This window comes from Tamandua tetradactyla, chromosome 8 (assembly GCF_023851605.1).
Source record: "Tamandua tetradactyla isolate mTamTet1 chromosome 8, mTamTet1.pri, whole genome shotgun sequence".
Classification (NCBI taxonomy): Eukaryota; Metazoa; Chordata; class Mammalia; order Pilosa; family Myrmecophagidae; genus Tamandua; species Tamandua tetradactyla.
This window is the reverse complement of record NC_135334.1, coordinates 27,097,427-27,241,605: the sequence shown is the minus strand read 5'-3', so window position 1 is coordinate 27,241,605 and position 144,179 is coordinate 27,097,427. Positions and strand designations below refer to the sequence as shown.

At 37.2% G+C, this 144,179-nt stretch overlaps 1 protein-coding gene across 13 annotated transcripts; it reads right to left on the bottom strand.

Annotated features, from left to right (window-relative positions):
• Positions 1-29,646: 29,646 nt before the first annotated feature.
• On the bottom strand, positions 29,647-120,557 carry USP28 (ubiquitin specific peptidase 28). Of its 13 annotated transcripts, none has more exons than XM_077112881.1 (26): positions 118,954-120,557; positions 101,758-101,835; positions 100,561-100,693; positions 86,184-86,289; positions 85,167-85,326; positions 80,115-80,201; positions 79,295-79,432; positions 78,348-78,421; positions 77,319-77,398; positions 67,768-67,916; positions 65,919-66,046; positions 53,513-53,608; positions 50,008-50,187; positions 48,427-48,644; positions 47,499-47,569; positions 45,936-46,164; positions 40,621-40,815; positions 39,941-40,080; positions 39,665-39,778; positions 37,964-38,059; positions 37,098-37,276; positions 36,898-36,976; positions 36,029-36,108; positions 35,340-35,463; positions 33,441-33,636; positions 29,653-32,348 (listed from the first exon to the last, which is right to left on the bottom strand). In XM_077112881.1, exons 2-26 carry the CDS (start codon positions 101,824-101,826, stop codon positions 32,173-32,175), a joined length of 3,297 nt encoding a protein of 1,098 aa, XP_076968996.1. In that variant the 5' UTR covers positions 101,827-101,835; positions 118,954-120,557; the 3' UTR covers positions 29,653-32,172. The 13 variants fall into 13 exon arrangements, with proteins under 13 accessions (XP_076969002.1, XP_076969004.1, XP_076969003.1 ...); XM_077112880.1 differs by having other exon boundaries at positions 39,593-39,778; positions 77,319-77,395; XM_077112879.1 differs by having other exon boundaries at positions 29,698-32,348; positions 39,593-39,778.
• Positions 120,558-144,179: the final 23,622 nt, after the last annotated feature.

Below are 144,179 nucleotides of genomic sequence, written 5' to 3'. Positions count from 1 at the left end.
AAAGTCTAAGAATCCATTGCTGAATACAAGGTTCTGAAGATATTTTTCTACATTTCCTTTTAAGAGTTTTTTAGTTTTAGCTCTTACATTTAGGTTACTGACATATTTTGAATTAATTTCTATATGTGGTGTGAGGTAGGGGTTTACTTTCATTCTTTTGCACTGTTTGTTGAAGATACTATTCTTTATCCATTAGTGAACTTGACACTCTTGTCAAAATGTCTGTTGGCGATAGATATTTCTTCTGAACCCTCAGTTCATAATTCCATTAGTCTATATGCCTTTCCTTATGCAAATATCATACTTTTTTGTTTATCTGTAGCTTTGTATTATGTTTTGAAATTGGGAGTATGACACATTCATCATTGTTCTTCTGTTCCAAGATGGTTTTGGCTATTTGGGGTCCCTTGCCCTTTCATATGAATTTGATTGTTTTTCCATCTCTGCAAAGAAGGTGCTGGAATTTTCACTGGGATTACATTGAATCTATAAATTGACATCTTAATGCTATCAAGACTCCTAAGTGCTGAGCATGGAAAATCTTTCCATTTATGTAGGCCTTCGTTAATTTCCTTCAGTAAAGATTCATAATTTTCCATGTACAAGTCCTTTACTTCCTTGTTTAAATGTATTCCTAGGTATTTTTTTAGTTGCCATTGTAAATGGAATTGTTTTCTTGATTTTTCTTTGGAATTGTTCACTGCTGTTGATAGAAATACCACTGAGTTTTGGGTTTGTGTTTTTCTTTTTCTTTTTTTGATTTTTGCATGGGCAGGCACTGGAAATTGAACCCAGGTCTCTGAAATAGCAGGCAAGAATTCTGCCACTGAGCCATGGTCACACTGCCTGACCACTGAGTTTAGCATGTTGATTTTGTACCCTAAGACTTTGCCAAATTCATTTATTAGCCCTAGTAGTTTTCTTGTAGATTCTTTGGGATCTTCTACAACAAGGATCATACCATCTGTGAATAGGGATTTCTACTTCTTTCTTTACAATTTGGATGCCTCTTATTTTTGTTTCTTGCTCTGGCTAGAACTTCTAGTACAATGTTGAATAGCAGCAATAAAAGCCATCATCCTTGTCTTATGCTGATCTTAAGGGTAAAACTTTCAGTCCTTTACCATTAAATGCGTTAGTTATGGGTTTTTCATTTTTGCCCTTTATCATGTCGTGGAAGTTCTCTTCTATTCCTATTTTTCTGAGTTTTTATGAAGAAAGTGTACTGGATTTTTTCTGCATCAATTAAGATGATCATGTGAGTTTATTTTTCCTTTCTATTAATGTGTTGTATTACAATGATTGAGTTTCTTCTGTTGAACCATCTTGAGTCTCTAGAATCCCACTTTATCATGGTATAATCTGGTTAATGTGCTGTTGGATTCGGTCTGCCAGTATTTTGTTGAGGATTTTTGATTCTATTCATAAGAGATACTGATCCACAATTTTCTTTTCATGCACTATCTTTATCTGGCTCTAGTATTATGTGATGCTGGCCTCATAGAATGAGTTAGGAAGTATTCCTTCCTCTTCAATTTCTTAAGACGAGTTTTAGAAGGGTTGCTATTGGCCTTCTCTTTTATGTCGGAAAACTGTTCTCAATGACTGCTTTATCAGTTACTCCTTCTCAGTAGAATTTCAAAGCTTTTAGGTCAAGTTTCAATCAGGAATGAAATTCAAATATCCAAATGTTTTCCTGATGCTGCAGTATCTACAAGGAACCATTTCATCACTTATCCATCCATTCAATCGTTTATTCATTCATTTACCAGCTCTTTATTTAGCACCAACCATAAGCCAGGCACTGTACTAGGAACTAGAGATAAAATAGTAAAAGTGAGACAAAATTTATTACCTTGCCCCTCATTCAGGCAAGTAGAATAGATAAATATTAATGTAAAAATCACTCAAATCGTGGCTACAGTGAAGTACCCGAAACTGTTGAGCTGTGTTCCAGTAGCCTTGATTCTTGAAGAGGTCTGTGTAACTACATTTTTACAATGTGACTGTATCATTGTGAAAACCTGTGTCTGATGCTCCTTTTATTCAGGGTATGGACAGATGAGTTAAAAAATGAGGCTAAAAAATAAATAATAGGGGAGAAAAAGGATAAAAATTGGGTAGAATTAAATATTGTTGGTCGATGAGACGGAGGGGTAAGGGGTATGGGATGTATTCTTTTTTTTTTTTCCTTTTTCCTTTTCTTTCTGAAGTTATGCAAATGTTCTAAAAATGGTCATGGTAAAGAATACACAACCATGTGGTATTATGAATCGCTGATTGTATAATACGGTTGGACTGTATGTGTGGAGATTTCTGAATAAAAATATTTTAAAAAGTAATTAAATAAATACAAAGAACCATGTTTGTTACTTTTGACATTATAAGAAAATTTTAAAAATCACTCAAATAAATGTAAATTGTAACTGCGACATACAAAGAAAAAGGCACATGGTTATATAAGATCAATGCAATAGGAGGAATTTAATTTAGAGAGTCATGGATGTGTATCCAAAGGATGTGATAATTAGCTAACATCTTACAGATGGATAGCAGTTAGAGATGAAAAGGGAGGAGAAAATATATAAAATGAGGTGGAGCAGTAGGAAAGGGCCAGACCTTGCAGGGCCTTGAGACAAACTCTCAAGGAGAGTTGTCTTTATTCTCTGGACCACGGGAAGTCAAACGTGGCCCAGGAATAGGAGCTCAGCCCCTAGTTGCCTGCAGCGACAGCCTACTTCCCCTTTTCTAATACCATGCCCATGTGCAGTTTCCCTATCACATGGTTGGTGTAGGGTTTGAGAGTCTGCAAAACACTTACATATATCTTTTTATTTAACATATCTTGAGAGATTTTTGAGCTTGGAAGAACAAGGTAAAAGCCACTCTTAGGGGCCTAAAATGAAGGAGTGATTCTCAACTGTGACTGTGCATCAGAATCACCTGTGATGCTTTTTGAAATGAAAGCATCAGGGGCTCATCCCAAATCTAATACATCAACATCATAGGGTTGAGACCTGAGGAGCTGTGTTTCTTTAAAAGCAATACTGTTAATTTTGGATTGGCAGGAAAGTTAAGAACATACTGCTGAAGACTTTAGGATTTTTAAAAAAGCAGAAAAAAACTTACACAGAGAAAAATAACCAAAGCAAAGATGGTCTTTCTTTGAAAAGAGTAATAAACCCCTGGCAATAGTAACCAAAAAGAAAAGGAAGAAGCTGTAATTTACCCAGAAATGGAAAGATCTACAAATCCTGGAGTCATTAAAAAAAACAAACAAACACAAGAGGGTATTTAAAACTTTATGACAATAACTTTTATTTATTTATTTTTAATTAATCTTTTTTTTACATGGGCAGGCACCGGGAATTGAACCCGGGTCCTCTGGCATGGCAGGCAAGCATTCTTGCCTGCTGAGCCACCGTGGCCTGCCCAACTTTTAGATTAAATGGACAAATTTTTAATAATTTTCCAAAACTGACAGAAAAAGAAATAATGCACCCCTCCCCCTGAAAAAATTTGAAAGCCCTACGTTTATGGAAGAAATTGAATACATAACTAAAGACATTCTCATAAAACAAACAACAAAAATTCCAGGCTCAGATACCTTCACCAACAAATTCTTCCAAACATTAAGGAAGAAATAACCCTATGTTACCTAAACTCTTCAAGAGCATGGGACACAAGAGAACACTTCCTAATTTATTCAATAAGACCAGAATAATCTTGATATCAAAAGCTAATTAAGAGCCAATCTTTCTCACAATTTTTTTTTTTTTTTTTTTTTTTTTTTACATGGGCAGGCACCAGGAATTGAACCCAGGTCTCCGGCATGGCAGGCGAGAATTCTGCCACCGAGCCACTGTTGCCCACCCCATTCTCATAATTATAGATGTAAAAATCCTAAATGGAATCTGAAAAACAATTCCAGCTATTTATAAAAAACATACTATGGCCAAATTCTGTATATTTTGGCAATTTGTGATCACTTTAATATTTGAAATCAACAAGTATAATTGACACATTAACAGAATAAAGGAGAAAATCCACATGTTCACTTCACAAGACGTAGAAAAGGCATTTGATAAAATTCAACACCTGTTTATAATTGGAAAAAAACTTATCGTAGTAAGACTAAAATGATTCTTTCTTTACTGAATAAATGGAATTTACAAAAAAAACCCAACAGCATACTTAATGGCAAAATATTGAGAACCTTTCCCTTCGATACTGGGGGAAAAAAAACACCACTTCTATTCAGCATTATACTTAAAGTCCTAATGAATGTGATCAGGCAAAAAAAAAAAAGGTTGTAAGGACTAGAAATAAAGAAATAAAAGTCATAAAATAAATAATTTGTACATAGAAAGAATCTACAGATAAATTATTAAAATTAACAAGTGAATTTAGCAAGGTAATTGATATGAGTTTGCTATAAACACATCAATTTGTTTCTACATACCAGCAACAATTAAAAATGGAATTTAAAAAATGACATTTACAGTGGGCTTCAAGGAAGACGGCTGACTAGAGTAGCTCAAGATTAGCCCTGCTCCACGGAAAAGCTAGAGAAGGGACAGGAGGGTGACTGAGGCGGCAATTTGGGAGTGCACCTGACCTGGGAGAGCCTTCTGCACCAACACTACCTCCCCGTCCCAAGCACTAACCCCCGTCCCTGTTCCCTGCAGGCTGTTGCCAGTGCATAAAGGTTGTGGGCACTAACCTCCAAACCTAGGCTACACCCACCCCCTGCCCATAGTGACAGCCCCAACCTGCACCTATACCTGCCCTGTAACAAATCACTGCAGCATGTGCCCCACCCTGTTCCCTGCTCCCTGCTCTACAACCATGACGCAAACACAAGGCTTTAGACTACTGAAAGAAATCAACTCTCAAAGTAAATCAATCAAGATATTTACATGGAACGAAGACAGCAGAAGATCACTAAGCATATCACATTGGTGACAGATATAGCCCTGCCTAATGACCAAATTAAAACACTGGAGGAGACACAGATGTTGAAACAACTAATCAAAGATGTTTGTACAACTCTACTTAATAAAATAAGTGGGATAGCAAATGACATAAAAGAGATCAAGAAGACAGTAGAAGAGCACAAAGAGCAATTTGAAAGAATAAATAGAAAAATAGCGGAAATGACAGAGATTAAAGATTGTTGATCAAATAAAAAACCTACTAGAGGCACACAACACCAGATTTGAAGAGAAAGAAGAAATAATAAGTGATATAGAGGACAGGATAATTGACTTCAAGGACTCAAAACAGCAAATGGCAAAAAAGATGGAAAATTTTGAATGGGAACTCACGGAAATGATAGACAAAACAAAGTGCATAAATATAAGAATCATTGGAGTTCCAGAAGAAAAAGAGAGGAGTAAAGGGCTAGGAAGAGTAGTTGAGGATATAATGGGGGAAAACTTCCCAACCCTCATAAAGGACATAAATATACAAGTCAAAGAAGCTCAAAGAACTCCAAACAGAATAAATCCAAATTGGCCTTCCCTGAGGTACATACTAATTAGTCTGTCAAACGTTGAAGAGAAGCAGAAAATCCTGAAAGCAGCAAGAGAAAAACAATCTATACTTACAAGGGAAATCAAATAAGATTGAGTTCAGACTACTCAACTAGCCTTCTCACCCTGGAGGTGAGAAGGCAGTGGTAGGATATATCCAAGATCCTAAAAAAGAAAGACTTCCAGCCAATAATTCTGTACCCAGCCAAATTGTACTTCAAAATTGAGGGGGAGATTAAAGTTTTCATAGACAAAGAAGTCCTGGAAGAATTTGTCAACAAGAGACCAGCCCTACAAGAACTACTAAAAGTTTTTCCGGCTGAGAAAAAAAAAGGTAGGAGGGGGAGGTGTGGAGGAGGGCACAGAATTTAAGAATACCACTAAGGGTAATTTAAATAATACTAAGAGAAAAAGGGAAAAGAATTTATAGATCTGACAAAAAAAAAAAAGATAAGATGGTGGAATCAAGAAATGCCTTTTCAGTAATAACTTTGAAGGTTAAAGGATTAAATTTACCAATTAAAAGATACAAATTGACAGAATGGATTAAGCTATATTATCCAGCTATATGCTGCATAGAAGAGACGCATCTTAGACACAAGGATATAAAAAGATTGAAAGTGAAAAAATGGAAAAAGGTTTTTCCACGCAAGTTTTAACCAAAAGAAAGCAGGAGTAGCTATACTAATATCAGACAAAATAGACTTTAAATGTAAAGACATCATAAGAGATAAAGAAGGACACTATATATAAATTAAAGGGTCAATTCACCAAGAAGATATAACAATCATAAATGTTTATGCTCCCAATCTAGGAGCTACAAAATACATGAGACAGGAATTTCCAAAACTGAAGGGAGTGATAGATGTTTCAAAAATAATAGTAGGAGACTTAAATACAACACTCTCCTCTATAGATAGAACAACCAGACCGAAGATCAACAAGGAAATAGAGAAGTTAAATAACTTGATAAATAAATGAATTAGACCTAACAGATATATATAGGTCATTGCACCCCAAACCACAAGGTTATACATTCTTCTCTAGTGCTCATGGAACAGTCTCCAGGATAGATCACATGCTGGGGCACAAAACAGGTCTTTATGAATTTATAAATATTGAAATTATTCAAAGCACATTCTCTGATCACAATGGGATGAAGCTGGCTCTCAATAACCACCAAAGAACGAGAACGTTCACAAATACATGGAGATTAAATAACACACTCTTAAACAACCAGTGGGTCAAAGAAGAAATTGCTAGAGAAATCAGTAGCTATCTGGGTATGAATGAAAATGAGAATACAACTTATCAGAACTTATGGGATGCAGCAAAAGCTGTGCTGAGAGGGAAATTTATTGCCTTAAATGACTATATTAAAGAACAAGGAAAATCAAAAATCGAGGACTTAACAGCACACCTGAAGGAACTTGAGAAAGAACAGCAAACTAACCCCAAAGCAAATGAGAAGAGAAATAACAAAGATTAAAGCAGAGACAAATGAATGAGAGAACAAAAGAATAATAGAAAGAATCAATAAAACCAAAACTTAGTTCTTTGAGAAAAATCAAAATTGATGGGTGTCATGGTCAGGTTCATGTGTCAACTTGGCCAAGTGGTGGTACCTGTGTCTGGTTGGGCAAGTGCTGGCTTGTCTTGCGATGAGGACATTTCATAGAATTAAATCGTGATCATGTCAGCTGCATTCACAAGTGATTCCATTTTAATTAGCCAAGGGGAGTGTCTTCTGCAATGAGTGATGCTTAATCTAATCACTGCGAGCCTTTTAAGGAGGATTCAGAAGAGACAGGCTCTCTTACTGCTTCAGCCGGCGAGCCTCTCCTGTGGAGTTCATCCAGACTCTCCACCGGAATCATCAGCTTCACAGCCTGCCCTGTGGATTTTGGACTCTGCATTCCCACGGTTACGTGAGACACTTTTATAAATTTTATATTTGTGAGTGTTTCCTTTTGATTCTGTTTCTCTAGAGAAACCTAAATAATACAACTTGGTACCTTTTACTGTTCTGGTAAAAGGTGCATCCTCTGGACATTCCTGGGGTGTAAGAGCAGGCTTTGCATGATAAATCCACTCTAACATTCCAATCTCTGTAAGCCTCTGGATCCCCTCATCTACATTATACCAGGGCAGTTCTGGCATTTCAACCTCAGATAATGTCGGCCACCTTTTGATCCATGTTTCAACCAACCATCCAAACAAACTGTTAATACCTTTTCTAACTCCTCAAGCTATAACATTGAATACAGAATCTCTGCTTAGTGGGCCCATATCAATAAATTCAGCCTGATCCAGCCTTATATTCCTCCCATCATTATCGCACACCCTTAAAATCCATTGCCACACATATTCCCCTGATTTCTGTCTATATAAATTGGAAAACTCATGCAGTTTTTTTGGAGTATGATGTATCTCCTCATGTGTGATACATTGTACTTCAGCTTTGGGGGCCTGTTGGGACTTTAGTCTAGTTACAGGTCCAGAAGGAATGAGGGGTGGTGGGGGTGGGTTATGAAAAGAATCAGAAATATCTTCCAAGCCATTTTCTTCAGGGCATTCATTTGAAGTTTCATCTGTTGAAACAGAATTAATCACTCTAGAGCTAATCCCTTCAGGAGGAGGTTGGGTGGCCAACTCCTCAAGGCAGACTGGAGGTGGGGTGGCTATGTCCTAAGGGCAGACTATTACAGGGTTATCTAGAAAATAACTATTACAGCATGACCTAGAGTTTCAACCTCACACCTGACATCATTATCAATCCATATGTCACATCCCATTTTTCAGGGTTAATCGCCAAAGATAGGGTAGACGTGGCTATTATAACAGACAGCAAACTCAAAGCAGGCATCAAAATTATACGAATCACAGAGATTTGTGGCATTGGCTAGTAAATCATGGGGTACCTAGAAATACAATAGAAGGACAGTCTATTAAACTCTTGTCTGAGCTGTATAAACAAGAGTTCTAGGTCAAGTGAACAGAAGTCTAAAATGAATTACAAAAACAGAGTCATGGCCCTTAATCAATTTCCAGACTTCAGACAGTTTACAGACCCAGAGCCCCCTGATTGAAGGGGAGGTCAGGTCCTTCTGGGGGAGAACCCTGTTACACTGCCACAAATTTATACTGTTAATCTTCCTCCAAGCCTTCCCCAAGGAGACCAAAAGCCTTTTACCAGGGTAACTGTGCACTGGGGGAAAGGAAATGATCAGATTTTTTTGGGATTATTAGACATTGGTTCAGAAGTGACATTAATTCCAGGGGACTCAAAACGTCGCTCTGGTCCACCAGTCAGACGGGGGCTTATGGAGGCCAGGTGATCAATGGAGTTTTAGCTCAGGTCCATCTCATAGTGGGTCCAGTGGGCCTCCGGACCCATTATGTAGTTATTTCTCCAGTTCCAGAATGTATAATTTGAATAGACATACTAGGCAACTGGCAGAATCCCCACATTGGCTCTCTAACACATGCAGTGTGATCTATTATGGAGGGAAGGCCAAGTGTAAGCCACTAGAACTGCCACTACCTAGTAAAATAGTAAATCAGAAGCAATACCAGATTCCTGAAGGGATTGTAGAGATGACTGCCACTCAAGGACTTGAAGGATGCAGGGGTGGTGATTCCCACCACGTCCCCATTCTACTCTCCTATTTGGCCTGTGCAGAAAACAGATGGGTCTTGGAGGATGACAGTGGATTATCGTAAACTCAGCTAGGTGGTAACTCCAATTGCAGCTGCTGTTCCAGATGTGGTATCATTGCTTGAGCAAATCAGTACATCCCCTGGCACCTGATGTGCAGCTATTGATCTGGCAAATGTTTTTTTCTCAATAGCTGTTAGTAAGGACCACCAGAAACAGTTTGCTTTCAGCTGGCAAGGTCAGCAAAATACTTTCACTGTTCTACCTCAGGGAGTATATCAACTCTCCAGCCCGATACCATAATCTCGTCCGCAGAGAACTTGATCATTTCTCCCTCCCCAAAGACATCACACTGGTCCATTATATTGATGATATCATGTTGATTGGACGTAGTGAGCAAGAAGTAGCAACTACTCTAGGCTTATTGGTAAGGCATTTGCGTGTCAGCGGATGGGAAATAAATCCAACAAAAATACAGGGGCCTTCCACCTCAGTGAAATTTCTAGGTGTCCAGTGGTGTGGGGCATGTCGAGATATCCCTTCTAAGGTGAAGGATAAGTTGCTGCAACTGACCCCTCCTACAACCAAAAAAGAGGCACAATGCCTAGTTGGTCTTTTTGGATTTTGGTGACAGCATATTCCTCATTTGGGTGTGCCACTCCAGCCCATTTATCGAGTGACCAGAAAAGTTGCTAATTTTGAGTGAAGACCTGAACAAGAGGAGGATCTGCGACAGGTCCAGGCTGCTGTACAAGCTGCTCTGCCACTTGGACCATATGATCCAGCAGATCCAATGGTGCCGGAAGTGTCAGTGGCAAATAGAGATGCTATTTGGAGACTTTGGCAGGCCACTACAGGAGAATCACAATGCAAACCCTTAGGATTTTGGAGCAAAGACTTACCATCTGCTGCAGATAACTACTCTCCTTTTAAGAAACAGGTTTTGGCCTGCTACTGGGCCTTAGTAGAGACTGAACGCTTAACCATGGGCCACCAAGTTACCATGAGACCTGGGTTGCCTATCATGAGCTGGGTGTTGTCTGACCCACCAAGCCATAAAGTTGGTCATGCACAGCAGCACTCTCATAAAATGGAAATGGTTTATACAAGAAGGGCCAAAGCGGGTCCTGAAGGCACAAGTAAGTCACAAAAGGAAGTGGCCCAAATGCCCGTGGTCTCCACTCCTACCATATTACCTTCTCTTTCCCAGACCAGAGCTATGGCCTCTTGGGGAGTTCCTTACACTGAATTGACTGAGGAAGAGAAAACTCGGGCCTTGTTTACAGATAGTTTGGCATGATATACAGGTACCACCTGAAAGTGGAAAGCTACAGCACTAACCCCCTTTCTGGGGTGTCCTTGAGGGACAGTGGTGAGGGGAAATCCTCCCAGTGGACAGAACTTCAAGTACTGCACCTGGTCATTCATTTTGCTTGGAAGGAGAACTGGCCAGAGGTATATTTGCATACTGACTTCTGGACTGTTGCTAATGGTTTGAATGGATGGTCAGGTACTTGGAAAGACCATAATTGGAAAATTGGTGACAAAGAGGTCTGGGGAAGAAGTATGTGGATAGACCTTTTTGAGTAGGCTAAAAACATGAAGATGTTTGTGTCCCATGTAAATGCGCACCAGAGGGTGACTTCAGCAGAGGAAGATTTTAATAATCAAGTGGATAAGATGACCTGTTCTGTGGATACCAGTCAGCTTCTTTCCCCAACAACTCCTGTCATTGCCCAAAGGGCTCATGAACAAAGTGGTCATGGTGGTAGGGATGGAGGCTATGCATGGGCTCAGCGACATGGACTTCCACTCACCAAGGCTGACTTGGCTACAGCCACTGCTGAGTGCCCAATCTGCCAGTAGCAGAGACCCACACTCAGCCCCCAATATGGCACCATTCACTGAGGTGACCAGCCAGCTACACCGTGGCAGGTTGATTACATTGAACCACTCCGTTCATGGAAGGGGCAGCAATTTGTTCTAACTGGAATAGACACATACTCTGTGTATGGGTTTGCTTTCCCTGCACACAATGCTTCTGCCAAAACTACTATCTGTGGAATTACAGAATGCCTTATCCATTGTCATGGTATTCCACGCAGCATTGCTTCTGATCAAAGAACACACTTCACAGCAAATGAAGTGCGGGAATGGGCACATACTCATTGAATTCTCTGGTCTTACCATGTTCCCCATCATCCAGAAGCAGCTGGATTGATAGAATGGTGGATGGCCTTCTGAAAACTCAATTATGGTGCCAAATAGGTGGCAGAACCTTGAAGGGCTGGGGTAATGTTCTCCAGGAAGCTGTGTGTGCTCGGAATCAGCATCTGCTGTACGGTGCTGTTTCTCCCATACCTAGGATCCATGGGTCCAGGAACCAAGTGGTGGAAATGGGAGTGGTACCACTCACTATTACTCTTAGTGATCCACTAGGAAAATTTTTGCTTCCTGTCTCTGCGATCCTGAGCTCTGCTGGTCTACAGGTTTTAGTTCCAAAAGGAGTGCTTCCACCAGGAGAAACAACAATGATTCCATTGAACTGGAATCTAAGACTGCCACCTGGTCACTTTGGGCTACTCATGCCCCTGGGTCAACAAGCCAAGAAGGGGATTACATCATTGTCTGGGGTGATTGGCCCTGATTATCAGGGGAAATAGGACTGTAACTACACAATGGAGGTAAAGAAGAGTTTTCTTGGAATATAGGAGATCCCCTAGAGCGTCTTTTAGTACTACCATACCCTCTAATTAAAATCAATGGAAAACTGGAACAACCCAATCCAGGCAGGACTACCAATGGCTCTGAAACTTTAGGAATGAAGGTTTGGGTCACCCCACCAGGCAAAGAACCATGGCCAGCTGAAGTGCTTACTAAGGGTAAAGGAACATGGAATGGGTAGTGGAAGAAGGTAGTGACAAATATGAACTACGACCTTGTGATCAGTTACAGAAATGAGGACTGTAATGCTGTTTTGTTCAGCATTAATAAGAATGAATATTACCCAAGGACTTGCACCGTATTGTGGAGAGATTTAATGTGTTTCCAGTTATATGCAGGACAGTTGATTATTGTTAGGTGAAAGAAAAAGTGTGTGTTTTATTGTTTTTTATTTACAAATTAGGTATGGTTTAAGGTGATATGTATAGCTGCCAAGTTGACAAACGGTGGATTGTCATCGTCAGGTTCACGAGTCAACTTGGCTAAGTGGTGGTACCTGTTTGTCTGGTTGGGCAAGTGCTGGCCTGTCTGTTGTGATGAGGATATTTCATAAAAATCATGATCATGTCAGCTGCATCCACAGCTGACTCCATTTTTAATCAGCCAAAGGGAGTGTCTTCTGCAATGAGTGATGCTTAATCTAATCACTGGAAGCCTTTTAAGGAGAATTCAGAAGAGACAGGCAATCTTCCTGCTTCAGCTGGTGAGCCTCTCCTGTGGAGTTTGTACACACCCTCCATCCGAATCTTCAGCTTCACAGCCTGCCCTGAGGATTTTGGACTCTGCGTTCCCACGATTACGTTGAGACACTATTATAAATTCTATATTTGCAAATGTTTTCTTTTGATTCTGTTCCTCTAGAGAACCTTAACTAATACAACAGGCCACTAGCAAGACCGACAAGGAAAAAAGAAGAGAGGATGTAAGAAAACAAAATTAGAAATGAGAAGGGGTGTGTTACCACAGACCCTGGAGAAATAAAAGAAATCAAAGGATACTATAAACAACTATACATCAACAAACTAGACAACTTAGATGAAATGGGTAAATTCCTGGAGAAACACAAACAAGCTACACTGACTTGGGAAGAAATAGAAGATCTCAACAAACCAATCACAATTAAAGAGATTCAATCAGTCATCAAAAATCTTCTTACAAAGAAAAGCCCAGCATCAGATGGCTTCAAAGGAGAATTTTATCAAACATTCCAGAAAGAACTAACACCAACCCTATTCAAACTTTTCAAAAGAATTGAGGAGAAAGCACTCAACCAAACTCATTGTATTAAGCTAATATCATTTTTTGTTAATTTTTACATTTATTTTAAAATACCAAAAAACACCAAACAAATGGAAACATTCTTAACTTTCGATCATTCGGTTCTACATATATAATCAGTAATTCACAATATCATCACATAGTTGCATATTCATCATCATGATTATTTCTTGGAACATTTGAATCTATTCAGAAAAAGAAATAGAAAGAAAACAGAAAAAATTTCAGACATACCATACCCCTTAACCCCCCTTCCTTGATCACTTGCATTTCAATCTAAATTTATTGTAACATTTGTTCCCCCTATTCTTTATTTTATTCCATTTGTTTTACTCGTCTGTTGATAAGGTAGATAAAAGAAGCATCAAACACAAGGTTTTCACAATCACACAGTCACATTGTGAAAGCTATATCATTATACAATCATCTTTAAGAAACATGACTACTGGAACACAGCTCTACATTTTCAGGCAGTTCTCTCCAGCCTCTCCATCACTTCTTGACTAACAACGTAATATCTATTTAATGCATCAGAATAAGCTCCAGGATAACCTCTAGACTCTGTTTGGAATCTCTCAGCCATTGACACTTCATTTTGTCTCATTTCACTCTTCCCCCTTTTGGTCAAGAAGGTTTTCTCAATCCCTTGATGCTGAGTCTCAGCTCATTCTAGGATTTCTGTCCCACGTTGTCAGGAAGTTCCACACCCCTGGGAGTCATGTCCCACATAGATGGGGGAGAGTGGTGAGTTTGCTTGTTGTGTTGGCTGGAGAGAGAGGCCACATCTGAGCAACAAAAGAGGTTCTCTTGGGGGTGATTCTTAGGCCTGATTTTAAATAGGCTTGACCTATCATTTGTGGGGTTAAGTTTCATATGAACAAACCCCAAGACTGGGGGCTCAGCCTATTGCTTTGGTTGTCCCCACTGTTTGTAAAAATATCACAAATTCTCCACTTGGGGAAGTTGAATATTCTCCCTTTCTCACCATTCCCCCAAGAGAACTTTGCATATACTTTTTTATTCACTGTTCAAATCACTCTGGGATTTATCAGGGCATCACTCTGGACAAACCAAAAAATCTAATGCCCTACTCAAGGTTTCATGTACTTATGGTGTTCAATTAAGATGCCTACATAAGTTATATTAGGAATTGCACTAGTCAAAATATAAATTTTGTACCAAATAAACATTTTTTTTTGCTTTAGTCTCACACATAAGTTAAAAATTTTAAATGTTAATTGCCATCTATTTTCAGCAACCTGCAGTAATGACATTCCTTTGTTCTTCCTCATGTAAAAATATTTTTTAAATTTGTACATTAGTCACTATCATTATGCACTCTAGGCCTTCCTAGGTTATACCATCTGAGTCTTTATTGTCTATGTCTTTCTGATTTCATTTGTGCCCCCAGGCCTTCTCCTTCTATTATTCTCACATTCAGCTTCATTCAGTATTCTAACATTATTGTATTATAGTTGGGTCGTATTGTGCTATCCATTTCTGAATTTTTACAATAATTCCTGTTGCACAATTGGTATCCCTTCAGCTCCAATTACCCAATATCTACTGAATTTCTATCTCCTGATGGCCTCTGCTACCAACTGAAATTCTCCAAGTTCATTCGCTAATGTCAGTTCATATCAGTGAGACCATACAGTATTTGTCCTTTTGTTTCTGGCTAATCTCACTCAGCATAATGTCCTCAAGGTCCATCGATATTGTTACATACTTCATAACTTTACTTTGTCTTACAGTTGCATAATATTCCATCATTATGTATATACCAAAGTTTGTATAGCAACTTGTCTGTTGATGGACATTTTGGCTGTTTCCATCTCTTCACAATTGCAAATAATGTTGCTATAAATATTGGTGTGCAAGTGTCCGTTTGTGTCCTTGCCCTCATGTCCTCTGAGTAGATACCTAGCAATGGTATTGCCGGGTCATATGGCAATTCTATATTTAGCTTTTTGAGGAACCACCAAACTGCCTTCCACAGTGGTTGTACCATTTGACATTCCCACCAACACTGGATAAGTGTGCCTCTTTCTCCACATCCTCTCCAGCACTTGTCATTTTCTGTTTTATTGATAATGACCATTCTGGTGGGTATGAGATGATATCTCATTGTGGCTTTGATTTGCATATCTCTAATAACCAGGGAAGTTGAGCATCTCTTCATGTGCCTTTTGGCCATTTGCATTTCCTCTTCTGAGAAGTGTCTGTTCAAGTCTTTTGCCTATTCTGTAGTTGGGTTGGGTATCTTTTTGTTGTTGAGTTGAACAATCTCTTTATAAATTCTGGATACAAGATTTTTATCTGATATATCATTTCCAAATATTGTCTCCCATTGTGTAGGCTGTCTTTTTACTTTCTTGACGAAGTTCTTTGATGCGAAAAGTGTTTAATTTTGAGGAGTTCCCATTTCTTTCTTTCTTCAATGCTCTTGCTCTGGGTGTAAGGTCTGGGAAAACGCCTCCTAATATAAGATTTATAAGATACTTCCCTACATTTTCTTCTAACAGTTTTATGGTCTTAGATCTAATGTTTCGGTCTTTGAACCATTCTGAGTTAATTTTCGTATAGGGTGTGAGATATGGGTCTTCTTTCATTCTTTTGCATATGGATATCCAGTTCTCTAGGCACTATTCATTGAAGAGACTGTTCTGTCCCAGGTGAGTTGGCTAGACTGCCTTATCAAAGATCAATTGTCCATAGATGAGAGCGTCTATATCTGAACACTCTATTCTATTCCATTGGTCATATCTATCTGTATGCCAGTACCATGCTGTTTTGATCACTGTAGCTTCATAATATGCCTTAAAGTCAGGTAATGTGAGACCTCCGAGTTCATTTTTTTTACTCAGGATACTTCTAGCTATTTGGGGCATCCTGCCCTTCTAGATAAATGTGGTTATTGGTTTTTCTATTTCTGAAAAGTAAGGTTTTGGGATTTTAATTGGTATTGCATTGAATCTGTAAACCAATTTAGGTAGAATTGACATTGTAACTCTTATTTAGTCTTCCAATCCATGAACACAGTATGCCCTTCCATCTATTTAGGTCTTCTGTGATTTCTTTTAACAATTTCTTGTAGTTTCCTTTGTACAGGTCTTTTGTCTCTTTATTTAAATTTATTCCCAAATAATTTATTCTTTTGGTTGCAACTGTAAATGCAATTCTTTTCCTGTCTTCCCCCTCAGATGGTTCATTAGTAGTGTATAGAAACACTACAGATTATTGAGTGTTGATCTTGTAACCTGCCACTTTGCTGTACTCATTTATTAGCTCTAGTAGTTCTGCTGTGGATTTTTCAAGGGTTTCGACATATAGTATCATATTATCTGCAAACAGTGAGAGTTTTACTTCTTCCTTTCCAATTTTGATGCCTTGTGTTTCTTTTTCTTGTCTAATTGCTCTGGCTAGAACTTCCAACACAATGTTGAATAACAGTGGTGATAGTGGACATCCTTGTCTTCTTCCTGATCTCAGGGGGAAAGTTTTCAGTTTTTCCCCATTGAGGATGATATTAGCTGTGGGTTTTTCATACATTCCCTTTATCATGTTGAGGAAGTTCCCTTCTATTCCTATCCTTTGAAGTATTTTCTACAGGAAAGGATGTTGAATTTTGTCAAATGCCTTTTCAGCATCAATCCAGATGATCATGTGGTTTTTCTGCTTTGATTTGTTGATATGGTGTATTACATTAATTGATTTTCTTATGTTGAACCATCCTTGCATACCTGGGATGAATCCTACTTGGTCATGATGTATAATTCTTTTAAAGTACTGCTGGATTCGATTTGCTAGCCTTTTGTTGAGGATTTTTGCATCTATATTCATTAGAGAGATTGGTCTGTAGTTTTCTTTTCATGTAGTATCTTTGTCTGGCTTTGGTATGAGGGTGATGTTGGCTTTGTAGAATGAGTTAGCTAGCTTTCCCTCCTCTTTAATATTTTTGAAGAGTTTGAGTAGGATTGGTACTAATTCCTTCTGGAATGTTTGGTAGAATTCACATGTGAAGCCATCTGGTCCTGTACTTTTCTTTTTGGGGCACTTCTTAATGACTGATTCAATTTCTTTACATGTGATTGGTTTGTTGAGGTTGTCTATTTCTTCTCGGGTCCAAGTTGGTTGTTCATGCCTTTCTAGAAAGTTATCCACTTCATCTACATTGTTGTATTTATTAGCAAAAAGTTATTCATAGTATCCTGTCATTACGTCCTTTATTTCTGTGGGGTCAGTGGTTATGTCTCCTCTTCCATTTCTGGTCTCATTTATTTGCATCCTCTCTCTTCTTCTTTTTGTCAATTTTGTTAAGGGTCCATCAATCTTATTGATTTTATCATATAACCCGCTTCCAGTTTTGTTGATTTTCTCAATTGTTTCCATGTTCTCAATTTCATTTATTTCTGCTCTGATCTTCATTATTTCTTTCCTTTTGCTTGGTTTCGGGTTAGTTTGCTGTTCTTTCTCTACTTCTTTCAAGTGGACAGTTAATTCCTCAATTTTTGCCCTTTCTTCTTTTTTGATATAGGCATTTAGGGCAATAAATTTCCCTCTTAGCACTGCCTTTGCTGCATCCCATAAGTTTTGATATGTTGTTTTCATTTGCCTCCATATATTTACTGATTTCTCCTGTAATTTCTTCCTTGACCCACTGGTTGTTTAAGAGTGTGTTGTTGAGCCTTCATATATTTGTGATTTTTCTGGCACTCTGCCTATTATTGATTTCCAACTTCATTCCTTTATGATCTGAGAAAGTGTTTTGTATGATTTCAATCTCTTTAAATTTATTGAGACTTGCTTTGTGACCCAGCATATGGTCTATCCTTGAGAATGATCCATGAGAACTTGAGAAAAAGGTGTATCCTGTTGGTGTGCGGTGTAATGTTCTATAAATGTCTGTCAAGTATAGTTCGTCTATTGTATTATTCAAATTCTGTTTCTTTATTGATCCACTGTCTAAATGTTCTGTCCATTGATGACAGTGTGGAGTTGAAGTCTCCAACTATTATGGTAGACGTGTCTATTTTTCTTTTCCTTGTTTTCAGTGTTTGCCTCGTGTATTTTGGAACATTCTGACTTGTTGCATAAATATTTGATTGTTATGTCTTCTTGTTGAATTGTTCCTTTTATTAATACATAGTGTCCTTCTTTGTCTCTTTTAACTGTTTTACATTTGAAGTCTAATTTCTTGGATATTAGTATAGCTACTCTTGCTCTTTTATGGTTGTTATTTGCATGAAATTACCTTTTCCCAACCTTTCACTTTCAACCTATGTTTATCCTTGGGTCTAAGATGTATTTCCTGTAGATAGTATATAGATGGGTCATGTTTTTTAATCCATTCTGCCAGTCTATGTCTTTTGATTGGGGAGTTTAATCCATTAACATTTAGTGTTATTACTAAATGTTATACTTTCTTCTACCATTTTGCCTTTTGGATTTTATGTGTCATATCTGATTTTCTTCTTTTTACCTTTACTGATAGTCTTCCTTTCTACACTCTTCTCCACACCTCTCTCTTCTGTCTTTTTGTATCTGCCTCTATTGCTCTCTTTAGTATTTCTTGCAGAGCCGGACTTTTGGTCACAAATTCTCTCAGTGATTTTTTGTCTGAAAATGTTTTAATTTCTCCCTCATTTCTGAAGGACACTTTTGCTGGATATAGAATTCTTGGTTGGAAGTTCTCTCTTTTAGTAATTTAAATATATCATCCTACTGTCTTCTTGCTTCCATGGTTTCTGCTGAGAAATCTACACATAGTCTTATTGGGTTTCCCTTATATGTGATGGATTGCTTTTCTCTTGCTGCTTTCAAGGTTCTCTGTTTTTCTTTGACCTCTGATATTCTGATTAGTAAGTGTCTTAGAGTATGTCTATTTGGATCTATTCTCTTTGGGGTACACTGCACTTCTTGGATCTGTAATTTTAAGTATTTCAGAAGAGTTGGGAAATTTTCAGTGATAATTTCCTCCATTAGTTTTTCTCCTTCTTTTTCGTTCTCTTCTCCTTCTGGGACACCCACAACACATATATTCATGTGTGTCATATTGTCATTCAATTCCCTGAATCCCTACTCATATTCTTCCTTTTTTTTCTCCCTATATTTTCTTTTGCTTGTCAGATTTCAGATGTCCAGTCCTCCAGTTCACTAATCTATCTTCTGCCTCTTGAAATCTAACATTGTAGGTTTCCATTGTTTTTTTCATCTCTTCTACTGTGCCTTTCATTCCCATAAGTTCTGCAATTTGTTTTTGCAGACTTTCTATTTCTTCTTTTTGTTCATTCCTTACCTTCTTTATATCCTCCCTCAATTCATTGATTTGATTTTTGATGGTGTTCCATGTCTGTTTGTACATTCTGAATTAATTGTTTCAGCTCCTGTATCTCATTTGAATTGTTGGTTTGTTCCTTTGACTAGGCCATATCTTCAATTTTCCTAGTGTGATTTGTTATTTTTTCCTGGCGTCTAGGCATCTAATTACCTTAATTAGTTTATTCTGGAGATTGTTTTCCCTTCTTTTACCTAGGGTTTTCTTGCTGGATGAATTTGTTGTTTGTCTGTTCTTTAACATTCAGTTCAGCTTTTTCTGTACCACTAGCTTAGGTTTTCTTTAACAGAGGAGAATTTTTCAGTTCTTTTTTCTTGTGTTTTGCCCTGCCTGTATGGTGTCTCCCCCCACCCCCACTCTTAGGCAGGTCTACTTAGGTATTCTAGACCCTAGCCCGATTTTCCCAGACCAAACTGGCCTCCTGTCAGGAGGAAAGAGTCACCTGCATCAGTTTTCCCTGAAGGTGAGACCCAGCAGGTTGAAAGACTTTCCAGTGAAGTCTCTGGACTGTTTTTCTTACCTTGCCCAGTATGTGGTGCTTGTCTGCCTACAGGTCCCACCAGCATAAGATGATGCAGTACCTTTAACTTTGGCAGACTCTCCCTGCTGGGGGCGTGTGGAGACAGAGGAGAGGTTGTAGGCTGGTTTTAATGGCTTCAAATTACCAAGCCCTGAGGTCTGAATTCCTTGAGGGAGGGATTCCACCTGAGGTGGGCCTCACCCCTCTCCTGGGGAAAACACAGGCTCCAAGACAAGCTCTCAAACAAGCTTGTTTCTGCCTATGCCTGGGGCAGTTGCAGCCTGAGAAGTCCTGCTGCTGAATCCAGAGGTAGTTAAGCTTTTGTAGAAACACAGCCACAAAAACCTCTGCTTCATTTTTTTTTTTCTGTCAGCCCTACCCCCTCAGCGCCAGGGCAAAAATGAGCCACCTCCACTTTGACCAGGTTCACTTGAGCTGGGGGCCTATTTTTAGTAGTCAGAATTTGTGAATTAATTCCACACTTGAAGTTTAGTTGTGCTCAGCCCCTGCTGCTGGTAAAGTCTCTTTTCTTTTCCCTCTGGGAAGCAGCCTGTGGGGGAGGGGTGCCGGCCACCGTGGCTTGCAGAACTCACAGTTCTGGGGGTGTCTCACAGCTGGTCCAGCTGGTCCAGACTGGGGTATGCTCTGTGTGCGGTCACTGATGTGGCCCTAGGAGCTGTTCTGTACTGTTTCTGGTTATTTAGTAGCTTTCTGGAGGACTAACTAAATCTCGCACCTTGCTAAGCCACCATCTTGGCACCTCCTCTCAGCTAATATCACTTTAATACCAAAACCAGGTAAAGATGCTATAAGAAAGGAAAACTACAGGCCACTCTCCCTAATGAACACAGATGCATAAATTCACCATAAAATATTAGCAAATCAAACCCAACAGCACATTAAAAGAATTATACACCATGACCAAGTGGGGTTTATGCCAGGAATGCAAGGATTGTTTAACAACAAAAAAATCAATTAATGTAATACAGAACATTAACAAATCAAAAGGGAAAAATCACATGATCATCTCAATTGTTGCTAAAAAAGTGTTCGACAAACTTCAGCATCCTTTTCTGATAAAAACACTCCAAACAATAGGAATTAAAGGTAACTACCTCATTATGATAAAGGGAATATGTGAAAAACTGATAGCCAGCATCATACTCAATGGAGAGAGACTGAAGGCCTTCCCCCTAACATCAGGTACAAAACAAGGATGCCCACTGTCACCACTATTATTTAACATTGTGCTAGGAGTTCCAGCTAGAGCAATCAGGCAGGACAAAGAAATAAAAGGCATCCAAATTGGAAAGGAATAAGTAAAACTTTCATTATTTGCAGATGATATGATATTCTACTTGGAAGATCCTGAGAAAGCTACAGCAACATTACTTGAGCTAGTAAACAAATTCAGCAAGGTGGCAGAAAATAAAATTAATGTGCAAAAATCAGTAGCATTTCTATACACAAGCAATGACCTAGCTGAGGAGTCAGTTAAGGAAAAAATTCCATTCAAAATAGTAAGTAAAGGAATAAAATACTTAGGAATGAACTAAACTACTGACATAAAGGACTTGTACACAGAAAACTACATAACATTCCTAAAAGAAATCAAAGGAGATGTAAATAGGTGGAAAGACATTCCCTGCTTATGGATAGGAAGGCTAAGTATAGTTAAGATGTCAGTTTTCCACTAATTGATCTATAGATTTAAAACAATACCAATCAAAATTCTAACAACTTACTTCGAAGATTTGGAGAAGCTAACTACCAAATTCATCTGGAAGGAAGAAAGACCCCAAATAGCTAAAAGCATCTTAAAAAGAATGAAGTGGGAGGATTAAAGCCACAGTTGTCAAAACAGCATGTTACTGGCACAAAGACAGAAGGATTGACCAATGGAATCGAATTGAGAGTGTAGAAACAGACCACCAAATCTATGGTCAACTGATTTTTGACAAGGCCCCCAAATCCTCTGAACTGGGACAAAATAGTCTTTTCAATACTTGGGCAAGGAAGAACTGGGTATCAATAGCTAAGAGAATGAAAGAGAAACCGTATCTTACATCCTACACAAAAATTAACTCAAAGTGGATCAAACACCTAAATATAAAAACTAACACCATAAAGCTTCTAGATGAAAATGTAGAGAAATGTCTTCAAGACCTAGTAATAGAAGGTAGCTTCCTAAACTTTACACCCAAAGCACAAGCAACAAAAGAAAAAATAAATGGGAACTCTTCAAAATCAAATGCTTCTGCCCCTCAAAAAACTTTGTCAAAAAGGTGAAGAGGAAGCCAACTCAATGGGAGAAAATATTTGGAAATCGCATGTCAGACAAAGGTTTGATTTCCTGTATATACAAAGAAATCATACAACTGAACAACAAAAGAGCAAACAATCCAATTAGAAAATGGGCTAAAGATATGAATAAGCATTTTTCTGAAGAGCAAATACAGATGGCTCAAAGGCACGTGAAGAGGTGCTCACTTTCACTGACTATAAGGGAAATGCAGATCAAGACCACAATGAGATACCACCTCACAACTATAACAATGGCTGCTATTAAATAAACAGGAAACTAAAAATGTTGGAGAGAATGTGGAGAAACTAGGACACTTATGTACTGCTGGTGCAACATATAATGGTGCAGCTACTATGGAGGACTGTTTGGCGGTTCCTCAGGAAACTCAATATGGAGTTGCCCTATGACCCAGCAATAGCATTACTTGGTATATACCCAGAAAAGCTGAAAGCAACGACACAGACATTTGCACACCAATGTTCATAGCAGCATTATTCACAATCGCCAAAAGATGGAAACAAACCAAATGCCCATCAACAGACGAGTGGATCAACAAAATGTGGTATATACATACGATGAAATATTATGCAGCAATAAGACAAAATGATGTCCTGATGTACCTGACAAGATGGATGACCCTTGAGAACATAATTTTGAGCGAAATTAGCCAGACACAAAAGGAGAGATACTGTATTATTCCACTTTTATGACCAGCACAAAGGTATAATCAGAGGCTTATAATACAGAATATACGGGACTTAGAGATACACAAAAGTGAGAGATGGGTGAACCATTAGCTAATAAGGTTGAACTCCAGTGTAAGGGAATAAATATGAGTGAAGGTGATTCTCTAGTGGGCCTAGAATTAATATTACCATATTGAAGATGGACAAGATTGCCCACTACATGTCCCACTGATTCACACTAGAAACATGAATGAGTTCTCATACGAATTACTTCAAAGATAAGATTCTTGTAGAAAGAGTGTTTAAGTCCAGGGTATGGGGGAAAACTGCTATTGCATGCTATGAGCTATGTTCAAAAGGAAACCATCAGTACTACCATAGCAACAGCAGAGGTAAATAATGGGGTGCAGGCCAAGAGTTAAGAGGAGATTTAGATTTCTTATTTGGTGAGGGTGTGCTTATTGTTTTTCTGTCTCTTGGGAACAATGAAATAATCTAAAATTAAGAACGTTGGTGGGGGACTGTGGACTTAGGGCCCTCTACTTGATGCCCAATGAATGCAGGTGGTTGAAGGATGCACTGATGGAGAAATAGATTGGCGAATGATGGTGTATAGTTATAAATGAAGGTTGTGCTGCTGCAAAAAGGAACAATGTCATGAGGCATGCAATGATGTGATGAGCATGTGAGATATTTGGTGAGACAAAATAAGCCAGAAACAAAAAAACAACAATGGTATGGTCACCTTTAGAAAATGCTTATAACAGGAGCCTAGATTGTAAGCTTTTAGAGTAGACACAATAAGTTTGGTGTGGTGATTATTATTTCTGGATTTTGAGAGGTTGTTTATATATATAAAACCTGATATTCAGAGATAAGAATGAAGCCGAACAGGTTGGGGTTAAAGTAATTCAGAACACAGGGGTAAGGAAGACAGTGTCTATATTTTGGAACCACACATACTCTTCGAGACCAGTGGAAGAAATGTTTATTTGATCTGGAACTGAAATTTTCTGTAGTTCATAATCTAATTCAACCTATCTGTACAGCTCATTTGAACAACTGAAACACAGGAAGCACAGAATAAGAAAGAGGTCCTTCAATCCTGTATAGATTTTGTAATGTCTGAAACATCCTAGAGCATATTAAGCAGATAATCAAAAAGTATTGGCAAAGTCCCCTGAAGGAGGGAAGAAAGACTATGGAACTATTAAACCTTACCATCAGGGAATCCCCTGATACTGTGTCCAACTTTAGGGAAACCCAAATCAATAGGCTATGCCCTCGATCATGAGGTTTACTCTTGTGAAGCTTATGTAGGTAGCGGTGAAGCTTAGACTACCTATAGGCATGCCTAAGAGTTACTTCTGAAGGACTTCTGTTGTTGCTCAGATGTGCCCTCAGTCTCTCTAAGCCCAGATCTGCCAGTGAAATCATTGCCCTCCCCACTAGTGGGACATGACAATCAGGGGTGAAAGTCTCCCTGGCAACGTGGGAGAGGACCCCCAGGGGTGAATCCAGACCTGGCACCGTGGGATCAACAATTAAATCCTGACCAAAAGTGGGGGAAAGAAGTGTAATTAATAAATTATCAGTGGTAGAGAGAGTTTAAATAGAGTCAAGAGGCTACTCCGGAGGTTGCTCTTATGCAAACTTCGTTAGACCTTGCTACCTATCATAACCTGCCAACTCCAAACCAGGACCATTCCAGCCAATCCTAAAGAACACCTAGGGCAATATATAAGATTCCACAAGGGCTCCAGGCACTAGAGTAACTTTCCAGAAATTTACAACCTCCAGATGGGTCCCTGGTCCAGATAAGTCCTGAAACCTAGAGAGCCCAGCCTCTCTAGAATATCAGATAGTTCCAGCTCCCTAACCCATATTAGTGACAGACCCTTCCAATATCAAAAATTTAGAATTGCCACAGTCCAAACAACTCCAAAGAGAGGTATGGAAAGACCAAAGGTGATGGTGGGATTATACATAGAAGATAGGACTTACAAATGAATATGAATGCTGAATCACTAAATTGATATCTCTTTTAGTTTCCAGTATTTTAGAGCAGCTAGAAGTAAAAACCTAAAACTGTGAAATTGTAACCCATGTCAAAGTCTGAAATATGCTCTGTAACTGTGGTGCTGTGCTTTGAAATTTATAGTTTTGTGCATATGTTACTGTTCACAAAAAAAGAAGGAAAAATGTTTGTGATGATAAAAAAGTATTCAAACCCTCTAGCATCCTATATTCTGGAACAGCTAGAAGGAATAATATGAGAGGATCATATGGTAGCTCATGATAAATTCTGGAATCTATCCTATAACCACTTTTTAAAGAGTGCTTTGAAAACTATCACTTTTTTATTTCTTTGCTTTGTATATATGGTATACTATACAATAAAAAAAGTTAAAAAAATGACATTTACAATAGCTTCAAAAACATAAAAAAAAATCAAACAAACCATACGGAAGATGTGCAAGCCTTTATACAGAAATTAAAGAAGACCTAAATAAACAGAAAGGTATGTCAAGTTCATAGGTCAGAAAATGTCAGTTCTCCCTAAATTATCTACAGGCATGTAAACCTAAGCAAAATCTCAGGCGATTTATGCATGCTTGTGTAAAATTGACAAGCTGATTCTAAAATTTAGATGGAAGTGCAAAGGATCAAGAACAGCCAAAATAATCCTGAAGAAATGCAAAAGTGGCACATTACCATAGTGGAAATTAAGACATTATAAAGCTACATAAATTAAGATAGATTCATAGATATTTGTACAAGTAGACAGATGAATGGAACAAGAAAAAGAGCCCCCCCAAAGTCCCCTACGTGAACACTTGATGTATGACAAAGGTAACAGTGCACATTGGGAATAGGACAATGTTTCCAATAAATGGTGCTGGGTCAACCAGCATAATGTGAAAACCTTGTGTCTGATGCTCCTTTTATCTACCTTATCAACAGATGAGTAAAACATATGGAATAAAAATAAAAATTAAAAAAGTAAATAAATAAATAATAGGGGGAACAAATGTTAAATTAAATTTAGATTGAAATGCTAGTGATCAATGAAAGGAAGGGGTAAGGGGTATGGTATGTATGAATTTTTTGTTTTCTTTTTATTTCTTTTTCTGAATAGATGCAAATGTTCCAAGAAATGATCATGATGATGAATATGCAACTGTGATGATATTGTGAATTATTGATTATATATGTAGAATGGAATGATCAAAAGTTAAGAATGTTTGCGTTTGTTTCATGTTTTTTGGTATTTTAAAAAAATAATTAAAAATTTAAAAAAATTGTAACACTTCTGTAAAATAATATAGGAGGATATCTTCATGACCTTCAACAATTTTGCCTTCAATAAGCAGTAATACGCAAGGAAAAAACTGGTAAATTGGACTATATTAATATTAACAAATTTTCATCAAAGACAGAGTAGGAGAAGATACATGAAATACATATAACCAACAAAGTTTCAAGAACTAAAATATACAAAGAACTCCTATGAATCAACAAGATAATATATCCAACAACAAAACTTAAATATTTCACAAAAGAGAATACCAAAGGTGAAAAAACATATAAAGAGATACTCAACATGTTAGTAAAGCAGGGAAGTACAAATTAAAACCATGAGATGCTATCACATACCTACCAGAATGGTTAAAATTTAAAATACCAACAAAGCCAAATGTTGACAAGGATGTAACCGAAACTCTTATAAAACTGCTGGTGGAAGTTTAAACTTGTATAGCCAATTTGGAAAACTGTATGGCAGAACCTAATAAAGTTTACACACGTGTGTGTGGCAGTGCACACACACACATTCATACACACAATGACCCAGTAATTCTATTCCAAGTTACATACCAACAGAAATGCATTTGTGTGTACACCGATAATGAATAGAATAAATTGTGTGGTGTATTTATATAGCAAATAAACTGAACAGTGAAAATGAATAAACAACAGCTACATGAGTTCTGCTACAAGTAATTCCCCCTTCTATAGTATTGCTGCAACACCCTAGCTCTCCATTCAACCCTCACCACTTGTTCAATCATTAATGTATTTAAAATATTGTGTTGTATTTCTCCATCTTGTACTTATTTCTTGGAGCAGGTAGGATAAAAATAAATTTGAGTTTGTGTGCTTCGTAGTTCTTACAGGGACTATCAAATCCAAATAAAAAGGGGAAGTAATCCCAGTTAACTATGTAAAGTCTAAACCCAGTCTCAAGGGGACTTAAGCTCAGGCAAATATACTGTGAAAACTCTTGAATTACATTAGTCCAGGGTCATATAGCTTTCTTCTTCCTCCTCTTCCTCTCTCCGCCCCACCCAATTTTTCTTCTTCCCAATCCTTTAAAAAGGTAAAAATCATTCTCAGTCTGAGGGGTAGGTAAAAACAGGTGAGGCCTTAGTTTGTGGATCCCTACAAGAAGCCAGGCTGGATCTAAAGGTAGCTAAGATGATGCAAAAGAAATTAGTTCCCAGAACTCCCCCTGGTGGTTTGCTCTGACCCAAATGATGCGAACTCCCCATCACTGCACTCCACAGATATTCATCTGCTTCTTTTTTTGCCAAGTGTAGATTCCTAACAGGTCCCAATAGCTTACCAGGAAATACGTAATGTGCAGAAAGGTACAAAGCAAAATATTTTCTAATACTACCAAGGACAGTTGGGCAATTTTTAAAAGCACAGGCTTTGAAGCCAGACACACCAAGGGTTGAGTCTTGGTTCACTGCTGAATGAAGATTATGATCATGGCAAACCAGGGTCCCCACCATCATTGAAGGTAGCTATATTAAGTGAAATAATGTAACTGAAGCACTACGCACAGTACCCAATTATGACAGGTACTACCAAGTGAAGGGCAAATAGTGGTACATAGAATTTTAAACAGTAAAAAAGATAATCAATGGGCAAGAAAATTAAGAAAATCCTCATGAAACAAACCTTTGTAATAGGCTTTAAAACACTAAAGTCCCACTATATATTTGTAAAAGATGGCCTATCAATCAGAATATGAAATTCAGTCTTAGGAAAATCATCTTTTGCATTCTAAAATTTGAAAAATTATAAAGCAGATATACTTACATGCAATGTGACTAGCAAATGGGATAAAAAGATCAATCACCACTAGGTGCTGCTTAAGAACTGACCGTTCTCTGCTCTCATGTCAAACCCCTGGCATTCCAACTCTATCAAGCGTCTCAATCCTGTAATCTGTTTTTGCATTTAAAAGTTGAAACAAGAAAAATGCTTAACAGACTTCTGGGGAAGATGGAAGAGTAGGGAGATGCAGTACCCAAATGTCTTCCTAGTGGACAGGCAGAAGCTGTTGGACACTACTGTTCTGGGTTCTGGAAGCCAGGGGAGCATGGTGCAACATCCAGGGATGAGCAGAATGAGAGGCTGAGACACTGTGGTAAAGAGCTGTGGGTAAAGTGCTCAGCAGCAATTGCTGGCGCCTAATCGCCACTCTTGAGGTTAGCTGCCTCTGTCTGGTTCCTGACTGGCTATGGAAAGAGAGGCACATGGAAGCCGTGGGGGTGGGGGTAAAAGAAGGCACAGCCAAGTACTGATTACAGCTTTTGATCAGCAAATTGTAATTGCTGGGCCCTGGCTTTTAGCCCTTTGAACCATACTTTTAACCTGCCCCACTGTTGTTTGTTTGCCCCACCATCGTTTCAACACTGCTCGTGGAAGTTTCAGACACAGGGCTGCAAGGAAAAGTTTGCTGAAGAGTGCCAACAGCTGCACAGGCCAGAAAAAAAACTGCTAAAAGAAATCAAAGATCTAAATAAATGAGAGGACATTCCAAGTTTATGGTCTGAAATAATAAATATTGTTATGATGTTAATTGTACCCATATTTATTTTTACAACGCAAACCCAATCAAAAGTCCAACAGTCTACTGTGCAGAAGTGGAAAGAAAAGCCAATTATCCAATTTATTTGAAAAGAGTAAGAGGCCCCTAAAAAGAAGAACGAAGTTGGAGGACTCACACTTCTTGAGTTTAAAGTACATTACAAAGCTACAGTGGTCAAAACAGCATGACACTGGCATTAAAGAGATATATTGACCAAATCTACAATTAAGAGTTCAGAAATAGACCCTCAGATGTATGAATAATTGACAACTGGCAAGGCTGCCAAGTCTGCTTAACTGGGACAGAACAGTCTCTTCAACAAATGGTGCTGGCAGAACTGGATATTCAATATGCAAAAGAATGAAACAGGACCCCTATCTCTTTGTTATACAAAGTTAACTTGAAATGGACCAAAGATGTAAGTTTAAAAGCCAGGACCATAAAACTTCTAGAAGGCAGGGAAGCATCTTCAAGATCATGTGTTAGACCCAAAGCACAAGCAATGAAAGAAAAAATAGATACATGGGACCTCCTCAAAATGAAAAACTTTTGTGCTTCCAAGGACTTTGTCATAACCCAATTAAACAATGGGCAAAAGACTTGAACATTTTTCCAAAGAGGAAATTCAAATGGCTAAAAAGCACAAGATGCTCAACATCACTAGGTATTAGGAATATGCAAATCAAAACCACATTGAGATATAATTTTGCACCTACTACAGTGGCCATTATTGAAAAAAAAAACAAAAACTATGTAAGTGTTGGAGAGGATGTGGAGAAATATTAACACTCATTCACTGCTGGTGGGAATATAAAATGGTGCAGTTGCTGTAGAAGACAGTCTGGTAGTTCCTCAAGAAGGTAAGTATAGAATTGCCATATGATCTGACAATCACACTGCTAGGTATATACCCAGAACTGAAAGAAGGGACTCAAACAGACATTTGCACACTCATGTTCATAGTGGCATTACTCAAAATTGGCAAATGACAGAAGCAACCCAAGTGCTCATAAACCAATGAATGGATAAACAAAATGTGTGTATATAATTACAATGGAATATTAGTCAGCTTTAAGAAGAAATGAAGTCCTGATGCACATAACAACACAGATGAACCTTGAGGTCAGAATGTTGAGTGAAAAAAGCCAGACACAAAAGGACAAATATTATATGATCTCACTAATATGAACTAATTACAGTAATCAAACACATAGAGTTGGAACCTAGAATGTAGGTTACCAAGAATTAGAATGGAGATAAAGAATGGGGACCTGATGCTTAATTTGTGCAGAATGTCTAATAAGGTTGATTGTGAATGTTTGGAAATGAATAGTGGTGATAGCATATTATCGTGAGTGTAATTAACAGTGCTGAATTATGGGTGTGAATGTAGATGAATATATTAGTACAATGAAAGCTAGGGGTGAAATGTGGGACTGTATTACACAGTGAACCCTGTTGGGGATGATGACTGTGGTTAATAGTACAAAAATAACAATATTCTTTCATGAATTATAACAAATACATGACACTATCACAAGGTGTTAATAATAGGGTGTATATGGGAAAAATATATCTAATGTAAACTATGGAATATAGTTAATAGTAGTATTTTAATATTCTTTAATCAATTGTAACCAAGGTACCACACTAATGCAGTGTCAACAATATGGGGGAATATGGGAACATTGTACTCTTTACATGATTTTTATGTAAATGTACAACCTCTCTAATTAAAAAAAAACAAACAAAAACCGACAATAATTTAAAAAACAGCATAATGCTAAGTGAGAGAAATGAGATGCAAAGTACTACATATTGTATGATCACATTTTTATAAAATGTAAACAGAAATACATTTATGGAGACAGAATTAGATAAGTGGTTATGGAGGGCTGGGGAAGGATAGAGGGGTCGAGAGGTGACTGCTAACCTCTGAGGTTTTTCTTTTTGGAGAACTGAAAATGTTCTAAAATTGATCATGGTGATGACTGCACAATTCTGTGTGATTTTTACTAAAAGCCACCAACTGTACACTTCAGATGGGCTGTATGATATGTGAATATATTTCAATAAAACTGCTAAAAATAAATAAATGAAGACAAATGTTTACCAAGTCCATCCATTTCCACAATGGAAAAAAAAATTAGGTAAAACAATAAAGGTCCTACTACACACCAAAGATAAAACAAATGCTTTTTATTGCACATTTATAAAATCTGCATAGTTATATCACGTGTTCTTCCCTCCCACAAGTCTCCCATTAATCCTTAAATTTAGTTAAAACATAATACCCAATGGAGAGTCTTTTAAAAATGGTCAAAAGGGATATTTCTCTTCCTACATATACATATAATTTTCTTTTTACAAATCCACATCTTGTATTTTTAAAAGCAAAAAAGGGATGGGGGATTAAAATGTTCTTTTGGGCCAGCAGCCTTAGACATCTGTTTTTGACAATTTTCAGATGTTAGAAAAATCTAACTAAATGGTTAACCATCAAAATGCTATGTTTAGTCAAGTTTCACAATGCTACTCTATATAAAGTCCTTAATGCTTTCCTTCTTTCACTCAGGACTGAGTATGAGGTTTTATGGTTTATTTAAAAATATAAAATAAAAGAAAGAGGGCGGGGAAAGAAAGGGAGGGAGGGAGAGAAAGAAAGAAGAGGCAGTTTCCTTTTGACTTTTCAGTTTCTTACTGCCAAGCAACCTTATATTCTACCCACATGTAAAAGGGCAGCAGTTCATCAGCAACCCATTTTGTCATCTCCTGTCAAAAACCAGTAAAATGTATATTTCTAAACTCCTGCAGTTAATAATTTTTAAATGTCACCTGTATTTGATAAAATAACTAGGAGTTCCGTTCATCTGGTTCAAGTTCTGATGAATCACTCTTCTATTCTGCTGTCAAAAACACTTATGCCTGAAGGATAATTTAAAAAGTGACAAAAGGCTTGGAAAAGCCCAAGCATTCTTGTAGGTACAAGAGGCATTTTAGGTCTTCTGGCATAATTCAGTACCTCAATACACTGGTTCCTGCCTTGTCTAGTAAAATAGCTTTTACAATTTTGTACCTAAAAAGTGCGATTTTATTTTTAACCCTTCTTTACACACACAGAATGGTTGGGGTCTGGATCCAAATCTTACTTGTCCACCTAATTCCTTTCCCAAGGTGTATACTGTGACAGCAGAATTCAGTGCATCCGGTAGGCAACCAGACCAGGATGGGCCTTGAACACATGGGGGCTTATTTCACCGTCACAGCTGAAACCCCTTGAATTGACTCCATGACCGCTGCAAATCGGCTACAAAGGTCATACGGAGAATTGGGTCGAATAGTTGGAGGCTCCTTCAAGACAATGATTTCTGCAGAGGGATCTAGAAGCCTGGGCAGAAACTCCCCTAAGCACAGCTGTAGATTTTCTGTGGAGGGAAAGTGGATGGTTATACTTACAGCTGAAAAATAATAAGCCTGCAAATCTATAAGAAGGCATTCAAACAGCCCACTACTCAACCTCCAGGATCAAAAGCATTATGCTAGCAAGTAAGCGATAAATAATGATCTCTTCAGGCTAAATCAAGAGCAAAGACTCACTTGCCAAATATACCAAAGCTTTACTTTAGGTCACTGCTTTAACTTATTTGATGTAAGGCAATATACTACTATATATTCACTTTCTTATAGACAGGTCTTCTAGTCAATCATCCTTTTAAAATTTGAAAAAATAGATGTGATAATTGTGCCATAAAGATAATGGAGTGATTTTCTTTCAAATGATTCAAATACACCAGTATGTACACATGGCACTAAGTAAACCTGTATATCACACATGTTCTAAATAAAAACTGAAGCCATTAAAAGGAAATAAATGGCTATTAGTAATAGAATTTTTTAGTAAGTGCTATGAACTCGAACACCTGAACAAGACAATAAAGTATCTTTCTACCAATGAGAAATAAAGAGGATTCTTTATTGGAGAATAAAGAATCTTTATTCTTTCCAAGTCTACCTCATTCAGCTAAAGATAAGTAGTTTTAGGTTCCTTCTCTTTCAACAAGCAAGGAGAATCCATGTATTAATTTATTATTCTTGGAAGTCACTGTAGTTAAGAATATTTTTATGTCGTTCTACTTCGAGTCACAGGTAAATCTAATTATAGCACCACTGGATAATCAAACTGCATAAAAAGATCTTGAATTTTTAAACTATAAGAGAATTCAGATAAAAAATATAAGTCTGAGGTTCCTGGAAAACAGCAATTTTTTCCAAAAAGGACTTGTTGGTTATATATGAAGATTCTTCAAAGCTACAGAGGAGACATGGGGAGAGTGAGAAGGGCAGAGGCTCAGACTCCCGACTCCTGTTTCTATAGCGCACATCTACTTAACTCAGTTGTAGGCTGGGGATTCCCATGACTTAAAAAGGTTTGGCAGCCAGAGCTCTCCAGTGAGACCCACTGTAATTTCTAGAATTCTCAAAACCCTTAGAAACTACTGAAAATGCAAACAACATACCTGCAATGTCCTGGCCAAGGTAAGAACACCAATGGTTTCTCATAACCTCAATAGCATCTAGGTCATCCTTGGAGATGTCATTATTAATGATGAGATGAATGCAGGGAATGATCAACTCATTCATAACATTAATACCCTCTGTTACAGAGTGGTCATCATTTGTTTCAAAGAGAGAAGCTGCTTTGGCATTCAGTTCCTAAAGGAAAAAAAGTGAAAAAACAAGTCTGAAAAGATAAATATCTATTTAACAAGATAACTAATATCTATTTAAGTTTTAATATTGGAATCATTTGGAGATTTTTAAAAACTATTGATATCTGGGTTCCCAACCTAATTATTCTGACTTAACTGGTATGCGGTGATATGAGTATCACGAGTTTTAATATCTGCCAAAGTGATTCTAATGTGGCAAAGTTGGGGACCCACTGGCCTCAACCACTACTTCAAAATCAAGGTTATGCTTAGTACCCGCTTCTACCAAAAGACCTACTTAATGGTTCTCAAGCTCCACTGAGTACCAGAATCATCAGCAGAGCAAAAAATGATGCCCACACCCCTCCCCGGAGATTCTGCTTTTAATTATTTGGGGAGGGTCCTGAGCATTGCAGTTTGGAAGCCCACCAGGTGATTTTTTTTTTTAAAGGAAAGACAGAGAGAAGGAAGGAAGGAAGGAAGAAAGGGAAACATTTTTAAACATTTTCTTGTTTTATTGTATTCTGTTTCTCCGTTTTTGTTACATGGGCTGGGGCCGGGAATCAAACCGAGGTCCTCCGGCATAGCAGGCAAGCACTTTGCCCGCTGAGCCACCGCGGCCCGCCCACCACCACCAGGTGATTTTGATGCACAGTGGGGACTGAGAGCCAGTGATCTAATGAATCAAAATCCCTATTACGGTATCTCTTTAGAAGCTGGCAGGATATTCAAAACGTAAACTTGTATTTGGTGATTTTAAAAAGAAATGGCTCTAATAAAATTCAGATCCAGCAAATCTATAAGGCTGTTTTCTCAGCTTCAAAGCAACCCTGCCACAACTACAAATGATACAGAAATCAAAGCAAAAATAAGAAAATGAAGCTTTTAGGATGAATAAATGCTATGACTTCATCGCCTCCATTTGGTATCAACAAGACAAAGGCAGTGGTGGAAATGCTGGCCTGAATGCTCCTGTGAAGTTCAAATCTGCTGGGCATAAGGGAAAACAAACACCAGCACATAATCTGAGAGCAAGCTGTCCCTTTATAGTTCTCCGAAAGAAGAGCACCTGTATAAAGCCTTGGGTAGGCAAAGGAGAGATGGGTCTGCCTTTCCACATGGCTGCCAAATGCAAAACAGGCCAAGGCAGATAAACAGCCTTCGTTGCTATGTGACAATGATATTAACAGAATGGCAGGGCCAATTCTTATGCTTCATTCCTTATTTAAAAATTGGGAGTTTTTTTTAGAAGTCACAAAAACTGTCACTACTAGCTTAACAGAGAACACTGAAAGAACAGTGAATTCCTTTATACACATTTATTAGATGCCTACTACCTGCCAGACATTGAGGAAAGAGCTAAATATTAAGAATATCTGTCTCAGGACCTCATGATCTAGCAGAAAGTAATGTAATATATGCTGCAATGCAGGCATACATAAAAAGCACACAGAAAGGGGTAGTGGGGACTCTCATTCTATTTTCTGCCAGAGGCTGAAGATCCATGTTCACATACAGGAATGTAAAAGAACCTGTTTCTATGGTAAAACAACTTTTGAGTTTGGAAGAAATCTAAAACCTGCTGGAGATAATTACTGTTTGGTTTTTTTTTTAAGTTTTGTTTCCTCATGGCTTCAGAAGACGGGGTAAACACAACAATTTTTTTTTTTTTTTTAATCTTGAGGCTTTACAACAAATAGTACAAACCAGAAGGCATTTTCGTCGGTATAAAGCAATCACAGATTCCTTCACTCCTCGTCGGGGGCCCTTCAGGAGCAGAGCTGCATTGCTCTGATAAGCATATACCAGATAGGAAAGCGCTTCTTGGTACCTTAGAAAATGGGAGGTAAACAACAGCTCAGTGTTCTTTCCCCAAATCAAGGGCCTAGACCTCACTGCTCCCCAATACAAGAGTCTACTTGGCTACAACTATGGAAAAGTCTTTAAAATGGAGGTAGCATATAGCAGGAAAAGCCTGAGAGCCTAAGATAGCAGCTAGTTCCAGCTCTCCTACAAACTGACCAAGACATGTGAGATAAATCATGAAACTTTCCCAGACCTCAGTCTGGGTCAGCTCTAAAACAAAGGAATAAAACAGATGCTCATTCATGTCCACGCCAACTCAAAAATTTATCATCTAAGTTCATCTTCAGTTATTACAAAGAAAGTGTGGCACAGTATAAATTTTTACTAATAGATCCATCATTAGCAGAAAGAGTAAAACAAATGTGTGATGTTCACAACCAAACTGAAGTGCAGCCCTGGGAACAGTGGGCACACTGGCTTATGTGACAAGGGAGGTGAGGCACAGCTGCAATCTTTAGTATTCCTGGGCAAGCACTGACAAGTATCAGTGTCCCAACCAATAATCTCTGTGCAGTGAAAGAACAACATACTTTCCTTTTTGGTATAGTTCCAGGCCAGTTAGGAGATACACAGACACCTTTCGAAACAAACTATAATCTTCATGCCACTTCTGAAAAAGAATGACTACCATTAATGGTTATGACCACAATAAACTATGTCAATGTTTCACTGCAGCAAGTTTTAAATTCAGCACAAATATTTACTGAAAGCATTTGGTCAGGCACAAAAATAAACACACAAGCTTGTCTCTGATGTCCTAAATTAATGTCTTAATTTTTCGATGTCCTTTTCCTCCACTAAGGAACAGAAATATTTATTTCACATGAGCTACAGAATTTATTATCTTAATGCCCAAAAACCTAAGTAAAAGTCATACAGCTCAGCGTAAATGAAAGACCTCTCAAATTCTGACAAAATCATTCAGATGTAACGAAGCAGGAGGACAAGGCTCACACAAAACAAGGCTCATACAAAACAATGTTCAAGCTCAATAGATGTGGTTGGCATACCACAGGTGGTATGTAACATCCTTTTAGGGAGAATGAGATAAATATTTTTAAAATTTAGACTTACATATGTATTTTAATACATATTAGAAAGCTCTATTAATTAAAAAAAGACAAAGCCCTGATTTCAAGAATTGTGTTGCCTGGGACTTGGCTAAAATATGTATTTAAGGGAAATTAAGTGTTGCTTCATGCTAAAAGAAGAATGGAACAAAAGAAGCCAGCTATCTTTAGGACAAGAAGGGATCATTTATTCATTCTTTTCCAGTTTGGGGAGGGGGGTGTAAGAAAAACAAGTTAGTCTGTGACTATACAAAATTATTATTTTGCCTCAGAAATTAATGTTTTTGCTTTATAAAAAAATATCCAGAGACTCAGAGAAAAGACTTCACCTTATACTCTTCCATATTCATATCATCTGGACCAATTTCCTTCAGTTTAGCTTGAGCCACCTTCATAATACTGATTGATCTGGGTGGGAAAAATTTCAGAAAGCAGTGAGAGGGTACAGTGCAAAGTTTTTCCATCAGAGGAGTCAGCCTAGCCAGACCATGAAGAGGGGGGGTGATTCACCTGGGAACTCCCTTCTCACCTTTCATCATAGCTCAGATTTTTATCTGCAAACTGTTCCAGAAGGGTCCGTTCTATTACCCTTTTTGGTGCTTCATTTTGGAAAAAGTAGACAAGGACATGTTGAAGTCGAGGATCACTGTGTGAGGTGGGGATCTCTTTGGCAAGCTGATAGAGCCTGGAGTATTCTTCATGGAATGCCTATCAGAGACAGAACTAATATTTAAAATAGGGTCCATGGTGAACCTTTGCATACAGAAATTGATGTTTAAGGGCAAGAGGTTCTCATGACTAAGAAGACCTCTAAGGAATAAGCCATAAAAGCTATAGAATCCTTAAATCATGCATTTCACAGGGAATGAAGTTTCTCTAGCATATGGCACCAAAGACATACTACACTCACAAGAAATTAATTTTTTCTCATAAAATTATAGGAAAAACAAATATTTAGTTTTGACTATTTCAGGCTCATGCTTGAGTACCACTAATCTGAATTTTAAATAGCCACATAAATATACTATCCAAGCATCTAAAAAAAAAAAAAGCCTGGACTACTTCCTTATATTATGGTCCCCAAAACTACAAAAATAAAACCTCATTCAGAGCTTTATTAACAGACATCTCCTAACAACAGAAAGCCCCCATAGGTTAGGTTAGGTATAATATAGACGGGACTGCTAACCAAGGCTGCAATAAGGCTAGGGGAAAAGGAGTGATCAGTTTCGTGGGACAGCTTGCTCACCAGTTGGACAGGAAAGGGAGAAAACCAGTTTTAGGGTTCATTTCAATGAAAGACAATTTTTAACTCCATTTTTTCCCCATCTTATAGAATTACTGCCCCAGTGTTATGACAATTGTGTTACAAAAATTAAAAATTTAAAAAGATACCTTAATAAGCCCTGCTTCAGACCCATCTCGGTCAAAGGTCTGACGGGCTTTAGCTATGGCCAGGATGACCCCTTGCATGGCAGGGCTCAGCATCACCTACCACAAGAGGGCACAAAACACAGAGAAAAAAAGGACAGAAGAAAAGTTCAAAAGAATACTGTATGAAAGAAAGGGAAACAGATTACTGAAGGGAAGCAGAGCAGTGTGCTCCCTGGCCAGCATTTACTGCAAGTCAAGTTTCACACACATATCCTACATGCACCCCTGTGCCTCTACATAATATCAAGACCTTGCCCAAGACAAGTTATTCCCATACAGTCTCTCTAACTTAGCAGTATGAAAAGAGATGTACATCTAAAATACTTCCAAAAGGGCACTGCTAAAGAATCAAAAGGGGAAGGCACTGAGGTGAGAATTCCAATTCAGTAGCATAAGTGGAGTGCATATCCTGAATACACAATTATTTCAGAGTTTTACTAGGATGAATGTACAATTACAACAATCTGGAAACTAGAGACTAAACAAATATGACTCTATATAATGGAATCCAAACCTCTCAATGATTTAAAAAAAAGATACCCCATAGGAAAGAACAGAAGTCTGAGGAACTCTGCATGACTATTTAAGTACAGTGATAACAAAAAAGGAAACAGTTAATGCATAAAAGGATTTCTGTTTGGGGTGAAGGGAAAGTTATAGTAATGGACAGTAATGAGTGTACTGCAATATTGCATGTGTCATTAATCCTACTCGATGGTATTCTTGGGAGTGGTTGGGATGGGAAAGTTTACGTTTCCACAATTAAAAAAAAAAAAAGAAAGAGCAACTAGAGCAACTAAAGAGACAATGAGAAGTAAATGTATACACGATGTAGGAAGGGATCTAATATTGGAGAAAAGGTTCAAAAGGACATTAATGAGATATATGGGGAAAAAAAACCCTAAATACAGACTGTAAGCTTTATATTAATGTTTATTTCTTGAACATGACTTGCACTTACGATGGTTACATAAGTCAATATTCTTAGGAAATGTACATGGAAATTTTAAATGTTCAAAGAGCAAGAAATATGCAAACTGCTCTCAAATGTTCAGAAAATAGGTAGACAGATGGACAGAACAATATGGCATATGAAACAAAATGTTAAAATTGGTAGATCTGGGTATGGGGTGGGTGGGAGTATTTTGGAATTATCTGTATAGAGTTTGCATTATTTTTACAACTGGCCTCTAAGTTTGAAATTATTTCTAAGCAAAAAGTTTAAACTAAAAAGGTAGTTGGCTAGATAATGAACACTTTGGGGTTCATTATAAAAACAACCTCAACTTCAAATCACAGGTTTTGCTCATAATTGAAAACACCTTTTTGTGCCATCAAGCCTCTGCACTGGCCCCCATGAGTATATGCTTAGTGTAGATATACACTAGAGAAGTGTACAATGCGAGCAAAGGTATCTTTTAAAGAATGCTAACTAAGGCAAAAACCACACTGTTGGCCCTCTTGTCCGTTATTTGTTTCAGTGAGAAAATATAAGCTATTGCCAAATACCTTTAAAAAGTATATTTCGTCACATGCGAGGGAAATATAAGACTGACAACAAACAGCTAAATCCTGCACTCATCGCTGTACCTCCTCATCATATCCATCTGCATCAGATCTAACCAGAATCGTTCCCACACTGGGAATCTCGACTTCAGAGACCTCAGAATTAGGCTGGGCAGCAGACTCTGCATCATTAGCCTTTTGGGGCTGTTCTGACTGTTCTGCAAAGTTTGTTTCCTGGGGCAGGGGCTTCTTGGGTTCAGCTTCCTTAAGCTGTGGCAGCAGAATGGGGAGAAAGTAAGAAAAAACAGGAGAAATAAAGAGGGGTTGGTTAAATGTAGCAGAGAAATAGAATAATAGAAATGTGAGAAAAACTGTGGCAATAATTGTCGAAAGCCTGAACCTCTTGAATTTAGGTTTCTAAGCTATTCTCACCTCACTCAATGCTGCCTCTACCCCACTCTTCTCATAAGCACGTGCTGTGTTTGCAATAGCCTGGGCAGTCTGTTCCTTGACAATCACAGCATGCTCTGATGACAGACAGCGAACCCCATGAGAAGAAGCTACTGGAGGCTCTGAAAAAGAATTGTAGAAAGGTGTTAGCAGCTGATGGATGATAAAGCCCAAAACACTTTAATAAAAAGCAAGTAGGGTGGATATACAACCATTAATAACCATTCTACCAGATTAAAAAAAAAAATCTATGCAAATTTCCCTAGAAACTAGTGACTAGATGAAATGGCTACTTTAGCAAGAACCCACTGATGATTTTATGAAGATAATTCTGCTTACAACTTTGTTATATTTCTGATGCCAAGAAGCTTCCTATAAATAACCCAATATTACGATCATCTTTGGAAAACAGTTTGCATTAAGTATATATATATTAATCTTATATTATCGCTTCTCCTATAACCTGAGTATTGAGCAAAAATTACAAACATAATGAAATTTTAAAACCGTAAGTTATTCCATTAGGTTGTGTAATACAACTATATTTAAAATATATTGTGAAGACTGTGCCTTCATTTAGTTGGCTGGAGTGTAAAGGACTAGCTTAGGAAGCACAGCATGAATGTTATTAGATCACAGGCATAAATGTCCTTCTCAGATACCTTGTGATGTAGAGAAATCCTGTGACGATGAACTGGTGGAGGATTCCATTTGAGGGATTTTGCAAGACTGCTCTTCCTCCCACTCCTCTACTTCCTGCTCAAACCTCCAGTTATCTTCTTGAATGTAATGCTTCAGTTCAACAGACAGGGCATCCATTTCTCCTAACATTTGATCTGATTCATTTGGAGCTGCCTCTGAGGAAGAACAGAGATGGAGTTAAAATGCAGTACCATTGAATTATGATACTTATGCCTGACCCCATGGGAGCACTACTTTAGGGCATTTACACCATGATGGAGGACATGGTGAGCCCCAGCACAGCTCCGGAAGTGCACCATTTACCATGAATTCCCTGTCAACGGTACCTCCCAAAGACCACAAGAAGTTTGCTTTCTGGAGTTGGGCTATTAGTTGTCCTAACAGACTGGAGGTAGAAAAGAGAAGGTAATCTTAGAATGAGTATGAAAAAAATGAACTGAAAATAGCCAGTTGAAGGGAACGGGGGGAGGGGGAAGGCCTTCCACAGGGGAGATTCAGTGAGTACAAAAATTTCCATAGATCAAGGAAGGCTTGAGTCAGATCATTTGTGACATAAGTGGGTTCAGACTTTGACTTCACAGTGAAGGGAAGATAATGAGGGGTATTTAAATGTTTAGTGTGGGAGTAACAAAATCCGGATTTGCATTTTAAGGGACTGGACTGTATCATTGGTGAGAAAAAAATAAATAAACTATTTAGGCTTTTGTGTAGCCAGAGGAGATATTAAGACGATTCAAATGAACAGGGGTGTGATCCAGGAAAAAGGTCACTGGAACACAAAAGGTTCTTCCTAGAAAGGAAGAAAATCACTTTGTCTTTTTTCTTTCTACTAACTAAAATGACATCCATACATGCATTATCCATCAGAAATATTAACATAATACTAAGAGTCATAGCATATATCAATAACATAATAATGCATAACTTGCATTTTAGTAACAGGCACTCAGTACATATCTGTTGAATGAATGAATGATAGAGTAAGGATTTGGAATAAGGGCCAATCACTGGCAAAGTAGCAAGGATGCAGAAAACAGGAAGCCATCAGATACAATGGTAATTTCAAGATAAACAGTTTTATCAATTTAGCCACTGTATCCATTATTAATAAAAACGTCCATCTCAGGAGGGTAAGAGATGAATTCTAAGATTTATACGCATCAAGTTTCACAAAATTTAGTGCCATCAGAAAGCAATTTAATACAATGGTTAGATAGTCAATAATACCCAGCTCATTAAAAGCTATGATGGAAAAAATGGCAAGTTTATAAGGACATATTAAATTTCATTTCTAACTCTGACCAAAACAAAATAAAAACAAAAAACCTATAGCAGAAAAACACATCCACTTACTAGTTGCCATTAAGAACCTAGCTAGGGTCCATCGATTTTATTTTCTCAACCAATTTCTGGTTTTGTTGATTTTCGATTGTTTTCATGTTCTCAATTTCATTAATTTCTGCCCTAATCTTTATTATTTCTTTCCTTGTGTTTGATTTGGAGTTACTTTGCTATTCTTCCAAGTGAAGAGTTAATTCTTTGAGTTTTGCTTTCTTCTGTTTTGATATAGGCATTTAAGGCAATAAATTTCACTCTTAGCACTGTCTTTGCTGCATCCCATAAGTTTTAATATGTTGTGTTTTCATTGTCATTTGCCTCAAGTTATTTACTGATTTCTCTTGTAATTCCTTCCTTGACCCACTGGTTAGTTAAGAATGTGTTGCTAAGCCTCCATATATTTGTGAATTTTCTGGCCCTCTGCCTGTAATTGATTTCCAACTTCATTCCATTATGATCTGAGAAAGTGTTTTGCATGATTTCAATCTTTCTAAACTTATTGAGACTTGCTTTGTGACCCAGCATATGGTCTATCCTTGAGAATAATCCATGAGTACTTGAGAAAAATGTGTGTACTGCTGTTGTGAGGTATAAAGTTCTGTAAATATCTTTTAAGTCTAGTTCATTTACTGTATTATTCAAATTCTATTTCTTTACTGATCCTCTATCTAGATGTTCTATCCATTGACGAGAGCAGGGAATTGAAGTCTCCAACTATTATAGTAGAAGTTTCTATTTCTCCCTTCAGTATTGTGCTTGCCTCATGTACTTTGGCGCACTCTGGTTCCATGCACAAATATTTATGATTATTACGTTTTCTTGTTGAATTGTTCCTTTTATTATACATAGTGCCCTTTTTTTCTCTTAAATTGTTTTACATTTGAACTCTAATTTGTAGGATATTAGTATAGTTACTCCTGCTCTTCTCTGATTATCGTTTGCATGCAATATCTTTTCCCAACCTTTCACTTTTAACCTATTTTTGTCCTTGGGTCTAGAATGAGTCTCCTGTAGACAGTATATAGATAGGTCCTATTTTTTTAAGCCATTCTGCCAGTCTACATCATTTGATAGGGAAGTTTAATCCACTAGCATTTAGTATTATTACTATGAAGGCAATACTTTCTTCTACTATTTTGTCTTTTACTTTTTATATGTCATATTAATTTTTTTTTCTTTTTTTTACCTTTACTGATAGTCTTCATTCTATACTCTTCTCCAAACCTCTCTCTCCTGCCTTTTCCTAACTGCCTGTAGTGTTTCCTTTAGTGTTTCTTGCAGAACCAATCTCTTGGTCACAAATATTCTCAGTGACTGTTTGAAAATATTTTAATCTCTCCTTCATTTTTTTTGGGGGGGGACTGCATGGAAAGTGAGCAATCTCCTCCTCATTTCTGACAGAATTCTTGGTTGGCAGTATTTCTCTTTTAGAACCTTAAATATATCATACCACTGCCTTCCCACCTCCATGGTTTCTACTGAGAAATCCATAGTCTTATTGGCCTTCCCTTGTAGGTGATGGATTGCTTTTCTCTCACTGCTTTCAAAATTTTTTCTTTGTCTTTGACATCTGACAATCTGATTAATAAGTATCTTGGAGTATGTCTATTTAGATCTATTCTGTTTTTGTATGCTGCACTTCTTGCATCTGTAATTTTATGTGTTTCATGAGATGGGAAATTTTCAGTGATTATTTCTTCCATTAGTCTTAGTCTTTTTCCTCCTTTTCCTTTCTCTTCTCCTTTTGGAACACCCACAACACGTATATTCATGTACTTCATGTTGTCATTCAATTCCCTGAATAAATATGAGACCCTGTTCATATTTTTCCATTTTTTCCCCTATATTTTCTTTTGTGTATCAGATTTCAGATGTCCAGTCCTCCAGTTCACTAATCCTTCCTTGTGCCTTGTCAAATCTAATGTTGTAGGTTTCCATTTTTTTTTCATCTCTACTGTGCTTTTCATTCCCATATGTTCTCTGATTTGTTTTCTCAACCTTTCAATTTCTTTTTGTTCACCCAATGCCTTATATCCTCCTTAACTCAATGATTTGATTTTTGATGAGATTTTCCATATCTGTTTGAACATCCTGAAATAGTTGTTTCAACTCCTGTATTTCACCTGAATTGTTGGTTTGTTTTTTCAACTGGGCCATATCTTTGATTTTCCTAATATGACTTGTATTTCTTGCTGGCATCTAGGCATTTGATTTCCTTAATTAGTTTATTCTGGAGGTTGTTTTCACTTTTACGTAGGACTTTCTTGATGGATGGCTTTCTTCTTGATCTGTTCTTCGACATTCAGTTCAACTTATTCTAGACCCCAGCATAGGTTCTGTTTAACTGGTCAGAATTTTTTAGTTCTTGTTTTTCTGTTTCTCGTCTTGCCTATATGGAGCCTTTTTTTTTTTTTTTTTTGAGGAGGGTCTCCTCAGATATTACAGACCTCAATCAGATTTTCCCAGACTGGACTGGACTAGCTTCCTCTCAGAAGAAAAAGATGCCAGCATCAGTTTTCCCTGAGGATGAGATCCATCCACGAGGTTGTCAGAATGAGTCCTTAGGGAAGCAGCCTGCCGTGCCCACGGGGGAGGGACACTGGCCTCTGCAGCTTGGGGGACTTACAGTTCTGTGTGGGATCTCATCTGGTCCACCTGGTCCAGACTGGCGTACGGTGTGTGTCCAGTCACTGACGTGGCCCCAGCAGTTGTTCTGTACTGTCCCTGGCTATTTACTTGCTGCTCTGAAGGACAAACTAAATTCCACACCTCACTAAGCCACCATGTTGCCCCTGATATGTGATTTTTTTAAAAACTTACATATTATAGTAAAGTTTGAATAGCCTTCCATGATCTTAAACTGTGAAATGCTGATCACAGGACCTCACATGGAAAATAAGAAAGGAAAAGAGAGAGAATAATGTAAATTGAAAACAACCCAGAATTTGAAGTCAGACTGAATTTGAATATTGGGCCTGCCGTTTATTTACTAGCTGTATGATTCTGGATGAGTGGAGAACCACTTGGAGCCTGTTACCCAGCTATAAAGTGTGAATAAGAATTTCTTTCCTGCTTACCTCCTTTTTGGAGTTATAAGTTATTAGAGAAATAAAGTTGAAAGCATGCTGTAAGGTGTAAAGTACTAATATAAACTGATGATTATCATAGCTCTCAGCATTAGCAATTAGCATTATGAGGAGTATGAAGCATTAGGAAATAGTTTTTAAAATTTAGCTATTCTGCAAAGGGTATTAAAATGTGTGAATAAGGACATCACTTGAAAAGCAAAAAACTAATGATAAAAAAGTTTTTATCTGGGCAGGCCACAGTGGCTCAGCAGGTAAGAGTGTTTGCCTTCCAGGCCCGAGGACCTGGGTTTGATTCCCGGTGCCCGCCCATGTAAAAAAAAAAAAAAGTTTTTATCTGGTTAAATCAATTATAGCATACTGATGCAATGGATTATGTAGTTGTTAAAATAATGAATTCGTTCTACTTAAGAATATATAGATTGCTAAAATATATGATTAATGAAAAAACTAGATGCAGAATAGAATATAAAAATATCCCACTTGGGGAAAAAATGGAGGGAGGGAGATATAGATAAATCTATCTATAGATAAAGAAAATCTATGCATACCACATTTGAAGACTACATAAGAAATCTAACAGTGGGTATCTCTTAGGGCACTGGACCAGGGGTAAGGATGGAACTAAGAAAGCAAACTAATTTCTCCTTTTTATTCCTTTTGTACTGTTTGTATTTTTAAAGATATATTACTTTATAATAATAATTATAACGAAGTGTAGTTTAAATTCTTAAAAGGGTACAAGACTTCCTTTCCCTAGGAAGTACACATTTCCCCACATTCCCACATCTCTGGGTTCTGCTAAGATATATAAAAATACACACACACACACACTGCTAACACAGTTTTACCTGCATTGAAGTGGGGTAGCTTGTCATTAATGTATATCAGACAGTAAGCACTAACATTTCTCAGGCCCCCATAGGAATCTCTTTCAAGTTCTTCCCAGGAGGATTCGGTAACAGAGATATCATTGTACTTGAGCCAAATTTGTCGGGGTTGATTATAGATATAGGCCCAGTAGTGTCCAGCATTTGCTTGTCCTTCATGAACAAGAACTGCATGCAAGCGATAAGGCACCTGCAAGACAGAAGGTATATTCCCAAGTTAGGTTAAGCAAAATAACCTGACAGAATTTAGGATATTAAAATTGAAAATCATTCCCAACTATAAGACATAGGAAAACTGACTATTTATATATGGTTTCAAATGGTTTTTACATAAAAACATCTTGTTAATTCAAAATAAACTAACAAAAATAGAACAATTTAGGCCACTGGAATCTATCACTTTTGTCTTGGTTCCCAAACCTTCAAAATGAACTAGACGACCTCTCTGAAGACGTATTTCAACTCCAAACTCCTATATTATACATCTAAAACCAAAGACAACCTAAATTTATTTCTCTTCCGATTCCAAGCTCAATTTATTTCAAACCATCCACTCTGAGAAAATGTTTGCCATGTTTGGGACCTACAACAAGTTCAGCAGCCATCTTGTTCAATGTCTAGTTTACTTGGTACAAATATTTAAGTTAGCACATTTCATTACAAATGAATCATATACTTCCTATATTTCTTCTTGTGAGTGATTATCCATATATCTGGGCTCAAGACCCTTTTAACTATACACTTATTTGTCTTAACATTTGAAAAGGACTTTTTTGTTCAACATGGAGAAAACAGAGCAATGCTTAAGTGCTTAGTGAATATTGGTGAAAGACAGGAATACCAGACCATAGAATCAAATTAAACTTACATTTGATCTGCACCTTGACATGTTTTACCTAGGATACACAAGGCGCATTTTTGCGGTTCAGCAGAATCGTGCCTCAATACCATTTAAGAAACAAAGTTCTACCCCTACGGTCATTCTGTCCATCTATGAAAAGGCCACTGCTAAGTTGGGCCGCTGACTGGGAATTCTTTTTCCCTCTGTTCCCAGAATGTTATTCTCAACAAAAATTTAAATAGGTAATAAGAATTTCTACCATGCCTACCTTCCGTTTGGAGTTTTAAGTTATTAAAGAAACGAAGCTTGAGAGCATGCTGCTAAATGAAGGATCAAAAGAAATAATGGTACTCTGGAAAGAATCGATAACTGGCCACCAGTTAAATGACCATTTTTGAGATATTTTCATTAATATTTGAGAGTAAACCTTTCTACTATATGAAAAAATACCATATAACAAAATCAAAACCAACATGTTCTAAGTTCTATTGTTGGTATTGCTTTCATCGGCATAAAAAAAGAGAGAGAGAGCAGTATCTATTTCTATGTGAAGTGTACTCTCATATATTAGGGAGATTACCATTCAGCTTCAAAGAAATACTATCAAATTTTCTATTTTTTTAATCTGTCATTAGCACCAGTAGAACATGCCTTGACTACTTTCCCATCAATTTTCATTCTACCTGACGAAGGAGAGGATCACAGTACATCTGCTCAATAGTCTGGGTAGTGCTTGTAATACAATTCTTTAAATCTGTTTAAAAAAAAACAGTTAAAGTTAAAATGATCTCATTCCACATCACATAGGCTGCTTCAACTAAGCAAATGGTAGTGGCTTATCTATACCTAGGGTTCTGATGATTTCAACTCCACTGTATGAACCACAGAGATATACAGTTTTAAAGCAGCTAGTCATTTAGGTTCTTATGAAGGCTTTCAGGTTCATTATTATTATACTGAAGTTTTGAAAATTAGGTGCCAAAATTTATTGAAGAGAGAAAATGTCTATTTAGGAAAAGACGTTAATGGGCCCCTGGAATATAAAATATATGTCCCAAAGACAGGCTCTAAAAAGAGAAAGTAGAATCTGGGAGGAATCTGGATTTTTATTTATTTTTTGCTTTCTAAGAAAAAGGAGAAAGGAAGGGGAGAAGAGACAGTGTAAGTAACATGGCAGAATTATTCACTCATAATAATGAATAATCAATTTTACGCTGGGCACACTGTTCAAACATTCTCTGCCTCATCAACCTTCAGTAGAGCACATTTCATATAGCAAAGACCTCAAAAAGTCAAGGAAAGCTAAATTCTAAGTTTGTGCCAACTAAAGCCAGGGTTGAGATAAACAACTTCAGAAACAAAAAGCAGACTGCAGAAAAATCCCAAAGCTGATAAGGGTTTAAGCTTTCCAAGAATGTCAAGAAATCTTTTCCTAGCAGTAGAATGGGAGTGTGAGCCAATGTTATAGGGAACTAAAAGTACAAAAAAGGCCACAATCACAATGCCAAAATTCAGACGTAAACAAGGCAATGCAAGGTGCTCAATCTCCAAATATGTACACAAATAAAAAAGGCAAAGAATAATTTCTTGACAAGTTTTTAATGAGCCAACCTTGTATATCTTGTTCAATCTCACTCCTCCACCTCTGAAGACAGGTCTTAACAAAATTTATCTCCTCATCTGTGACTGTTCGAGGAGCTGGGTGTGTAGGCATTTCCATGGAAGATCGGGAGGATAGAAGTGGCTTATTCATGATCTTAGACTTCTGTTGAGAATCTTCAGAAGAAAAGCTACTTTCACCATCCTGAGGAGAGCTTTCTGTACTTGCACTGAGGGAAGAGACAATCATCTCACATGATAATTTCCAAGTGAAGCCTTGGCCTTAATTAATGTACTCTGGAAAGCAAGCTGCTATATGAAAAAGCACAGCTATTATTTAGTATTTACTCTGTAAAAGGTACTGAGCCAAACTCTTTCCTTATATATACTATCTCATTTCACACAACTTACTTAGAGGCAGATATGGTTACTAACCCCATTTTACCAGTTTAGAGAAATTAAGCAATGTACCCAAGTTCACCTAGCTAGTAAGTGATGAAGCAGGATTTAATCCCTGATCTGCCCGACTCTCTGGTTCTTATTTCCTAGCCACTATTATAATGCCTTCTGATGAAGAAGGGACAAGAAGAAAAATGGAAAAGGGAAGGCTAGAACTGGAAAATCAAGGAATCAACTATAGTCTCCAAGATTTAACTGACTAAGAGACGCTATCCATCTAGAAACAAAATATACAGGAGCAAGAAAAGTGAAATATCAGCTGAACAGCCAATTCTCATAATAATACAAACTAAAGGGCATGTTGGAAGGCTACAGATAGCATGAGCCACCAATCCCATATCTTCACTCATTAGCTAAAAACCCAGGGAAAAAAATTAATTAGCCTCTGGTAGATGAGGTAAGTAATCTGATACCTCATCTACAAAATATAAATATCAACTTCATTATACCATTATTGCAAACTTACTGAGAAAAAAGTAGGTAAAGCACTATTCAGTAAATTTAAATGATCTAATTAACTTGTTGTCCAGAGACAAACCAACATGAAGGTAAAATAAGCATCTAATCATATTTAGGTTTCTGTTTCACATCAAAACTGAAGAACATACATTTCCTTTAACTTAAGAGAAACCTTCACTCTCACCTTCTTGATCCTTCCACAAAATAATTTTGCTTTTCCCAATGAAAAATTCATATGGAAAAATAAGCCCCATATATCCAAGAGAACAGATAACTCGATCACAGAAGAGATTACACATACTCCATAACTTTAAAAGTATTATTTTATGAGATTATATAGCCCACCCAACCATTTTTAAAAGGTTTAAACCATTTATGTTTCACAAATACCTGAACACATTCTATTTCTTTTTCCTTTTTTCCACATTCTATTTTTTTTAAATCCAAACATGTAGGTACAGTACAAGTGAAAGAACCCCAACTCTACTTCCAAGACTCATGCCAGTCCCTAAAAATAACCCTTCTTAACATGTGATATGTTTCATCCAGATAAGATTTCCATGAATTATAAGGATGAATGCATATTATTATTATTGGGGGGGTGGGGTTTGGAGGAGCATTTTGTTTTGTTTGGTTTTCTTAACAGTCTAGCCACTAAAATTTTTTTTTAATTACCTTTCCTCAGATATCAGCTGAGAATCCAGGCAATGCACCGAAGAAAGCGGTAATGTCACTGGTGTGTCACTCTGAGATGAGGAGCTTTCTGAGGAAGGCTTTGTACTAGCAAATTCAATGACATACTTCAACATGTCTGGGAGTGGGAACCGAGCTGGGCCCGAGCCGTACTTCACGTACCTAAAAGCAAAGATAGTAATATTCTGCTGGCCTAGTGTGCTTTGTATTTTAAGAGTTGCTAACAAAATTCCGTTATTCTGCGAACAGTCAATAAAAAGGCTTATTCCCTAAAGGCAATACAATATTGAATAGGTTACTCAAATGATTTAAAAGGTAAAAATTCTCTTAACTATAAAAGTAAAAACTGATCATTTAAATTGTTATGCCCAGCAGAAAACATTTCAAATGGGTTTGTGATGGTTTGAAACTGTATGTACCCCAGAAAAGATAACATTCATTTAATCCATTCCTGTGGGTATAGACTTATTGTGAGTGGGGCCTTTGGATTAGGTTATTCTGGCTGTGATGCGAGTCACCTCATTGAGATCGGAGTCCTTTGTAAGACTTACTGGAGTCCTTTATCAGAGGGTAAAAGACAGAGAAAAAGCACATAATAAAGCCCCAGTGAAGCTCAGAAAGGACAGCCAGAGAAGCTGAGACAGGGACACAAAAAGAAGCTCAGAGAGGAAGCCACTGAAGCCAGAAGCCGGAAGCAATGAAACACGGGAGGGAAGGGAGAGACCAGCAGATGTCGCCAACTGCCTGGTCACTAACAGAGAAGTTGAGGGTCTCTGGTCTTTGGAGAGACCTTCATTTGGACATTTTTCATGGCCTCAGAACTGTAAAGTTGTAAGTTAATAAATCCCCAACTGTAAAAGCTAATCCATTTCTGCATATTGCATTTCATTAACTTTAGCGAACTAAAACAGGGCTCCTAGTCAAATGCCAGTTATGCTTTCTTTTATTGTCCTATCACATTTAGATTTTGGTTTCTTGAAGGAAAATAGATGTATTATAAATACCCCAAACTTAAAATAATGCTGGTGCCCTAAGAACCAAAAAGGCTTTTCTTTGCTGATCTTTAGACTTAGTATTTTTCAATTAAGAAAATGAGAGGAAGCTGGAAATGGGAAAAAGGTGTTGGCAAAAGTCAGGGTTTAAGAAATCTGGGAATCTTTCTTTTCCAGGATCCTAAGTACCCTATTCATTCACTTATTCAGTAACATAGACCAGGCATAAGTTACTGAAGATTTCTTTGGGGTTAGTAAGTAATAAATACTTTCAAATTTGTTCCAAAATAATTAACAAATTATTTTAATGATTTCTAAAATTCTATCATTACTAGCATAAAAAGGTTTATTTTATGAATTCTGTAAGTTCACTGTAGTGGAGAGATTAAAATGTACAATAATCAAGTTGACTGACTGGTACACGTAATCTCATAATTCTAAGGTTCCATTTTACAAAGGAATAGAGTCATTCTGCATTCTTCCTGTCTCAATAAAGTCGAAAAAATAAACAAGAATAGAACTGCTCTGTTTCTACGTCAGAAAGAACATTTTGAACTGAAAATACTAGTGGAAAATTAAGCATAATGTAATTCATAAAGTCTACAACATATTAGAGGGTATATAGCAAGGGTGCTTCATAGTGTGCTCATTTAAAAAAGCAAAATTAAAATCTACTTGCCACAGAGAGCTACAAGTTTCATTTAGGACCTCAAATAGGTAAAGGTAGAGGAACCTTACAGAACTTTTCTATTCCTTTTGATATATTTCCTTTTCTTCATTCCAGTTATTACCAGCTTATACAAACGCTACTTATTCTTCAAGATCTGCTTTCTCTATGAAGTCTTTCTCAATATCCCATTTCCCCAAGAGCTGGGAAGAATATCTTCCCTCTCTGAACATCTTTAGAACATGAACTGAACTCTTGTCTATCCCAGAGCAACAATTAACATGTCTTTTTAGGCACTCAGTGTTGGTTGAATTAACATATGACTGGCCTGGACCGAAAGAAGCATTTTCTTTCTACAATAATTTTATACGCAATGCAGCATTTAACCTGTCATGGGATTTTAAGTGATCATTTTATAATTGAAACCTTTTCCCCAGGTTTGCTACGTTTTAATATAGTATTTAAATTACTGCTCAGGGAAAAATGTTTTTCTAAGAAACTTATCTTCAATTTCATTTTACTGTTCTACTGACTTGAGTTCCTTTAGACAACTTTTAGTTCCAATTACTTCATACAGTGCAGCGCCTGTATTAGTTTACCTGCCCTCACCTCAGTTTAATAGTGCCCATTAAGACTTTTTCATATATTTTCCCAGGAGTGTGTCACACAAATAGAGCAAACATTTGTGACCCATATATACAGCTAAAATCATCTAAAATTTTAAGAAGTTGTTTTATTTTAAAATAACATTATACTAAGGAAAATGCTCTATATTCTATTTTAAAATACAAATAAGCAAAAATGCCTTGGTGGTTACTGGTGAATTGAGTATTTTTGAGCTATAAAACATTAGATACATTTGGTTCTATAGAAGCAATTAATTTCCAGCTTTACAAACTAAAACCTTCAAAATAAAATATCCCATTTCGTAAATCACTTCTGGGACTGGATTTGAGGAAACAACCCTCAGCTTAAGTCTAGATTAAGACAAATGGACAACTGGTATAATACATCTTAGATAAGTTCTTCTTGAGTGAGAGAGAAGCTGAAAGGGAAAACAGCTGTAGGTGCAGGGTCTTTCTCGGGCCTACCATGGAAAGCATTGCCTCTGAGGGAAATGAATGACATAGCAATGGAGGGAATAGAGGGGTGGCATTGGTGGCAGCAAAATCATCAAAGATACAAAGGGGCAAAAAGTCACTAACAGTGTATGGGACTTATTTCTTAAATGTCAAATTAAAGGAACCTAGCTAGACTAGAAATAAATTACTTTAACTCCTTCTTAGGAAGCCACAGTGTGATTCTACAGAAATCACCAATTTAAAAAAAAGCAAAATTCCTCCAGAGGAGAAAGAATTTTGTATGTCCCAGAAATATTAGCCCTTTTAATAATTTAGCACTGCTTTCAGATGAACAGCATAGCTTTTTACCTTTCCTGTACAATTCAGAACCAGCTTTTCCAAAACAAGAGAATTGGGGAATTCTGACAGTTTGTGAAAAATATGGTAAGGGGAATGAATATGTAAAGAGAAAAGGGTTATGAAATTAGAACTTGGGCTCTCCTTAGTAAAGTGCTAATAACTAACTGTGTGATTTAGGTTCCCATAAGCCTCCCAGGACTACTATTTGCCTGTAAATCATATTAGCTGATTCTGAAGTCTAATTTCCAGATATAAAGTCTACTTAGAAAAAATTTTCAGCTATTTTATATCATATCCTAGTTAATACTTAAACTCTGAATTAATTTTTAAATATAAGCAGATTATCTGATTTTATATTCTACTCTTTATCTTTTATGTTTCTAAGCATGACCATATAAATGACTTACCTTTCAAGTTTTTGCTGCAAAAATCTTATTTCCTCCTTCAACTTTCGAATACATTCTCTCTTTCTTCGAATAAGCTCTTTGCTTCTGTACATGTATCTAAGCAAATAATCCCACAAAAAATTATATTTAATGACATTAATGACAAAAATTCTCAATAACTAGGAATACAAGGAAACTTCCTCAACCAGATAATGGGACTCTGAAAAAATCTACAGCTAACATTATACTTAATGGTGAAAAGACAATGTATTCTCCCTGAGATCAGAAACAAGGCAAAGATGTTCACTCTTACCACTTCTAGTCAACACTGAAGACAGAGCAATTACAGTAAGGTAGTAAGAAGAAATAGAAGGCATTAAAATTGTAAAGGAACTAAAACTGCCTGTAGCTGCGGATGACATGATTGTCTACAGAGAAAATGTTGAGGAATCTATAAAAATCCATCAGAATGAGTGAGTTTATCAAGGTCAAAGGTTAGTAAGTGAATAAAAAGAGAAAAAAATCAATTTCGTTTCTATATATTCATAATATACTACTGTAAAGGAGAATTTAAAGAATACCACATAAAAATATAAAAAAGATGAATTTGAGGGGTATTGGTAAATTTAATCAAATATGTGCAAGACCTATACACTAAAAACTAGAAAAGCACATTGCTAAGAGAAATTAATGAAGGCTGAAATAAAAGGAGCTATACCATGCTTATAGATTGAAAGACTCAATATCATTAAGATGTCAATTTTCCTAAAATTGATCTATAGGTTCAACATAGCCCTAACAAGATCCCAACAGTCTTTTTGAAAAAACACAAGGTGATTGTAAATATACAAATGCAAAGGACTAGAAGAGTCAAAACAACTTTGAAAAAGAAGAACAAAGTTGGAGGATTCATATTATATCATTTCAAGATTCACAACAAAGCTGTAAAATGAAGACAATATGGGACTGGCATAAGAACAAACATAAAATAATGGAAGAGAACAAAGAATCTAGAAATAGGTGTACAAATATAGCTGATTAAGTTTTATGAAAGTGCCATGAAAATTCAATGAGGGAAAGGAGAGTCTTCTCAATAGACAGTGCTTGAACAACTGAACATATTTATATGTTTCCCCACCCCATCCCCCCAAAACTCCTATCATATATAAAAATAAACTCTAATATCTCATAACATATATAAAAATAAATGGGCTATGGACCTAAATGTAAGAGCTAAAACTGCAAAATTTCTGGAGAGAAAATATAGAATAGCTTTGTGACCTTGGGTTGGCAAAGATTTCTTAGACAAAAACTATTAAAAAAACTGATACGCTAGACTTCATCAAGACTAAAAAGTTTTCTTCTAAAGACATTGGAAAGAAAATGTAAAAAGACAAACTGTAGACAGAGAAAATATTTGCAAAATACATATTTGATAAAGAACTTGTATCTAAAATGTATAAAAACCTCAAGCTCAATATGAAGGCAACCAACCCAATTTAAAAGTGAATAGATTTTAACTGACATTTCACCAAAGGAAATATACAAATGACAGCTAAGCAAAAAGGAGGATCACCTATCATTAATTATAAGGAAAGTGCAAATTAAAAGAAAAAAGAAATACTGCTATACACCCAATAGAAGTGATCAAGTTAAAAAGATGATAATCCTAAGTACTGGCAAGGATTCAGAGCAAATGGAACTCAGAAAGTATAGGTATGAATGCAAAATTGTATCTCCAGTTAATAAAACAGTCTGTAAATTTCTTTGTCTATCAAAGAAAAAAAAAATTGTGATACATCTACACAATGGAGTACTACTCAGCAATAAAAAGAAATGAACTACTGGTCCATGCAAAAAGCAAAGATGAATCCTAAGTGCAAGAAGAGGTACATATATACTATCCTGAATATTAATGACATTAATGTGATATTCTAAAATGGCAAAATTACAGGGTTAGAAAACAATTAAGTGGTGCCAGGGCTAGGGGTGGAGGAAAGGGACTGACTGCAAAGGGACATGAAGAAACCTTTTCTTTGATGGAAATGTCCTCTACCTGCTCTGTGTCAGTGGTTACTTGGCTATACATTTGTCAAAACTCATTGGTTATAAAAGTCAAAATGGTGAAAAAATTTTTTAAATTTTTTATCATATAGTACATACAAAGCAAAGAAAGATAAAAGCAATAGTTTTCTAAGTACTCTTCAACAAGTAGTTACAGGACAGATCCCAGAGTGTCTCATGGGCTACTATACTATCATCTCAGATTTTTCCTTCTAGCTGCCCCAGAATATTGAAGGCTAGAAGGAATAAATATATTTTTTTAATCATTGCAATTAGCTTTTCTCTCTTTTTTGTGAAAAATAACATATAGACAAAAAAGAAATAAATTTCAAAGCATGGCATAACAATCAGTTGTAGAACAGATTTCAGAGTTTGGTGTGGATTACAATGCCATAATTTTAAGTTTTCACTTCTAGTTGCTCTAAGATACTGGAGACTAAAAGAAATATCAATACAATGATTCAGCAATCATACTCGTTTGTTAAACCCTTCCTGCCTTCTCTGTATAACTCCACCATCACACCTTTGATCTTTCTCTCACTCTTGAATTTTTTTTAATGCAAGTTCCACCTCAATAAACTAGACCTTAAGAAAAACTAAAATTTTTTAGAGTTCCAGGCAGAATACACCCTGCTTTGTAGAACAATAGAGGTAATAGAAAAAAAAAATTAACAGGACTTTAGCTCTGGGTTGTGAGTGATCTAAGAGGGTCTTTAGCATTCCACAGGGAGGTCCTAAGGTGGGGAGATTGGGAAGGGGAGAGAAGGTGAGTCTGAATGGCTATGACCCCATGGGCATGGGCAGTGGCACAGGGGGAAGTGCAGATATGGGAGCAGACCATCACTCTGCTCCAGCCTGCCCCAACGCTAGCTGAGGAGACCTCTCCACACAGCTCTGCAGCACTCGTAGGGAGCCCAGATATATGCTACTCATCCATTGCAAAAAGCCATGTCTGTTGGGATCGGGTGACCTGCTGAGCGCTATGAATAACTGTCCTGTTGGGTGCTGTGACCATCTGCCCTGTCCCCCACACTGGGACTGGCAGTCCAGCAGCAGTGAACCAGGAGTAGGCCTTCCTCCAACCCCTGCGGCTGTGCACCCCATTTTGACCAGTTGGTTACCGCAGTCGGGGAAAGGCAGGCCTAGGGGCAAGAGGTGGCTCAAGCGCACCAACTGCTGAGAAGACATGTTAAGTGCAATCTGGTAGACTCCCTCTCTGCCTAGAGGTTTCTTCCTTAACAATTTGTAATTTTAACTTTTTTTCTATTTCCTTTTGTTCTTTCCCTTCTGTGGGTACCAGTCTCAGTGCACTCCTAAAATATCTTGAGGTGTCTCCTTCTGGCTTTGCTACTGTTGCTGAGGTTTTTTTTTTCTTTTGGGTGTATGGGCCAGGAGCCAAGCCCAGGTCTCCTGCATGGCAGGTGGGTGTTCTGCCACTCAACTACCTGTGCACCCCTACCTAGCTTTTAATAGGCCTCAAGTAGAACTGCACCCCCTATATGAAATCCAGGTCTTGGTTTGGTGGGGAATTGCTGACAAACCAAGTGTAAAAGGGGAACTTCAGCACAAATACAAAACTTTAGAGGAATGAGGGAAGTCAACTTGCAAAATAACCTTACTAAGGTAATCAAAAGCCCCAAATAAAGCAGAAAATCACAAAGCACGTGAAGATCCAGGAAGAAATGTCCCAGTTCAATGACCAAATTCAAACACCAGAGACATAAAATATGGAAAAATTATTCAAGAATATTTATAAAGAAATAAAGGGTATCAGGAAGACACTAAAAGAGCAAAAATAAGTTTTTGAAAGATTAAATAGAAAAACAGTATACTGCAGGCCAAACTAGAAATATAGTACAGACACTCGATAGCAGATGTGAAGAAGTAGAAAGAAGAACAAGTGAAGTAGAAGACAGAACAATTGCACTAGTACACACAAAATAGCAAAGGGCAAGAAAGATTAAAAAAATGGAACTGTATCTCAGATAAATGATGAACAACAAAAGGCGAATAAATATAAGAATCACTGGTGTCCTAGAAGGAGAAGGGAGTTTAAAGGGCTGGGAAGGTAACTTGAAGACAGAATCAGGGAAAATTTTCCAGCCCTCATAAAAGACATAAATATGCAAATCAAAGAGGTCCAACAACCCCAAACAGAATAAATCCAAAGAGGCCTACTCCAAGATGCATACTAATCAGACTGTCAAATGTTGAAGAGAAGCAAAAAGTCCTGAAAGGAGCACGAGAAACACAATATACTACAAACAAGAGAAATCATACAAGACTGAATTCAGACTACTCAACAGACACCATGGAGGCAAGAAGACAGTGGTATGATATACTTACGATCCTGAATGAGAAAGGCTTCCAGGCAAGCATTCTTTATCCAACCAAGTTGTCCTTCAAAATTGTGAAGGCAACTACAATCTTCAGAAACAAAAGAAGACTGAGCAAACTAGTCAACAAGAGACATGCCCTATAAGAAATACTAAAGTGAGTACTGTCAGCTGGAAAACAAAAACAGGAGAGGGTTGTCTGGAGAAAGCAAAGAATTGAAGAGCACCAGGAAGGGTAATTAAAAGGGCAAAAAGAGGGGAAAAGAAAATACAGATCTAACAAAAACTAAAGGATAAGACGGTAGATTCAAGAACTGCTTTTTCAATAACACTGAATGTTAAGGGACTGAATTCACAAATTAAAAGATATAGATTGGCAGAATGGATTAAAATATATAATCCATCTGAATGCTGTTTACAAGAGATGCACCTTAGACCCAAGGACACAAATAGATTGAAAGTGAAAGAATGGAAAGAGATGCACTATGCAAACTGTAACCAAAAGAAAGCAGGAGTAGCTATACTAGTAGCAAATAAAACAGACTTTAAATGTAAAGACATCATAAGAGACAAAGAAAGGCATTACATATTAATAAAAGGAACAATTCACCAAGAAGAAATAAAAAACATAAATCTTTATGCCCCCAATCAAGGAGCTCCACACTGGCAAAACTGAAAGGAGTTACAAATGTTTCAAAAATAATAGCAGAAGGAAGACTTCCGGGAAGATGGCCAAATAAAGTAGCTTGAGATTAGCCCCACTCCAAGGAAAAGTTAGAGAAGGGACAGGAGGGCGATTGAGGTAGCAATTTGGGAGTATGGCTGACCTGGGAGAGCCTTCTGCATCACGTAGGGCAGCCGGCAGAGGAACTGAGAGGCAGAAAGCTGGAGTCTGGTGCAGAGCCACGGAGCCCACGGGAGTGCATAGACAGGAGCCCAGGACTAGGAAGCAAGCCAGGCCACGTTCCTTGGGCACACTACTCTCACCAGCGCAACCCCATGACCAACAACTCACGCCACAGCCCACACAACTCAATCCCATCATCTCTTTTTCCATTCCCCATGCTCCAGGCATCCCCCACCCCACCAGCTCCCAGTGCACAAACCTGCCTCACACCCCCACCCCACGTGCAGGCCAACCCACCTCTCCTGTACCCCTCCCGAGCACTACCTCCCCCTCCCTGTTCCCTGCAGGCTATTGCCAGTGCATAAAGGCTGCGGGCACAAACCTCCATACCTAGACTACCCCTGCCCCCTGCCCATAGTGTCACACAGCCTCACCCTGCCCCCTGCCCATAGTGTCACACAGCCTCACCCTGCCCCCCCCGCCCCGGACTCTGAGCATCTATTTATGGAACTCCCAGACCCAGGCATGCGCATGGGCCCCCAATCACATCATTCAGCTCTGGGAAGCGCACTTTACAGCAATCCTAGAACTGCACATGCACACGTCCCTCAGCCACACTTACCAGCTCTGAGAAAGTGCAGACCTGTGCAGCCAGGTCACATCTGCCCCCAATCCACAAAGGCATATAACACCAACCTGCAGCCACAGCTCTACACATGCACATAAAGGGCCCCATGCCTTAAGACGAGCACATACCAGGGTTAAGCCTCCCAGATCAGTGCACCCACACAGATACATCTTCCCTGGCCACTGGGCACCCATGGTCACAAACATCAGCATAACATCCCCAACCTGCACCTATACCTGCCCTGAAACAAATCACTGCACTGAATGCCCCACCCCATGCCCTGTTCCCTGCTGCATATCCACCCTGCAAACACAAGGCCTTAGACTACTGAATGAATTCAACTCCCAAAGTAAAAAAAATAATAGTGGAAGACTTTAATATACCACTCTCCACTACAGACAGAAAAACCACACAAAGGATCAACAAGGTAATAGAGAACTTAAACAATGCAACAATTGAATTAGACGTAATAGACATACATAGTTCGTTTACCCCCACACCTACCAGGATGTACATTCTTCTCTAGTGCTCATGGAACATTCAAGTATAGATCAAATCCCGGGGGACAAAACAGGTCTTTATAAACGTCCTAAGATTGAAATTATCCAAAACACTCTCTGACTATAATGTCATGAGGCTGGAAATTAATAATCATCAAAGAACCAGAACTTCCACAAATATATGGAGATTAAACAACACACTCTTTAATAATCAGTGGGTCAAAGCAGAAATTCCTTGAGAAATCAGTAAATATCTGGAGATGAATATTGAGAATACAACATATCAGAACTTTTGGAATGCAGAAAAGGAAGTGCTGAACGGGAAATTTAATTGCCCTAGACACCTTTATTAAAAAACAAGAAGAGGAAAAATCGAGGCCTTAACTGCTGAACTGGAGAAACTGAAGACAGAAAAGCAAACTAACCCCAAAAGAAACAGAAGAAAAGAAATGAAGATTGAGCAGAAATAAACAAACTGAAGAACAGAAGAAGTATTGACAGAATCAACAAAATTAGAAGTTGGTTCTTAGAGAAAATCAATAAAACCAATGGATCCCTAACTAGGATGACAAAGTTAAAAAAGGGAGGATACAAATAAACAAAATCAGAAACGAGAGGGGCGTTGTTACCATGGTTCATGAAGAAATTTAAAAACTCATAAGAGAATGCTATGAACAACTATATACCAAGAAACTAGACAACTTAGATGAAATGAACATACAAACTACTTATACTGTCTTGAAAAGAAATAGAAGACCTCAATAAACCAATTACATGTAGATCCAATCAGTCATCAAAAATCTTCTATAAAGAAAAGCTTAGGACCAGACGGCTTCACAGGGGAATTTAATCATATATTCCAAAAGAACCAACATCAGTCCTGCTCAAAGTCTTTCAAAAAATTGAGGGAAAAGAACTCTACCTAACTCATTTTATGAAGCTAACATCACTCTAATACCAAAACCAGATAAAGATGCTATAAGAAAGGAAACTACAGACCAATCTTCCTAACGAACATAGATGCAAAAATTCTCAATAAAATACTAAAAAACTGAATCCACTGATATTAAAAGAATTATACATCATGACCAAGTATGGCTTATACTAGGAATGCAAAAGTGGGTCAACATAAAAAAATCAGTGTAATACAGCACGAAAACAAACTGAAAGGGAAAAATCACATGATCATATCGGTTGATGCTGAAAAAGCATTCAACAACATTCAGCATTTTTTTTCTTATAAAAACACTTCAAAAGTTAGAAATCAAGGGAAACTTCGATATCATTAAGGGCATATATGCAAAACCCACAGCCAGCATCATACATAATGGGAAGAGATTGAAAGCATTCCCCTTAAGATCAGGAACAAGACAAGAATGCCCATTGTCACTATTATTATCCAACACTGTACTAGAAGTTCTGGCTAGAGTCCATTGTACTAGAAGTTCTAGCTAGAGTCATCAGGTAGGAGAGAGAAATAAAAGACACCCAAATAGGAAAGAAGGAAGTAAAACTTTCATTATTTGTAGACGACATGATCCTACACTTGGAAAACCCTGAGAAATCTATGACAAAGCTACTTGAGCTAATAAACAAATTAGCAAAGTGGTGGGTTACAAGATTAATGTACAAAAATCACCAATGTTTCTATACACAAATAATGACCTGAGGAGATAATTAAGGATAAAATTCCATTCAAAACAGCAACCAAAAGAATCAAGTATCTAGGAATAAGCTTAATGAGGGATGTCAAGGACCTATAAACAAAAAAACTACAGGTCACTGCTAAAAGAAATCAAAGACCTAAACAGGTGGAAAGACATTCCAAGTTCACGGACAGGAAGGTTGAACGTTATTAAGATGGCAATTCTACCCAAATTGATCTACAGATTTAATGTACTACCATTCAAAATTCCAACAACTTACTTGGAAGACTTGGAAAAGCTTGTTATCAAATTTATTGGAAGTGAAAGATACCTAGAATAGTTAAATATCCTAAAAAAAAAAGATCAAAGTGGAAGGACTAACACTTCCTGACTTTAAAGCTTACTATAAAGCCACAGTGTGTGAAAACAGCATGGCACTGACACAAAGACAGAGGGACTGACCAATAGAATTCAATCAGGAGTATGAAGATAGACCACCAAATCTATAGTCAATTGAACTTTAATAAGACCCCCAAATTCACTGAACTGGGACAGAACAGTCTTTTCAATAAATGGGCATGAGAGAACTGAACAGCAATTGGCAAAATAATAAAGAGGACCTCACCCCCTATACAAAAATCAATGCAAAATGGATTAAAGACATACATATAAGAGTAGTATTATAAAACTCTTAGAAGAAAATACAGGGAAATATCTTCAAGATGTAGTAATAGGAGATATCTTCTTAAACTTGACACTCAAAGCACAAGCAATGAAAGAAAAAATATATAAATGGCAATTCCTTAAAATCAAAAGCTTCTGTCCCTCAAAGGACTTTGTTAAAAAGATGAAGAGGCAGCCAATTCAATCGGAGAAGATATTTGGCAACTACATATCACATAAAGGTTTGATATCCCATGTACATAAAGAAATTACACAACTCAACAGTAAAAGAACAAACAACCCAATTATAAAATGGGCAAAGGATATGAACAGACTTTTTTATAAACAGCAAATACAAATGGCAAACAAGCACATGAAGAGATGCTCACCTTCACTAGCTATAAGGGAAAAGCAAATCAAGACTATAATAATTTATCCTCTCACACCTGTAAGAATGGCTGCTATTAAATAAACAGAAAATTACAAATGTTGGACAGAATGCAGTGAAATTAGAACACTTATTCACTGCTGCTGGGAAATGTATAATGGTACATCTTCTGTGGAAGACAGTTTGGCAGTTTCTCAGAAAACTAAATATTGAGTTGCCTTCCAACCCACAATACCACTACTCGATATATACCAAGAACTGAGAGAATGACATGAAGAGACATTTGCACACTGATGTTCACAGTGGCATTACTCACAACTGCCAAAAGATGGAAGCAGTCTTAGTACCCATTAACAGATGAGAGGATAAACAAAATATGGCATATATATCCGATAGAATATTACGCAGCAATAAAATGAAATGAGATCACAAATTATGACAACATGGATGAACCTTGAGGACATAATGCTGAATGAAATAAGTCAGGCATAAAAGGACAGACTCTGTATGATTTCACTATTGTCACTTTCGTAAAGGTTATTTCAGAAGTTTACACTGTAGAATACAGAGGACCTAGAGGTACAAAGAAGCTAGAGTCAGGGGAAAGGTTATCTAGTGAGGTTGAACTTGAATTTAAGGGAACAGATAGAAGTGATGGTAGTTAATAAAGTGGGGTTATAAGGTGAATATGATTGAAAGGGGATACAGGAAAGCCATGTATCTCACCGATTAACACTACAAATATAAATAAGTTCTTGCATGAACTATTTCAAAGGTTTGACCTTGTACAAACAGTCAATAATAAAAGGGTAAAGGGGGAAAACTAATAATGCATGCTATGGCCTATAATTAGCAGGAAGACAGCAACAGCACCACAGTAACACCTGGGGTAAATAATTGGGATGGTGGGAAGACAAGAAGTTAGGGAGGCTTTGATATGATATGTGGCAAGGCTGTGTATTATCAGTTCTTTGTCTTGACCAAAGAAAAATGTCTAAAATTGAAAATGCTGCTAATTGCATGGCCAAGTGAGGATACTACACAGTAATACATAGTTTATTATGGACATTATCCATGATGCCCAATGGACAGAGGAGGACAAAGAGAACAATGACTGAGAAGCCAAAAGGTGAACTGTGATGTATGTCAGTGTGCGTATACATTTATACATATATATATATATATATATGATGGAATACTCTGTGGCTACAAAAAGGAATGGCATCATAAGGCATGCAATGAACTGAATGAATCTTGGGGCAATGTGTTGTCCAAACTAAACCAGAAACAAAAGAACAAATACGTTATGGTCACTTTCAGAAAAAAACAGGAGCCTAGACTGTAAGCAGTTAGAGCAGCCATACTTAGTCCAAAGTTCTAAGTACGTTTCTAGATTCTTAGACACTGAACTATATATGTGTATAACTGGTATTTCCCTGTAACTTTGAATACCTTTGTGAGACCTAAGATTCAGAGCTGGAGTTCTTTAGCTCTGAAAGTCAGCAATGTTATATACAACTACTATTAAAAAAACTGAAAAAGAGATTAGGCTTTAATTAGAGACAAAAACAAAGCCCATCTGGCTGGGTCTAAGGTAAATCAGAACACAGGGTAAAAGATGATAGTGTACTTACTCTAGAGCTTTACCTACGGTATGAGAACAAAGGCAGAGTGGTTGAGCATGCTGAGAACTTAAATTTTCTGAAACACAATCTTAATCAATCTGTTGAGATAGCTCATTTAATTTTTTTGGGGGTGGGCATGGTCTGGGAATCAAACCCAGGTCTACCACATGAAAAGCGAGCATTCTACCACTGAACCACCCATGCACCCTATAGCTCATTTAATTTTAACAACCCAAATACATGGAGCCCAGAACAGGAACAAGGTCTTCTAATTCTGTCTATGGAGACATCACAGACTATGGTGGGTTGATAATTACAAAGTATTGGTAGCATCCCTTGAGGAACTGGAGAAAAAGTATGGAAATATTAAATTTTCCCAGCTGAGAAACCCCTGATATTCTCTCAAACATCAGGGACTACCAAGAAAATAGACCAAGCCCTTGATTTTGAAGCTTGCCCTTATGATATTTATTTCTGTAGCAGAGAAGCCAAGACTACCTATAATTATGCCTAAGAGTTGCTTCCAGGAAACCTCTTTGTTTGCTCAAATGTGGCCTTCTTCTCTCTAAGCCCAACTCTGCGAGGAAAATTATTTCCCTCCCCACTACAGGCGACATGACATTCAGAGGTGCAAGTCTCCCTGACAAAGGGGGACATGACTCTCAGGGTTGAGCCTGACCCCGGCACCATACGATAGACAATGCCTTCTTGATTAAAAAGGGAAAAGAAAAAAAAAAACGGAACAAAATAAGAGTGGCTAAGAGAGTTCAAATGGAGTCAAGAGGCTACACTGGAGGCTACTTATATGTAAGCTTCAGCTAGATACTGCTAATTGCCATGGTTTGCCATATCCCAACTTACATCATTCCAATTAACCCTGAAGAAAACCTAGGGCTCTAACTAAGACTCTATTTTCTTATACTAAGTATACTTTTCTGAAACTTATAACCCTCCAAAAGGGTTCCTAGGTCAGAGAAGTCCTAGGTCAGAGAAGTACTGAAACCTAGAGAGGCCAGCCTCTCCAAGAATATCAATTAATTCCATCCCCCTATTCTATATTTTTGACACCATTTTTCAACATGAAAAAGTTAGAATGGGCACAGCCCAAAGACCCCTATAGATTGGAAATAGGATCAAAGGAGAAGGAGTTATAACAGAAAAGATGAAATTTAGCAAACAAAAATGACTGCTGAATCACTACAGTGATATATCTTTTAGCTTCCAGTGTTTTGGAGCAGCTAGAAGGAAAAACCTGACAGCATGGAATGGTAATCCATACTAACTTTGAAATTTGTTCTGTAACTACTTGCTAAAATATACTTTGAAAATTATGGCTTCTTTTTTTTTCTTGTTATATATATTTCACAATAAAAAAAATTTTTAAATTCTATAATAGAAAATCGGTCTAAGATTTTATAGCAGGAATACAAATAGTATTCTGATTAGAAAAACATACACTGTGGTCATTCCACCTATTATTCCTCACCTCAAAATTAGCAAGGCTCTAACCTAAAGCCTAGCTACTCAAAGTGTTACCCAGAGATCAGAAGCAGCATAAGCATCACCTGGAAGCATCTCAGAACTGCAATTCCTAAATCCCTAAATTCAACAGGAAATTCAAATCTGCAAACTTTCAAGGTCTCCAGGTAATTCTCATGAATCTTATCATATCTCTTACTCATATCCATTGTTAACAATATATCTGGAAGACAATCAACCAAAGAACTCACCTGTCCATATAAATAATTTGAGGAAATTCCAACTTATTGTGAATTTTCTCTGGTTGCCCAAGGGACTGATTGAACTCAAATCTTGAGAGTTCAAAGGTCAACACTGGAGGTAGCTTTGTAAACCAACGCTATGTCAGGAATAGAAATGTGGGAGAAAGGAGAATTAGTGATAGGAAATAGCAATAACTAGATTTAAAATATCCCTCATCAAACTTGCTTCTCTCAGATCATGGACTTTATAGTCAAATCAAACTCATACCAGAAGCATTTTTTATCCCAAATATGAAAGGAAATGTCAACGTCAAATCATGCCCTCTTAGGGAATATGGTTAAACATTCCTCAAGACTCCAAATTTACTACCCAGTCAACAGTGTTTAATCTAATCATCATCCTCAAAAGTAACTACCCTTAAAATATGTGAGCTCCACCAAAACCTATAACTCATTTATTAAGTCATCAGCATTCAGCAGCTGAAGAAAACAGCCAGCTTAACCAAAGAATTAGAAACTATGATGTAAGCAGTATATAACTAAGCATACAATTATCTCCACAAACCAGCTGAAAGACTAATACATACATATACATTATGTGCTATTTATTCAGTCTATTAACAATAATTTAGATTCCCCTCTGTCTCAGAAAAGAAGCTTGAAATAGCCTCATGATTAAGATTTATCAAGTTTCTAAGCAAATCTTTGAAATCCATTAATTTACAAATGTCTCATAAGGAACCCAATCAAGTCAACCTACAACGCTACTTTGAGTTTCAAGAATATCAAGTATTGACTTAAAAAACGTCAGCTTAGAAAAGTCTAAACCAGTAAAGACATTTCTGTTTAATTCACTTGTGTGCCAGAAATCCAAATGAACAGCTTTAAATATTTCCTTTCTAGAGATACTAAATCTAAACAAGCATGATGGTTTTTCTTCCTTCTATTTTTTTGTTGGAAACAGTTCCCATTCTTGAGTAAAGATCTCCAGGGTCTAAGTAGCTAACAAACACTCTTCCCTTCTACAAGAGAGTTTCCCAGGCCTGCACAGTGGTACAGATGATATTATCCCCCATGAGGAATTAGCTCCTTCCCTGAAAAGTTAAGGAGGCAGTAGTTCTACCCCAGTTCCAACACTGTTCTACAGCCAATACACTTTCAAAAGGTTCTTTTAGGCTCCCTATTTTAATTCAAGAAAGCTTTCCTTTCTACTATCACACTGAGTTACACTCTCATATAAACCTCAATTTTGCCTCCAAGTGTGTAACGAAAAGAGAATAATCCAGAATGTGTAGTGTTGACAATTATGCTATGAATGCTAATCACTAAATATTCTTAACCCAACTGGAATTTTGAATATGAATTACTCTTGTGCTCCCTTCAATCCCTCCCCCTTATTTCCAACCCACAAAAGTAAATAAAAATGAAAATAAAAAATCTTAAATCAAAGGCAGAAGAATTTACAGTAAGTACTATAATAGGGAAAATATTCTAAATGGCATACCATAGGAGTTAAGCACTGTACTTTTACCCTCCGAAAATATGGAGGCAGTGGGCTCTCCCTACTCAGGTACAGGTAGGCTTCAACAGAAAAAGAGAAACTTGATCATACTTAAAACATCAGAAGCACATACAACCTTTAAATGATTAACTAAAATTCATAGTTTTTACCAGTAAAGAATTTATTTATCAAAGGACTAAGATTCACTGACTCAAATCAACCGATGAGGGACTAAGACTAATTTAAGTTCTGTTAAGTGTAAAGTTACTAAATATATGATGGGATAAGTTTGCCTAAAAGTTCAGTCTTACTTAACTGGCTTCATCACTGGCACACCAAATAAAATGTCCAACTTACTTCTTGTCCATACTTTACTGACTGGTCAGAAGGAAGCAGCTCAACGTCACCCTCCACCATGGCCCCTTCCAAACATTCATCTAAGTTGCGGTAACCGTTTACCTGAAGGGGATACTGGCCAAAGGTCTCGTTGTTACAGAAGGGCTTTCCTAGGCAGAGATAGAATGGTTTTAAAAAAAAATCTTATTAATAAAACCAATCTATAACATAAAACACAAACATTCTTAACGTATGAACATTCCATACTTGGTGTGCAATCAATGGCTCACAATATCATCACATAGCTGTATACTCATCACCATGATCACTTCACAGAAAACCTACAACACTCCACAAAAAGAAACAAAAAGAAAAAAAGAAAACTCATACATACCAATCCCCTTACCCCTTCCTCTCACTGACCACTAGTATTTCCCTCAACCCAATTATTTTAAACATTTGTTTCCCCTATTATTTATTCATTTTTAATCCATCTGTCCATACCATAGACAAAAGGAGCATCAGAACAAGGTCTTCACAATTATATAGCCACACTGTGAAAGCTACATCATTATAAAATCATCTCAAAGAAACATGGACACTGGAACACAGATCTACAGTTTCAGGTACTTTTTTTCCAGCCTCTCCAATACACCTTATATCAAAAAGGGTCATCCAGACAATGCGCAAGAACAACCTCCAGGGTAACTCTCAACTCTATCCAAAATCTCCCAGCCACCAACACTCCACTTTGCCCCACTTCTATCCTCCCTCCTACAGCCGAGAAGGGCTTCTCAATCCCCTAATGCTGAGCCTCAGCTCGTTCCAGGATTCTCTCCCACGTTGCCAGGGAGGTCCACATCCCTGGGAGTCATGTCCCATGTAGATGGGGGGAGGACAGTGAGGCCGAGAGACAGGCCACATCTGAACAGCAAAAGAGGTTCTCTGGGGGGTAATTCTTAGGCCCAATTGTAAGAAGGCCTAGCCTGATAAGTTTCATATAAACAAACCCCAAGATTGAGGGTTCAGCCTATTGATTTTGTTGTCTTCAATGCTTGTGAGAATATCAGGCCCCCTCCAAACGGGGATGTTGAATTTTCCTGCCTTCTCGCCATTCCCGTAAGGGGACTTTGCAAATATTTTTTATTCACTGTTCAAATTACTCTGGGATTTATTGGGGCATCACTCTGGACAAACCTAGAAAACCTTCTGCCCTACTCAAGGTTCCACGTACTTATGGTGTTCAATTAAACTGTCTACATAAGTTATATTAGGAGATGAACTATTTAAAATACACATTTCAGACCAAATGAACACTTTTTGCTTTAGTCTAATGCAGAAACTTAAGTTTTAAAAATATGAATAACCATCTGTTTTCAACACCCTGCAATACTGACATTCCTTTGTTCCTCCTCCCTCTATCATTCTCACATTCAGCTTGATGTAGTGTACTAACATCGTATTACAGTTAGGTAGTACTGGGCTATCCATTTCTGACATTTTAGAATCAATCCTGTTGTACAATCTGTATCCCTTCAGCTCCAATAACCCAAAATCTACCCTATTCCTATATCTTGATGATCTCTGTTCTTAACTGAAATTCTCCAAGTACATTCATTAATGTTAGTTCATATCAGTGAGACCAAACAGTATTTGTCCTTTTGTTTCTGGCAATTCTCACTCAGCATAAGGTCCTCAAGGTCGATTCACGTTGTTTCATACTTCATAACATTATTCTGTCGTACAGCTGCATGATATTCCATCATATGTATGTAACATAGCGTGTTTAGCCACTCTCTGTTGATGGACATTTTGGCTGTTTTGGTCTCTTGGCAATTATAAATAATGCTGCTATAAACATTGTTGTGCAAATGTCTGTTTGTGTCCTTACCTGCATTTCCTCTGAGTTGATATTTAGCAATGGTATTGCCTGAACATATGGTGATTCTATACTTAGCTTCCTGAGGAATCACCAAACTGCCTTTCACAGCAGTTGGACCATTTGACATTCCCACCAACAGTGAATAAGTGTGCCTCTTTCTCCACATCCTCTCCAGCACTTGTCATTTTCTGTTTCATTGATAATGGCCTCTCTGGTGGGTGTGAGATGATATCTCATTGTGGTTTTGATTTGTATTTCCTTAACAGCCAGGGAAGTTGAGCATCTTTTCATGTGCCTTTTGGCCATCTGTATTTCCTCTTTGGAGAAGTGTCTGTTCATGTCTTTTGTCCATTTTCTAATTGGGTTATCTTTTTGTTGTTCAGTTGGACAATCCCTTTACATATTACAGATACTAGATCTTTATCTGATATAATGTTTCGAAATATTGTCTCACATTGTGCCAGCTTTTTACTTTCTTGATGATGTTTCAGATGCACAAAAGTGTTTACTTTTGAGGAGTTCCCATTTATTTATTTCTTACTTCACTGCTCATACTTTGGGTGTAAGGTCTAGGAAATCGCCTTCTTATTAAGATTTATAAGATATTTCCCTACATTTTGTTCTAAAAGTTTTATGGCCTTAGATCTAATGTTTAGGTCTTTGATCCATTTGGAGTTAATTTTTGTACAGGGTATGAGATACAGATCCTCTTTCATTCTTCTGCATGTGGATATCCAGTTCTCTAGGCACCATTTATTGAACAGACTGTTCTCTCCCAGGTGACTTGGCTTGACTGCCTTTTCAAAGATCAATTCTCCATAGAAGAGAAGGTCTGTGTCTGAACACTCTATTTGATTTCATTGGTCAATATATCTATCTTTATGCCAGCAACATGCTGTTTTGACCACTGTAGCTTTGAAATACGCCTTCAAGTCAGGTAGTGTGAGACCTCTGACTTCATTTTTCTTTCTCAACATACTTTTTGCTATTCGGGGCACCCTGCCCTTCCACATAAATTTGGTTACGGGTTTAACTATTTCTGAAAAGTAAGTATTTGGATTTTAATTGGTATTGTATTGAATCCGTAAACCAACTGAGGTAGAACTGACTTCTTAACTATTTAGTCTTCCAATCCATGAACATGGTATGCCCTTTCATTTATTTAGGTCTTCTGTGACTTCTTTTAACAATTTCTTGTAGTTTTCTTTGTACAGGTCTTTTGTCTCTTAAATTTATTCCTAAATAATTATTCTTTTGGTTGCAAATGTAAATGAATTCTTCTCTTGATTTCCCCCTCAGACTGTTCATTACTAGTGTATAGAACCACTACAGATTATTGAGTGTTGATCTTGTAACCTGCCACTTTGCCGTACTCATTTATTAGCTCTGGTAGTTTTGCTGTGGATTTTTTTTGGTTTTCAACATATAGTATCATATCATCTGCAAACACTGAGAGTTTTACTTCTTCCTTTCCAATTTTGATGCCTTGTATTTCTTTTTCTTGTCTAATTGCTCTGGCTAGAACTTCCAACACAATTGTTTTCAGTTTTTTTCCCATTGAGGATGATGCTAGCTGTGGGTTTTTCATATATTCCCTTTATCATGTTGAGGAAATTCCCTTCTATTCCTATCCTTTGAAGTATTTTCAACAAGAAAGGATGTTGAATTTTGTCAAATGCCTTTTCTGCGTCAATAGAGATGATCATGTGGTTTTTCTGCTTTGATTTGTTGATGTGGTGTATTACATTAATTGATTTTCTTATGTTGAATCATCTTTGCATACCTGGGATGAATCCTACTTGGTCATAGTGTATAATTCTTTTAATCTGCTGCTGGATTCAATTTGCTAGAATTTTGTTGAGGGTTTTTACACCTGTATTCATTAGAGAGATTGGTCTGTAGTTTTCTTTTCCATTAATATCTTTGTCTGGCTTTGGTATGAGGGTGATTGATATAGGCTTCATAGAATGAGTTAGGTAACTATCCCTCCTCTTCAATTTTTTTTATGAGTTTATGCAAGATTAGTACTAATTCTTTCTGGAATGTTTGGTAGAATTCACATATGAAGCCCTCTGGTCCTGGACGTTTCTTTTGGGGGAGCTTCTTAATGACTGATTCAATTTCTTTACTTGTGAATGGTTTGTTGAGGTCCTCTATTTCTTCTCAAGTCAATGTTGGTTGATTAAGCCTTCCTAGGAAATTGTCCATTTCATCTACATTGTCGGTTTATTAGCATAAAGTTGTTCATACTATCCTCTCATTATTTCCTTTATTTCTGCAGGGTCCGTGGTTATGTCTCCTCTTCCATTTCTGATTTTATTTGTTTGCATCCTCTCTCTTCTCTTGGTCAACCTCACTAAGGGTCCATCGATCTTTCTGATTTTCTCATAGAACAAACTTCTGGTTTTGTTATTTTCTCGATTGTTTTCATGTTCTCAATTTCATTTATTTCTGCTCTAATCTTCATTATGTCTTTCCTTTTGCTTGCTTTGGGGTTTGCTGTTCTTTCCCTAGTTCTTCCAAGTGGATAGTTAACTCCTCAATTTTTGCCCTTTCTTCTTTTTTGATATAAGCATTTAGGACAGTAAATTTCCCTCTTAGCACTGACTTTGCTGCATCCCATAAATTTTGATATATTATGTTTTCATTTTCATTTGCCACAAGATATCTACTGAATTCTCTTGTAATTTCTTCCTTGACCCACTGGTTGTTTAAGAGTGTGTTGTTGAAGCTCCACATATTTGTGAACTTTCTGGCAGTCTGCCTATTACTGATTTCCAACTTCATTCCTTTATGATCTGAGAAAGTGTTTTGTATGATTTCAATCTCTTTAAATTTATTGAGACTTGCTTTGTGACCCAGCACATGGTCTATCCTTGAGAATGATCCATGAGCACTTGAGAAAAAAGGTGTACCCTACTGTTGCGGGGTGTTATGTTCTATAATTGTCTGTTAAGTGTAGTTCGTCTATTTTATTATTCAAATTCTGTTTCTTTATTAATCCTCTGTCTAGATGTTCTGTCCATTGATGAGAATGGGGAATTGAAGTTTCCAACTACTATGGTAGATGTGCGTATTTCTCTTTTCATTGTTTGCCTCATGTATTTTGGAGCACTCTGCCTTGGTGCATAAATATTTATGATTATTATTCCTTCTTGTTGAATTGTTCCTTTTATTAATATGTAGTGTCTTTCTTTGTCTCTTTTAATTGTTTGACATTTGAAGTCTAATTTGTTGGATATTAGTATAGTTATTCCTGCTCTTTTCTGATTGTTGTTTACATGAAATATCTTTTCCCAACCTTTCACTTTCAACCTGTGTTTATCCTTGTGTCTAAAATGCATCTCCTGTAGACAGCATATGGATGGGTCCTGTTTTTTAATCCATTCTGCCAGCCTATGTCTTTTCATTGGGGAGTTTAATCCATTAACATTTAGTGTTATTACTCTAAGGGCAGTACTTTCTTCTACATTTTGCCTTTTGGATTTTATATGTTGTACTGGTTTGAAAGGAAGCATGTCCCCTAAGAAAAGCCATGTTTTAATACAAATGCCATTTCATAAAGGTAGAATAATCCCTATTCAATACTGTGTATTTGAAACTGTAATGAGATCATCTCCCTGGTTGATGTGATTTAGTCAAGACTGGTTGTTAAGCTGGATTAGGTGATGACATGTCTCCACCCATTTGAGTGGGTCTTGATTAGTTTCTGAAGTCCTATAAAAGAGGAAATATTTTGGAGAACGAGAGATTCAGAGAGAGCAACACTACAAAGCAGAGTCCACCAGCCAGCGATCCTTGGAGATGAAGAAGGAAAACGCCTCCCAGGGAGCTTCATGAAGCCGGAAGCCAGGAGAGAAAGCTAGCAGATGATGCCGTGTTCGCCATGTGCCCTTTCAGCCGAGAGAGAAGCCCTGACTGTGTTCACCATGTGCTGTTTCACTTGAGAAAGAAACCCTGAACTTCATCGTCCTTCTTGAACCAAGGTATCTTACCCTGGATGGATGCCTTTGATTGGACATTTCTATGGACTTGTTTTAATTGGGACATTTTCTTGGCCTTAGAACTGTAAACCAGCAACTCATTGAATTCCCCTTTTAAAAGCCAGCCATTCCATTTCTGGTATATTGCATTCCGGCAGCTAGCAAACTAGAACATATGTCATATCTAACTTTTCTTCTTTGTACCTTTCCTGATAGTCTTCATTTCTACACTCTTCTCCACACCTCTCTCTTCTGCCTTTTCCAATCTGTCTCTAGTACTCCCTTTAGTATTTCTTGCAGAGCAGGGCTCTTGTTCACAAATTCTCTTAGTGATGTTTTTGTCTGAAAATGTTTTAGTTTCCCTCTCAGTTTTGAAGGACAATTTTGCTCTATATAGAATTTTTGATTGCCAGTTTTTCTCTTTTAGTATCTAAAATATACCATACCACTGTCTTCTCGCCTCCATGGTTTCTCCTGAGAAACCTATGCACAGTCTTATAGGGCTTCCCTTGTACGTGATGGATTGTTCTTCTCTTGTTGCTTTCAAGATTCTCTCTTTCTCTTTGACATCTGACATTCTGATTAGTAAGTGTCTTGGAGTACATCTATCTGGATCTATTCTGTTTGGGGTATGCTGCACTTCTTGGATCTGTGATTTTAAGTCTTTCATAAGAGTTGGGAAATTTCCAGTGATAATTTCCTACATTAGTTTCTCTCCTCCTTTTCCCTTTTCTTCTCCTTCTGGACACCCACAACATGTATATTCGTATGATTCATGTTGTGATTCAATTCCCGAATCATTGCTTGTATTTTTCCATTCTTTTTCCTATATTTTCTTTTGCTTGTAGGATTTCAGATGTCTTGTCCTTCAGTTCACTAATCCTTTCTTCTGCCTCTTAAAATCTAACATTGTACATTTCCATTGTTTTTTTTTCATCTCTTCTACTGCGCTTTTCATTCCCATAAGTTCTGTGATTTGTTTTTTCAGACTCTCAATTTCTTCTTTTTGTTTGTACCTTGCCTTCTTTATATTCTCCCTCAATTCACTGATTTGATTTTAATGAGGGTTTCTATGTCTGTTCAAACATTCTGAATTAATTCTTTAACGCCTGTGTCTCATCTGAATTGTTGGTTTGTTCCTCTGAGTGGGCCACATCTTCAGTTTTCCTAGTATGATTTGTTATTTTTTTTGCTGTTATCTAGGCATTTAATTTCCTTAGTTAATTTATTCTGGAGATGATTTTCACTTTTTTACCTAGGACTTTCTTGCTGGATGACTTTTTTTTCTATCTGTCCTTTGATATTATTAAGTCCAGCTTATTCTAGATCTCTAAGGTTTTGTTTAACAGATCAGAATTTTTTAGGTCCTGTATTCTTGTTTCTTGCCCTGCCTGTATGGTGCCTTTTTTTGTTCCCTTAGGCAGGTCTAGTTAGGTATTATAGACCCCAGTCAGATTTTCCCAGACCAAACTGGCCTCCTCTAAGGAGGAAAGAGTGACCTGCATCAGTTTTCTCTGAGAATGAGACCCACCAGGTTAAAAGATTTCCTACGAAGCCTCTGGACTCTGTGTTTTTCCTATCCTGCCCGATATGTGGTGCTTGTCAGCCTGCAGGTCCCACCAGCTTAAGGTGATGTGGTACCTTTAACTTCAGCAGACTCTCCCTACTGGGAGTGTGGTTGAGACAATGGAGAGGTTGTAGGCTGACTTTAATCACTTCAGTGTTTCAGACCCTGGGGTCTGAATTCCTTGAGGGAGGGATTCCACCTGAGCTGGGCCCCACCCCTCTACTGGGGAAGGCACAGCCTCCAGACAAGGTCTCAGACAAGCTTAATTCCACCCTTGCCTGGGGCAGTTGGAGCCTGAGAAGCCTTGTAGTTGTATTCAAAGAACAGTTAAGCTGTAGAAACACAGCCACAAAAAAGAAAAGAAAAAAAATCCTTTTCAGAGAGGACCCCCATTCATCGGGTTTGCCAATCAAGAGCTTAAGTTGGCACATTGCTCTATGTATCTCCAGGTCCTATGTGCTCCCCCTTTTCTTCAGGGCCCAGACCCTTTCAAGTATTTTGTGCTGGCCAATTAAAAAAAACCTGGTTTTTTTTTTTCTTCTTTTTCCATCAGCCATGCTCCCTCTGTGCTAGGGCAAAAACCAGCAACCTCAGCTTTTACTGGAGGTGCAGCTGAGCTGGGACCCATTTTTAGTAGTCAGAATTTGTTAATTAATTTCACAAAATTAGAACTTGGTTGAGCTCAGCCCCTTCCTGCTAGTCAAGTCTCTTTCCTTTGCCCTCTTGGAACCAGCCTTTAGGGGTATGGTCCCAGCTGCTGCAGCTTGTGGTACTCACATTTCTGGGTGGGATCGCAGTTGGTCCAGCTTGTCCAAACCAGTGTATGCTGTGTGTCCAGTCACTGATGTGGCCTCAGCAGTTGTTTTGTACTGTTCCAGGCTATTTACTAGCTACTCTGGAGGATGAACTAAATCCCACACCTCATTAATCCACCATCTTTGCTCCTGTCCCCCAGAATTGTTTTTTTAATTCATCACTACATAATGTCTTTTCTGACACCAAAGAAGAAAGATCTTCTTAATTTCAGCAACTTCCTGAGAACCGGTTAGAGGTGCATGTAAGCCTGTACGGTAAGTTTTAATGAACTAATGGATCCAGGCATCGATCATTAATAACAAAAAGAGAGTTAACCAGACACATGTGCCTCCTGATCAAAGAACATCCCACCACCTATGAATCAGTCTTGCCAAAATGTCTTACCTGAATCTAGTCAAACCCCTAGATAGAACTACCAATTTACAAGAGTAGAGATGAGCATGTTAAACTGTATGACGGGCATGTAAACAGCAAGATTTAGACTGTGGGGAGTACTACACAACAAATAACCCATTTTTTCAAAAAATATATTTCAAGGAAAAATAATGAAGGAGGACCCTATGGATTTTTTTAAGAAACTTAAAATGAGACATATCAACAAATCATAATGTGGAAACTACATGTGGATTTCTATTAAAATTGTAAAAATAAATTATAAAATAATTAAAAAACAAAATGGAAATTTTAGCATATGTGATAATAAGAAATGCTATTTTTTATGAGTGATAATAGTATTGGGTTATGTTTTTTGAAGAACAGGGGTGGTATAAGAGGAGACAGGTTAGATTGGGTATGACTGGCCAAGGGCTAGAGACTGCAGGCTACATGAAGGTTTTTATAGTGGTCTATTTGTATGTATTCAAAATTTTACATAAAGATAAATAAATGTGCATCAAGCATACAATTTAGACAAGCCTCTACAACAGATGAACATTTTTGGCAATATAAATAAAAATCTTTTCAATTAGATATTATATTGGGAAAATCAGTGTACTCAGAGTAACATCACAATATATCTGACATAAATGCTAGATTTGGGCTGTGTAAACATTATACAATTTAATATAACAATTTTAAGATAAAGATTATCCCCATTTTAATATCTGAAGATACTGAGCTCCAAGAGCTCAACTGTTTCGGAGCTCAGTCTGTTCACAATTGCACAGATACTAAGAAGTAGAACCAATATTTAGACCTTGGTTTGTCTGACTCTAGAGTCTTTTCACTACATTGCTTCCCCAAAAGGAAAATTTAACAATCACTGTTTCCAAGGCATAGTAATAAATATGTGGTCTAGAATTAACATTCACAGCAAAGAATTTACCTTCACGAACCCCTTCAGTCAGGAAAGTACCATAGAATAGCTGCACCATTGGATTTTCAGATTTGTTCCTGGGATTGCTGCTTTTAAAAAAGAAGACAATTCAGTATCATTAGGATCAGACAATCAGTACTTTAAACGCAGACATCATTCAAAAGCTAAAACAGTGCATATAATCAACCCCCAAACAGCCAAATATATCCTAAAAAAAAAAACTGGATCAGTGTAGTTCAAACATTTATTGAACAAGTATATAACCAGACTTGTTGCTGAGTCAAGACAATAAGGCATGATCCCTGGCCTTAACAAGCTTAGATTCTAATGTCTCTAATGTCTAACAAGCAGACATTCAATACATGCACCTATATCCCTAACAATAGATATATTTTTTGTATAGAAAGAGAATATAGGTAAGAATGAATTCTCTTGTGGCTGTTTTGCAAGTAAATACAATAAATTTTTCCCAATGGCACTAGAGAAATGGAATGAAAATCATTTTGTTCTACAAGCCCATCTTAAATTGTTATTAACTATGTAAGCTGTTCCATGATATAAAAATTTTCTAGAGTTAAAACAATTTAGAAAACCAATTTCTCAGGGTCTGTATTAGCTGAGGGACAGAAGTATTCTTTGGCCAGAATTTCACTTCTGTCAATGACCCAAATGACAAAAACCTATCCTCTACACAGTCAAAGTAGAATTCAAAAGTAGTCTTAGATTAAATTTAATATATCGCATTATACCACCAGGCTCACGTGTACCATTAATTTGACCTAATACATCTTGTAGCACAGGCTATGATTTTAACAAAGTTAACAGTAATGGTTCTTTTAGTTAAAAACTTACAGTTTAAGATGATTATATCATCAGTGGGGAAAACCAAAGCAATGGGAACAGCTCACTGGTTATCCCATGAGGTCTGGTCAAAAAACCAGCTATATCTACTTGAGACAGTAACTTTTCCCCATATCAAAATTCTCACTGGACTGCTGTGAGTAGAAAAGATGGCACAGACAAATCCCCAACACTTACTTAACATTAACAGCTAGCTGGAACGCATCCTCTAGCCAATCCAGGAGCTTGTGTGTGAATTCACTTACATCTTGCTATAAGAGAGGCACAAATCATGTAAGGGTTAGACTCAATAGTGCACTTAAGGAAATGAAAATCTGCTCATCCCACCAATGGCTAAGACTGTATTACTAGAAAAGGATTTCTTTTTTAGTGCCAAATATGATGAAGATAAAAGGGAACTGCAACCCAGCTACTATACAATTCTTGGAAGGCAAGTTAGGCAACACTTGATTAATCTGTAGTAGAACAAAATCTATCTGTGGCAGAGCAAAACAAGCAAAACCTACTTAATCTTAATAATAATAATAATAATAATTAAAAAGCTGAAAGAAGAGACAGTAGTCCTCTAGAAGAATGTGGAGCTCTGAATGGTAAATAGAGACTTTAAGAAAATGCTTTGAGAATTTTGTAGCAAGAGGTAGGGAAAGGGAAAGGTCATGAAGGTACTAATGTCTAAAAGAGGAGCATTGCTCAGAAACGCTTTTCAACTCAGATTTGGATAGTTTACTTGCTGGGCCATCCCAAGACAAAGCTGTAGACAAAGGACTCTGCTTTTCTCAGTGATTCTTTGCCATGATATACTGGGATATTTTCCAACCTCCTCCTTTCTACTTTAACAGTCCCTGTGCAATTCTATTCTTTCTAATGCTATTTCTTCTTGCCTTTAGAACTGCCAGCCCTTCCCCCACCTACCAGCCACACACACACACACACACAATCTCTCTTTTCCACCTGTTCCTTAGGCATTATAAAAGGACAAAAACAGAAATTCTTGCACTGCTTAGTTATGTTCAGAGCTTACACAATTGGCATAAAGCAACATCACAGAAATATTTACAAGGCATGCTATGACATCTCAGAAGAACTTCAGGGAAAACTGAACAGAAGGAAGGCTTCTTTTGTACCTGCTGCTCTTCGGATGATCGGAAAGCTCCCTTTAAGAGATCTAGGGCTGCTGATGGGTCTACAAATTTGCGGTTTGATCCCATCATCAGGGCAAACAGATACTGAAGCTCTTGCATAAACACAATATTTCTCTTTTCCTGTGAAAACACAGACACGTGTATTTTTAAAACATTTCATTTGGAAAATTAGAGGACATAAAGAGAAAGCTGTCAATGATCACCCCCTAATCTCCATTCATCTAGATGTGGGTCAGAGTCAGGTCTCAAACTACGTTATGGGAATTGTAAAAAGGTCTGCTTAGGGGGATTATTATAAACTCAAGAATATCTATGTGGAAGTCAGAGAGCTAATATTGTCACAAAGGCAAATATGTTCATTTTCTGAAGTTGCTGTACTCCTGCCTGTTAGGAAAATTCATTACCAAGATGAAATCCTGGGAAGGGTTAAGTCACTGGCAGGAGGCTATGTCCTTTGACAAAACAGACTAAAGTTCCTTCTAAGAAGGTCCTGTCCTCTGGTTTAGGTCATCTATGCTGCATTCGCTGGGCTGAAGAGCTAATGGGATAATTAAGGACACCAAAAACAGAACAGGTATTTCTGAATTTTCATGCCCAGAGACAGAAAAACTGAAGGTGACAAGGTAACTTACGTTTTCTTGAAACCATTTCTCTAATTTCATTCCTACTTAACTACAATTTTGCAAACTCTTTTTTCTTGCAACAGGAAAACCCAATTTGGAAATGAAAAAAATATTAGCATAAGCCAAAGAATATCACAGTTATAAAACAACAGGGAAGAAATTCCTTAACAGCAACTTACCGTGTGACTTCGACAAGTTTCAAGTACATTTTGCGGCAGACTATAGCTGAGAACGAGTCTTCGAAATTCAGGCAATTGAAAGAGAGACTGAAATAAAGAAAGAAATGGGAATTATAGCCTTTATTTCAAAATAATTGCAACAAAAAATGTATTTATTTTACCTTAAAATATGTACAACTATCTACCAAGCAATTCTACTTCTATTATTTCAAAGGAAATAATCATTTCCTTTAATCATTTCCTAAATTTTCAGCACAAAAATTTAGCTGAATCTTCATTCTTTAAGGAAAAAACTAGAAACAACTTAGGGCTAACAAAAGGAATAGATAAAAAAAACCACTGCACATTCATACAATAGACTATTATGCAGTCTTTGAAATAATATTACAGAAAAAAGTTTTTATAAAATGAACCATGCAGTAGTGAAAATAAATGAATGAGAGCTACATGTATCAACATGGATAAATAAAAGTATTTTGAGTGAAAAAATGCAGAAAAATACAGTATTATATGGCTTAAATGAAGTCTAATATACAAAATAATACCATATTTTGTTTAGGGATATATGAATGTATGGTTATTATTGGGAAGGGAGGATATGACGGGACAGGTACAGCAGGGATTCATTCAACAGTACAAGACTTGCAACATTTTATTTGTTAAGATGGATGGTGAGTATAACAATATTTACTATTTTCCACAGTCTTTGTCTTAAACAGTGCATCTAAAAAATTTTTAACAGCATATATTTCTAGCTTGCAGGATTTTTATTGTTGTAAATCATACTTTTTCTACAATTTATTTGCTTGCTAAGTTAATTAAGAAATAATCCTTGTATGAACTTGACTCTTTATCCCAACATATTCCTCAAATAAAAACCCCTCAAACTTGCATTACAGAACTTTTCAAGCAGCATTCTGGCTAGACAACAGGCCAAACTTTGTAATTAGAACTAAATAAAATACTTTATTGGAATTCAAAATACTCCAGGAGTATTTTCTAATGTCAAAAAAAGAATCAGTACTGATTTCAACTGACCAGAACACATACACTGCTGTCTCCCTCACTCTATCACAAGCCCTAGAGGGATTCAACCAATGGGCTTAATCTATACTTGGACTAGGAATTTAAAACCAGATCATGCCATTCCCAAAGTTCTATCTGGAACCTAGGCCAGGCTGCTTAGTTATAGTCAGCCCACTCTCTCTGCACCTCACCAAGCATATCTACCAAGCACATCTCCTCCTTCCTAGCTTCCGTCCTTATTCAGTTGACAATACAGCTAACATTTACCGGGACTTATGTTTTTTTTACCATGAGAAAAATGACCTAACAATCTCAATCACTTCCCTCCACTTCTTCACCTTCTCCAAAATCTGGCTTTCCCCAATAATGCCATTATTCTTAAAAACTACAAAAGGGTGATCTAGTATTACATTTCCCGTTCCAACATCAATATGATTCTTTCTCCAACTTCTGCTGCTTCTTCTGTGCTCTCTCTATCACTTACAATCTCCTCTTCCAGTCAAACAAAGTTTAAAACTTCAGGATAATCTTTGAATCCTTTCTCTTTCTTAAATATCTGCATTTAACAAGTAAGTTCCCTAAACTTTGCCCTCTGAGGTGTTATTTAGAACCACCTCCTCCCTATCAGTCTCCATCAACAGTTCTAATCAAATTCCCATCCCTGTTTACCTGAATTACTGCAACATGATCTTCCTGCTCTAAAACTTTTCACTCAACCCACTCCCACATAGATTCTTCTAGCTATCTTTCTAATATGACCAAATTAAAGCCCTGATTCACTGAAGACTATCATCTAGTAAAAGTTCCCACTCTCCCAAGTCCTGACATACTTCTAGGATACTAAATAGTCAACATCCTATCCATAAGGACAACCAGGAGACTCTATCTTCAAGATGTATCAAAAATCCAACCACTTCTCTACTTTCATGGCTACCAGCTTGGTGCTGGCAGCTATCATCTCTCACATGGTCTACTGCAATAGCCTCCCTTAAAGATCTCTTCATTTATAGCCTTGTTCCCCTCCATTTTGTTCTCACAGTAGCCAGAGTGAGCCTTTTAAAATGTGGGTCAAAGTTTGTCACTCCTCTGATCACAACTGTTAGTAACTCCCTGTTCTCAGAATAAAAGATAAGTTACCTCTTCAACCTTGTCTCTGATGATTCCCTCCTTTCATTCCAGCCATTCAGGCTTCCTGGATGTTCCTTGAACACATCAAGCCTGCTGTCATCTGCCGTTGCTCTACTGTTCTCCCTAGTTGGAATGCTCTTCCCCGATAGCTACAGGGCTCACTCCCTGACTTCCTACATTTATGGTATTTGTTCAAATCTCATGACTTCAGTGAGGCAAACCTAACATTATGTTAATATTGCAGCCTGCTCCCACTGCAAACAATTTCAATCACCCTCACCTTGTTCTTTTTTCTATCACTCAATCAGATTTTGACATATTAACTAATTATCATGTCTACAGTCTAGTCCCATATGAATTTACATTCCATGAGCACAGGGCTCTTTGTTTTGTTCACTCCTACACCTCAAAGGCCTAGAAAAATGCTAGACATACAATAGGTGTCCAACAAATATGTTACCTGCAACAACTATTTCAAACTTTCACTCCTTTAAAATCTGACTCTGTCAATTCTCCTCTCTGTTTCAGGAAATAGCTGCTTATTTCATGGAAGGGAAAAAAAAACAAGCTTATTAGAAACTATGAGAACTTTAATTTGCAGCCATCATTTCCTCTTCCTCCCTTGCCCTCCTCTTATTTAAACTGATCCTTCCACATATGCTCCAAATATTATACCCTGAGGCTTTCTCAGAAACCTTACTCAGTTACCCCCTCTATCTGCTAGCTCTATTTTTAATTAATTTTTAAATTTAAAAATATATATAACAACAAACACAAACATTCTTAACTTATGATCATTCTGTTCTATATATATAATCAGTAATTCACAATATCATCACATAGTTGCATATTCATCATCATGATCATTTCTTAGAACATTTGCATCAATTCAGAAGAAATAAAAAGAAAACAGAAAAAAATTAATACATAGCACAACCCTTACACCTCCCTTTCACTGATCACTAGCATTTCAATCTAAATTTATTTTAACATTTGTTCCCCTTATTATTTATTTTTATTCCATACGTTTTACTCATCTGTTGATAAAGTAGATAAAAGGAGCATCAGACACAAGGTTTTCACAATCACACAGTCACACTGTGAAAGCTGCATCATTATACAATCATCTTCAAGAAACATGGCTACTGGAACACCTGCTAGCTCTTTTTAAGCTCTCTTGGAGGAGTAAAGGCTGAGGGGACTGTGGATTCTCTATTTTTAGACAGGACAGAACTGACTATTGTCCCTAATTCCACATTATCTCCCTACATTTTATTTTCAACACAGATGCCAAAGATCTTTTTTTTTTTGAGAGCTAAATTGGCTTTTATTAGTTGCCTCTGGGTCAGATGTTTCGGCTGGCGTTAGCAGTGGGGTGCTCTCCCAAAGATCTTTTAAAAAGGAAGTAGGATCATGATATTTTTCTTCTCCAAACCTTCTAATACCTTCCCATCTTGTATACAATTAAAATCCCCAATCCTCCCCATGACCCCTAGATCTCTCACCCAGACCTCCACTATCTCTCCAACCACACCGCTTTAGGTTTTCTCCCTTGAACACTCAGTTTTAGTTACAATGGCCTTCTGGCTATTTCTCAAATATATTAAGAAGCCCCTGAACTTGGGCCTTTTTACTTGCTGTTCTTTCTATGTGGAATGTTCTTTATGTAAATATATAGCTCATTCCCACCCTCCTCCAGGGCTCTGCTCAAATGCCCACCTTATCAGAAAGCACCTTACAGGGAACCCTTCCCCTTCTAGATGGATCCTCTCAAGCCTTTCCTCACCGCTCCCTTATTCTTAATCCATTTGTTTTTATGGAACTTTCTACCTAATATATACATTTCATTTCCTGTCTGTTCCATTCTTTTCAAAGTAAACTGCCTGAGGACAGAGGCTTTATTTTAGTCACTGGTGTTTCCTTGGAGCCTTAAGAAGTGTCAGACAAATAATAAGCTGAATGAATGAATGGACTGTATGTGGTGGATAAGAGAAAGAGTGGATTCCACTTTTCAACTTGAGCAACTGGGTAGATACCACAAACATGATGGAAAAGATTGCAGGGGTAGGGATCAAGTGTTGCAGTGTTGACATGTTAAGTTTAAGATACCCAGGAGATTCTTCCCAGCTAATATTCTAAGTGAATTCATCTACTCCCTTAGCTTTATTACTAGCTATATGCTACTGATTCTCAAAATTATATCTGCAATCCAGAGCTATTTTCTGAATCAGATTCATAGAGTCAACTGCCTATAGGGTATTTCCACGTAGATATCTTACTTACATTGGCATATCAAACTCAGTATGTCTAAAACTGAACCAAAATTCTACTCTTCACACCCAAAATGTTCTTCCTTCAGTATCATATGGTACTATCATCTACCTGGTTACTTAAGCTAGAAACCTTCAGTCTTTCTGAACTCTCTCCTGCACATATCCTATAACTACTCGTCACCAAATCCTATATATTTGATCTCCTAAATAGCACTAGAATGCTTTTACTTCTCTCATTTCTTGACTTCTGCCATTTCTCTATTCCAGGCCACCATCATCTCCTGTATGAATAACTATGATGGCCTCCCAACAAGTGATTTGTCTTTAATCACTCTTGCTCTGCTATAATACAGTATTCACTAAATGCTGATGATCTAAAATACTTATTTAACTTATTTACAATCACAGATTTTTTTTTTAGCATTGCCCAACTTACACATCAGAGTATCCGATCCAAAATACAGGAAAGCAACTGAAATACAATACTATGGGAACATTCCCCCATACCCCACCCCCAGCTTTATATATCTGTTTCTATTTCTAAAAGCTGTGTTTCTGACATTTCAGTTTAATACTATACAAAACTATGTCCAGAAGGCACAGTTGTCTCTTAAGAGTATCATACCTGGATAACAGCACTAAACCAACATGTATTGCCAACATTTTTCAGCCCAACTGGCCAACCATCAACTCTCCTCCAGTCATTTGGATTGGGATTTTCTCCCCAGATTTCACAGCGTTTTCTCTTTGAGCGTTTAGTTTCTGCAGAGGTTGCTTCATGCATCCTATGTTATGCCAAGATATCACACATCAAAATAAAGAAAAAAGTTAAAGAACACCATTCTAGGGAATGCTGGTAACATTTCTCAGATGATTAAAAATACTGAATAAGCTATTACTGGGTGATCACTACCTATACAAAAATTATAGGATTATCCCATGTAACAGAAATTACTACTAATGAGGGACATGATGCAAACTGAACTGAGCCTTAAGACTAGGGCTACTATAGTAAAAATTCTAGATTTCAACAGAGCTATATCTCAAGCCTTGCCATTGAAAGGGCAAGAAACAGATTCTGCTAAATATAAAAGCCTTCAAATTGCCAAGCACAGAAAACCCAGCCCTCTGTTTTCCTGAAACAAACAACTCAAGAATAGTCTAGAAAATGACATATCACTACTGGAACTAGATGTTTGTGAACAATACCAGACAAACACTGAATTACTACCAATTCAAAAGATATATCCCCTGTTTACTTCTCAGGCAGGGTGGTTGAGTAATAACTTTCATTTTCAAACATCCAACAAGATAACCCTCAAAAGTTATAAAGGGAATATTCATTTATCAGATATTGAGACAAGGATTTTATTTCCCTAATATTTGTGAATTATAAAAATCTTGCAGCTTCTACATGACAAAAACCTCATGCTGCAATAAGACTCTTGCCATATGTGGCTTTTTAAAAAGGGACCCAAAGACTAAATAAACTAATGTAAATTCTCATTTTCTCTCCTAAAAGAAATTTCATTCAAGCACAATTAAAATCTTTGCAGAATTGTTCCTGAGCAACATTCACAAAATTATTGCCTTTGACCTACACGACAATGTGGAGAGGAATGTCACACATTAAATCAACAACCTGTTGAGATCTCGTCCATCAGCTTGTATTTTGGGGGACTCCAGGAGACTGAGAGCAATGGCAGCCTGAAGATCATCTTTGTTATCATGAGTAAGATCTATTACTTCTGTAAGACAAATAGAAATGTGATTATAGTCTATATGTCAGAGACACTGCCTTTCTGTCTACAGTGCAGGAAAAAAGTCAAAGACTCCACAAAATCAGATAAAGTCCCTAGCACTCTCACTACAATGGTTCATCTGTGTAACAACCATATTTTTCTATGCCAGAATCAAATAAATAACTTACAGCAACATTGTAACTTTAGACCAGAAATAGTACAGAAATAGAAAGCTACTAAAATGCAACAACCAAATCCCCCTTTCTAGCAGTTTCATTCCATAAAGTTAAAAATATTTCCCATACCTGTAGGTTAAATAGCCTCTTTAACAGTTAAATACCAACTATTCAAGGAACAGATATTTTTAATCTCACATAAACTATTCTAGAGAATAGGGGTCAAAGTCCTCAACTCACTTTACAAGGTTTAGTATAACACCTTGGTATTTCCCAAACCAGTCATGAAAAGAAAACCAGTAAAAAAAGGAAAACAACAAACTCACATATGATTACAGATGTAAGGAACCTAAACAAAACAGTAGAAATATAATCCAACAATGTCTAAAAATAAGACTATATAATAAAATCAAATTGAGTTTACTGTATAAAGGAAATACTGGGTTAACATCAGAACAGACCAACAAAATTCATTATCTTAACAAATTAAAGGAATAAAAAATTATCTCAATAGATATAGTATTTGTTAACATTAAACCTCCATTCAGAATAAAAACTCCAAGTAGCTATAAATAAAAAAGAACATTCACAGGCTGAGAAAGAACATCTCCAAAAAACCCACAGGAAACATTACTCTTAATGATGAAATGTTAAATACATTTCCTTTAAAATAGGACTAAGAAAAGATGTCTACTATCAGTTTTTTTTTTACCATTCTTCAGGAAGTTCTAGCTAGTACAATAAGTCAATAAAGGAAGTTAAAAATAAGGATCAGAAAATAAGAAATAAATCTGCTATAATGCACAGATAATTATCAGCTATGTGGGAAACTTAAACTACAGAAATTAATTATAATTACTTTAAGAGGTAGTTAAAAGATCAATATGCAGTACAATCTGTGTTTACTTTAACTTTCTAAATATATCTGTGGATTCAAATTACTGAAGTGAATACCAATTAAGTAACTTAGGCCATATTTATTGGTTATACATGCTTGGAATGATAACCAATATATTTGTAACATGTGGTTTTTATTCACTGTTACATTTATGTGCATGCTGTATCAAATTATAACTTTTTAAATCTAGATTGACTTGTGTTAGACTGCTATTGAAGATCTGCATTTAAACTTTTTGCAGTTGGTGGGTTTCTTGCTCCTGCTACATAATTAAAGTTAGACTAATCATGGTCTTAAAAACCTTTTGAGTTTAAAATGCTAAAGATGAAGAAACAGCCATGTTTAGATATGTCTAAGTATATCAAACTAAAATTGGAAATCAACATGGTAAAAGATCAATATACAAAATTAAGTGACTCTCTACACATGAGCAACAAAAAACATTTAATTTAAACATTTTAAAAGCATAGATATCACAGAGCTACAGTAATCAAGACTGTATGCTACCAGTATAAGGTCATATAGATCAAAAGAAGACAAAAGAGAGTCCAGGAATCTACAGCCAACTGATTCCTGGTAACAGCGCTAAGACCACTCAGTGGGGGAAAGAGAAGCATTTCCATAAATGGTGCTGGGACAACTGGATATCCACATGCAAAAGAAAGAAACTTGACCTCTACCTCACATCATACACAAAAAATTAACTCAAAATGGATCAGCCATCTAAATATAAGAGCTAAAACCATAAAACTTTTAGAAGAAAAAGGGGTAAATAAATCTTGATTACTCTGGATTAGGCAACGGTATCTTTGATATGACACTCAAAGCACAAGCAACAAAAGGAAAAAATAGATAATCTAGACTTCATCAAAATTCAAAGTTTTTGTGCTTCAAAGGATACCACCATCAAGAAAGTGAAAGACAACCCACAGAATGGGAGAAAAATCAATCATATATCTGATAAGGGACTTGTATTCAGAATATTTAAATAACTCTTACTACTTCAATATTAAAAAAAAAAAAAATAGAACCCAATTGGAAATGGGCAAAAGATCTGAACAGACATTTCTCAAAAGAAGATGCAAAAATGGCCAATAAGCACATAAAGAGATGCTCAACATGTAAATGCAAACATTTTTAGCCATTACAGAAATGTTAATCAAAACATAATGAAATACTACTTCACACTTACTAGAATGGCTTGAATAAAAAAGACAGATAATAATAAATGTTGCCAAAGATGTAGAGAAATTGGAACCTGCTTAAATTGTGAATGGAATACAAAATATCCACCATAATTCAACCATATGTTGTTTGTAAGAGACTCACCTTAGACACAAAGACACAAATAGCTGGAAAGTTAAAGGATGGGCAAAAAATATTCCATGAAAATAATAACCAAAAGAGGTGGGAGGTAGCTATAATATTCAACAAAAACAGAGTTTATGTCAAAAACTGTTACAAGAGATAAAGAAGGACCATATATTGTAATAAAAGGGTCAATTCAGCGAGAAGAAATACCAACCATAAACATTTATGCTCAAATCCACAGTGCCCCAAAATACATGAGGCAAACAGTGACAAAACTGAAGAGAGAAAGACACCTTTACAACAATAATTGGAAACTTCAATGTATCACTTTCACTGATGAAAAGAACAATGAGACAAAAGATTGATAAAGAAACAGGAGAACTTGAACAATACGATAAATGAACTAGACCTAACAGATACAGACAACTGTACCCCAAAAACAGCAGGATACATATTCTTCTAGAGTACACATGGATCATTCTCCAAGACAGATACATTAGATAGCAAAACAAGTCTCAAATATTAAAAGAGTGAAATTATACAAAGCATATTCTCTGATCACAGTGGAATGAAGCCAGAAAATCAGCAACAAAGGGAGGACTGGAAAACCCACAAATATATGGAGGTTAAATCATATACTCTTAAACAATCAATGAATCAAAGACAAAAAACACAAGGGAAATCCGTAAAGATCGAGACAAATGAAAATGAAAAGCATATGGGATGCAGCAAAGGCAATGCTCAGAGGGAAATTCAGAACTCTAAAAGCTTATGTTAAAAAAAAAGAAAGACCTCAAATCAGACTTAACCTCACAACTAGAAGAACTAGAAAAAGAAGAGCAAATTAAATCCAAAGTGAGCAGAAAGGAGGAAATAAGAAAGATTAGAGTAGACATAAGTTAAATACAGAATAAAATAAATACCACTGAAACCAGAAGTTAATCCTTTGAGAAGATCAATAAAATCAACAAATCTTTAGCTAGAAAGACAAAAAGAGAGAGAGAGAGAGAGAGAGAGAAGACATAAACAACTAAAATCAAGACCGAAAGAGACAATATTACTACCAACCATAGGCATAAAAAGGATTTTAAGAGAATACTATGAACAACTGTACACCAAAATTACATAATCTAGGTGAAATGGACAAATTCCTAGAATCACACTACCTACCTACACTGACTCAAGAAGAAACGGAAGGCCTCAGCAGACTACAAACAGAGATTGAATCAATAACCACAAACCTCTCAACAAAGAAAAGTCCAGTACCAGATGACGTCACTGGTGAATTTTTACCAAACATTCCAAGAATTAATACCAGTCCTGCTCAAATTTTTCCAAAAAAGTGAATAGGAGGAAACACTCCATAACTCATTCTATGAAGTCAGCATCACCCTAATACCAAAGCCAATTAAAGAAACCACAAGAAGAGAAAATTACAGACCAACATACATCATGAAGGAAACATCCGTAATGTGATAAAGGGGATATACGAAAAATGCACAGCCAACATTATAATCAACGGTGAAAGTATGAAAAGTTAATACTAAGATCAGGAACAAGACAAACTTGCCCACTGTCACCCCTGTTATTAAACATTGTATTGGCAGTTCTAGTCAGAACAATTAGGCAACAAAAAGAAATAAAAGGCATTTAAAAAGGAAAGAAAGAAGTAGAACTCTCCCTATTTGCAGATGACTTACCCTAAACATAGAAAATAGAAATGAAGCTACTGCAGTTAATAAATGCATTCAGCAAAGTGGGGGAGTTCAAAAGGAACATGCAAAAATCTGTATTGTTTCTGTACATGAATACTGAACAATCCGAAGAGAAAACCAAGAAAAGAACTTTTGATTTAAAAATCTAAAAAGCACTCTGATATAACCCCAACATGTCCCACAAAAGGTAGGGAGATCATTGCCAAGATATAACAAATGAATGATCTTTGACTGGACTCTAGCTATATCAAAAACAAAAAAAAAGGACATTACTGGACAACTGGGAAAACTTAAATACAGATTACATTCTTTTTTAAATTAAATTAAAAAATAAATCAGCAAGAAAAATATAAGGTACATCTAGGAATAAATTATTATTCTCTTATATTATTCTCATATAAAGATAAGCAAGAAACATAATCCTGGCCTGACAGACTTCATAATATAAAGCTGCCAAATAACCTGAAATTTATTTCTGGATTCAATGGAATCCCAAAAAAACTCCAACAGGAATCATATACATAGAACCTGATAGGTTATTTTTTTTAACTTTTTTTTTATTGTATAGTATAACATATATACAAAGCAAAGAAATAAAGAAGCAATAGTTTTCAAAGCACTCTTCAACAAGTACTTACAAGACAGATCCCAGAGTATGTCATGGGCTACCATATGATCCTCTCAGAATATTCATTCTAGGTGCTCCAGAATATAGGAGGTAGAAGGCTTAAATATTTTTTAATCATCACAATCGCCTTTTCCTTTTTTTGTGAAGAATAACACACATACAAAAAAGCTATACATTTCAAAGCACAGCACCACAATTCTTTGCAGAACATATTTCAGAGTTTGACATGGGTTACAATTCGACAATTTTAGGCTTTTATTTCTAGCTGCTTTAAAATACTCAAGACTAAAAGAGATATCAATTCAATTATTCCGCATTTATATTTCTTTGTTAAATCCTATCTCCTCTGTACAACTCCACCATAAATTTGATCTTTCCATCCCTCTCTTTAGGGGGTATTTGGGCTATGGCCATTCTAAATTTCATATTGGAAGGGTCTGTCACTAATATGGGGTTGGAAGATGGAACGATCTGATGTTGGAGAGGTTGGGTCCTCTAGGCTTCAGAACTTACCTGGACCAGGGACCTATTTGGAGGTTGTAGGCTTCTGGAAAGTTACTCTAGCACATGGAACCCTTGTTAAGTCTTATATATTGCCTTAGGTGTTCTTTAGGATTGGCTGGAATGGTCCTTGTTGGGGGATAGCAGGTTATGATAGGCAACAAGGTCTAACTGAAGCTTGTGTTAGAGCAGCCTCCAAAGTAGTCTCTTGATTATTTGAACTCTGTCACTGACACTTTATTAGTACTTCTTTTCCCCCTTTTGGTCAGGATGGAATTGTTGATCCCCTGGTGCCAGGTCTGGATTCATTTCTGGGAGTCATCTCCCACGTCGCCAGGGAGACTTTCACCCTTGGATGTCATGTCCCACATAGCAGGGGAGAGTAATGATTTCACTTGCAGAGTTGGGCTTAGAAAGACTGAGATCACATCTGAGCAACAAAAGAAGTCCTCCAGAAGCAACTCTTTGGCATGCCTATAGGTAGTCTAAGCTTCTCCACTCCTACATAAACTTCACAAGAGTAAGCCTCATGATCAAGGTCTTGGCCTATTGATTTGGGTATCCCTAAAGTTTGATACAGTATCAGGGGATTCCCTGACGGTAAGGTTTAAGTTTCATATTCTTTCTCCCATCCTTCAGGGGACTTTGCCAACACTTTTTTATTATCTGCTTAATATACTGTAGGATATATCCAGACATTACAATAATCTATACAGGATTAAAGGACTTCTTTCTTATTCTGGGCTCTCTGAGTTTCAATTGTTCAAATGAGCTATACAGATAGGTTGCGTTAGATTATGCCCTACAGAAAATTTCAGTTCCATACCAAATAAACCTTTCTTCCATTGGTCTCAAACAGTATGTGTGGTTCTAAAATATAGACAATGTCTTCCTTACCCCAATGTGCTGAACTACTTTAATCCCAACCTGTGAGGCTTCATTTTTCTCTCTAAATATCAGGTTATATATATAAAACAGCCTCTCAAAATCCAGAAATAATAATCACCACTCTGGACTTAATGTGTCTGCTCTAAAAGCTAAGAATCTAGGCCCCTGTTTTTTAATAAGCATTTTCTTACGGTGACTATACTTTGTTTCTGGCTTATTTTATCTCACCAAACGTCCCACATGTTCATTCACATCACTGCATACCTCACAACTTTGTTCCTTTTTGTAGCAGCACAACCTTCGTTCATAAGTGTACACCATCATTCGCCAATCTACTTCTCAGTCAGTGCATCCTTCAGCCACCTGCATCCCTCGGGCATCATGTATAGGGTCCAAAGTTCACAGTCCATCAACATTCTCAATTTTAGATAATTTCATTGTTTCCAAGAGAAAGAAAACCAATAAACACACCCTTGGCAAAGAGGAAATCTAAGCCTCCTCTTAACTCTTGACTGACCCTCCCCCCACCATTTACCTCTGCTGTTGCTGTGGTAGTGCTGATTTGTTTCCTCTTGAATATAGCTCATAGCATGCAATAGCAGTTTTCTTCCTGTATTCTGGACTTAAACATTCTTTATACAAGAATCAAACCTTTGAAGTAATTCTTGCAAGAACTAATTCCTATTTCTAGTGTTAATCAATGGGACATGTAGGTCTACACAACCCCTTTCAAGTTCATCTTCAATATGGTAATATTACTTATAGACCCACTAAAGAACCACCTTCACTCCTATCTATTCCCTTACATTGGAGTTCATCCTCATAAGCTAATGGTTCACCCATGCCTAGCTTCTATGTATCTCCAAGTCCCCTATATTCTGTATTATAAGCCTCTGATTATATCTTTATGCTGGTCATAAAAGTAGAATCATACAATATCTATTCTTTTGTGTCTGGCTAATTTCACTCAGACTTATGTCCTCAAAGCTCATCCATCTTGTCATGTGCTTCAGGACGTCATTTTGTCTTACTGCTGTATAACATTCCATTGTATGTATATACCACATTTTGTTGACCCACTCATCTGTTGATTGGCATTTCGTTTGTTTCCATCTATTGGTGATTGTGAATAATGCTGCTATGAACATCAGTGTGCAAATGTCTGTTTGTGTCATTGCTTTCAGCTCTTCTGCATATATACCAAGTAGTGCTATTGCTGGGTCATAAGGCAACTCCATATTTAATTTTCCTAAGGAACCATCAAACGGTTTTCCATAGTGGCTGTGCCATTATACATTCCCACCAACACCGCATAAGTGTCCCAGGTTCTCCACATCCTCTCCAACATTTATAGTTTCCTGTTTGTTTAATAGCAGCCATTCTTATAGGTGTGAAGTGGTATCTCATGGTAGTCTTCATATGCATTTCCCTTATAGCCAATGAAAATGAGCATGTTTTCATGTGCTTTTGAGCCATCTGCACTGGCTCTTCAGAAAAATGCTTATTCATATCTTTAGCCCATTTTATAATTGGGTTGTTTGTCCTTTTGTTGTTGAGTTGTATGATTTCTTTGTGTATACAGGAAATCAAACCTTTATCCAATATGTGATTTCCAAATATTTTCTCCCATTGAGTTGGCTGCCTCTTCACCTTTCAGACAAAGTCTTTTGAGGTGTAGAAGCATTTGATTTCGACGAGTTCCCATTTATCTATTTTTTCTTTTGTTGCTTATACTTTGAGTGTAGACTTCAGGAAGCTACCTCCTATTACCAGGTCTTGCAGATGTTTCCCTAAGTTTTCTTCTAGAAGCTTGATGCTGCCAGTTCTTATATTAAGGTGCTTGATCCACTGTGAATTAATTTTTGTTTAGGGTGTAACATAGGGGTCGTCCTTCATTCTTTTGGCTATTGATGTCCAGTTCTTCCAGGCCCAATTATTGAAAAGACTATTCTGTCCCAGTTCAGAGGATTTGGGAGCCTTGTCAAAAATCAGTTGACTGTATATTTGGTGGTCTGTTTCTGCAATTTCAATTCAATTCCATTGGTCAATGCTTCTATCTTTGTGCCAGTACCATGATGTTTTGATCACTGTGGCTTTATAATAAAGTCAGGAATTGTTAATCCTCCCACTTCGTTCTTCTTTTTTAGGATGCTTTTAGCAATTTGGGGTCTCTTTACCTTCCAGATGAATCTGTTTTTTAGCTTTTCCAGATCTTCAAAGTAGGTTGTTGGAATTTTGATCAGTACTGTGTAGAATTTGTAGATCAATTTGGGGAGAACTGACATCTTAACTATATTTTGCCTTCCTATGCATGAGTAGGGAATGTCTTTCCACCTATTTGGATCTCCTTTGATTTCTTTTAGCAATCTTATGTAGTTTTCTGTGTACAAGTCCTTTATGTTCCTAGTTGAATTCATTCCTAAGTACTTGATTCTTTTAGTTGCTATTTTCAACAGAATTTTTTTTTTTTTTTTAACATGGGCAGACACCGGGAATCGAACCCGGGTCCTCTGGCATCGTAGGCAAGCATTCCCGCCTGCTGAGCCACTGTGGCCCGCCCTCAACAGAATTTTTAACTTAACTGACTCCTCAGCTAGGTCATTGCTTGAGTATAAAAATGTCACTGATCTTTGCACATTAATTTTATATCCCACCACCTTGCTGAATTTATTAGCTCAAGTTTTTACAGTAGATTTCTCAGGATCTTCCAAGTATAGTATCACATCATCTGCAAATAATGACAGCGTTACTTCTTCCTTTCCAATTTGGATGCCTTTTATTTCTTTGTCATGCCTGACTGCTCTAGCTAGAACTTCTAGCACAATGCTGAATAGCAGTGGTGACAGTAGGCATACTTGTCTTGTTCCTTATCTTAGGGGGAAAGCTTTCAATCTCTCTCTATTAAGTATAATGCTGGTTATCAGTTTTTCATACTCCCTTTATCATATTGAGGGAGTTACCTTTGATTACTATCTTTCAGAGTGTTTTTATCAGAAAAGGATGTTGAATTTTGTCCAACACTTTTTGAGCATCAGTCAAGATGATCATGTGATTTTTCTCTTTCAATTTGTTAAAGTGTTATATTACATTAATTGATTTTCTTGTGTTGAACCATCCTTGCATTCCTGGTATAAACCCACCTGGTTAAGGTATATAATTCTTTTAATGTGTTGCTGGATTCAGTTTGCTAATATTTTATTGAGATTTTTGCATCTATGTTCATTAGGGAGATTGGCATGTAGTTTTGGTATTAAAATGATATTAGCTTTGGACAGGCAACAGTGGCACAGTGGCATAGCTCTTGCCTGCCATGCCAGAGATCTGGGTTTGATTTCCGGAGCCTGCCCATGCAAAAAAAAAAAAAGATATTAGATTCATAAAATGATTTAGGTAGAGTTTCTTTTTCCTCAATTTTTTGGAAAAGTTTGATCAGGATTGGTGTTAATTCTTTTTGGAATGTTTGATAAAATCCCCTGTGAAGCCATCTGGCCCTGGGCTTTTCTTTAGTAGGAAGATTTTTTATCACTGATTGAGTCTCTTTACTTGTAATTGGTTTGTGGAGTTCTATTTCTTCCTGAGTCAGTGTAGCTTCAAGTGTCTCCAGGAATTTGTCCATTTCATCTAAGTTGTCTAATTTGTTGGCATATAGCTGTTCATAGTATCTTCTTACGATTTCTTCTATTTCTTCAGGGTCTGTGGTAACGCACCTCTTCTAACTTCTGATTTTGTTTATTTGCATCCTCTCTCTTTTTTTCTTCATCAGTCTTGCTAGTAGCCCATCAATTTTATTGATTTTCTCAAAGAACCAACTTTTGGTTTTATTGATTCTATTGTTCTTTTCTTCTCTCATTCATTAATTTCTGTTTTAATCTTTGCTATCTCTCTTCTTCTCTTTGCTTTGGGGTTAGTTTGCTGTTCTTTACCAAGTTCCTTCAGGCGTGCTGTTAAGTCCTCAATTTTTGTTCTTTCTTGTTTTTTAATACAGGCATTTAAGGCAATAAATTTCCCTCTCAGCACAGCCTTTGCCACATCCCATAAGTTCTGATAAGTTGTATCCTCATTTTCATTCATCTCCAGATAGCTACTGATTTCTCTAGCAATTTTTTCTTTGATCCACTAGTTGTTTAAGAGTGTGTTATTTAATTTCCATATATTTGTGAACGTTCTCATTCTTTGGTGGTTATTGAAATTCAACTTCATCCCATTGTGATCAGAGAAAATGCTCTGAATAATTTCAATGTTTTTAAAATTATAAAGGCCTGTTCTGTGGCCCAGCATATGATCTATCCTGGAGAATGTTCCATGAGCACTAGAGAATGTATAGCCTTGGCTTTGGGGTGCAATGACCTATATATGTCTGTTAGATCTAATTCATGTAACAAGTTACTTAACTTTCTATTTCCTTGTTGATCGTCTGCGTGGTTTTTCTATCTACAGAGAAGAGTGGTATACTGAAGTTTCCTACTATTACTTTTGAAACATCTATCACTCCCTTCAATTTTGCCATTGTCTGTCTCATATATTTGGAACCCCTTGACTGAGAGTATAAACATTTATGATTGTATTATCTTCTTGGTGAACTGACCCTTTAATTAGAATATAGTATCCTTTGTCTCTTACAATGTCTTTACATTTAAAGTCTATTTTGTTAGATATTAGTATAAATACTCCTGCTTTCTTTTGGTTACAACTTGTGTGGAAAATCTTTTTCTATCCTTTCACTTTCACTCTGTTTGTATACTTGTGTCTAAGATGAGTCTCTTGTAAGCAGCATATAGCTGGATTATGTTCCTTAATCTATTCTGCCAATCTATATCTTTTAATTGGTAAGTTTAGTCCATTAACCTCAAAATTATTGCTGAAAAGGCTTTTCTTGAATCCACCATCTTATCTTTTTAATTTTATTTGTCAGATCTATATACTCTTTTCCCTTTTTCCCGTGGTATTTTTTAAATTACTCTTAGTGGTACTCTTCAATTCTGTGCTCTCCTCCACACCTCCTTCCAGTGTCTTTTTTTTTTTTTTTTTTTCAGCCAGCAGAATTCCTTTTAGTATTTCTTGTAGGCCCAGTCTCTTGTTGAAAAATTCTTTCAGGACTCCTTTGTCTGTGAAAACTTTATTCTCCCCCTCAGTTTTGAAGGACAATTTGGCTGGGCACAGAATTCCTGGCTGGAAGTTGTTCTCTTTCAGGATCTTGAATATCATATCACTGCCTTTTCGCCTCCAGGGTGCTAGTTGAGTAGTCTGAACTCAGTCTTATTTGATTTCTTTTGTATGTAGTAGATTGTTTTACTCTTGCTGCTTTCAGGATTTTCTGCTCCTCTTCAACACTTGACAGACTGATTAGTATGTGTCTTGGGGAAGGCCTATTTAGATTTACTCTGTTTGGAGTTCGCTGGGCTTCTCTGACTTGTATATTTACGTTCTTTAAAAAGTTATTTTTAATGCACATAAAAAATGCGAGAAATAACAAGATACTCATGAAGACAGACAAGGAGGAAAGCTAAACCTTATCAGACAGCAAGTGTTATCAGAAAATTATAATTAAAGTATAGATATTAGCAATGGAACAGAGTGGAAAATATTTCATTTGTTAGAACACAGAGATATCACTCAATATAAGTGGGAAAGGATACCCTTTTCAATGAAAGATACTTGGATAACTGGGTAGCAGTATGGGGGAAAAAATTAATTACATCCTTACCTTACGCCAGACTGAATAAGTACATAAATTTCAGGTGATTTAAAACTTAAATATGAAAGGTAAAACATTGCAATTTTAGAAGAAGATATAAGAGAATATCCTTATGACTTCTAGGTATAGAAAGAGTTCTTAAACAAAAAGCACAAATCATAAGAAAAAGATTGACAAATGCACTGCAATAATCTTTAGCTCCTGAGGTCAATATAGTGTAAAAACACAAGTCACCGACAGGGAGAAGGTATCTCCAACACATAAATCCCAAAAAGGCACACAATCAGAAGACGAGAAGAGAAATTTCTCACCAGAGGAAAACACGAATGGCCAAGAATACTATTTAAAAAGATTCAAATTAAAAACAAGATACCCTGAGTTTGTAGCTGTTTTCCTTACTGCCTTCATTTTAAATTGGGTTATGAAACTTACTGCTTGATTATTTGTCTACCTTATTTAAATGTGCCTATGGATAAACTAATGAAGATATCCATCTTTGGTGGCTCTAAGTGTATTGTTTGTTTTCTCAAATAAAAATATTAAATAAAAAACAAACAAAAAAACAAGATACCATTTCATATCAGAAAATGAGCAATAATTTTACAATCTAACATAAGAAGTTTGACAGCAATGGTTACTTCAAACTCTGTTATAGTGGGAGTAGAACTAGGCAAAAAAACCTTTTCAGAAATTAATATAAATGTCTAAATGAAGATTATAAGCATACCTTGAAACTCGCCAACTATACTGCTAGTTATATACACTAAAGAAACTCTTGCAAAAGAATCATGAACCAAAATAGATCACAGAAACCATGCTTATAATAACATAGAACTGGAAACAACACAAAGTTAGTCAACAAATAGATAAACTGTGGTATATTCATACCATGGAATACCACACATCAGTAAAAATAAATGAACTACAGTTACAGCCTTCACATTTATAGCCTTCACTATGGATGAATCGCAAAAAGAAAACTGTTGACTGAAAAAAGGCGCAATGCACACCAGAGACAGAATATTCTCAGAATATTCAGAGACAGAATATGACAGAATATTCATAGCATTATTCAGGCTAGTACAAAACTGCAAAGAGTTGAAATGTCTATTAACATAATCTGGCCCACCTGATGTTTCCCTCCTCCTGGAAAAATCTTCTCCACTTTGGCTTCCAGAGTACCAGTCATGGTTTTCTTCTGACCTCCACGGATACTCTTCACCTATCCAGGCCTCTCAATACTGGGAGTGTCCAGTGCTTAGTCGTTGAATATTTTCTCTTTATCTACATCCTCTTCCTTGGAGAGCTCATGCAGTTTTGTTGCTTTAAATACCATTTACAGATTTATGATCCCAAGTTTACTTATCTCTAGCTGAGATCTCTCTCCTGAACTTGGTACTCCACTTTCTTTTTGACATCCCCACTGAGTTGTCGAACCGGCATCTTAAATTTAGTACTGTTAAAACTGTTCTCTTCTTCCACCCCAAATATGTTCCACGTACAGTTATGCCCATTTCTGTTAAGAGTAACTCCATCTTTTCAGCTGCTTAGGCCAAAATACTTGAAGTCACCTTTAACTCCTCTCTCTCACAATCTTTATCTCTTCTGTAAGCAGATCCTATTGCCTTTGCCTCAAAAACTACATGTCCAGAATTGAATTATATCTTACCCCCTCCACCACTATATCTTAGCCCAAGCCACTATCAACTGCAACAGTCTTATGACTGGTCCTGGGCTCCTTGCTGGGACCTATGCTCCTCCCTACCCACTCATCCCCACCCTCATTCTGTGCTCAACATTACAGCCAGAGTGATTTTTAGAAAAATGGAAACCATTTATGTGATTCTTTGCTTGAAACTCAACATCCATCTAACTCAGTGAAAGTCAAGCCCTCATGAAGGCACTGCATGATCCATCTCCTGCTCCTTCTAGGGCCTCATTTTTAACTGCACTTCTCAATGAGCCTCAGTTCTAGCTCTCAGCAGCATTATGAGCAAGCTAAGGTAAATTCTAAATATCAGCGCCTTACAAAGCTCACTCCTTTCCTCACCTCCTCACCTTCTCAAAAGGTCCATACTATTTAAAATCCATAACCCAGCACTTCTTTTCTCATTTCCTCCTTTCTTTCACTCTATGGTATACAACTTATTTAATCACTTTCTGATCTCTACTCAGTAAAAAGTAAGCAACACAAAGGCAGAAATTTTTGTCCCTCTTGCCCATTCCTCTATCTCCAATGTTTAAGAGTGTTGCGCACATAATAGGTGCTCATTAAATAGTTGCAAATAAATGAATGAATGAAACCATTTAAGTGCTTAGAACTGTGCCTGATATATAATAATGGCTCAATGATTAGCAATTATTACTGGTACTGCCACAGGGTTGATGTGATGGATAGGGCAGTCATTTATACTGATCTCTATTTTCTTCTAGTTCAGAGCAAGTACAAGACACGATATACCTACTTGCTAATACTTCTTTGTTGGCAGCACTCCCCTCTACTTCAGATGGTTCTGTAGCAACAGTATCTTGATTGGGCTCCTTAACTCTTTCATCAGTGAGAAGGCTGACTGCCTGGGTGATGTCACCATTACTGGCCTAAGAGGAAATAAAAAGATAGTGATTTCAAAAGCAAAGCATCACAGAATTTTAAATAAGCAGTAAGTTAGAGTTTTCTAGTTATAACTCCTTACTACCATGGTGGCACACCAAATAAGTATAAACATAATTCTAGCGTAGAAGAAAGAAAAAAGAAAGCATGGCAGAGGATAGTTAGTCTAACATGCTTGAAGTGTATACCTAGCACCTAGTTATAGGAAGCAAGGGGTCATGCTCTAATTACCCCCAATGTGAAAATAAGAATGAAATCTTGTCTGAGATTAGTTCTTACTGCTTGAGATACTATTTTTTTCTGATCTCACAAAACAATACAGCACAATGTGTCCAAGAGGAGGTTGACAATTAACACAGAGATTCTAAATGAAGTCAGTCTTTACAATAAAGTCTCAAGCAGTTACTGTATTCTACAGAAATGACCATAATTTTCTGTTTTTAATTTTAATTATGAAAATTTTCTATCATATGCAACAGTCTAGAGAATATATAATTGAACCCCGAGTACCCATCATCCAGCTTCAATAATTGTCAAGTCATGGCCAATATTGCTTCACCCATGCTACCTACCCTTCCCCAGATATTCTGAAGCAAATCCTAAGAATCTCATCTTTTCATCAGTCAACATTTCAGAATGTATCTTTTTAAAAAATATAACCAGCAATGCCATTATCACATCTTAAGAATAACAATAATTCTTTAACGTCAAATAATCACTTCAAACTTTCCTAACTCAAAAGTATTTTTAAGTTCGTTGGTCTGAATCAGGGTCCATATAAGGTTTATACAATACAATCGGCATAGCGTCTCTTAAAACACTTTTAAACTATTAAAGATCTTCTCCACCCCCAGCCATGTGTCTCCCCCATCCCGTCCTCAATCTTTCCCCCCTCCTATAATTTCCATGCTGAAGATACTGGGCCATTTGACTGTACAGCTTGTCCCTTAAATGCACTTCCATTCTGATATAAAAATAGCCTAAACTGATATAACTATGATATGGACAACTGTTCTAAAACTTGTTGACTAATAGGGTACTTTCAACTAACCTTCAGAGCTTCATGAAGAAAAGAAGGATCCTGAATGCCTGTGATTTCTCTCAGTTGATTTAACAGCATTTGGCAGCTCTGTAGTTGAGAAGCAAAAAATTGACAAACATATGTCAGTCAGAAAATAAACCTTGATACATTTAAAGAATAAGTAAAAGCATTTTGGGCAAAGAGGCCTGAGGCTTGTATTTTTATTTTAAAGAACAGATAAATTTCAAATAACAAGATATTGACTGCCAGACATATTCTTAAATGCCATGGCTTTAAAAAAAAAATCATGGAAAATGCTTTTGATACTTATGGAACAAATATGAGTAAACAGCAAAACTACAAATATATAAAACATTTAAATGTAATACTGTAATCTTAATGGACAATTAAAATGTCCCAGAATTTCTTTCTCTAAGCAGTGCATAAGTAGGTCATATAAGGAGTCCAGGGAATTTGCATGGATGTGAAGATGTGCTATTTTAAACTTCACACATGCCATTTGTGTGTGTCACTTTTCACTGACAAGTTTCCAATCATGTAGTCAACAAGTGATACCACAAATGTCATATTTGAAATATTAGGTTTGACTGCTAAAAAAGAGTTATGTCTAAAGCTAAAATTTTCTGAATTACTAAATAAAATATGTCATTCAAGTGAGAATGAACTACGGAAAGTTTTCTTGTCTTTAATCTGCATCATGGAAAAACATATCTTGTTAAATTCCAACTACTACAAGATCAGTTTATAATCTCTCCTCAGTATTGAAGTCTCCATCCAACCATTTTCTCATATCTTTGTGACAAGAGTAAAGTTAACACAAAATACCCAATGACAAGCACAGCCCAACTTAAACAACTGGCTGACCCAACTTAAGATACAATGATCTTTCAGATGAATATTATAAGCAAAATAGTTCAAAATTAATTCAGTAAGAAGAAAGAAATCTAATACATGCTATTCTTAAGGTTACCCTAGAATTCAGTCCTGATTTAATACTTAATGCTTTACCATATCGGTAAAATACCCATTAATACCTTTATATTAACATATATGATATGTCTCAGAAACACTGTCTCCACTTACTGCCAGTAAAAGAAATAGTATTCTACATTTTTCAACAGCTGAGGGTCCAGTGCAACACTAGAAATAACTTTGAAGGAACTAACACTAACTGAAACATCCGTCTACTACAGTCTTCAGAAATGTATCAACAGTCTTTCTGTTCTAGTCATAGGCCATAGTCATAGGCTAGAAATGGAACCATACTCTGCTGAAACTAGTAGTCTTGGAGGTTATGAATCTTGCCCAAAGCAGTTACAGCCTGTGGCCTGGGGAAGTGATTATCAGACTAAAAGGTGACCAGATTTATCCTTAGCAAAAATGGAAAGCATAAGCACATGATTTTTAGAAAAAGAAAGCATTAAAAATGTTTTTTAAGCTAATGCTAATTCTATTTGATTCTACTATGTGAATCTATATGATTCTATCAAACACAATTATCTAAAAGACCAAAATCAATATACTCAAAAAGGAATAATAATTGGGTGGGTGGAATAAGTAGCAGATTAATCCCAAACGGGAACCAAGCAAGCAACAATGGGGAAGAAAATCACAACTTCATCTCAAATTACTCTGTATATCAATTAACGTTCACAATTCAAAGAAAATAGTCCCAATAAAATACAGCAGCTAATACTTATACATCTTACTTTTAGCCAGAGGCTGTTCCAAATATATGTATTAACTAATTTAACTCATTTAACCCTCATAAGAGCCTGTCAAAGAAGTGTTATACCTGACAGAAACTGATGTACAGTTAGTAAGGGTAGAGCTGGGATTCGAACCCAAGATGCCTGACTCCAGAGTCTGAACTCTTTTTATCACTAGGCTATGCTGTCTCTGAGAAGACAAAACAAAACAAAAAAGAAGCAAGAACACCTATTTAATACCTAACATTTCAAATATTTGATTTTTGTATTTTGACCTTGACCCTTGCATCTCGTTTCCTTTTTTTTCTTTTAATTTTGCCTGTCTTTATACAAACCACAGCTTTACTTACTAATAGTACAATCTGTTCTACACATGCTATCATTGAGGAGTAGAGAGGTAAATACTATAGTTGACCAAATCTAAGGTGCTGTCAATTACAAAAAGCACCGCTATTTTATGCACTACCAAGAAATAAAATGCTGTCACTTAAAAAAATGGCACAATGCCTTAAGGACAGTTATAGGAGACACATGCATCAGTCACAATAACTTCCTGTTCCTCTGAAATTTCACATCTATGTTGAGGAATACAGAAATTCCTCCTGCTTCAGGGTGTAATGTTTGGGTTGTGATAGGCAAAACAATACAACCTAACGTAATTATGGTATCTTATTTCTTAGGTCCCATAAAACATATGATTATAACTGTGCAAGGATATTTGAAACTGCAATAATTTCCTCAATGACAAATATTTTGCCTCATATAAAGTCAAATTTATGTCCTTGTTCTGTCTCCATACCTTCTCCATACCCAATTTTTTTGTTTCAGTATTGAATTGCAGTATATTTCTAAAGACATTTTAAATGACAAACTCAACTATGTGCTACCAACACTATATATAACTCATCTGTCATGACAGTAGAAACAGCTATGACCAAGTTCATATATGTGCAATGAAAACTATATCACATCTATCACTTGATAAAGGCAATGTAAGGAACACCTCTGTTTCAGAGATCTTAGAATGTCAAATGAATGTGTAAATTAATGAAATATGGTATTCAAATATTAAATATTTTACTAATCATTTATATCCTACTTTGGATTGAAATCAGATACACTCTGTATCCTACTCCTATTTCTCCACTTTGCAAAAGACAGCAGTGGACAGTAATAAATCTAGAATATACTCGTGGAAGGAAAAAGCTTTTCAGTTCTGCTTTTTAAAAAGCTACTAGGCAGACTAAACCTATGTAAAATTATTTTTATACTAACCTTAAATTCAAAGACTTAAGTAGGTGGAAAGTGAAAGGATGGGGGAAAAATTTACCATACAAATAACAATGAAAGAGCTGAGGTAGCTATGCTAAAACTGGATAAAATAAACTTTACGTCAACAACTATTATGAGGGACAGACACTATATATTGATAAAGGGATCAATTCAATGGCACTTAATGGCAGAGTCTCAAAATGTATCAAGAAAATATTTCAGTCTTAAAGGGAAAAATAGAGAAGTAATTCTACATTAATCATAGTAGACTTCAACACACCACTTTTTAATAATGGACAGAGAAATCTACAGAAAAGTTCAATAAGGAAACAGAAGACCTGAACAATCTTATAAATCAAATGGACTTAACAGACATATATAGAACACTTCACACAACAGCAGCAGAGTATACATTCTTCTCTAGTGCACAGGGATCACTCTCCAGGACAGATCATAACAAGTCACAAAAACAACTCTCAATAAATTTAAAATACTGAAGTCATACAATGTATCTTCTCCAATCACAATAGAAAGATGTTAGACACCAACAGTAGAAGGAGAACTGGAAAATTTACAAATATGTGGAAATTAAGCAAAGCAATTTTAAATAGCCAATGGGTCAATGAAGAAATTCCAAGAGTAGAAAATATCTTGAGGTGAATGCAAATGAAAACACAACATACCAAAACTTATGGGATGCATCCAAGGCAGTGCTCAGAGAGAAATTTACAGCTCTTGGTGCTTGTATTATAAAGGAGGAATGATCTCAAATCAGAGATCTAAACTCACAACTAGAAGATCTGAAAAAGAGCAAACCCAAAACATTCACATGGAAGGAAACAGAAACTAGAGAATAAAAAACAATAGAAACAAATCCAATAATTGGTTCTTTGAAAAGATTGATAAAACTGACAAATTTTACCTGGATTAACAGTAAAAAAAAAAAAAGAGGATGCAAATAACTAAAATCAGAAATGAAAGGCGGATATTATGAACTATATGCCAACAAATTAAATAACCTAGATGAAATTGAAAAACTTTTAGAAACACACAAAATTCCTACACTGACTCAAGATCTCAATAGATCAATAACAAAAGATTGAACAGTCATCAAAAAACTCCCAGCAAAGAAATGCACAAGACCAAGATGGCTTCACAGATGAATTTTACCAAACATTGCAAGAGTTAATACCAATCCTGCTCAAACTTTTCCAAAACACTGAAGAGAAGGAAACATTCCACAACTCATTCTATGAAGTCAACGTCACCCTAATACTAAAGCCAGGTAAAGATACCACAAAAAAAGGAAATTACAGACTACTATCCATTTTGAATATGTGCAAAAATCCTCAACAAAATACCAGCAAACTGATCAAATAAATCCCACTTGATCATAATGTATAATTCTTTCAATAAAAAGAATAGCCTATTAAAAGAATTATACACCATGATCTAGTAGGATTTATCTCAGATACGCATGGTGATTCAATATGAAAAAATCAATTAATGTAATATACCACATTAAGAGAATGGAGGAAATTACAGCAAAGGCATCTGACAAAATCCAGCACTCCCCTCTTCCTGATAAAAATTTAGAAAAATAGGTATATAAGGAAACATCCTTAACACAATAAAGGGGATATATAAAAAAAATACAGCCAACATTATAATCAATGGTGAAAGATAAAGTTTTTTCCCTAAAATCAGGAAGAAGACAAGGATGCCCACTGTCACCACCATTATTTAATAATATACTGGAAGTTCTAGCAAGAGCAATTAGACAACAAAAAAGAACAGGCGTACAAATAGAGAAGGAACAAGTAAAACTCTCCCTATTTGTAGATGTCATTATCCTATGCATAGAGATTCCTGAAAAAAAAAAAAAAACACAACAAAGTTACTAGAAATAATGCACAAATTCAGCAAAATGGCAGGGTACAAGATCAATACACAGAAATCACTTGTGTTTCTATACACTAGTAATGAACAATCTGCGGAAGAAATCAAGAAAAAAATCCATTTACATTAGCAACTAAAAAATCAAATATCTAGGAATAAATTTAACCAAGGATATAAAGGACTTACACTGAACACTACAAAATATTATTTTAAAAAATCAGACCCAAATAATTTATAGACATTGCAATCCCAATCAAAATTGCAACAGCCATCTTTGCAGAAATGGAAAAGCAATCATCAAGTTTATATGGAGGGCAAGAGACCCTCAACAGCCAAAACTACTCAATGATGAACAAAGTTAGAAGACTCACACATCCCAATTTAAAAACTTATTTCAAAGATACAGTAATCAAAACAGCATGTTACCTGCACAAGTACAGGCATATCAATGTGTTTCAATGGAATGGAACAGAAATAAACCTCACAGTTCTAGGCAATGGATTTTGACAAGCGTGCCAAGTCTACTTAATGGGGAGAAAACAGTCTCTTCAACAAACTGTGTTGGAAAACTTTATAATCATAAGGCAAAAAAATGGAGGTGAACTCCTACCTCACAACATGTATGAAAATAAAACATAACTCAATATAGATCAAAGATTTAAAACTATAGTACTCCTAGAAGAAGACAAAGAGAAGCATCATCAGGACTTTGTGTTACACAAATGGTTTCTTAGATTTTACACCCAAAGCACACCAACAAAAGAAAAAATAGATAAATGGGACCTCATCAAAATTAAAAACTTTTGTACAGGAAAGACTTCATCATAAAAGTATAGAGACAACCTACAGAAGGGGAGAAAACATTTGGAAACCACATAATAGATAAGGATTTAATATGCAGAATATACAAAGAACTCCTACCACAACAAAAGACAAACAAACCAATTAAGAAATTGACCAAAATGGAATATTATGCAGCTGTAAGACAGAATAAAGTTATAAAGTATGTAACAACATGGACGGACCTTAAGGACATTATGCTGAGTGAGATTAGCCAGAAACGAAAGGATAAATACTGTATGGTCTCACTGATATGAACTGACATTAGTGAATACACTTGGAGAATTTCCTTGGTAACAGAGACCATAAGGAGATAGAAATAGGGTAAGATACTGGGTAATTGGAGCTGAAGGGATAAAGATTGCGCAACAGGACTGATTGTAAAAACTCAGAAATGGATAGCATAATACTACCTAACTGTAATACAATTATGTTAGAACACTGAATGAAACTGAATGTGAGAATGATAGAAGGAGGAGGGCTAGGGGCACAAATGAAATCAGAAAGAAAGATAGATAATAAAGACTGAGATGGTATAATCTAGGAATGCCTAGAGTGTATAATAATAGTGACTAAATGTACAAATTTAAAAATGTTTTTGCATGAGGAAGAACAAAGGAATGTCATTACTGCAGGGTGCTGAAAATAGATGGTAATTAATATTTTAAAATTTTACCATGTGTGAGACTAAAGTAAAAAATGTTTGTTTGGTACAAAATTTATATTTTGACTAGTTTATTTCCTAACATAACTTATGTAGACAGCTTAATTGAACACCATAAGTACATGGAACCTTGAGTAGGGCATGAGATTTTGTTGGTTTGTTCAGAGTGCTGCCCTGATAAATCCCAGAGTGAGTTGAACAGTGAATAAAAAAGGATTTGCAAAGTCCCCTTGCGGGAATGGTGAGAAAGGGAGAAAATTCAACATTCCCAAGTTGAATTCTTGATATTCTCACAAGCAGTGCAGACAACCAAAGCAATAGACTGAGCCCCCAATCTTGGGGTTTGTTCATATGAAACTTAACCCCAAAAGGATAGGTCAAGCCTACTTAAAATTAGGCCTACGAGTCACCCCCAAGAGAACCTCTTCTGTTGCTCAGATGTGGCCTCTCTCTCCAGCCAACACAACAAGCAAACTCACTGCCCTTCCCCTGTCTACGTGGGACATGACTCGCAGGGGTGTGGACCTTCCTGGCAACATGGGACAAAAATCCTAGAATGAGCTGAGACTCAGCATCAAGGGACTGAGAAAACCCCTAGAATGAGCTGAGACTTAGCATCAAGGGATTGAGAAAACCTTCTCAACCAAAAGGGGTAAGAGCGAAATGAGACAAAATTAAGTGTCAATGGCTGAGAGATTCCAAAGAGAGTCGAGAGGTTATCCTGGAGGTTATTCGTACGCATTAAATAGATATCACCTTGTTAGTCAAGAAGTGATGGAGAGGCTGGAGAGAACTGCCTGAAAATGTAGAGCTGTGTTCCAGTAGCCAAGTTTCTGGAAGATGATTGTTTAATGATATAGCTTTCACAATGTGACTGTGTGATTGTGAAAACCTTGTGTCTGATGCACCTTTTATCTACCTTATCAACAAATGAGTAAAACATATGGAATAAAAATAAATAATAGGGGTAACAAATGTTAAATTTAGATTGAAATGCTAGTGATCAATGAAAGGGAGGGGCAAGGGGTAATTAATGGTATGCATGAATTTTTTTCTGTTTTCTTTTTATTTCTTTTTCTGAATAGATGTAAATGTTCTAAGAAATGATCATGATGATGAATATGCAACTATGTGATGATATTGTGAATTAGTGATTATATATGTAGAATGGAATGACCATATGTTAAGAATGTTTGTGTTTGTTGTTATATTTTTTTAACTTAAAAAATTAATAAAAAATAAATCGGCCAAAGACTTGAATAGACATTTCTCCAAAGATACAAAGATGGCCAATAAGCACATAAGAAGATGTTCAACATCATCAGTCATCAGGAAAACGCAAATCGAAACCACAATGATACCATTTCATACCCACCAGAACGGCTACTATTAAGAAAACAGAAAAATAGAAGTATTGGAGACAATGTGGAGATACAGGAACACTCATTCATTGCTGGTGAGAATATAAAATGGTGCAGCCACTGTGGAAGAGTCTGGCAGTTTCTCAGAAAGTTAAGTGTAGAATTATCATATGATCCAGTAATCACACCGCTAGATATATACCCCAAAGTACTGAAAGCAGGGACTCAAATAGAAATCTGCACACTGATGTTCACAGTGGCATCATTCATAATTGCCAAAACATGGAAGTAACCCAAATATCCATGAACTGATGAATGGATAAAACAAAATGTAGTGTATACATACCACAGGATACTACTGAACTATATAAAAGAATGGAGTTCTGATATATATGACGACAACATGGATGGAACTTGAAGACACCATGTTGAGTGAAATCAGCTAGATACAAAAGGAAAAATACTGTATGTTCTTACTGATAAGGAATAATTAGAATGAGTAAATTCATAGAGTTAGAAACTACAATATCAGCTACCAGGAGATGGGGCAAGGGTACAAAATAGGGAGTTAATGATCAACTGGTACAGATTTTCTATCTGGGGTGATGGAAACAGAATGGGGAATTTCTGTTTGACAATGGATGGTGGTGATGTTATTGTGAATGTAATTAACACCACTGAATTAAATATTGGTATCTGGCTAAGGGGGTTAATTTTAAGTTGAAAATTTGTTCCTAGAATAAAATCTAAAAAAACAAAACACACACACACAACACAAAAAACCAAAGGACTATACAACAGTGAACCCGAATGTAAACTATGAACTACAGTTAATAGTGTAATTAAAATAATATTCTTTCATCAATTGTTACAAAGGTACCATATTAACATAGTAATAATAGAGAAAACTATGTATGTAAAGGGTGAAATATGGGAACTATATTTTTCTGTAAATCCACTTCTCTGACTTCAAAAAAAAATTTATTTGTACAGCTCCAAGAACAACATTCTCCATGTTTAATTCATATCCAAATTCTTCATCTTGTCATTCAAAGATCACAAACTGACTCCACCCTTTACCTGCTCAACATTTTCTTCTACTTACTTCCTTATGTCACCATAACTCTTCTCTCTTGCTTTGGAGTTTTGCTTCTATTATCTCCAGTAATATCTCCTATAATCTGTTTAACTATGGAATGCCAATCTACAGAAAAGGGCTATAAACGTCTTAACTCCTCAAATGAGTTGTTCCCAAGAACTCTGGTCTACAGGATTCTCCTTCCTTTCTAATTTCCCAGGTTGGTGAATGAGTAAGTCTCTGAATGTATACAGTCTTTATCCTGCTTTTCTCACCATACTGTTCTCTAATAGTTTTCAAACTGAAATTTTTGCCTCTCTAAGAGCAAGAATAATATAACATACGGCCCATTCTGAATTCCTCACAGGACAGTGCTTACTGGGTTTTCACATAGGACCATGCTGATAATTATAACTAACATTTATTGAACACTCACTTTACGCCGGGAAACTTAGGTGACTCATATACATGTAACATTTTTATAATAACCCTAAAAAGTAAGAATCATCATCTCAACTGTGCAAACTAATAAACTAAGGTTTACGGAAGTTATGCTATTTACCCAAGGTCACTAAGTCTGTCACCAATGCCTTAAATTAAAAGATAAATCAAATATAACTACTAAGAGTTTGAACAATGAATTTCACAAACATTAAGCTATGACATCGGCACACATATACAACTGCTATGACACAACTGACTTGTAAATATTTAGCTAAACCTAAGTTTTCAACAGCACCCACACCCCAAATCTTAACAAGTACTATATATTAAGTGTTAATTGTAAGTATCAAAGAAACCAAACTCATTAGGATTCAATATTAATACACAGTTTTTCCTGAACTTCACAGGAAGCCGATTTAAATATTACCTTCGCCCTAAGCTATTTATAAAGTACACACCCAAGATGAGACAAGACAAGCCTGTGCTCCAGTCACAATGAAGTAGCTGGCAAGAGTCAACAGGTTTGTATTTCCTTTCCTAACTTCACATCATTTTCTTAAAACAAAAACTGCTCTCTTTTCCTGCCTGGAGGCAGTGAAGAAAGACAGGTACAAGCAGATCTCTAGAAAGAAGGAACCCAAGCTTTCTGACCTTGGCTACTCTGTGGTTCTGGTACACTGTAGTCTACTTCTCAGGACTGAGGTTTCCTCAAAACAAAGAAAATAACTCACCTCACAATAAGCAATAAACAAGATTATTAAGGCAATAAAAAATTGTCAAGTTTTTGTAATACACTATGTTGGCCTAGTCCTACTGCAACCTAAACTAAACCTACTGCAGTCCTAAACTAAACTGTCTTAGATCAAATAAGGCCAATTTGTTAGATGACTAATTAAGGAAGAGTTTTATTTTTAAAAGAACCAATTTAGCATTGTGAGGAGCTTTCTAGATTATTCCATTCCTTCAAACAGGGATGCTATTTCCATCATTATGATGTACATGCTTCTTGATCTCTTACAAAGATACTTCTAGATTTAAAACCAATAACTGGTAAGTGTTGCTTTGCTTTATTCCAAAGAAATGCTAACGTGTGCCTAGTAAAACCCCATCCCAAGTTAAAGATCTGATTTTTCAACTTTAAAATAAAACTCAAGCTCTAAAGGAAAGTAAAAGAGTAAGAGAAGTCAAAAATACATAGTAGCAGCTTCAAAAGGACGAGTCAGGACAAGAGTCTTTTTTTTTTTAATTTGTTTCCCTACATATATGTATTTCTGTATCTAAAGATACACACATAGAGGCAGATATGCGATATGTATATCAGAGAATTTTGTTCCTCTTTTTTTCTTTTGGTGCAAGGGCTGGGAATCAAACCCACGTGTCCCGCATGGCAGGTGAGAATTCCACCACTGAACTATGTGTGCGCACTTGGGACAACAGGGTTTTAACAATGCATTCTGAGACTATCACTAACCTTTCCAACTTCCATAAAACAAAGAATGACCCACAAGAAACCCTGCATTTTTTCCAGTTTTTCTTCCAGCAACGATTTCACATTGGTCCAATTTATTCATGAAGAAGGAACCTAAAGTAATCATAAGGATATGACTCTAAAAATGACAAAATAGAAACTTTTTGTGGATACAATCCAATCTCCTGAAATGGGCTATTTGATAATTTAATTATGCAAAAAGTAGGTACAAGATGAAAATGACTGTTTCAGTTTATAAAATGACTTAAACATTTTTAAAACTATTAAAAGCTTTTTAATCTCGCCTGTCATGCCAGAGACCTGGGTTCAATTCCCAGTGACTGCCTATGTAAAAAAAAAAAGAAAAAGAAAAAGCTTTTTAGCTGCTCAGGGTGCACGGATGTTTCAGTGGTAGAATGCTCGCTTCTCATGTGGAGATCTGGGTTCAATTCCCAGACCATGCACCCAGGAAAAATAAAAATTTAGCTGCTCTTATACAGTATAGAGGAGATTAAACTGGAACTCAGAAGCAAGAACAAAAAGAACTAAATCATTAACTTTAAAAAAATTTTCACCTTTTTTCACATGTAGAGAGTAAGAAATTCCAATAGTATAAAAGGACATAAAATAAAAAGGAAATATGCCTCTTTCTCCCATCCTTGTTCTATTTCCCAGAAGAAAAAACTATTAATATTTTGGATATATTTTTTCAGAAATTTTCTATGTACATGAATATATTTTTCATACTACACATACTATCTTACACCTTGCTTTCTTCTTACTTTAGACTACATTAAGAAAATATTTTTCATTAAAAGGCATCCAAATTGGAAAGAAGGAAAACTATCCTGTCTTCAGATGATTTGATCCTATATGTAGAAAATCCCAGAGAATTCACAAGAAAACTGCTAGAATAAACAGATTTAGCAAAGTTGCAGGGTAAAGATCAACACACAAAAACTCAGCGGTGTTTCTATACATACAGCAGCACTGAACAATTCCAAAGGGAATTCAAGAAAACAATGCCATTTGTAAAATCATTTAAATGAATAAAATATCTAGAAATAAATTTAACCAAGGGTATAAAAAATTTTGTACTGAAAACCACAAAACATTTCTGAAATAAATTAAATACCTAAAAAAAATGGGAACACATCCCATGTTCATGGATTGGAGAACCTAATATTGTTAAGATGTCAGTACTACCTAAAATGAGTCACAGATTCAACACAATCCCAATCAAATTTCCAATAGTTGGAAAAGTCAATCATTAAATTCATTTGGGAAGGCAAGGAGACCCCTAGCTGTCAAAACCATCTTGAAAAAAGAACAAAGCTGAAGGAATCACATTCCCCAATTTAAAAACTCACTACAACGCTATGGTAATCTAAACAGTATGGTATTGGCACAGGGACAGAAAAATGAACCAATGGAATAGAACTGAGAGTTCAGAAATAAATCCCACATCTATGGCCCACTTATTTCAATAAGGGTATCAAGTTCATTCGATAAAGAACGAACAGCATCTTTAAAAAATGGAGCTGCCATATTATATGGAATCTTGAACAGGACACGGGATCCTTTGGTTTGTACTGGTTAGTGTGATGTTGCGTTACATCTCAGAGTAATTTGGGCAGAGAATAAAAGGATATTTGCTAAGTTCCCTTGGGGGACTGGGGAGAAAGGAGGAAATATTAAACTTTCCCATCTGGGGAATTCCTGATATACTTGCAAACAGTGGGGACAACGAATTTTATAGGCTGAACCCTCAATCTTGGGGTTCGCCCCTATCAAACTTGTTCCTGCAAAGGAGAAGCTAAGCCTACTCATAATTATGACTAAGAGTCATTGCCAGAGAACCTCTTTTGTCACTCACATGTGGCCTTTCTCTCTAAGACAATTCAGCAGGTGAACTCACTGCCCTGCCCCCTACTGGGACATGACTCCCAGGAGTGTAAATCTCCCTGGTAATGTGGGACAGAATTCCCGGCATAAGCCGGCATCATGGGACTGAGAAAGCCTTCTTTTTGCTTTTTTTTTTTGCATGGGCAGGCACTGGGAATTGAACCCAGGTCTTCAGCATGGCAGGCGAGAACTCTGCCACTAAGCCACCGTGGCCCACCCGAGAAAGCCTTCTTGACCAAAAGGGGGTTAGAGAGAAATGAGACAAAATAAAGTTTCAGTGGCTGAGAGATTTCAAACAGAGTGGAGAGGTTATCCTGGAGGTTAATCTTATACATTATATAGATATCCCTTTTAAGTTTATCATGTGTTGGAGTGGCTGGAAGGAAGTACCTGAAACTATTGAGCTGTGTTCCAGTAGCCCTGGTTTTTGAAGACAACTGTATAACTATATATCTTTTACAATGTGACCATGTGACTGTGAAAACCTTGTGTCTGATGTTTCTTTCCTTTTAAGTTTATCATGTGTTGGAGTGGCTGGAAGGAAGTACCTGAAACTATTGAGCTGTGTTCCAGTAGCCCTGGTTTTTGAAGACAACTGTATAACTATATATCTTTTACAATGTGACCATGTGACTGTGAAAACCTTGTGTCTGATGTTTCTTTTATCCAGGGTATGGACAAATGAATAAAAAATAAGGATAGACAGATCGATAGATAAATAAATAAATAATGGGGGGTTAGCCACCCCCATTATTTCTAATAAATCATTCTATCACACAGCAAAAAAAAAATGGTGCCGGGAAAACTGGATATCCATATGCAAAAGAATAAAATTATGCCCTTACACACACCATGTACAAAAGTTAACTCAAAATGGAATAATGAACTAAAATATAAGAGCTAAAACCATAAAACTCTTGAAAGAAAACTGGAAAATCCAGCAATGGATTCCTAGATTTTACCCCAAAAGCACAAGCAACAAAAAATAAAAACAGACAAACTGGACTTAATCAAAATAAAAAATTTTTGTCATCCAAGGACATGATTAAGAAAGTAAAAAGACAACCAACAGAGAAAATACTTGGAAATCATATACCTGATAACAGTTTAATATCCAAAATATATAAAGAACTCCTATAATTCAACAACAATAAAACATCAACCCAATTTAAAAATGCGCAAAGAACCTGAACAGACAGTTCTCCAAAGATACACAAACGGCCAATAGGCACATGAAAAAATGTTCAACATCATTTGTCACTATGGAGATGCATATCAAAACCACAATGAGATACCACTTCACATACTAGGATGGCTAAAATAAAAAAAGAAAAGGAACATAACGTGCATTGGTGAGGATGTAGAGAAACTGGAACCTTCATAAGGTGCTGGTAGAAATGTAAAAGGATTCAGATGCTATAGAAAGCAGTTTGGTGGTTCCTCAAAAAATTGAACAAAAAAATTACTGTATGATCCAGCAATTCCACTCTTAGATGTATATAAAAGAAACTGAAAACAAGGACTCAAACAAATATGTGTGTAACAATGTTTATGGCAGCACTATTCACAAATGCCAAAGGATGGATACAACGCAAATGTTCATCAACAGAAGAATGGATAACCACAATGTGGCATATGTGTGTGTATATATATATATATATATATACACATACAGTTGAATATTAACTTAGCCATAAAAAGGAATGAAATACTGATACATGCTACAAAATGGATGAACCATGAAAACATTATGTTAAGTGAAAGAAGTCAGACTGAAAGGTCACATGTTGTAAGATTCCATTCATTTATTTGAAATATACAGAATAGATAAATCAGTAGAAACAAAAAGCAAATTGATGGTTGCCAAGGGCAGGAGGGAGGGGAGAAATAAGGAATGATTGCTTAATGGGTAACTTTTCTTTTGTGGTGATAAAAATATTTTGAAATAGAGTGGTGTTCGCAAAACATCATGCACCAAATGCCACTTAATTTTATATTTTAAAGTGTTTAATTTTATGTATATGAATATTACTTTAATTTTTAGAAATAAGATTTGCATTCAAAAAAAATGAAATAAGGAAACACCATTTGGGCAGGAAGATTGGAAAAGAGGAAATTTTTGCTTTAGGACTTCTCAAGTTTAAACTGATTATCAGCCATCATGGAGCAACCCTGTTATCACTTACTCTTGCAGATCTTTAATTTGGCCTGAGTATCTAGCATTTTACCCTCTTTTCATAATAGTAAAAATAGCATTATGTATCTAGAATCCACCACTCATTAGCCTCTGGAAAAATAACCTTCTTGAGGATCAGTTTCCACATATAAAAAATGAGGGCCACCATAAATTTTATTACTTACTAGCTTGGTCAATGTGCAAATTCTACTTCCTGGTCATAGCAAGTTTCACTTCATAGGGTTTCTCTAAGGTTTACTGAGAATACAAGTTACAGTGATTCATAAATCATCAAGTGGTAGACAAAACATCTGGTTTTAGAAAGGCATGTACTGCAGCAAGGAAAATGTTATGCTTTAAGTCACAACAGTTTGAATCCTGGTTCTGCTACTTACACTTTGATTCTGGGTAAGTCACATTTCTCATCCGAAATATGGACACAAACAGACTTTGGTTTAAAATTCTCATATTAGCCCCTTAAAAGATTTAATATGTGAGCCTCAAATGAAACAAAATAAAGTATCAGTAGCCGACAGTCTCAAATAGAGTTGAGAGGTTATTCTTACTCATTATACAGATAGCCCCTTTTTAGCTTAAGATGTACTAGAGAGGCTAGAGGGAAGTGCCTGAAACTGTAGAGCTGTCTTCCAGCAGCCATGTTTCTTTAAGATGACTGTATAATGATACAGCTTTCACAAGTGACTGTGTGATTGTAAAAACCTTGTTCTGATGCTCCTTTTATTTATGATATGTACAGATGAGTTAAAAACATGGATTAAAAATAAATAATAGGGGGAACAAATGTTAAAATAAATTGGGTAGAAGGAAATACTAGTGGTTAATGAGAAGGAGGGGTAAGAGGTATGGTATGTATGAGCTTTTCTTTTTTCTTTTTATTTCTTTTTCTGGAGTGACGTTAATGTTCTTAGAAATGATCATGGTGATGAATATACAACTATGTGATGATACTGTTAGCCAATGATTGCACACCAAGTATGGAATGTTCATATGTTAAGAATGTTCATATTGTATATTGATTGTATTTATTAATAAAAATTTTAAAAGAAATGTGACCCTAGTTTCCCCATCAGTAATAAGAGATAACTCACATCTTACAGGATTTCTGAAAAGATTAACTTATAAACATAACTGAAATGTAAGAGATTTTCTTAGGGCAGTAGCTAGTAGGTATATGGCAGACACTATTAAATACTTGTAAAGCTTCTTATACCTTACAAGTTTATCAAATGAATTTAGTCAGATGATTTTTAGCTTTGAAAACAAAGTCTTACACCAAAATATATGTATTCATACCCATGCCAGTATAATACTCCTGGGATAAGTAGGTACTGCAGCAAATGTTTAAAGTCGAGGAGATTGATATTCAAGTAGAACAGTTCAAAATCATTTGGAAATAGAGGATGGACGTCATTTGCACCATAGGATTAGAAATGAAGATTTAGAAGCAGTTCAAAAAGGACAATAAAAGCCAAGAAACTAAATATTTAGTCCCTAAAAAAGAAGAAAGTAGAAGAACCAGGATAACAAAGGGACAAAAGAGCCAAGGGAAATTACTTAACTGTAGTACTGGGGTGTTGATCGAAGCATGGCCCCATAAAAGGCATGTTCTAGTCCCAACCCCTGGTTCTGTGAGTGTGAACCCATTTTGTAAACAGAACCTTTGAAGAGTTACTAGTTAAGGTGTGCCCAAACTGAATGAAGGTGGACCTTAATCCAACATGGCTACAGTCCTTACAAGCAAAGATTACAGGCCAGCCAAAAGATACCAGCCCTCAGAGGAAGCAAGCCTTCTAGCCTCTGAAACTAGAGCCAATCATTTCCTGTATGGTATTTGTTTTAGCAGCTGAAAAACTAATACATGGGGCAATAAGAGGACAATGGATTGGGAGGCAGAAGACCAGGGTTCTGCCATAGACCGATCAGGAACAAATCAACTTCCTAAAGGCATTACTGCATTGCAAAATAAAGAAGGTTAAATTAGCTAAATTAAAAGGTCCTTTCTAGGGTTAAATTTTCAAAAGAAAGCTGTAAAACGATGTAGTCAATTCAGAACTGAGGGCCTGCCATGGTACTTCTGTCTGTGATAAGACTATTGCAAGTAACTAAAAAACACATAATGGAAATTTTTAGGAAAAAGCAGAATCATTGATAAATACTATAAAATCAAATGTCAAATAAATATCAACAATAACAAGGGACCATTACCAAAAAAAAAAGCAAGGGACTGGGCACCAAGTAGGCACTTGAATAATCAAAGGAGAACAGCAAAAAGAACCGCTACTAAAAGGCCACTGATTTAACCAGAAGGTGGTTGGGTCACTGGTCACCTATAAGAGATCAGTTTCATTCATTAGTAACAAATACTTACTTAAAGCTTACTACTGGCAAGGTTCTCCGTGGCCTAAGAGATGCTGATTACATAAAACCACTCACTGAGCCATTGAGCAATTGGTCCTTTTACTGCTGGAGGTTAAATTGGTCCTCAGAGCCACCTCATAATTGGGTTTTTCCAGAAGCGGCTGCAGCCACCTAAAGCTCTATGATGAATTCTGGAAACCAAGCTGCTTTCAGACTGGGGATTGTGTCTCCTATCAGCCAAAGGTTAATCCTGCCTAGTTTTGAATTCTCTACACTGAGAGTGAATTACATTATAATTGGAAAATGTTTTAGAAAAGAAACAGGTAGATTTAGAAACTTGTTCAAAGTAAATAAAATAAACATAATAAAAGAAAGGAAATGAAAAAGACAACAGCTGGACAGGGCAACAGAGGATTTGTTGTTTCTGCTATTTTGTGTGAGGATCTAGGAGCACCTGTGCCTGTCTGAAAGGAAAACGGGAATACTGTGGGCCATGCTTCACAAAACTCAGGTATAATCACCCAGGGATCTTGTCAAAAGGCAGATCCTGATTCAATAGGTCTAGGGCGTGGGCCCAAGCAGTGGTATGCCGGTAAATGTTTTAACAATCAGTTCGGGGAGGTAAATAAGTGTTTGCTTATCTCCTTGATAAAAATACTCCCACCACAGGGATTTCAAGCCACCCATACGAGGTAAATGAATACAGAGCTGGGAAGAGATGTACACAATCAGCTGAAGAGCAAGTAGGTACAGGATCCAGCACACCCAAGTTTCTGCATTTCTAAGAAACTCCCAGGTAATGAGATGCTGCTGATTCATGGACATACTTTGAGCAGCAAGGGAGAAGACAGTGAAGGTACTTAGACGGTTAGGAAGATAAAGGAGAAGTGAGATAATTTAGGAGATGAGGAGAGATGTCACCGAGATCAGGGTTTCTCAATCTCAGCACTATTGGCATTTTGGGCCTGGTAATTCTTTGGTTGGGGGGGAGAGGAGTGGGTACTGTCTTGCACATTGTGGGACATTTAGCAACATTCTTCACTTCTACCCATTAGACACCAGTAGCACTGATTTGACTACATCAAAATGCCAAATGTCTCTTCCGGGATAAAATCAATTCCAGATGAGAACCACTGATGTAGATTTATGTCTGAGAAATGAAGAGAGGGGGAAAGGAAAGACTCAGAAGACATTATGTTGTGACACTGGACAATGGGTCCATCAACTAAGTAGAATCAGAGATAGCTTGGGTTCTTAGGAGTCAAAATTGCCTGGAATTTAATCCTGGCCATACCCAAGGGTGATCTTGGGTAAATAATTTAACAAGTTTAAGCTTCCTCATCAGAAAACTCATGGAGTTAAGTATTAAGATTATATACATGTTCAGTTCTGAGCACAGGGTGTGGCATAGAATACATTCTCAATGTTAGCTGTTACTATTATCAGCACCTTTATTTTTCTAGGAAACTGCTAGCTTCATTTTGCTATTGGTTTATCGGATGAAAGTAGTAATAAACGGAACTCATGGAAAGAGCTTGCCTGGTGAGATGCTATTCGTCAATATACTGTATAAATACTGTACGCATGTGAGCAGTAACCATTTGTAGCTAAGGAGAGTTGCGGAAGCCAATCAATCACTGACTTTTCAATGTACCAAAAATCACAATCAATGAAACAAGGTAGAAGGCAATGATAAGTCAATAAATCAAGAGAAATCATAAAGGCCATTAAATTTTCACTGAAACTGGCAGGTTTTTAAAGAACCTCAGTTAGCACAGACAACGTGTGTCATGAACGCTTAATTCAGCTGCAAACAGATGACAGGTTTACAAGAACCAAAACTTTGCTGCTGGTTTTTATCTGAGTCAAGAATTGATTAAACAGGAACTTGTGAGAAAATAATCTCTTAAGATATTCAAGCATCAGTCCCCAGTGTAGGGGATTTAGTGATATCACAAAGTTTCATCTCTTGGATTCTAGTACATATTAAGAATTGTATTTCTCCAGAGTACCACATTTTTCTCTCACTGAAATTTTGGAAGGATACAAAGGATTCCGTCTGTTCCATGTACAAGTGACCAATAAGAGAAGGAAGGCATTCTAGGTTTTAAATTGCTTCTGAGGGCCAGGGAAGGATAACTCTTCTCAGCCAGAACAAGTCAGTTTCCTTTAAGCGAAAGGTAGAATGCCTCAGAGAATTCAAAACAAAGAGTCCATTTCATCACTTAACTTATCAAGATGAGGAAGAACTTATTAAAATATTTTCTTTGAGATTTTAAAGGTATTTTACCCATATCTCTTCAACGGAGCCTGCTAACTTCAATCATTTTACATTAGCAAAAACAGAAAGGGCAAACAATATTAAGCATTCCAAGTTTATCATCTGTCTTTATAGGGCAAATCACTGGGAAGAACAGCAAATGTCATCACTCTGCAGGTCGCCAGGAGACAGGGTGCTACTGCCAACCACAGCCACTGGAGTTCCAAGCCTTCTAAAAATGGCTATGACTTATATACAAGCGTTCATCAGATACCTCACATAGGAACTCTCAAATAGAGTGTGGACAGTGGTCACTCCGCAAACTATGGTAGAGGTAAATGAAGATAAGATGCTGCAGATTAGCAGGCACGTGGTCTGAACTGATAGGGCCCCAACAAACTTAAACATGACTTGCTCTCCCTTAAAATAGTCTCTTCTCTAGATCAACAGGATTGCCTCAAAACAAAGATTTTTCACCCCCGTTTTTAAAAGTCACTGTCCTAAAAACAAATAGAACTGATCTCTGAAATCAAATAGAGAAAATCATGACTCAAATTCCAATAGGCACGTGTGAACATCTAACAATAATATTTCCATTAGAAATCAGCACAGAGATACCATCCACTAGAAGCCCAGGACCTGTCTGAGCTACTTTTTCTAAGAGTTTAAAAAGGAAGTGCACCCACATTATATATTACTAGTCTTCTTGTGAATGCAATAAAAGAATTCAAAAAGGCATATAGTTCTTCCTTAGAGGTATCTGACAGCTTAGTATTTTAATTACTTTATTAAATTTCTCATTTCAAAACTCATCTTTGAATACTTGACACGGATTTCCCATCCTGTCTTGAAAAACTCAGTATTGGGAGCGGAGGAAATACTGTTTGTTAAAACATTCCAAAGTAACATTAGAAGACATTCTCAAATTGCCCATTTCCCAAGTTTCTTTACACAGACATTATTAGCCTTTTGATTTTCTCCCAAACCGGGAGTTACCAGTTTTCTTTTATCTCACCATCTTAGCCCAGAAATCCTTATATTGATTTCAATCTTCTTAAAATATTAGGAATAGGACAGCATTATCAACATACCTTTCTATTCACTGCTCTGCCCCCCCCCCCGTTAAAAATCTAGATTGATTAATGCAATAATTGGGGAGGCTGCTCTATGCTTAAAAGGGGGGGGGGTAGGGACACGTTATTTTCACAAGGTGTTGATAAATCCCTGCTTTCAGTGCGATAACTTCGGTCTGCTCTAATCTCTTTTAAGACCACCCTGCCATAAAATTGATTTAAAAATAAAAACAACATAAAATTGATTTAAAAATAAAAACACATACGACCTACTCCGCATCTTTCGGAACTTTCTCACCGCGTGTCGGAGCCCGGGAGCACTCTCCTTACAGCCCCGAGGCAGACAATCGCACGTCCAGCCCTTCATATTTGGTTTTCCAAATTACCTAACCCGGCTCGAACTTCAGCTGGTTCACAGACCCAAACATAAAAGTCCTCAATCTCTGCGCCCCGAGCCTTGCAAAGACTGAAGCCTTCTCTCCGAGGCCCTACCTTCACCCTCCCGGGCGCAAATTCCTCGCCCCCGCCAGCCCGGGCCCCCTTAGCAGCCCCCTCCCACCCCGCGCCCGCAGCCCCTCAGGCCCCGCGGGCCCTGCCCGCTCGCCCGCGATCCGCGCCGCTCCCGCCGGGGCCCCGCACCCCGTCCCCTCTCGGCATCCGGAGCCCGCCCTCCTTCCCCACTCCGACTCCCGCTCGCCGTTGCTGGGCCCACCGAGCCGTGGCCGTCGGCAGCACCGGCCGTGTCGTCTTGTTGCAGCTCCGCAGTCATGGCCGAGGCGCCCCTCCGAGGGTCACCGGCGTCCCGCCGCCGCCGCCGCCGCCGCCGACAGCCCAGCCTAGCTGGAGGAGACCCCGCCTCCTTCCTCAACCCCGCTTAATCTCCGCCTCCGCCCCCAGCGCGCGCGCCCGAGGTCCCGCCCACACGCCCCGCCCCCGGCCTGCGCGCGCACGTAAGGCGCGCGCCCGAGGGCCCAGTCGCTCTGCGTGGTTCCGCGCACGCTGGGCTCTGACCCTGGCGCCAGGCACGTGACTCGGCCCCGCCTGCGGCTAACGGTCACGGTCAGCCGGTCGGCCGTTGGCTTCACGGCGGTTGGCGCCGTAGAAGTGATTTTGGGGAAGCGTGGACTGTGCGTTTCCAAATCTCGTTCTCCAGCCCCCTCGTCTCAAAACCTGCTCATTTCAAGAACCGAACCTTCGGCACAAGTCTCCCCTAAAACGAGTTAAAGCTGCTCCCTACTTGGGGAAAGTGTCTAAGGACCGCCTGATAGAGATGGTCGTGAACCAGGAGAAACTGTTCACCATCTGTTAGAAAAAGAGAGGCGGAGGCTGAATGGAGTGGTTTGTCGAACCATACGGACCAGAACCTCTGCTCACTGATTACTGGCGTGATGCCTTAACACTGGCCTGGCAGGAGAGCAGGAATTGCAAAGCTTTTCAATTTTAGATTCTTATGAATTCAGTCTAACTTTTGCAGCATTTTGTTAGACTTGAGCGGGATGCTCATAAAGTCATGTTAAGAGCTAAGGTATCCTCGACTGCATTGCATATTCAAGAATGTGGTGGAAATTGTAATTAGAAAATCATTCAGATTTCGAACGACAAATGTATCCTAACGACAGATCCACTTGGCACACTTTGGCTGTCCCAAATCTACCGGGAGGCTGGGTGTGGAAGAGCCCTGTCTGATAAAACCATTGCTCCGGGCTGATCTCAGGCAGCACTTTTGATGTTAATTTCATATGCATGGCGGCTTTTCCTGAGTTCCTGGCATTGTTGTCCACGTGATTGTGATGTTTCAGAGGCAGGCCGGTCTGCAAATGAGCATAGCCTGTGGGCATAGTCTGTGGTTAAGGGAACAAGTATAGAGTGTGGGCGGCTCACAGGGTGGACCCAGTTACTCTCTGGAACCTGTCCTGCTGCTGCTTCTGCTTCCGCGGCTCTGCTACTATATCTGTCCTCTTTCGCTGGCAGGTAAACTGGCAGATCAGAGTTGGTTGCAGTGATATTACCTCAGAATCCACAATTCAACAGACTGACTTAAAGCTCATATCTGGTGGCTTATGACTTTTTGTTTGTGGATTTGCCTTTTTATTCTCATGACTAATCAAAACCGAGGTTCATGACCTCAGCTGGGTGTCGTTGCAGAATAAGTTGATTTCTCCGTCTAGTTTATTTGCAGCATTGCTTAATTTACTTGTTAGAAAGCTCTTTCTGTGTCTTTACTATTTCTCCAAAGAAACCCCTTTTTGTCTTTGCACATTCATTTTAGGAAATTGCTTATTGAATGTGTGCAAATAGTGTTGAGTCCTATAACCCTCAGTTATGAAATTTTCTTTAAAAGACCACCAGAGACCTCCCAAGCACACATCTCTCATAGAGATATGTACATACCAGTATAGGCCCCTGAGGTGTGATTAAGCCTGTCTCTGTTATATGGCCCTAAGCAGGGCTATAGATCCAATAAGTTCGTTGCAGTTAAATTTGAGGGCTCCAGATCTGATAAATCCTATTAGGCCCATTGGGTTTAACTTCTGCCTGGTTCTGCACATGGTAATCAGCAAAAGGCACCCTGCCCAACTATAATATTTAATGAACAACTCTACCTCAATGCTTGGCCATTAGTTGGGAAGCCTCATGGTGATCAGATATCGAGTGACTATCCTGAAATATATGCTGTCATTACAGAGAATCCCTTTTCATTCCTCTTAAAAATCCATACATGAGGGCTCCAAAATAATTACATTATTAGTAAATAATCATTTCAAGAGTATTTGGGGGAGGAATTAATATGAATAAGAAGCAATCGCAAATACTTGACAACATGTTTATAAAGAGAATCATTACCAGAGTATGCTCCCAGAGAAGAAATTTGTTTTCTTTTCTTGGAAAACTTTTTGTCCTGATGGTATGTTATTTTCTGAGTCAATGAATTTATCTCTCTGCTTCTGGTTTGCCTTAAGTCCAAAATATAGTTTGTATTATAATAAATCCCATTTCAATGTTACTGAATGTTTGTGTGGAGCGAGGGGATAAATAAGAGTAAAAGGAGTGTGTTAGGAAAAGACAAGTAGAGTGAAAGAAATAAACATTTGTTTCTTCTCTACTTCATTCTGGAAATAATTTTGCCAGTGGCTTCTGAGCAACTGTACTTGAAAGCTGAATGAAGGCTGTGGCTGATTGACAGGTGTGACTGGTCTTTGAGGGATAAATTCCTTTCCAGGAAAGATCTAGTCAGAAATATCATTAAGAACTAACTCTTAAACAGCTAAGAAAATGGCCTTTCTTACTATGGAGGAAAGAATATGGATACTTTTGTTACAATCCCTAAATTAAATACTTGGACTGGTCTAAGGTTAAACTGTAGGTATTAAGAAAATGCTTCAGTAAAGTCACTCTTTTTTCTTGAAAAAATAAATGGCTTTCCAAGCTTCCTGAAATGTATACTATAGGTAAGGGCAGTTTGTGGAAAACTGGAACAACTTTAGGTAAAGTTAATGAGTTCATTTCAGAAGTATTTAACTTTGGTATTCCACATAACAATCCTTCTTTTTGTTTTTTTAGGAAAAAAAAGATAAACTAAAAAGAAAAATGTACTGTTTTCATGGTTCCTTCAAAACTCATGAAAGCCTTTAACTGTGAGATTTTGAGTTCTAATTTTCCTTTATGAAAAGGTAAAACTAACTATCGCTTCCAGATAGAGAGGTAAAAATAAAAAGAAGAACTAGAAATAGGCCCATTTATGGAAAATTGATTTTGACAGACCTGGTATGCTAGTTTGAAAGGATTATGTATCCTAGAAAAGCCATGTTTTAATCCTGCTCCATCTCGTGGAGGCAGCCATTTCTTTTACTCCCTATTCAGTACTGTAGATTGGAAACTTGATTATATTATCTCCACCGACATGAGAGGTGCCCAACTGTAGGCATTAACCTTTGATTAGAGGGAGATGTGATTCCACCCATTCCAGGTGAGTTTTCATTAGTTTACTGGAATTCTTTAAAAGAGGAAACATTTTGGAAAAAGCTTCAGAACCGTGAGAACCACAAGACCCCTCACAGCCAGAGACCTTTGGAGATGAAGAAGGAAAAGGCCCCTGGTAGAGCTTCAAGGAACAAGAAGCCTGGAGAGAAGCTAGCAGATATCACCATGTTCACCATGTACTTTTCCAATTGAGAGAGAAACCCTGAACTTCATTGGCCTTTCTTGAGTGGAGGTAACCTCTTGTTGGTGCCTTAATTTGGGCATTTTTCATAGACTTCCTTTAATTTGGACATTTGCACAGCCTTGGAACTGTAAACTTGCAACTTAATAAATTCCCCCTTATAAAAGCTGTTCTGCTTCTGGTATATCACATTCCAGCAGTTTACAAAGTAGAACATCTGGCATTGTAGACCAGTTAGGGCTAGGATGGACTTTTAAATAGGTGGTACTCAGACAATTTGCCATCCATATAAAATAACTAATTTTGGATTTCTGCCCTTACCATAAACAAAAAATCAATTTTAGGTCGATGTAAAGAGCAAAATAAAAAACTTTTAGAAGACTTTCTTGGAGAATATAATTTGGAGATAGGGGAAGCTTTCTTATATCAGACACCAAAAGCATAATCTGTAAAAGAAAATTTTGATAAATTTACTTGTTAAAATTAAGAATTTTTCTTCATCAAAGGATGCCATAAAGAAAATGAAAATATCCACAAACTGGGAGAAAACATTTGCAACACATGTAATTGATAAAATATTAGTATCTGTGACAAAGTTCCTCAATTTTGGCATTATTGACATATTAGGTCAGATAATTTTTTGGTGTAGGGGGTTGTCCTGTGCATTGTGGGATATTAAGCAGCATCCCTGGTCTATGCCTACTGGACAACAGTCGCTCTCCCCCAGCCAATTGTGATAATAAAAAAATTCCTCAGATATTGCTAAATGTTTACTAATGAGCAAATTCTCCCCCAGTTGAGAACCACTGATCTAAAATATATATTAAAAACTCTTAAAAAGAAAAAGAAAAAAGACAATGAGATGGGGGGAAAGGCCAAAGGTTTAAGTAGAATAAAGAACTCAAGCATGCTTAACTCACTGGTAATCAGCGTCAAGTGAATTAAAGCCATATGACTGGCAAAAAATAAAAAATTAGCAAAAGTTGAAAAATAACACAATTACAAGCATCAGTGAGAACATGAAGTAACCAGAAAATGCATATATAGAAGTATAAATTAGTACAACCATTTTGGAAAACAATTTGATACAAATTAAAGTTCTGTAGGCCTCACAACCCAGCAATTCCTCTCCTAAGCAAGTACAGTAGAAAAACTCTCACATTTGTACCAGGATATATATATAAGAATGTTCATATCACACTTTTTAAAAAACTTTTATTTTGAAAGAATTTCAAACTTACAAGACTGTGCTGGTTTGAAAGGATGTATGTACCCTAGAAAAGCCATGTTTTAATCCTAATCCTATTTTGTAAAGGCAACTGTTTCTTCTAATCCTTATTCAGTACTGTATGTTTGAAACTGTAATTAGATCATCTCCATGGAAATGTGAATTGGGGAGTCACATCTTGATGTGACCTTAATGTGATCTAATCAAGAGTGGTTTTTAAACTGGATTAGGTGGAGACATGTCTCCACCCATTTGGGTGGGTCTTGATTAGTTTACTGGAATCCTATAAAAGAGGAAACAGTTTGGAGAAAGAGAGATTCAAAGAGAGCAGAGCATAAACGACATAGCCACAAGAAGCAGAATCCACCAGCCAGCAACCTTTGAAGATGAAGAAGGAAAATGCCTCCTGGGGCGCTTCATAAAACAGGAAGCCAGGAGAAGGAGCTAGCAAATGACCCTGTGTTTGCCACGTGCCCTTCCAGATGAGAGAAGAACCCTGATTGTGTTCACCATGTGCCTTTCCAGACGAGAGAGAAACTCTGTGTTCGCCATGTGCCTTCTCACTTGAGAGAGAAACCCTGAACTTCATTGGCTTTCTTGAACCAAGGTATCTTTCCCTGGATGCCTTTGATTGGACACGTCTATAGACTTGTTTTAATTGAGACATTATCTTGGCCTTAGAACTGTAAACTAGCAACTTATTAAATTCCCATTTTTAAAAGCTGTTCTGTTTCTGATATATTGCATTCTGGCAGCTGGCAAACTAGAACAAGGACAGTTACAAAAATAGTACATATCAAGAGAAGGGACAGGAGGGCAACTGAGGTGGCAGTTCGGGGGTCCGGCTGACCTGCAAGAGCCTTCAGCACCACATGTGGCAGCCCTGGTTGTGGAGGCCGAGGAGCTGAGAGGCAGAAAGCTGGAGCCTGGCGCAGAGGCGTGGAGCCCATGGGAGTGCACAGAAGCAGCCCGGGACTAGGAAGTAAGCCAGGCTGCGGTCCTTGGGCGTGCTACCATCACCAGTGCGGCCCATGACCAGTGACTCACCCCACGCCCCAGGCACCTGAACCCTGTCATCCTCTCCTATTCCCCGTATTCCAGGCACCTTCCACCCCACCAGACCCCAATGCACGTACCTGGCCCACACCCCCACACCAAGTACAGTCCAGCCCACCTCTCCTGCACCCCTCCTGAGCACTACCTCCCCCTTCCTGTTCCCTGCAGGCTGTTGCCAGCGCGTAAATGTTGCGGGCACTAACCTCCATACCTAGGCTACCCCTGCCCCTCCCCGGCCCATAATGTTGCACAGTCTCACTTTGCCCTGCCTGAGCTCTGCATATCTGTTTACAGCACACCCAAGCCCATGCATGCACACAGGCCCCCAATCACATCATTCAGCTCTGGAAACTGCACTTTATAGCAGTCCTAGAACCACGCGTGCGCAGGGCCCTCAGCCACACTTCCCAGCTCTGAGAAAATGCCGACCTGCGCAGCTGGGTCACGTCTACCCCCAATGCACAAAGGCATAACACCAACCTGCTGCCACAGCTCTACTCATGCTCACAAAGGGCCCCATACCTTAGACCAGTGCACACCAGGATTATGCCCCCTAGACTGGTGCACCTGCACAGCTACATCCTCCCTGGCCACTGGGCACCCATGTTCACAAACATTAGCGTAATATCCCCAACCTGTGCGTATTCCTGCCCTGTAACAAATCACTGCAGTTAGTGCCCCACCCCATTCCCTGCTCCCTGCTCTACAACCATCCCACAAACACAAAGCCTTAGACTACTTCAGATTTACTATCCAAAGTAAATCAATCAAGATATTTATATGCCATGAACACAGCAGAAGATCACTAAGCATATCACAATGCAGACAGATATAGCCCTGCCTAATGACCAAATTAAAACACCAAAAGAGACACAGATATTGAAACAACTAATCAAAGATGTTCATACAACTCTACTTAATAAAATAAGTGTGACAGCAAATGACATAAAGGAGCTCAAGAAAATAGTAGAAGAGCTTAAAGAGGAATTTGAAAGAATAAATAGAAAAATAACATAAATCACAAAGATTAAAGACTCTGTTGACCAAATAAAAAACATACTAGAGGCACACAACACCAGATTTGAAGAGACAGAAGAAAGAGAAGAGATATAGAGGACAGGATAATTGACTTCAAAGACTCAAATCAGCAAATGCCAAAAAAAAAAAAAAAGGAGAAAATTGAATGGGAACTTAGGGAAATGATGTGCACAAATATTAGAATGAAGTGCACAAATATTAGAATCATTGATGTCCCAGAAGGAGTAGAGAGGAGTAAAGGGCTAGTAGAGGATATAATGGGGAAAAACCTCCCAACCCTCATAAAGGACATAAACATACAAGTCAAAGAAGCTCAAAGAACTCCAAACAGAATAAATCCAAATTGGCCTTCTCCAAGCCACATACTAATCAGTCTGTCAAACACTGAAGAGAAGCAGAAAATCCTAAAAGCAGGAAGAGAAAAACAATCTACTACATACAAGGGAAATCAAATAAGATTGAGTCCAAACCACTCAACTAGCACCCTGGAGGCGAGAAGGCAGTGATATGCTATATTCAAGATCCTAAAAGAGAAAGACATCCAGCCAAGAATTCTATACCCAGCTAAATTGTCCTTCAGAATTGAGGGAGAGATTAAAGTTTTCGCAGACAAAGAAGTCCTGAAAGAATTTGTCAACAAAGACTGGCCCTACAAGAAATACTAAAAGAAGTTCTGCCAGCTGAAAAAAAAAAAAAAAGACAGGAGAGGGAAGTCTGGAGGGGGGCATAGAATTGAATAGTACCACTAAGGGTAATTTTAAAAATACAAAGAGAAAGAGGGAAAAGAATATATAGAACTGACAAATAAAATTAAAAAGATAAGATGGTGGATTCAAGAAAAGACTTTTCAGTAATATTTCGATGTTAATGGACTAAACTTATGAATTAAAAGATACAGATTTGGTGCACGGGTAGTTCAATGGTTACAATGCCTGCCTTTCATGTGGGAGACCTGGGTTTGATTCCCAGACCATGAACCTAAAAGAAAAAAAACAAAGATACAGATTGGCAGAATGGATTAAGAAACGTAATCCAGCCATAAATGCTGCTTACAAGAGACTCATCTTAGACACAAGGATACAAATAGATTGAAAGTGAGAGGATGGAAAAAGATTTTCCACACAAGTTGTAATGAAAAGAAAGCAGGAGTAGCTATACTAATATCAGACAAAATAGACATTAAATGTAAAGACATAATAAGAGACAAAGAAGGACACTATATACTAATTAAAGGGTCAATTCACCAAGAAGATATAACAATCATAAATGGTTATGCTCCGAATCAAGGAATTCCAAAGTACACAAGGTAGACATTGGCAAAACTGAAAGAAGCAATAGATGTTTCAACAATAATAGTAGGAGACTTCAATAAACCACTCACCTCTATAGATAGAACAGACAGATGATCAACAAGGAAATAGAGAAGTTAAATACTTTGATAAATGAGTTAGACCTAACAGATATATATAGGTCATTGCACCCTGTTCTAGTTTGCTAGCTGCCAGAAAGTAATATACTAGAAATGGAATGGCTTTTAAAAGGGGGAATTTAATAAGTTGCTAGTTTACAGTTCTAAGGCTGAGAAAAGGTCCCAGTTAAAACAAGTCTATAGAAATGTCCAATCTAAGGCATCCAGGAAAAGATAACTTGCTTCAAGAAGGCCAATGAAGTTCAGGGTTTCTCAAGTGGAAAAGCACATGGTGAACACAGCCAGGGTTTCTCTCTCATCTGGCAAGGCACGTGGTGAACACAGCATTATCTGCTAGCTTTCTTTCCTGGCTTCCTGTTTCATGAAGCTCCCTGGGAGGCATTTTCCTTCTTCATCTCCAAAGGTCGCTGCTGGTGGACTCACTGCTTCTCATGGCTATTTCATTCACTGCTCTCTCTGAATCTCCAGCTTTCTCCAAAATGTTTCCTCTTTTATAGGATTCCCATAAACTAATCAAGACCCATCCAAATGGGTAGAGACATGTCTCCACCTAATCCAGCTTAACAACCATTCTTGATTGAGTCACATGTCCAGGGAGATGATCTAATTATAGTCTCAAACTATAATTTGAATAGTGCTGAATAGGGATTAGAAGAAACAAAATGGGATTAGGATTAAAACATGGCTTTTCTAAGGTACATACATCCTTTCAAACCAGCACATTATACCTTCTGGACCCTAAAAAAGACATGTTTTTTCCCATATACAGAATACATTAATTCTATCACAATATCAGAAAACTTTAAAGCATTTCAGTAACAATCAAATGCAATACAAGTTTAAAGCCAGTACAAAGTCTCATCAAAGTTAGTTCAAAGCGTGGTCTGTGCTCAGGCAAATTCTCCTCTGTCTCTGGACCTTTGAAACTCAGAACATGTTATTTACTGCCAACATATAAAGAGGAACTTTCATAGGATATATATACCCATTCCCATAGGGAGGAAGGAACACAGGGGTCATGGGACCCAAGCAGTTTTGAAAGCCCACAGCGCAAAATCCATTAGATTTCAAAGTCTGAGAGTCATTTTTCTTCGGAGCTTTAGAAAGTGGCAGTCCCACCCTTTCCAAGGGCCTACACAGAGGCCTGCCTCTCTCCAAATGCAACCTTGAGGGATATTGGGAAGACCACCTTTTTCTTAGCTCCACCCTCTCCAAGGATTGGGGCTGCACCTGGGCTCTCTGCCATCTCTGGGGCACATGCTCAACCCCTCCATGTGGTGGCAGCCAGGCCCTCCCCAAACCCCAAGGAATGTGCTTCACTCTCTCCAAGGCCTGAGGCAGCATGACTCTTCCACTGCAATGAGGTGGAAGGCCCATCCTCTGCCTTCGGGGCAAACTCACCCTCTCACATGCTTGGGTGGGTCCGCTCTCCTGGCCCGACGCTTCTTGACTTCAGACCTCAGCCTCTATGATTCTGCCTCTGAAGTTATTTTTCCTCCAATGTCCCTTCTCTGTCCCTCTCAGTCCTGAATGGAGTGGTTTTCTTTATACAGATCCCACAACACTCTCGTTGGCCTTCTATGAAGTAGCCTCGGATCGTGTCCATCAAACACAAAGAGTTTCCACAAATCCTTCCTGGATAACCCCATGTCCAATCCTGGCTTCCTCTGAAATGGCTGACTGGTTTCACATCTGGCCAAATCCTCACATGGGGCACCAGTCTCTGGAGTCTACCTTCCTGGAAGCCCAGAATTTTCCAGAACATGAATTTCTGATTTCTTTGTACCCAAGAGTTCAGTTCTGAACTTATCGCTCTCCTGTCTCATTTCACCATAAACTGTGAGGAGAAACCAGGCTGCCCTCTCCACATTTAATTTGGAGATCTCTTCTACTAAATATCCAAGTTCATGGCTTTAAAAATCTGCCTTCCAGCCAAAGCCATTAGGCAACTTTGCCAGAGATTGCCTTCCTTCCATTCTGCAATAATACACACCTCATTTCTATGTAGAGCCTTGTCAGAAGTATCTTTAGAATCCACATTTCTATGAACAATCTCTTCAAAGCATTTGAGGCCTTCTCTATCAAGCTCCTCACAACTCCTCCAAAATCTTCCCCTTATCCATTTAAAAAGTTCATTCCAACATGTTTGGTAATTGCAAACCACAGCAGCACCCCACTCTCTGGTACCAAAATCTGTTCTAGTTTGCTAGCTTGGTTCAAGAAGGTCAATGAAGTTCAGGGTGTCTCTCTCAAGTGAGAAGGCACATGGCAAACACAGTCAGAATTTTTCTCTCAGCTGGAAGGGCACATGACAAACATGGCATCATCTGCTAGCTTTCTCTCCAGGCTTCCTGTTTCATGAAGCGCCCCAGGAGGCATTTTCCTTCTTCATCTCCAAAGGTTGCTGGCTGGTGGACTCTCTGCTTCTCATGGCTATTTCATTCTTCTCTGCTCTCTCTGAATCTCTCCCATTCTCCAAAATGTTTCCTCTTTTATAGGACTCCAGTAAACTAGTCAAGACCCACCCAAATGGGTGGAGACACGTCTCCACCTAATCCAGTTTAACAACTGTTCTTGATTGAGTCACATGTCCAGGGAGATGATCTAATTACAGATTCAAACATACAGTACTGAATAGGGATTAGAAGAAATGCTGCCTTTACAAAATGGGATTAGGATTAAAACATGGCTTTTCGGGGCACATATATCCTTTCAAAATGCACACAAGGGTATTCACATATGTAATCATCTTACAAAAAATTATCAAGTTCAAGAAATTTAATGTTTGATATAAAGCTTACATTCTATGTTCCAATTTTTTATGTCCCAATAATGTCATTTTGACACTTTTCTCCTCCATTCTTAGATCTAATCCAGTATCATATATTGCATTTAATTGTTGTTGTTCTCTCTCTCTCTCCTCTTTCTCCCTCTCTTTCAGTTGTGGAAACTTAAGATAGCAAACATTACAAAACAGGAAACATCATAAATGTATATCAACTAAAACTGATAAATTGTGAAACACGATACAGCAGTGAAATCAATGAATTACAGCTATGCGATATCATGGATAATTCTGAGGAACAGAATGTTGTTAGGAGATAAGCAAATCACAGAAGATGACATACAAATATGATTCAATTTATACAAGATGTGAAAACATAAAATTAAACAGTATATTATTTAGGGAAATAAACATGGCTTAACTACATGTTTAACCACATGTAATTAACTACAAAGGAAACCAAGGGTATTATATATTTCTGAAGGAAAGGAATTTGAGAAACTAGTTATGACTTTTTTGTTTTGTTTTTGCATGGGTAAGCACTGGGAATCAAACATAGGTCTTGGGCATGGCAGGCAAGAATTCTGCCACTGATCCACCATTGCACCGCCCTAGTTATGAACATTTTTGATGCTCTTAATCCAAATCATTAATTTGCTTCTCAAAACCTTTGCCCTAATTTATATTCCTAGTAAAAGTGCTTATCCTACCACCACTTCGCAGATACTCTTATTAAAAAAACAAACAAGGCAGGCCACGGTGGTTCAGCAGGCAGAGTTCTTCCCTGCCATGCCAGAGATAGGGTTCGTTTCCCAGTGCCTGCCCCTGCAAAAATCAAAACAAAACAAAACGAAAACCATCTGTGCTATTTTGTTGGGTGAAAATGATAACTTTTTATTGTTTTAATTTGCATCTCAATGATTAATAATGAAAGTGAGTAATTTTCATTCCTATTAGCCATTTGTACTTCCTGTTCTCTATGTTTTCCATTTGTCTCCTTCATCCTAATTTCAACTGGGTCTTGATGTTTTTCTTGATGTATATGTGTTCTTTATAAACTAAAGATATTAATCCTTTGTTATGATGTAATATATTTTCCTCTATATACCAGTTTCCTTTCCATTTTGTTTACCATATTTTGACATCATAAGTAGCCATCATTTATCACTTATTTGTAGCATAGAAATAGTGATTTGACTGTTTTCCAGATAAAACAATGGGAAAATATTGCTGTAACATTTTACGCAGTGTGCCAAAAATCTAGATTTTGATGATGTTTTAGTTTGCTAAAACTGATGAAATATACCAGAAATGGGTTAGCTTTTACAATGGGAATTTGTTAACTTACAAGTATACAGTGCTCAGACCATGAAAATGTCCAAATCAAGGTATCAACAGGCTTTCTCCCAGAAGATTGGCTATCAGCATCCTCAGTTCCTCTCGCACATGACCAGGAACATGGTGACATCTGCTGGTTTCTCCCTTCTCTCCTGGGTTTTGTTGCTTCCAGCTTCTGGCTTCAGTTGCTTCCTTTCTGTTTTCTGTGTGCCCCCTCTCAGCTTCTCTGGCTTTTCTCCCTGAGCTTCTCTGGGGCATTTTCCCCCCCAGTGTTTTCTCTTTTATCCTCTTATAAAGAACTCTAGGAAAATGATTAAGACCTACCCTGAATGAAGTGGTCACATCTCAAGTTAAGTTCTTACTCACCAAAAAAACCTACTTACATTGGGTTCATATACACGGGAATGGATTAGCTTTAAGAACATGCTTTTCTGGGGTATATACAACTTCAAACCATCACATAACATCCAAGAAGTTAGCAAATCTATTTTGTAAAATATTCCCTTTTTAGCTCCTGGCTTTGGGGAAAAGACTTCTGTAGCAAAATTAGGTAGTCTCCTAAAGAAACCAAAAATGTGATTTAGGATAGAAACCAGAAAACTACCAGGAAAAGCAGATAGAAACCTATATAATGCAGCAGGTACTGGGATATAAATTGGGACTCTAGATGACTTATTTTTTTCACCAGGAACATCATTGAAGTGAAACATCTTCATCCTTACACTATCTGAATTTGAAAGATGAGGTGGTTCAAGAATAACTCATACAAATTTGCCCTTAGAAATACCAATGATTTTACTAATCTGGTACTTTGGAAGAAAGGACAAAAAATTTTTTTAGAGGAAGTAACAGCTAACACTACTGAGCACTACTTTTAAGTCAGGTCCTGCTCTGAATGCTTTGTAAGGATGAACTCAGTTAACCCTCAGAATAACCCTATTAAGTAAGAGCTATCATTAATAATGCCTGCTTTAGAGATGAGGAAACCACCACAGAAAGGTTATTTGGCCAAGGTCCTCTACTAATGAGGGTAGTAGAAGCAAGGATTCAAAGGCAGGCAAATAACTCTTTTCTTTCTATAGCCTGAGATAAAAGTAACAACATTCTGGTTTAGAGAAACCTTAGTTGGGAAAGGTGAATAATTAAAGAAGAAACAGCCTTTAGACACTTCTCTGAGATGTACCCAGAGTGAAGGTGAGAAGGACAGAGAAAGCAGAGAAGACAAAGGAAATCTTAGCACTCTGTCAGAAGTCTCTTTATAGTTAGGGTAACCCTAGGTCCCAGTTTGCCCAGGGAAATTCTGGTTTACTCCAGTTTTCCCAGCATGATTATTAGTTTCTCACTCAAACTCCAAGGTTTGGATAATAAATTATAAGGTCAACCTAGTTATGGAACAGTTTCATCTTGAACTTGAGCAATAGTCCTAGAAAATCTTAATAATATTTCCCAAAGTCTTATGAATATAGCTTTAAGGCAAACCCCTAGCCAAGTGGGGTAAGCATGCATTGCTAACAAGAATTGGTTACCCTGTTTCTGAATAGAAATAGGAGAGGAATAGCAGGCACCCCAGTGAGAGTGAATGGGGTCATTGCCTTAAGCCCCCATTCACTTCAGGGATTGCAGTTTTCTCATTTTTGTGGATGAAGGTAAACACATTTCTAATGGTATTTAAGGCCTAGGTGCCTGAGGGTGATCCCTGAGGAGATGGAGATAGTGGAAGGAGGGGAAGGGCTTTGGGAAACAGGGGGAATATTTGATGGTCCTGTCAGAGGGGTAAAAACTAAGGGCAAAAACTGTCCTTGGAATAGGGTCTTCAGCTGAAGAGGGCTTTCTCTTCCATTTGACAGCATTTAGAGGGCTAGAACCCTTAAAGTTCAGGGGCCATTGTTTGCATTCATTATTCCTATATTTCTCCAGAGTAATCAGTAGCAAGAACCACAGGAAGGGGATGCTGATAGAGTGGGCAACTGCAGCCATTCTTAATAGAAGTTGAGTCCCTAGAGAGTAGCGTGTCAGCTGTTTTGAGTACAGTAAGTATTGAGTTCCCAGGGCCAGTAGACCAGAGAGTTGGTCTGGGCAAACGAAGGAGTAATCAGATCTAAGTAAGTACTTCAGTTTAAAACTAATTGTCATGTTATTTGAAGTAGAGGACTGTCAACTTTCTTTCCCTCACTTTTATGAAAGGATGAACAATTATCCAAACGTCTATTGTTTTATGCTAAATATCAGTATTTCATTGGTGTAACCAGGAAATTAAGATTTAACAAAAAATTATAATTACTGAATCACTATATAGATTTTTTTTTACTTTCAAGTATATTAGAATAGCCAGAAGGAAATACCTGAAATTTCTTAACTGCCTTGATCTGTGATAATGATAGTATAACTATATAGCCTTTATCTTGTGATTGTAAAAACCTTGTGACTGACCCCCACTTGTAGCCCCTTATCCTATTTTTCAGCTTTACGGTCTTATGATCACTAAACATAGCCCCTAAAATTTATCAGTGAAGGGCCTTTAGTCAGCCCAGAACTAATGCATTCCAATTCCAAACCTATCTTGCTAGACAGGGCTGGATCTAACCAATATTGGCGGCCCTGACATGCACAGCAGCATAAACTTTAACCTATAAGTGATCTAAACTCATCATAATACTAAAAAGCACGCCCACCAGCATATTAAAGCCACCATTTTCTTACATATGTTCTGTGACTCGGCATGCAATCAACCTGCACAATGCTCAATAATTAAATCATCTCTAACCTCATCATCTCAAGCGATTGTGCTCATTATCCTAAAATCTGCCCATGTTTTGATACTATAAAACTATCAGAGTTACTACAGTTTGGGGAGACAGATTTTGTGACCAATAGGCAGTCCGATTTTCTGCTTCATGCTTAGCAGTAATCTTTCTCTTTGAAACCCCAGTGTCTCAAGAATTGGTTATTTGAGCACATTGCTCAGAGAACCCACTGGCAAGGCAAAGAGGATGGGATGACTGCAAAATCAATGCTTGAATTGATTGTGATGAGTGGGTCCTTTGGTGTCTGAATGATCTGGTTATGGACACATCTGAACTTGATAAAGAGGCATTTGAATAACTTGATTTTTTTAAATGCTAAATAAGCATCAGTAATTTCCCAACTCTATAGGGTAAAGAACTCTTTTCCATCATTTTGTGGACATTACCAAGTAAGCCTACATATTCAGAGAAGATTTTGGAGATCAGTGGAAGGAGGTTTCTTAAGACAAAAATGTTTAAGGAGAATATTTTCTTGATTAGGAATTCATTTTCAGTGTCTAACTGTGCCAGTTTGAAACTGTCGTGTATCCCAGAATAGCCATGTTCTTTAATCCTCATTCAGTATTGCTGGGTGGGATCTTTTTATTGTTTCTATGGAGATGTGACCCACCCAGTTATGGATAGTAACTTTTGATTAGATGGTTTCCATGGAGATGTGTCTCTTCCTATTCAAGGGGTTGCTTACTGGAGCCCTTCAAGAGGGAACCATTTTGGACTGTGCCAACTGAGCCCACGCAGCCAGAGACCTTTGGAGATGCAGAAGGAAAACAACTCCAGGAAGCCCTATAAAATGAGGAAAGAAAGCTAGCAGATATCATCATGTGCCTTCCTAGCTGACAGAGGTGTCCAGAAGCCAAAGATCCAGCGGACTCCAGCCAAGTACCTTCCCAGCTAACAGGTGTTCTGGACCCATCAGCCTTTCTTGAGTGGAGGTAACCTCTTGTTGGTGCCTTAGTGTGGACATTTTCATGGCCTTAGAACTGTAAACTTGCAACTTAATAAATGCCCTTTTAAAAAGCCATTCTGTTTCTGGTATATTGCATTCCAACAGCTTTAACAAACTAAAACATTAACCATATTAGAAAAACTATAGTGTAGCTTTTGTCTTTTCCACCCACATACACATGTTTGTGGGGAATTCCTTTGTTGGTTATAAAAACTAAAAACCTGAACCATTTAAATGATGTAAAACTTCCTCTTTCTCTTTAAGCTACCTAGAGTTAATTTCCCCCTCTACTAATAACATTGAAAATAGTTTTCTTCTTCTGTAAGAGAATTTATATTCAGTTATCTTATGATTTTTTGTAAATTTATTATTATAGTTTGTTTTTTGTTTATTTTTAATTTTGAAAATTTAATATCAATGGTTGTTACTTTATGAGTGTATGTAGTCTATGACAAATAATACTTATTTTATTTTTATATTACTAATTGTGCTGGTTTGAAACTATTATGTACCCCAGAAAAGCCATGTTTTCTTAATCCTAATCCAATCTTGTAGGGGCAGGCCTATTGCTTGGGTGGGACCTTTTGATTAGGTTGTTTCCATGGAGATATGACCCACTCAATTGTGGGTGGGACATTTTGATTAGATGGAGATGTGACCCCAACCATTCAAGGTGGATCTTAACCCTTTACTAGAGTCCTGTATGAAGAGAATTAAAGGCAGAAAACATAGAACTCAGAGCCAGCATGGAGGGCAGAGAGATGAAACCAAGACACAGAGGTTTGGAGATGCAGAAGAAACTGAAAGAACCCTTTAACCCAAGAGCCAGGAGAGAAGGATAGCATGTGCTTTCCATTATGACAGAGAAACCCTGGACCCAATCAGCCTCCTTGAGAGAAGGTATCCTCTTTTTGTGTCTTAATTTGGATATTTTCACAGCCTTAGAATTGTAACTTAAGATATACCCTTTATAAAAGCCAGTCCACTTCTGGTATATTGCATTCCTGCAGTTTTAGCAAACTGAAACATTAATATAGTGTTGTATTTTAAAATACAGCTTTAAAAATGAGAAACATGGAACTTGCCTAAACTGCCTCAGGTAGAAATAGAAGATCTCAACAGATCTATAACAAGAGATTGAATCAGCACTCAAAAACTTCTCAAAAAAGAAAAGTCCAGGACTTCCAGGTTTTCACTGGTGAATTATACCAATTATTCAAAGAAGAATTAATACCAGTCCTTCTGAAACATTTCCCAAAAATTGAAGAGTAAGGAAGTCTTTAACTCATTTTATGAAGCCAACATTACTGTAATACCTAAGCCAAATAAAGACAGCAAAGGAAAAGAAAACTACAGACCAATTTGCTTTATAAACATAGATGTAAATTTCCTCAATAAAATACAAGCATGTGGAATCCAGTAGCATATTAAAATAATTATACACCATAACCAAGTAGGATTTATCCCAGGAATGCAAGGGTGGTTCAACATTAAAAAAAAAAAAAAGTCAATCAATGAATTACACCATGTGGTAGTTAGATGCAATTGTCAACTTAACCAGGTGAAGGCACCTAGTTCTGTTGCTGTGGACATGAGCCGATGGTATGTGAACCTCATCTGTTGCTGATTACATCTGCAGTCAGCTAGGAGGCATGCCTGCTGCAATGAATGACATTTGACTTAATTGGCTGGTGCTTAAATGAGAGAGGACAATGTAGCACAGCCCAAGCAGCTTGGCATACCTCATCTCAGCACTTGCAGCTCAGCCCAGGCCTTTGGAGATGCAGAAAGGGATCACCATGGGGAAAGTTGTTGGAACCCAGAGGCCTGAAGAGGAGGCCAGCAGGGATTATCCTGAGCCTTCCCACATAAGAAAAAACCTCAGATGAAAGTTAGTTGCCTTTCCTCTGAGGAACTAATGAAATAAATCCTTTTTTATTAAAAGCCAACCTATCTATGGTGTGTTGCATTCCGGAAGCTAGCAAACTACAACACACCACATTAACAGATTGAAGGAAAAAATCCCATGATCATCTCAATTGAGGCAGAAATTTTTTTGACAAAATCTACATCTTTGCATGATAAAAACATTCAGAAAAATAGGAATACAAGATAACTTCCAGCATGAAAAATGCATGGATGAAAAAGCCACAGCCAACATTATACTTTATGGTGAAGAACTGAAAGACTTCCCACTGAGATAAGGAACAAGAAGAGGATGCCCACTTTCACCATTGCTATTCAACATTCTTACAAGGAATTCCTTGTAAGAAAAATAAACAAAAGACATCCAAAACAGAAAGGAGGTATTAAAACTATCTATTTGCAGATAACATGATCCTTTATTTAGAAGATCCTAAAGAATCCACAAGAAATCTACTAGAACTCCTAAATGGACTCAGTAAAATTGCAGACTGCAAGATTAACACAGAGAAATCAGTTGCATTTCTATACATCACCAAAAAATAATCTGAAATGAAAAATTTTAAAAATTCTATCACAATATCTCATAAAGTAATAAAACACATAGGAATAAATTTAACCAAGGACCTGGAGGACTTGTATGCTGAAAATTACAAAACATTGCTGAAAGAAATAAAAGAAGACCTAAATAAATGCAAGACACTCTGTGGTTGTGATTAAGAAGGCTTAATATTATTAAGATGTCAATATTACCCAAGGAATCTATAGATTCAACAAAATACCTGTCAAAAATCCCAGAAGCCTTTTTGTAGAAGTAGAAAAGCTATTCCTCAAATTCATAAAGGATACCATCTCACATCCATTAGAATGGTTCTGTTAAACAAACAGAAAACTACAAATGTTGGAGAAGATGTGGAGAAATAGGAATCCTTATTCACTGCTGGTGGGAATGTAAAATGGTACAGCCACAGTGGAAGACAGTTTGGAGGTTCCTCAAAAAACCAAGTATTGAGTTGCCTATGATATGGCAATTCCATTACTTGGTATATACCCAGAAGATCTGAAAGCAGGGACACAGAATACATTTTTACACCAACATTCACAGCAGCATTATTCACAATTGCCAGAAGATGGAAACAATACAAATACTCATCAACAAATGAGTGGATAAACAAAATACTGTATATACATGTGATGGAATATTATGTAGCAGTAAGAAGGAATGAGGTCCTGAAGGATGTGACAACATGGATGAACCTTGAGAATATATTGCTGAGTGAAATAAGTTAGAAAAGGACAGATCTTGTAAGATTTCATGAATTATGAGCTAACTGGAATAGGAAAACACAGAGTCTTTAAACATGGAATATAGGGTACATACAGATAGACAGTAGCTAGAGAAGGGGGAGCAGTTACCAAATATGTACAGAATTGTTAATAAGGTTGAACTTAAATGTTTTGGAATGAATAGAGTTGATGGTAGTTTGTTACTGGGATTATAAGTAGCAATGTCATATTATAGCTGAATTTGGTTGAAAGTGGTTAAACGTCATGTATGTCACCAATTAGCGCTACAAATATAAGTATGTTCTTGCATGAACTACTACAAAGGTAAAACACTTGTACAAAGAGCTAATAACAGTGGTATATAGGGAAAAATTGCCTACTGCAAGTTATGGACTAGGGTTAATAGTAATTTCTTAATATTCATTCATCAACAGCGTTTTAGTTTGCAAGCTGCCAGAATGCTATATACCAGAACTGGAACAGCTTTTAAAAAGGGAAATTTCATAAGTTGTAAGTTTATAGTTCTAAGCCAATAAAAATGTCCAATTAAGGCATCTAGAAAAAGATACCTTAATTCAAGGAAAGTCAATGAGTCATTAACACCTGTGTCAGCTGGGTAGTCATGTGGCTGGAATCTGCTGGTCCTTTACTCCTGGGCTCCATGTTTTCAGCCTTTGTTCCTTTGGGTATTTCTCACTTTGCTTCCTTGGGACAGGCTCTCACCTCTTGGCTTCCCTTGGCTCTTCAAACATCTGTGCCTCTGTTCTCCAAGTTTCAGAATCTGTGTCAGCTCTGCTCTATAAGTTTCCATCATCTCTGTCATTTCTAACTCTCCAAAATGTTTCTTCCTTCAAAGGATCCCAGTAAACTAATCAAGACCCATCTGGAATGGGTGGAGTCAAATCGCCACAGAGACAATGCAATCAAAAGTTCCCATCTACAATATTGAATCAGAACTGAAAGAAACAGCTGCTCCCACAAGAGTGAATCAGATTAAAACATGATTTTTCTGGGGTACCTAATATCCCCAAACCAGCACAAACAGTAACAAGTGTATCACACCAATACCAAGGGTGGGTAATAGGAGGGGAAAGGGATAATGGGGTGTTTTGGGTTTTCTTTTTGTGTGCCTATCTGTTATTTTTCTCTTTGGGGTAATGAAAGTGGTCTAAAGCTGAATTTGATGATGATTGTACAGCTAAGTGATGATATTGTGAGACTTTGTAAACTTTGGATGGAATATATGGCATATGAATAAATATCAGTAAAATGTGCAAAAAACTCATATGGAATCCCAAGGGGCTCCCATAGACAAATCAATGTTAAAAAGGAATAACAAAGGAGGTCTTGTCTCATACTTCCTGATTTCAAAACTTACTAAAAACCCACAGTAATCAAAACAGTATGACACTGGCATAAAGATAGACATATAGGCCCACAGAATGAAATTGAAAGTTTACAAATAAACCCACCTATCTATGGCCAACTACTTTTTGACAAGGTGCCAGGTACATTGAATGGGGAAAAGAATGATCTCTTCAACAAATGGTGCAGGGAAAACAGGATATTTACATTAAAAGAATGAAACTAGGCCTCTGCCTCACACCATATACAAAAGTTAAATGATCAAGGACCTAAACATTGAAGCTAAAACCATAAAACTCCTAGAAGAAAACAAAGAGGGGAACCTTCATATCCTTGGATTTAGAAGTGATTTCTTAGATATGACACTAAAATCTACAAGCAACAAAAGAAAAAAAATACATAAAATGGACTTTGAAAAAATTTAAACCTTCTTATATCACTACCAAGAAAGTGAAATTAACCTACAGAATGGGAGAAAATAATTGCAAACCATCTATCCAAAAAGTGTTTGAAATACAGTATATATAAAGAACACACTACAA

Bases quoted from the DNA above. Each gene is read 5' to 3' on its own strand.
- USP28 (XM_077112879.1), bottom strand. From the start codon at position 101,826: ATGCTGTTAAATCAACTGAGAGAAATCACAGGCATTCAGGATCCTTCT. The intron at 50,188-53,512 runs GTAAGTCATTTA...CTTTGCTTTTAG, and splicing joins TTGCAGCAAAAACTTGAAAG to GTACGTGAAGTACGGCTCGG. The intron at 39,779-39,940 runs GTGAGAATAGCT...CTGCTGCCACAG, and splicing joins TAGAGGCAGCATTGAGTGAG to CTTAAGGAAGCTGAACCCAA.